Genomic DNA, 144179 nt, shown 5'->3' on the forward strand with positions numbered 1-144179 from the left:
GTCTTCTTTTTTCATCAGTTTTTGGTTTCCTAAAGAATGCACGATTCAGAGACAGGAGAGCTGGGTGGATGTGCTGTGGAAGGACCCATGGCTCTGCATGCACAAAGCTGAGTGCTGAGAATGGCTCGAAATCACCTCTATTTTTGCCCCCACATTTTCTTTTTTCTTTTGGGTGAGAGTAGAGTGATAGGCTGAAAGGATGGGGCAGGCAAGAGCAAAGAATCACAAAACTGGGAAGGGGAGAGTAGTTAACATGTTCTATACACGGTAAGCTGGGCTGCTTCCCTGCCTGTCTGCCTCCCTCCCACCCTCTTCCTCGCTCCCTCCCTCCCTCCTTTTCTGTTCTCCTTTTTTATTTGTCTCCTTTTTTCTTTTGTTCATTTGTCTGTATTTTGGGGGGAGTTCTAAATCCGGGGTGAAGACATAAGATGTGATCATTTGCTTATCTTACTTAGCATTGGCAGCACTTTTCTAAAATCTTTGCAACACAAAGAAGCCAGAAATGGAATCTCCTGGAATCCCTTCTCCTGTTTGGCTCTGGCTAGGGTTTGTTTGCCATGAAGGGTTCTCAGAAAAGACTTTTCAGATGGACAAGAGGCAAAGCTATTCTTCAGGAACGACCGCCATCAGGTGTGTAGGCAGCTGTGGCTTTCCAGGGAGTTCTTGAGAACCAGTTGTTTTCCTATTGCAGCCCGAGATAGTGGCAGTTTCCAGATAGCATAGAATTCCAGCAGTTACCTGATTTTGGCTTCCCTAGCTAGTTTTTTTCTCCTGCTCCTCCAAAAATTGTGTAGGACTCCAAGATCTATCATTAACGTTGTACTGAAAGTTTCACATGTATTCCAGGAATACACGTGGCCATGCTTTGCTTTTGTTTTCATTCTTCCTGATGGATGCTTATATCAGGGGCTGAATGACCTGGCATAGGTGTTGGAGGCAAGCATCTCTGTCTCACACTACTTGATGACACGTGGTTTATGGTCGACTTTAACTTTCACCACTCTGCTCAGCCATGTCTGTTGTAGGAATGCCTGTTCCAGTGCCAAGGGACAAACAGTTAGTGGGAGAACAAGTCAACAATCTGCGCTGTCTCATTACAGCTGCTGTGTAGACCTGGTGACAAGGGAAGGGTCAGGCTGGAATCTACTGTTGTTGTGTCGGTGACCTTGACTGGAAGTGCCAGGATGTACATAGGGATATCTCAGTGAGTGCCAGACCACCAGTTCTGGGAGCCCGGCTGTGTCAAAAGACCCCAAGCCACTGCACTTGGCCCACAGACCCGCCCTTCACATGGGTACCTTTGTCCACCCTAGAAAGTTATCTTCGGGGACCAGTGCTGTGGCATAGAGGATAAAGCCACCACCTGCAGTGCCGGCATCTGGTTTGATTCCCAGCTGCTCCACTTTTGATACAGTTCTCTGCTACAGCCTGGGAAAGCAGTGGGAGATGACCCAAGTGCTTGGGACCCTGCACCCATGTGGGAGACCCAGAAGAAGCTCCTGGCTCCTGGCTTCAGATAAGCACAGCTCAGGCCATTACAGCCATTTGGAGAGTGAACCAGCAGATGCAAGACCTCTCTCCCTCTCTCCTTCTGCCTCTGCCTCTCTGTGGCTCTGACTTACAAATAAATAAATAAATAAATAAATCTTTAAAGAAATAAAAAGAAAGTTATCTTTAGAGAGGATTTTGTTTCTGCATGGGGTACCCAGCTTTGGCCTCATGTTGCTCCACATTGATGGAACTGGCTGGTGGCTTGCAGAGTGCATTTGTCCGGAATGTCTGGCATGGAGGACAATTCTGCTTGGGAAAGGTCCAGAACATGAACCCTGGAGACCAACTGTCAGCATTTCAATTTGTTCCCACCACTGTGTGACCTTGAGCATGTTCCTTCACTTCTATGACACTCATTTTCCTTATCTGTACAATGAGGGCATTAATTATAGCTGCGGCACAGGGATATTATCCCATGTAAAGTGCTGAGAACAGTGTCTGGCTCATAGTAAGTGCTAGGAGAGAATAAGCTGACATTATTATCATTACTCCAAGGAAAGACAAGTTGGGCCAACAATGCAGCCTCTGGGTGCGAATGTAGTGTTTCCAGAGATAGGACCCCTAGCCCAGGAGGCCATGGATACATATACGGCTCCTACGAAGAGCACCATGAGACTAAGGGAGGCTAAACTTTCATGAGAGGGTACACTCATCAGGACAAGAGGGAAGGCAATCTACCCCTTCCAGAGGACGAAGCCTGGCAGGGCAGTGGGAATCAGCCAACTTTCCCAGGCAGGGGACAGGGGCTTAGGAATTGACTGGGCTTGCACTACATCACATGGAAGGCAATGTAGAGACTGCTTGAAATTGTAGAAGAGGACTTTTCAGGGAGTGGAAGGTCAGCCCAGGCTATATTTCCAATAGATCTCAGTTCCTTCTGGGTAAAAGACCAAGGGCTCAAGGGATCAATGACCACTTTGAATCTCACCTCTGCCAATTACTAAAGTTTAAATACTTGGAGAGCATGGACCATTGTATACATTGTAGAGTTCATGGAAGATTTCAGCATATGGATGAATGAATTTAGTATCTCGAAACGTGGTTTTCCTATCTGTTAAGTGGGACTGTGTAATAACCTGTAAAGCTGATGCAAAGGGTACATAAGACAATGCCCACAGGCACATATGCTCCCCAGTGAATGTTAGGTTCCTTTATTTTTTATAGTAATTATTCACCAGTTTCCTTAAGATAGAAACTCAGGACATTTTTTGACTTGGACATTTGGGTGTATAAAGTATGTTCTATAGTCTAGATCTTATAAGGGAAGAAGTCACAGCTCTTCCAGGTTTTTCCCAATATAATCAACACTGTTCAAGTGTCATTTATAATTCAATGCTTTCCATCAGAAGTTACCAGTGACTGCTATTGAATTTTAAAAGAATACAGATTGTCGATTGGTTTCTGAATAATCTCAAAAGATTAGGATCTGATTTGAAAAACAGAAAAACATTGGGTTTGTATCTAAAGGTACGTAATATATAAACACTGCACATTGTCATTGGGCCTCTCATTTCCATGTACATTTAAAGCGCTTTCTGATCAATCCCACTCTGACACACTTGGAATAATGTCATTGCTAGTTGATTTTGTGTCCATGAAAGGCTTAAGGAATAACCAAGTAATCAGTTGAAAATTGTGTCATGCTTGTCCTCTCGCTTTGTCTTGACTCTTCACAGTCAGGTCTCCATGCAGCAGAACCAGGTAACTCAACTCATTAAGCCTGATCCTGAGTTTATATCTATCATTAAATCCAAATTCTAGTTTGTAGATGGTCTATTCCTCTCCCATGGAGCAAAATACTTGGGTTTTACAGTTTCTCTATCCTTCAGAATTAGAATAATCTTTGATTAGCTTCTAGGGTTTGAAATTATATTCTAGATGACTGAAATTGCCTGCTATTTAATTGTCAGGTAAGGATAAGAATGTGGAGTTTAATGTTTTGAAGGGGAGTTAAGCAAGTATCAAACGCACTTCTAATGTCAATGTGCCTTAATCTGGCTTGATTGGTTATCAGCATCTACTCATTGAATTAAAATGTTTACTTTTACAGCTACTTTAGAAGTATGTTAGAGAGTAAAATCGTTGCTTGGAAAATTTCTTCAGTTCTGACATTCTTCAATTCTGTTTCAAGATCAGAGAGACTTCCCTGCTCTATGGAAAATATTATTTATTGATGTGAGATAAATTTATTGAATAACATGTCAGAGCTACTTAATATGAATGGTATTGAGCATATAAACAGAATAGGTTGAATAATAAAACATCAAAATGTGAGTCACCACAGCCAGACACAAGCTTTTTACAATTTTAATTAATGTAATCGGTATGCAATATCTCAGATACAACAACATCAAATATCAAAGAACTTGCACATCTCTCCACCTTGAAATGACGTTGGCTAACTCAACCCAAGAAAGAAATCTGGTATTGATCTCCTGGTTAGCACTATCACCAATATCAATGAGCACTTTTAAAATCAAGGTTGAAATGGTACATTCATTTGCCCCTATTCCCCCCACCCCCCAAAAAAGGGTAAAGGCAAAGAAGGTGAACCAACGTGCAAATTAGCATCTGGTCTACTTGCAAAATTCATCTCCCAGATAAGAGGGACTGAACCATGCATCCTTGCAAGCAAGATGAAGATCAAACAGGTGACGCCAAACCACAGTCAACTCCACAAAGAATCCAGAAGACCTCAGAATGGCAAGGGCCAATGATCTATAGGCATTAGTGCTTGGGTGTCCATTCTGTGTTACCCCAATCCCCTGGTTCTTGACTCAAGAACCTGTGAGACCCGTATCCTGGGTCTTCCTTTCATTTGGAGATGGAAACTATTGTGGCCCAGGCACAGCCTGTAATAGCTGTCTGATGTGGCTAAAACAGAACTGTCATTTTATAGAGAAAGTGAAAACAACACACCAGCATAACAGCAAACAAGAAACCGAGATCACTTGTAGATCTTGCAATACTTAGAATGTCTATAAATATTTTTCTCCAGAAACTGAAAATACTGTAGACACGATTTCATTAGTCCTCACAATGTATCTGTGAGGTAGAGTGAGGTGAGGTCAGGAGGAGAGCTTCACCCTTGTTTCAGAAAGAAAGACACGGCGTGCAAGGAGGGCAGGGGATTCCCTTGGGAAGAGAAAACAAAACTGAAACCCACTCATCCATCATTTGTAGGCCTCCCTCCGGCTCTGACATTCTCTCCAAAGGGTTCTGTCTCAGCCCATCCTTGGATGAGAGGCAGCTGTTTGGATCCACTGGTGCCATTCCCCTTGGGTAGATCTGAACAGACTCTCCCTGAGGTAAGGATATCCATCTTCAGCATATTTCCCAATGTGTGTGTGTGTGTGTGTGTGTGTTTAAGTAACATTTGTAGAATGCAGTTGCTAAAATTCTTTGGCCAATTCCAAAGCAGAAAAAATACATTTGGTAAAACAAGATTCTCCTCTTAGATGTTTGACACTAAGGTAACAAGAGTGTGACGTTTTTGTGGGAGGCTGCCATCTGCTTCAGGTCCAGAGCCTTCCTTTCACCAGTCATATGAGCAAAAAGCCATCTTGCACTCGTGCAGAATAGCAACCCTTGGGAAAGAAAAAGTCTTGCTGAGTTCAGGTCCATAGCAGGGCATGGTTCCTGGGAGGAGACTGGTGCCTCTGACCCAGTACTTACTGCAAGAGTAATGTCCAGGTGAGCCCCTCTCCAACTGGCTGTCACGGATGTTTTATCAAAATGTTTTTGGCCAAGGGAGAAAAACAGCCATCCACAACATATGGAATGTCTTTTTTTTTTTTTTAAATTTTCCTATCTTTTGTCAAATGGACAGTCCTAGAAAGGGCTTTGGGGTTGGGGAAGAAGGACAATTGCCTTGACCAAGTATGACTGGACCAGAAGGGGCACCCTTGTCCTTTTTTTTTTTTTTTTTTCTGAGAGGGTCCACTTTTTTTTGGCTTTTGTTTTTAATGCACAGAGGAATGATAATTCTTGTTGTAAAATGCCCCTGGGGGATTGCTCATTCTCACTTGACACTTACATAGTTTAGGAATAACTGTGTAAGGTGGCGCTGCTTATGGTATCCCTGACACCCGAGAGGTTTAGCAATGCTCAGCTAGAATGGATTTTCATGTGAAGACTTTGCTAGACCACAGTGAGCACGAGGATGAGCTGAAGGTCAAATTTCTATAAACACAACAGTCAGGGCAGCAAGGTCCAAGTTTAGAAATAAACATTGATCCAGCTTCAAGTTCTTGATGACAGTGTAGGACGATGTGGCATGTTTGGATGTGGGGCCCAATGTGTGCTATCTACTAGAGGCACCTCCAACTACTACAGGACCTAACATGTCGGTTGCTGGTATCAGATGTAGGGGAGCACACAATTGTAGCTGTGAAATAATGCTGTCTACAAATAAAGAGATAAAAGGCAACAGTGCATGCCAAAGAGAACCCACTGACTACTAAACCAAACACTTTAGAGATAAAAAGTTACTGTATCATTTTGTTTCTTAAAAATAAAAAGTGTTACTAATCCGTGAGTGTCTTGTTCTGCCACCATAGGCCTTGCCATATGTCAGAGCTCCTGCATCCCTGTGGTGTCAACACCTGGTGCCAGATGGATCTTTGCTGGTGTGGGTTGCCCTGTGCATGGTAGGCTGCTCAGCTACATTCCTTTCCTCCACCTACTAGGAGAACTCCTGGGTCATGACTATGAACAACGTCTCCAGGTGGGGAGGCAATGTCACCCCCTGGTTGAGAAGGTTGCCTACAAAGGTGAATGTCTCTTTCTCACATCTCACCATTTGTGTGTGGTATGTTAAGACGGTATGTCCATAGATGCTCATTGTTTCAAGGGAAGAATCAGTAAGGCGGACTAATCCTGGTGTTTATTTCCTATGGAAATGTCCTGCTAAGTATACAGAGAGTCTGGTGTCTTTCTCTCTTTCTACAGTTTACAGCCATGATTCAATCAACAGTAAAGCAGTGAACCAGACACTTGGGTGGTACAAAGCGAGGATCGTATGGACTTTTCTAAGCCATGAATGTCTCTGACAGTGACTGAGGGCTGATTCCCACTGGCCTAATGAGGTTCTCAGTGCAGGTGCACTTCCTCCTCCCCTCCAGCCTCCATGCCTTTCCCCACTGGGTGTTCACTCCACAGGCTGCTCTCTTTGTCTCCCAGAGCTCAGCTCTTCTCATAGCTTCCCTTTGGATGTGCAGCTCTGCTGCAAGCTTGTGGGCGTGGCTCACAGCTGCCTTTGAACACCATGGGCATCCAGGCAGCCTGGAGGGGGGAACAGGTAGAAGACATGTGGAGACCTGACTGTAACTTGCTCCTCAGCCCCTCGCCCTGCTGGCCTCCTCCAGGGCACCTCCCGTTTTCATCTTTCACTAATTAGGCAGCGAAGAAGCTGGAATTCAGCTGCAGAGCCACGCAGCTATCCTGTGAGTTACAACCAGATGAGCGGAGATTAAAGAGGGCTCCAAGAACCTCCTGCTTCCTCACGTGAAATCCTCCAAGACTTAGTTCCTTTCCCCTTGTTAATATTTAATGTCATTTCCTATGTAGAAGTTTAAAAAACACCACAAACAAAAAGTTCCCTTAAAAGTAATGCCCAACAAAGCAACCCACTCCCTCTTCCTCAGTCCTCCTCAAAGGCAGTCTCTGCAGTGGGAGCTGAAGAGGCATGGTCTGGCCTGGCTGGTACAAGGTTGGCCCAAATCAGCCTCCACTCACCTTGAAATAAAGGTATTTTTTTTTTTTTTTGGTACCAGAAAGGGGAAGTTGTAGCAGCCAGAGGAGAGGGAGGGAAACAAAAACAACCATACCAACAAAACAGGGCTTAAGATTGTCGTTCAATGCGTGTCAGGTACTCATTAATTCTACTGGGTAAGCACTTATAAATAAAGCACAGTTACTCCGTGTCCTGGGCCAGGTCCTTTGTTAGGAGTCGTCGTACAAAGGGTTGTTGTAGTTCCCCCAGGATCCGTAATCGTGGTCGTCCAGAAGCCTTCCGTAAGAGGAATGCCTGGTGGGGAAGAAACGGGCACGGGGAGATTAGTTGGAGAAGGGTTCCACGGCAGCCCGACCTGGAGGGCTTGTGGGTTAATGTCAGCTGGTGCCCCTAAGTCAACCCCTTAGCAATGTAGGGGGCTGCAGTCAGGGCACAGCCCACCAAATACCCCATGAGTTGTGACTGTCCCAGCCAGAAGAGGCTTCCTGCCAGATCAGCCGGGTCCTTGTCTCTCTGCACCCCCTCCAGCGCTGGAGAAGGAGCAGCAAGTCCCGTTCCCTTGGTGATTTAGTAAGAAGGGAGTGGAAAGGGAAGCTTGTGTTCCCCTCTCTCACTTAGGTCCTGGACTTAACTTTCCTTGAAATAATAATGGCACAGCCACAGTTGGGTTTTTTATAAAGTGCTTCTATACTGTTTTTGTTTGATCCTCAAAATAAAGCCAGGGGGCACTATTTCTCTGATGAGGAAAATGGGGCTCAGAGATGGTAACTGATGCATCCAATGTCATTCAGTTGAGCTCCCGGCAAATCCCTGCTTCCTAGATCTACATCTAGTGCTCAGAGCTCAGGTTCCCAGAGTCTGATTAACCCCTTAGTTCAGTAGTTAGATGGGTTAGATGGGCTTTGGTGGGTCAGTCTGGGAATCTGTTTCTCATTCTAGCATCCTTTTTTATAAGAAACTGAAGTCAGGAGCCTGCATGTGGCACAGTGGCCTAAGCCTCCACCTGCAATGCCAGCGTTCCATCCAGCTCCCTGCTAATGCACATGGGAAGGCAGTAGAAGATGGCCGGAGTCCACGGACCTCTGCCATCTACATGGGAGACTCAGATGGAATTCCTGGCTCCTGGCTTCAGCCTGGCTCAGCCCCAGCTGTTTGTGGGCATTTGAGAAGTGAACCAGTGGATGGAAGATCTCTCTCTCTCTCTCTCTCTCTCTCCCCTTCTGCCATTCTGTTTTCAAATAAATAAATAAATCTTAAAAAAGAAACTGAAGTCAGATCCTCATCATTCCTCTGTTGGAAACCTTTCAGGGGCTCCTCCTCTCGCATAGAGTAAAAGTTCACAATGGTTTACAAAGGATAGCAACGCAGCCTGGAGTCTGGCTCCCGCTACTTTTCGGAGCACAGTAGCTGCTATTACAGAAACTTGCTCTCTTGGCTCCCTCCACCTGGGGCTCCTCTGCACTTTTGTGTCTGCCCTGCCTGTATGTCTGGGGCCATTGCACTTACTGTTCCTTGGCTTAGAACACTTGTACTCCAAGCCTCCACACAGCGCCCTCCCTTACTCCTTCAAGTCTTTGCTCAAATGTCACCTTCTTGGGGGAGGGGCTTCTCTGACAACTCTATTTAAGCTCACAACCCCCTGCTTGACTTTTCTCACAGCACTCATTACCTTCTACCGTACTGTGTAATTCAGTGGCTCATTTTGATGCTGTCTTACTTCCCTAAGACTAGAAGCTCTGGGAAGTTTCAGATTATTCGCCTATATTTTAAATTCTTGAATCCATCTTCAGCACCTACAAGAATATCCGGCATATAAATCCTCAATAAATGTTGGTGGAACAAGCAGTGACTGGAAACACATACACTGAATCCTCCCCCCCGCCCCCCCCCCCCCCCCAAAAAAAAAACCCAACCTGTTTACAAGATTGGAACTTCCTGGAGAGGGCTGCCATCACTTTAACACTAAAGACAGGATGGGAGGAATGTTTCCAACGAGTATCTGGTGCCTCAGTGGTTTGAGCTAGCATGCGACTTACTATACTTGCCACTGGAAATCACTTGATGCTGGAGTGCAGGAAAACAGGCTCCCTCTCCCTCTCCTTTTTCTGCATTAGATGTAAAAGTTAAATCAAATGGAAACACAACCTGAGAGGCGCACAAAGGTTGCTGTTACTACCATACTTGCTCTTGCTACCCTGAAGCGGGTTCACACCCGCCAGGAATTCGCAGAGATGCTGTTTCGCACAGAATCAGACCCTTGCTGTGACCCTTCAGATGCAGCCTTTAGGACTCTGATTTCTGTCCGGAAGCCTGCCTCGGCTGACCCCATCTATGCACCTGGAAACACGAAGATGTTCACTTTCCCTAGGGGCCAGGGTTCGTTTCTGTGGGTGTGGGAAGGGGCGGGACCACAGACAGCAACACAGAGGCCATTGTTTTGTTGATCTACAAGAATAGGAGCTGGTGTTGGTACATGAAGGTCACAAGCTGTCCATGGCCAACACTCCTCACAATTTAAAACCTCCAGTGCCAACTGAATCCTTTACCAGGATGGCTGGGAAATGGAAGCTACAGAATGAACGAGTCAAATCCTGGGCGTTCAACGTGGGGGCCAGCCTACATTTCAGCCTGACTTATTATGAACAGCTGGCAAACATCTTTGTGATAAACAAGTTCTGTTATGGATAGGGAACTGCCGCTTCAGCTTTGTGGGGTAATTTAATGTCTCACAGCACATTTATCTCTAGCATGCAATTTCATTCCCATGAAATGTCATTTTGGTCAATGGATGTATGTCTGTGAATATCTTTTTTTTAACCTACTGTTTCTCCATCTATAAGATGGGGAAAGCTATTTTTTTAAAGATTTACTTATTTATTTTAGAGGCAGAGTTAGAGAGAGAGAGAGAGGGAGAGAGAGAGTGAAAGAGAGAAAGAGAGAGAGAGAGAGAACCTTTCACTCATTGGTTCACTCCCCAAATGGCTGCAAATGGCTGGTTGCTGGACCAGGCAGAAGCCAGGAGCCAAGAATTCCATCTGGGTCTCCCATACGGGTTGCAGGAGCCCGGGCACTTGGGTCATCCTCCGCTGATTTCCCAGGCATGATAACAGGGAGCTGGATTGGAAGAGGAGCAGCTGGGGTAGAACAGGCACCCACATGGGATGCTGCTGTGCAGGTGGCAGCTTAACCTGCTGTGCCACAATGCAGGCTGAGGGAAAAGTTCTTAAGAAAAAAATCGTGTCAAGGCTGTTGGGAGTATAAAATGCAATAATGCATATTAGACGGCCTGATACAAAGTAAATGTACAATAAATGTTGGAGCAATATTGTTTTTAAATTCTTATTATGAGGAAAATTAAGCACATGGTAAATCTGCTTTCTTACAAAGGGCACTGAGTGAATAATGAACTTCCTTTCCATCAGGAAAGCCTAAAACTATGCCCCTGGTACAATATAAAACCAGTTTCTTGTATTTTTGTTATTTGAATTTTATGAATTATTATTATGCTGGAGTGGGATCAGAATATTAAAAATCTTCTGACTGTCAGGTTTTACTGCCTATGGTGATTTTTACTAGACTATAAGGTCAATGCTAAATCTACTCCACAGACACTAGTAAAATAAAAGAAAAAGACTGATTTTACTGTCATTTTTCTTTGCCCTCCCATTTGAATGAGCAGTGAGTTGAGTAAAATGCTAAGTGTCTTCACTTAGATAATGCAAGAAACATGGATAAATCAAAACTCGCAATGCATAGAACCTTTAGGGCTTATTTTAATACATTCATGAGCCTGAATAAGAAGTGGGTGTGCTGGGACTCAAGTCAGGTCTGAATAAACTTGCTGGCATTGTAGAAAGAGTAAGGCAGACACATTTTAAGCCAGAACTTCTTAAATCATGGCACATTTTTTATGGAAATGGAGGTTTTCAGGTTGGCATTTGGAGAGTGTAAGAGAATAATAATAACAATAATAAAAACCTCCCAAATCCTCCCACTGGTAGCATTAGGAAAGCAGGACCCAAGGCATTTAGATGGCTTGGTCAATGCTGTTTAATGGTAGAGTAGGTACTAAATCCAAGGTCTTCTGACTATATGGCATTATTGCTTCATCTAATTTCAATTTAAACAGTAATCCACACAAATGATATCGTTAATGAGTCAGTGCAATTTAGTTGGTTCAGTTTCCTAATAATGGTGGACATTAATCCAGCATAGCTAGGTTTTCTTTATTTGCTATGCCTGGACTTCCTGTAGATAGTAAATTTCTTGAGGAGGACTACATCTTACATTTTCTCTAATTACCTGAACACCTAGTATGTTACTCTTGAGGCATGGTTATTTTATAAATATTTGCAAGTAACTGCTTATTTTCAAGAGCATATAAATAAGTGGATATGGAGTTTGCTTGGTTAATACCAGCAAGGATTTGAATGGCCTGTGGCAATTCACTGTACAAAGAAACTGTGGTAAAGTGAAAAACAAAAAAACAAAAACAACAACAACAAAAAAAACTCATTAAAGAATGTCAAGGGCCAAAGGTACCATTTTGACTTTTAAAGATAGGAAGGATAAGGAGAATTATGGCCAAACCACTGTGCAACGATGTGGCTTGAAAGCACTTAGCACAGAGCCCACAGCCCTGGCTAATCAATGGCACTGCGCTGTCAGATGGGTTCTACCGAATTGCATGAACGAGGCTGCTAAAAGCAGAACCCGATGAGTAAGAAAGAAATACTTTCCCTTCAGTTGTTGGCTCATTGATTTCCTTCTCTAGCAGCTTTGCTCTTCTAGAAAGCAGTACTTCCCACTCCTACCCCAAATGGTGATGTTGTTGGTGACACTTGGTAGATCCAGTTGTGACACCTGTGATTTAAGCCCTTCTCTACTACTGAAAAATGGTACCTATTTTAGGATAATGCAGCATTAATACTTAATAAAAACTGAATTGTCTTTGAAAATGAATGAGGTGCTTCACTCTTAACTGTGTTGAAGCAAAACATCTTTTGGAAAATAGTCCATCCTTTTCCAGGGTCAAGGCTAGTCTCCGTTTTTGTGATTATGCCTCTCAGTCATCCCCTTTTTGGTCATTCAAGCCTTACTTCTCAATTGTGAGTACTCATCATGTGATAGGAAGGATGCGAAGATGATGAAGCCATGGCTTAGTGCTGGGAAAACACACTTGAACTTGCAGCTCATTGGCTATTAGTGGTTAAGCCTTGGACTCCTATCATCCATGAGCAGAACTGTTGCATATCACTGTACCTGTCTCCTTTTTCGTTTGTTTCCATTGATGGCTCTCTGTTTTTGGTGGCAGTTTCCCCTCCTGTCCTTTTCACTTAACTATTCATTGACAGCTTACTCTCTAAGAGACCCTATGTGGCACCTGGAACATACATCAGTGAGCAAAACAGATCAAAATCCTTGTGCTTAGGATGCTTCCATTCCAATGGGATGGCACAATAAGTAAATACAAACAATAATGTGGGTGTTGGTAGTGAGTGCAATGGACAAAATGAAACAAAGAACAGGTAAGGGGGAAAAGGAATTCTAAGTGGGTGGGGATTGAAATTCTGAATATGGTGATCAGAAGAAGGCTCACTGAGGTGCCTTTAGAGTAGACACATAGAGGAGATGACAGATGTGTCATGTGGCTGAGCTATGCAGATGCTTGAGCAAACCACACAGACAGAGGGTGCAGCAGGTGCACAGATACTGGGGCAAGAGCTATCAACACATCTGTGTGGGGCATACTGGACCATACTCTATAAAAATATATTTTTATATTTTTGGAATGATGTCAGATCTACAGATTTACAGTATAAAGAGTTCTCATATACCCTTCACACAGCATCCCTAATGTCAACTTCTTATATAATTATGGTATATTTGTTAAAACCAAAAGATCAATATGATGAGCCATACTTTTGAAACTAAAAAATGTTGTTACTTTTGAAATTAAAAAATGGTCAGTTTATTTGCCCATAGTTACTACAGCAAGTTAGTAATAGAATCAGTGTCACAACTTAGGACCCTACTAGTTCCTTTCTTTCCAACCAAATCTCAATGAGTAAAATATTGAAAATTTTCATTTTCAAAATCCCATTGTTAGAATTATATACTACTATAGTTTTGATGATCTGTAACTATCTTAAAGTTTATTGTATACTACTAAATTTGACATCTTCCCATTTGATTGTTGCTTGTGGTCCTTGCCTGTGTTCCTGCTGAACTAGGATCCTTTTGCTTTTTGTTTGTGTTGAACTCTTTATCTAGTGGAGCAATAAGCCTTTGACTAATATAAAATGAAAATGTTATCTAAAAAAAAATTCTCTTTCCACAGTCCAAATTTTCTTTTCAATCTATTAATTTCAAACTTCCCTTTAAAGAATCACCTTGAATTTGAAGGGGCAGATAAAATTTACCTTCTTCTATTTATTTTTAAAAATTATCTGCCAAGCACCCTACTACCTGTGGATACTCATCATGGAAAAAGTTATACAAAACTGGCACAGCTACCTATTTGGGAATAAGTTCAGTGTCGCAAGGTAACCAGTGAAGGTCTGTGTGGTTTAATAGATTCCCCTGGCTTCTCCAAACTTGCTCTTTCTGATTTGGAATGAACAGATACTGCTACTGCACCCCAAACTTCCCTGGCCAGAACCTTTTGCTCATCCAATGTTAATGATAGAGTAGCTACTGGCAGGGACTCTATCATTCTGATGAAGGAGACTGGCAGAGAACGTTGCACTGATTCCAGTGCAGGGAAGGAGGTGAAACAGGGAGGGATGGGCAGCAAGGCGCTCGGCAGCGTTGGGGGCTTCCCAGAAAAGTCTCTTTTGATCTGGACAACTTGGAATTTGCAGATACAGAAGAGTGAGTGGGACCTCTGATAGGAAGATCAGCATGTTCAAAGTCACAGAAGCAGATGCATCTGTGCATTCTTTCGGGCAAAGTATGCTTGGAGTGTTAGGGGGTGAGCTCAAAGTGTGGTCCTTGGAAGGCAGCACTGGTACCCACTGTGGGATACTTAGAAATGCAGATGTGTGGGCCCCATACAGACCTACTGAATCAGAATCCAGGAGCCCAGGCCCAGGAAATGGTGTTTTAAATAAGCTCTCCCCCTGGTTCCTGTGCACTTTTAAGTCTGAGAACCACCAAGGTGGAAAGTCAAGTAAACTTGAACTTCAGAACTTCAAAGGCTGAAAAAAATGTTATCTGTAGGTAAAAAGTTCTAGAAGATCTTAGCCCTTATGGCTGGGCCTACTCTCCTTAAACCTACCAACAATAGGATGGAATTCAGTTGTATAAAATGTCATCACTGGGAGATATAAAGCAAAATAGGTGACTTCTAAAAATGCTCCTAAGAGCCAGGCCCTGTTGTGTCTGTAAATCAAGATCACATTTATTTTTGTGAAGGGAACAGCCCGTTTTGTCTGTCTAGGCTACCAGCACACCTAATTATAGCAACATCCACATCGCTGGCTGTAGTTGATATCGTGTCTTGCGCAGGGAGATTATCTTGTGGCTCAAGAGTTTTGAGCCAAGTTAAACAAAACAGACTCGACTTACCTCATTCTTCAATCATCACTAATTAAAGACACCCTGTGCAAGAGGCAGGCAGGGCCCGTGCTTTCTTTTAAAGTCACACACAAGCCCTGAAATAAAGACTGCTCAGAGACCGTTTCTATTTATGAATATACAGCACGGATGGATGTACCTTTACAGACACTGAGAAGGAGCCCACCGAAAGGGCCAAGTGAATATGGAAGCCCACCCTGTGGTCAGCACGCAGTTAGAAAGCCGAGCTGCTGTACAAACTTCCTCCTCCTTCTCCTCCTTCCCCTCTCCCCTCTCCTCTCTCCCCTCTCCCCTCTCCATTGAATGCCTAATGTCTGCTGAAGGAGAATGGCAAGGATGTAAGCCATTCTCCTGAACTCATGGTATATTGTTGGTGGCTACCATGTGTGCTAAGCACTGTTCTGACAACAATTGCAGCAATCACAGTCATCAGCTCTTGTGTCAGCCTCACCTCGCAACAGCCATTCAGTGTTGATATATATCCTGATCACTAATTCTTCTAACGATGTTAGGTTTGGTGTACTATTCTTATTATCGCTGTCCTGCTTTACAAATGAAGATACTAAACATAGAGTGATTAAGAAACTTGCCCCAGAGTGCGTGTTCTTAACCAACATGATGCGGTCTCCCCAAGAACGCTGTACTCATTTAATTTCATCCTTAAAGCAACCTTTAGAATTACATATTATTAGCTCTGCTTTTGCAGGTTGAAAAAGCTGAGGGCGCAGGCACTTAGTCTAGTGGTTAAGACTCCCATGTCCCATATCACAGTGCCAGGGTTCGACTGCTGACCCTGACTCCCTGATTCCAGCTCCCGCCAATACAGACCCTGGAAGAGGCAGTGACAGCTCAAGTAATTGGATTCCTGGAACCCACAGGAGAGACCTGGATTGTGTTTTGTCTCCTGAAGTTAGCCCCAGGGAGTGAACCAGCAGACGGGAGCTGCCTCTGTCCATCTCTGTCTCTCTCAGGATCATGGAGATTATAATTTGGCCAAGGTCACCCAAGCAGGAAGCAGAAAGGTCAGTATTGAACTTGGCTGTGAAACTCATGCTTTTCCCTCTACTTCCTGCTGCTGCTGGTTCAAGCAGGGGTTCAACTGCAGAGAAGGGGTTGGCGGGTTCAGGGCAGTTCATTTTTGTGCCACATCCAAAAGTGGCTCAGGTTACAAAAAGGTGGTTTTCTGGGCTGAGGACACCACGACCGAACTAGAGGCCATGGGTTTCAGGAGAACAGGACTGTGCAAAACAAGTAGTTAAAAAGTTTACTAAACCAAGATGAAAGTACCAAGCTGCTGATAGGAGAGCTAGCAAGATGTGCTGATTTTCTGGTTGTTAGGCTTCCTTTAAATTTTTTTTTAAATTCATTTTATTTATTTGAAAGGTGAAGACACACAAACAAAACACATGGTGATATAAACAGAGATATCTCTCATCTGCTGGTTCATGCCCCAAAGGGCTGCAACAGCTATGACTGGACCAGACCAAAAACAGGAGCCACAAACCCAATCCAGGTCTCCTCTTTGGGTGGCAGGGATCCAACCACTTGAGCCATCACCTATTTTCCCCTCTGGGTACTCATTAACAGGAAGGGGCAATTGGAAGCAGAGATGGGGCATGAACCCAGGCACTTTGATATGGGATGTGGGCATCACAGGCGACTTTTTTTTTAAAGATTTATTTATTTATTTGAAAAGTAGAGTTACAGAGAGAGGTAGAGACAGAGAGAGAAAAGTCTTCCATCTGTTGGTTCACACCCAAAATGGCTGCAATGACTGTCGCTGGGCCTTGCTGAAGCCAGGAGCCAGGAGCTTCTTCTGAGTCTCCTGCATGGGTGCAGGGGCTGAAGGACTTGGGCCATCTTCTGCTGCTTTGCGAGGCACATTAGCAGGGAGCTGGATCAGAAGTAGAGCAGCCGGCACTCGAACTGCCGTCTGTGCCACAGTGTCGGCCCCCTGACTTCTTAACCATTGTGATGAACACCCACCCCAAGGTTGTCTTTTCAAATAAACTCTCCCTTTATATTTGCAGGTACTTGGCTGGCCCAGGGTATAGCCTAGGGTTGTAGGCTAGAAGCTAATGGTCAGTCACTAGCTGCTCTAGCTAAGTGAGCTAAAAGACCATGGACAACAGATCTCTTGTCATGGTATTGTTCTCAGAATTTGGAATGATAAAGGCAGAATAAATCTCTAATCAAGGAAAAACTTACCCTTAGGTAACACACACACACACACACACACGCATAAACAGAGCCAACTATATTTTTTGATGAATGACTAGTGGGGCTTTCCAAGAATCTGGCAAAATTATACTTGAAGGGGTTTAAGCCTTGAGATTCATGAGAGCTGTTAACCTCCTTATGTTATCATTTTTCCAAAATAATCAAGGGAAGAGCAGAACGGGGTTTTCCTTAGGGGGTTTCTAAAATGGGATTCTGATCACTTTATCCATGCTCAAGTTTATAGTGCCAAACGTTAAGCAGCATGGTAGATAAATAGCAATCTTATGCCAGAGCAATTCAGAAAGGCTCATAGAGAATAAAATTAAAAGATAAGCTTATCTTTTTAAAAAATGGAAATCAATGAGTTCTTTTTTATAATATGCCTTTTGCGTGAACTTCTTAGACTCCTCATATTTTTTATCATTGTGGACCTTTCTACATTTAGGGTAGAGAACCTATATGGGAGAAGGAAACAATTATGCATTCAATTTACTCATTCACTGAATTTATCTCATGTTGAGACGGTCTGCAGAAAATGTAGTTTAAAACTAAATTTTATACTATGTTAATTGCACTCATTAGATTAGAAAAAATTAATAATGTGCTAACAAAATTTTCCAAGCAGAGAAGGTTCTGTGATGGCAGGAGTGTGCCTTGTCAGTGACATGGTCCCAGTGTTTTAAAAAAAAGCCTGGCACAGAGCTGGTGCTCATCAACTATCCTATGTCCATGTAACTGTATGCAGGCACCTATGTATCCATCTTCCCAGTCAGGACAGTCTCACTGTCTATGTGTCTACATACCTATGTATGTTTGTATCTATATGTCCATCTACCCAGCCAGGACTGACTAGCCATGTGTCTATGTAACTGTGTATGCGTGTATCTATGTATCCATCTACCCTATCTTACCATGGTTCCTTCCAGTTTATCACCTTGATGATGATGATGATGATGACCTTGGTAGTGCAATGTTCTTGGGAAACACTATGCATTAATTCTCCCAACAATGCTACTCAGCAATTAAAATTACTGTCCTTAACTTGCAGCTGAGGGAGACAAGGGTTGGATATTCTCCATAACATGCCCAAGTCACAGCACCAGGAAGGGGAAAGAGCATGGCTGGTGTCTAAATTCCTGGTCACTGTTCTAGACTGCTTGCCTCTAGTCGGTGTTGGTTGGAGATGGTAAACTTGAATTCTTTCTTGGAGTCAAGAGGGAAAGTCCTTTGGGTTATTTCAACATGACTTTTTTGGGAAGTGAGTAGCAAGAGGAAAGTATTTCTATAGCGTACCATACTCCAGGGGAGGTTGTTTTTGGTGACAAAACCTTTCAGAAACTCACCAGTGAGGATTCCAACAATGGCTACAACTTATCTGTAAGTCCCTTTTGAGGGTGAGGCACAACGAGTTTTTCCATATCTACTTCATTACAAAGTGGGAGTGAGGTTCCCAGAGTAGTTCCTAAAGCCCAATTTAGCTACTAATTAAAATACTGCATATCTGCAGTGATAAACTAATCATTAAACAAGAAGGAGAAAGGTAGCATTCAGAAAGACATAATTGATAAAATTCAGTGCTCAAGGAAATGCAGACTTAATGAAGAGGAAGGTTTGCTTTTTAATCTGAAAGAAACTTCTGGATGCTTTTATAAAGGCTTTTCCACACAGGTCACACTGGAGTTTCTCTTCCAATTTCTCTTTGAAAACTGGCCTTTCCTGTTCTATGCACTTTGGCTGCAGATGACGTTACAAGGCCTTCTCCAATCTGGACACCCTCATTAGATCGATTTGGTGCACATTTAGAACACACAATTGGAGATCAAAGGGAAGGAGGAGGGGAGAGATTCTGAGCAGCTGCTCTGGACTGGCTGGGGTGACCACAAGAGATGAGAGAAGACATCTGCATGGACATGGGAAAAGACAAATGTCGTTTCCAAGTGGGGACCAAGGATAGATAGGAAGGGAGGGCAGTTGGATGCTCCCTGAGGAAGAATCGCAGCCCTGGTGGTGGTGGTGGTGGTGGTGCTGTGTGTATGTACAAACACCACAGCGGCCCTGGCATGGTGTATTCTTGTGTTTGGTTTCCAAGCCTCTGCCTGTGGTGTCGGCATCCCATTTGGGCACTGGTTCGTGTCCCAGTTGCTTCTCTTCTGATCCTGCACTCTGCTGTGGCCTAGGAAAGCAGCTCAGGATTGTCCAAGTGTTCGGGCCCCTACCCCCATGTAGGAGACCCGGAAGAAGCTCCTGGCTCCTGGCTTTAGCCTGGTACAGCCCCAGTCATTGCAGCCATTTGGGGAGTGAACCAGTGGATGGAAGACCTTTCTCTCTGTCCCTCCCTCTCTCTGTCTGTAACTCTACCTCTCAAATACATAAATAAAATAAAAAAAAAAATCACCCCAAACTATGAAGATATGATCTCAGGCAAAAAAACCTAGTTTTATGGAAAACGCTACACTTAATATTTTTCACTTGTTGCATCAGAACCAGAGAAAATGTCATTAACAAACTGGGCACACATCTGCAGACCACTCTTGAGAACATCTGTATTTAGGGACTAGTGGCCTCTCTGCATTCTTCCATCACGCAGGTGAGAAAACTCAAGCCTTGGGCGGCCCGGCTCTCCTGGGATGATGAAGCGAGGGATGAGGAGAGGGTCCCGGGCTGTTTCCTGACCCCAGGCTGACTCTTGCTTCATTGCATCACCATTCTCTACTGCAGCTTATTTGTTCCACCTTGCCAAGGTTCAGACAGGACCGTGTCTGTCTGCAAAGCATGGAGGGTACTAGCCATTTGTACTCCTTTGCCAATGTTTCCGAAGGCAAAGATATTATTAAGAAATCTGCTTTCAGCAGAACAGCGCTCAGCTTGGAGCCCAGCGAAATGAAATCCCTTTCTTTTTAAGGAAGGGGAAGGTGTGTCTCACCTGATCTTCAGGTATGCGGCCACTCCAAACACCAACAACACCACGGCAATGACAGTCACAGTAATGGCGGCGATGCTGCCTGTGCAAGAAGAAGCCAAGGGAAGGAAGAGAAAAGAGAGTTTAACCACGGCGGCATGCCTACCACTCACCTCTGCCTGGCTTCAGCTTTTCTCTGGAAGAGGGAAAAGTTATTCACCTTCAGGGAACTTGGCACTGGAACTTGGAACAAAACTGAGGGTCTTAATTCTGCTGCCATAAACCTTTCTCTGCTGGGCGAAGTTTGGTAAATGGTCAGGATTTACTTCCATACTTGTCTTTTGGCTGGCCTGGAAGTCAGAGACCAGTGCACAGTAATATTTGTTTACCTTTCTAAGAATGCCACCCATCTGCTGCTGCTGGCATTGTTTGTAGGAGTAGTAGATTTTAAATCTCTTGATGTTCTATTTTCTTCTTTTATAGGCTCTGGCTTATCTTCCTCTAACTTGTGAAATATTGGGAGACTGGTGTTTACTCAAAGGTCACTCAAAGCCATGCAGCAGGTTTTTAATAAAGCAGAACCACACAGGTCTATCAGTAGTGCCTGCTTCAAAAGGGTCTCCTTGGGAGATGGGCCAGTTTGAGTGGTGCCATACAGTGAAGGCATTTTTGGAAAAACTCCTCTTTGAGAAGCATGGCCAGCTTTCATTCTCGGATGGGAAGTTGGTTTTGTGGAGAATAAAAGTCAAGTTTGGTGTAAAAATAAGGTCAAGTCTGGGAGGTAACACAATTTTTTTGTTGTTTGCAGAAATGAGCAGGTACAATTATAAAGTAAAAATCAACTATAATGGGCATTTAAGCCCCCCCCCCCTTGAGCCTCCAGCCTTGTAGGAATACCCATGCTGCCTCTGAATTCTGTTGAGAAGCACAACATTCTTTTTGTGTGAGCTTTGGACTAATAATGTGTACACTTCAGTTTTATTTCACTTTAGAAATGCCAAGAATCAATTGAACCCTTATCTCCTAATACATAGAATGACTTCTAAGCACTAAAGCTGGTGTTAGGGAACCAAGCTTCCTCTTTCAAGCCACTGGGGAATTGCATACTACTTTAACAAATGAATGGGACTCAGCTTACACACACTGGAAAAAGCACGAGAGATTTGCAGACTGAAGGTTGGACTCAAGCATGGTTCAACTATTATTAGTTATGTGGCCACAAGCTGTTGAGTTACCCCTGACTACCTCACGGGACCTGAAGGAGATTAGGAGGTGTGACATGTACCAATCTAAAGTACTATACAAGTGTGGTTCTGTGACTGACTCCCATCTCTCAGGCCCCAGGTTGCCCCTATTGTTTTTGGAGATTTATCATTTGCAGATTGCTTGGCCATCTCTCCTTTTATTCTTTTCCCTTTCCTATGAATGGCTTTTGCTTATTGTTCTTTTTGTTATTTCTTCCACCAGAAGAATTAGAGCACAGCTAAGAAGCAAATCTACTTATTACTCATTAGCAGCTCTCCAAAAGTCTTGGGTGAGAGAAGGCAACATCACACTTGCCTGCTCCAGCTGGTTATAGTTTTTAAAGGAACCAGAGAAGCTCATTGCTAACATCAGGATGAAGATCAGAGTGATGTGTCTACACTGACTGACCATACTCAATCATTGTGGCATTTGCACACTATGAGCACTTGCATATCCATTTTTTTTTTTTTTTTTTTGCTTTTGGAATCCTTCTGAGCTGCATCAGTATAATTATCTTTCCTTTTTCAGAATTGCAAAGATAGGATTGAGGCACTGATTCTCAAATGTGCAGATTGGGTCACATAGAGAAAGTCTGAGGTCAGATTCCCTTATAAAAAGCCTCCACTCCTACTTTGAAAGGCTACTCTTAGCTTCTTGGCCTCCTGAGTGTGCTGAAATTAGAACAATTCAAAGTTCACTGACGCCTCCTAACAGCCCTTTTAAGAGTTTATGAAAGGAGGTTTATAACCACAAGGCAAGGTGATGGGGGTGTTTTGAGATTCAAAAAGATATAGTCCTTGCAATTAGAAGCTATCGAAAAACTGATCTTTTAATTTCATTTGTCCCTTTAAAAAAACTGGAGAAGATAAGAAAAATAGCTGGTTTTCCTATTGATAGTTTCATATAGGAAATCATGGTTTCACTTTTGCCCAAATTTCCTCTCTAACTCTAAGCAGTTGGATCTCCTCCAACTCTGTGATTCACGGAATTTATTTATTTACTGCTACCAACTCCAGTGCTTTTTCATTTGTTTGCAATAGTCAGTGGTAGAGTAACCACTTCTCGATGAGATGGTGGCTGTCTAGCTTTCTGTAAATAGGGCCACCTTCCTTGGCCATGGAAGCCGTCAGCCTAAGTGTCCAGAGCTGGAATGAGCAAGTGACTTTGTACAGGAGCGGCCCGGGAGGGCAGCTGGGCACAGGGGCACTTCTGAGAGCTGGAATGGAACCACCCAGTAAGAGACCCAGAGGTATAATGTCAAACATTTGCACTTAAACAGAGGACTCAGATTGCCTTATTAACTCTTCAGCTACCCGCGGGCTCCTCTCACAGGGGGCCAGCCATGGGAGCAGGAGTCCTCTGGAAGTAGAAGTCTTGTCAGCTCTGATTCTGGGAGAGCCTGTGGCCTGAGCTTGCGTCAGGCGTCAGGCAAGGGTGGTAACCTCAGCTCTGGGAAGCTCCACCCCGGTGGCCACCACAGTTTGAGCACATGGTGGTGGTGGTGGTGGTGGGGCAGTTACTGAGCTAACCTAGCATGTTCCTGTGGTGACTGAAAACGATTACTTCCTCTTTGCGAAAACAAATGTCATTACTCCTGAGTTCTCTTTTCAAAGAAACCAGAGTTTCCCTCTTCCTCCTCTCCTTTTTGGGACGTATGGGGAAGGTGTGTCCGGCAGCAGGGAGGCTCTGCCTGTGAGGAAGGTGCAGGATGCTTGCTGGGCAGTGTGCTTGGAGGGTGGTGGGCAGGGAACCTGTTATACAAGTTCTTCCTCCTTAGGATTTGCGAGTTACAGAACAGGTGTGACTCAGCCTGAAATGCTCAGGAACAGGCAGAATCACAGACAGAACTGGAGGAAATGGATCTATTTTATAAGCCAAGATACAAGAATGATCCACTGTGTTAGCACATTCCACTGCACCAACACATTTCACCCACAGGACTGTTGAAGACCCATGAAGCAAAGCCCCTTGAAGTTTGGGCCTCCCTGAAGTCTGGACTATCTCAGGGTCCCGCTTGGGTAACAGCCTAGAAGGGGAAGGAAGGAGCTAAACAATGATCATAGCTTGCATTTTCAGGTGACTATGCTGTGCCAAGAAATTTACAGCTCTCATGCAATTTCCTTTATGGGAAGAGGGGAATATGAAAGAGGAAGTGAAGGAGAGATGTAGAGCTTGATGAAGGTGTTACAGCTGGTAAATGATTGAGCCTGTGAACACAAGACTATCCCATCGAGGTTTTGCATTATCAATCATTACTCTACCAGCTACTTCCTTCTGCCCTTTTCTCAGCTTGGCCAGGTTGTCTCTGTGTGTTCTTGGATCTTTGTGTCTCCTTCTTTCAAACACTCGGTGTTGGGTTTATAAGTTTTGGCAGGCAGATTCCAAGCACAGCAGTCCCACAATTCTTGCTGTTTCTTGTGGACTCCAAGCATCAGACGGTCTCTAGCTCACACCATGTATTTAAATCATTTACTTAATATTGAATAAATAAATGCAATATACTTTTAAAATATTAACATACTTTTTATTTAAAATATTTTATATTTTTATATTTATTTTAAATAAAAAGTATTTTATTTATTTTAAAATATTTTAAAATACTTTTACTTATTTATGAGAGAGAGAGAGAGAGAGAGAGAAATATCCCATTGGCTGGTTTTCTCCCCAAATGCCCTGAACAGCTAGAGTGGGGCCAGGTCAAAGCTTGCAGTCAGGAACTCCACTGAGGTCTCCTATGAGTATGGCAGGAACCCTACTACTTAAGATATTACCACTGCCTCCCAGAGTGTGCATTAACAGGAAGCTAGAATTGGGAGTAGAGCCAGTAACTGAACTTAGGCCTTCCAATATGGGATGTGGGCATTCCAAATAGAGTCTTAAGTGCCATACCAAATGCCCACCCCCCAAAATGTAATGGTGATGAAAAGAAAATGGAAACTGAAGCATTTGACTCTAAGTGCTATACTAAGATTTTATTTTTAGCAGTAGGCTATCTGCATCTTTACCTTGGAATCCCTTGTTCCAGGTCTTCCCTGAGAACCCACTCCTATAACTACATCTAAGGTCCAGCACCCTGGCCCCTTGCCCTTCACCTCGTGTCCCTGAGAGTCTTCATGGGTGACAAGGTGATTGGATGGAAGGAAGTTTACTCTGGAAAAGTTGTCTGAATGGAGTTAGATAATATCCCTGAAGCAGTCAGAGCAAACTCCCAGAGGGCCAAGCTCCTGGCTGGACACAGTTCATGACCACCCAACTCCTTTATAGTCTTGAGGCAGGATGCAGCCCTAGAGGTCATCAGTCCCCTGCCTGGACTCTGGTCTGTTCTGCTTCCTGTGACAGTCCTGGCATAAACTGTGGTATTGATGTGGGCAGGCAGAGAGCTAGAGAGGAGGAACTGAGAAAGCCAGCAGTCTCTGTGCTCCAGCCCCATACCGCACAAACCCCACCCCTTTCTGTGCTAATCAACATGACTGCAGGCTTCACATGCCCATTCCCCATCACGCACCTCAGCTTCACTTCCCATCATGCACCAGATGCCAGGATGACCATGCGGATGCTGCAGCCCCACAGAAAGAAGCCATGACACTTTCCTGGAGATCACCACGTGCAATACGTCCTTTGACTATTCAATTAGAGCATACCCTACCCTGTAAAGGGTGGGTGGGGGCACCGCCCTTTCTTCATCATGGAGACAGGATAAGAAGATAAGAAATATAACTGAGTGCCTGCACTCAGGTCTGAAAATGAGCTATCCCTTCTAATAATTCCCACTTTCCTGTACACCTTTACATCTCCCCAGTTCCTTCAACATCTGGAGAGAAGAACTTGGAAAAACACTACTGGGGACCCCTGTTGACCACAACAGTATCACTTTAAGGGTCTCCTCCCCACCCATAGGTGAGGAGGCCTCTCAGACCTCTCAGGCCACAGACAGGTGCACTCTTCTCCTTATTGTACACTCAGAGAGGCTCCACTCATGTCCACGTTACCTCTCCTCACTCCACCTAAAAGTGCCCGCCTGTCCCTCTGGTTTAGCAGTGTCCCCAGACTCCACTCTTCCTCTGGAGACCCTCTTGTTGAGAGATTTCCTTGTGTTTGCCATTGACCATGAAGGAAACGTTTCCTGGGGCCTCTTTGGCAGGACTATGTGCCAGTTCTATGCAAGAGGAAAAAATGAAGGGCGGCGCTGTGACGCAGTGGGTTAAAGCCCTGGCCTGAGGCTCCAGCATCCCATGTGGGCACTGGTTCTAGTCCCAGCTGCTCCTCTTCCGATCTAGCTCTCTGCTGTGGCCTGGGAAAGCAGTGGAAGATGGCCCAAGTCCTTGGGCCCCTGCACCCTCAAGGGAGACCCAGAAGAAGCTCCTGGCTCCTGGCTTCGGATCGGCTCGGCTCTGGCCATTGCGGCCATCTGGGGAGTGAACCAGCAGATGAAAGACCTCTCTCTCTGTCTCTACCTCTCTCTGTAACTCTGTCTTTCAAATAAATAAAACAAATCTTTAAAAAAAAGATGAAAACACAAGTATGTGACAGTGAACTTGAACAACCTCTGAGAGAAAGAACTTGATCAGGCTGTTTGTAAAAGTTGTGGTGGCTCCATGAGGGCTAGGGATGGAGGAACTAGCTATGGGGTCTTTTCAGGTGATGAAGAAAGAGTGAGTGTCTCACTCCTGTCCATTGTTCAGACTCCTGAACTACATTCTCCTGGAAAATTCACCATCAGCTTTAGTAGAATGCAGTGTAAGGACCTGACCAAGTTCCTGGGTACATGAGTCTGCCTCTGATCCGTCGTGACAGGAGTTCTTTAACAGCCTCTTGACTGTTTTGAACATTCTTGCTCTTTTCTTTTGCTGCTCCAGAGGTTAGGAAAGAAGTGTAGAAGGGGAGCAGGTGGCCACTGCAGTGTGTGGCAGCTTCTTGGTCAAGGCCACCAAAAGGAAAGGATCATTTTGTCTCAAAGGAATTCTTTCCTTCAAAGGGTGTGTCTGCAGATGGTTGGAAGAGGTGAGTGGGAGACTGGAGAGGCAAGGGGCTTACAGTTAAAGCTCTGAGTGTGCTCACGTTGCTGCTAACTCTGCTAGGCGCTTCCATCTTCACAGTAATAGTATCAGACCCCAGCTCCTTCCTCCCCAGAGTGAGAATGCTAACAGCAGTCATAAGCAACAATAAAGGTTGCAGCAACTAACACCTGCCTGTTCCTTACTCTGTGCCAGGGACTGCTTCAAGAACTTCACTGATTTCAATTCATTTAATCTTCACAAGAACTCCTTAAGGTAGGCACTCTTGTTATCTCCGTTTCACAGATGGAGAAACTGAGGCAGAGAGATGCTAAGGGTACAAAGGCAAAGGATTGGTAATAAGAAGAAATGGGATGAAGGCTCTGGCTCCAGAGTTGATGCCATTACCCACTGGGCTCTCCTGCATCCCAGGCTCTGGTGTTAGTCTTTGTCTACTTTGAGATGAAATCTGCCGTTCTCCGCCTGCTTTATGTTGACTGTCTAGGAATCAGGGCCTAACATGGGACTGTGTGGTGCGTAGGGTCTTCTGGTAGGCATTGGTGAAGGTGAGTCAAAGCTCATTAATTCAAATTAGTTGGGAGAGGACTAATTAGGAGTCAACAACAGTCACAAAATAGCAACGTAAGCTGGCCCATGTCATTGGTTTCTAGCAAGTGCTCTAATCTAAAATAATTGCTAACTGCTGGACACTGCAGTGCAATTACCCCTTAGCATACACAGGAGAATATTTTCAGAATCTTCCGTGGATGCTGAAATCCACAGATGCTCAAGTCCTTATATTAAATGGTGTAGTATTTACATATGGCTATGTAAATCTTTGTATACTTTAGATGATCTCTTTATTACTTGAAATACTGCATGCAATGTAAATTATATGTAAATAGGTGCACATGATATTGTTTAGGGACTAATGACAGTACAAAAATCTGCTTATGTTCATTATATACACAATTTTTTTTGTCTGTATGATTTTGATGTGGAATGCCTACATATTATAGCGCTGACTATGTATTAAATAATCCAGGGTTGGGGCCGGCGCCGTGGCTCACTTGGTTAATCCTCCGCCTGTGGTGCTGGCATCCCATATGGGCGCTGGTTCTAGTCCCGGTTGCTTCTCTTCCAGTCTAGCTCTCTGCTGTGGCCTGGGAAGGCAGTGGAGGATGGCTCAAGTGCTTGGGCTCCTGCACCCACATGGGAGACCGGGAGGAAGCACCTGGCTCCTGGCTTCAGACCAGCATAGTTCTGGCCATGGTGGCCATTTGGGGGGTGAACCAATGGAAGAAATACCTTTCTTTCTGTCTCTCTCTCTCACTGTCTATAACTCTGTCAAATAAAAAAAATAACCCAAGGTATAAACATGGCACCTGAAGCTTTCAATGATGATGGTGATGGTGGTGATTGATATGTAGGTTGTATGACAGGGGATAAAAAATGAAAAAGAAAGCCTCAGTAATTGGATACCACCACCCTAAGTGGCGGAGGAGGAAGGAAATCCTAATTTTATTACTGAAAGTTGCTTTGACTTCTGGCCTTGGCTTCTTTGACTTCTGCATATATTTTGCTTTTTTACTTTCTTCCTTCTCCACCTCTGCTGGGAGAACTAAGCTTGTCTTTCCTTCTTTACCTTAAATCAATCCCACAAGCCTGTTCTGAATCGGTTCCATGGATCCCTCCTTAGCTAGGACATTGTAGGGTACAGAGAAGCAACAGGTAGAAGCCCTGTGGTTTCATCATCCAAATGCAGAAACAAATGTCAGGCCCTGGGAAGCATGCAGGAGAGTGCAAGAGCATGCAGGAGTGCTGACAGGCAGGTAGGTAAGTATAGAGATGGGTGGTACCAAACTCTACTTCTGCCTATAACTGAGGGAGGTGGGCTGCAAAAGATTGGGGCAGGCTTGGGAAGAGGTTAAGATGAGGCTGTTCTCTGGAGGAGGGGTAGGAGTTGGACAGGCAGCAATGAAGGCTTGAGGTGGAGCCAGCAGGGAGAACAGACTGCTAACATTTCTGGGCTTGAAGGGTCAGCACTCAGCTTGAGGACAGAAGCACCTTGACTGCTGTCCTTATCCCCAAAATTGGCTACTTTCTGTTCCCACTGCTTCTCAGCACTGTTAGGAGGATCAAAAGCTTTTTAGTTCACCACAAACTGGGGAGATGGGGCTGTCAAGGTCTTTGTGTAGCCCCAACCTTTCACTTGACGGATTGAGGGACCCATATACTGAAGGACTGGGTAAATGGCTTTCCCAAGGTCACACAATTTATGGCAGTGACAAAACCAGAACCACAGTCTACAGAAGAGGGTGTAATGGAAACTAATAGGGATGTGAAAGTGGCTGGGGACTCAGATGGAGAACTCAGAATGGAGAACTCTGGAAACTGAGATGGTGTCAGGTTGGGGCTAGGTAATGTGGGGAACAGGAACACAGGAAAGGCGGATGCACCTGTTTCTGCAAGAACTTTCCCAAGTCCAACCTCTTGGATACCATCCCTGAAGATGGCTGCTATCTTGGGCTTTCTTTTTCTAGATGTTTGCTTTTACTTTGTGTGGCACAGTTTAGTTAATTTATTCTAGTATATAATGGATACTGGCATATGTAGCTGTGGGTAGTTATGTATATTATAGATGCAAGATATAGACATATGAAATACACTGTTGTACGAATGGTTTTATGTAAGCACATTCTGCCTGCTGTCCAGATTCAAAATCCCTGAGAGCTGGGAACACCTAATTATACTTCTGCATTTAACTAGGCCCAAAATAAGTAATTCATAAAATAACTCTGATTTCTTCTGAAGCTTAGCTATTTTTGGTTGAACCTTATTAGTAGTTATGATGCAAAAAGAAAGCTCCTTTATGAGCCATACAGCTTGCATGCAAATATGCTACAGAAGTGTTTTTAATACAAACAGCTTAAGCTTGTTTCTTTAAGTTAGATCTTCTTCCTTCTACCTCCAAGATCTTTCAATCATTGAATTGCTACTTAGTCATTTCTTCACACATAGTGGCAGAGGCAAATTCCATCACAGCTAGATCACTGTAATCACAGCCTGAGTGCTTTGCCTCATGTTTACCCTCCTTCCTAAATGCTAGCCAGGGGGGCAGAGTTAGGATTCATTTTTGAGGCAGGATCCCCCAAATCTAGACTTTTCCATTTTACATAATCAGAAGGTCTAGTTTGGGGACTAGCTTTACTTTTATCTAATAGCATTTTTACAAATCTAAAAAGCATAGAGTTAAAAATGTGTTAGGATTCTTCCAAAGGTCCATGGAAAATGGAATTATAAGATAAGCTTATTTTGGTGCAAATTTTTTTTTTTGCAATACATGCATATGAGGGAGTTTTCAAAATGTGTGTAGAAAACATATTATAAAAGAAAATTGGGCATGGATTTCAAAACTCTTGTCCTACAATACAATTATCTTTCTATTTCAATTTCCATGAACTTTTTGGAGTTCCCTACTACACTACAAAGATGAATCTCAACTAAGGTAATAAAAGGTTTGCACTCACACAGACAGGCACTTTCCCCTCATCCTTAGCTTCTCTCTCTCAGAGGGCCACATCCGTCATACTTTAAGGGCATGGAGAGCACAGGTTTGCAATGAGTGTGAATCAGAGCACATAGTGACACAGTTCTTGGTTACCCTAACAATTATAATCTCTTCTAACACAAATGAGACCTCTTTCCCACTCAGAATTTAACCCTCTATTTGGGTTCCCTGATCCCAGCTTTCTTTTGCCATCTGTGGTATGAACTACACTGGGCTTCTAGGAAGAGCTTTGGATGCTCCCATCCTTCTTTCCAACACTGCACTGCTGGCACATGTCTTTATGGAAAAGCATCCAGTCTACCAGGAGAAGGTTCAGATGCCTTTGGGGTTCACCAGCCTCTGCAGGTAAGATTTTTCACACTGGTAATTTCTTGGTTCAGAGCCCAGAAGCAAAAAAAATGGAGGGGAGGAATTCTCAGAATCCAAGTCAAAGTCCTAACTGTGCTTGCCGCAAGTTTGTTGTTGTTACCGTAGAATACAGGTGGGAAACAGATAGTCACAGATTTCAAGTCTCCTATCTCAACACCTTGGCTCAGGGCAGTGACACCAATACAATTACTGCAGGCCCAAGGTTGTGGGGAGCTCCTAGGAACCAGCAGCTACATGTAGCCTTGCCACGTAGCTATCTGCTTTTCAATATTATGTCTGCCAGGTCTTATTTTATCCTGGACTCAGGCTCACAGGACTTTAGAGTTTAAAAAACTGGAAAGAAAAATAATTTCCAAACTTTGATGTAAGTTAAGGGAAGAGTGCAACTTCTAGGTGTCAAGTGTCAACCCCTAGGGGATGTTGGAACCTGGGCTAAATCCATAGCCCAGCTTCTGTTTCCCTCCAACTTACCAGGACTGTTCTCCTTTGGATTTCCCAAGTTTTCTGGAAGTGCTACTGTTTCAATGTGAACATGGTTATTTTTCTACTTCTTTGGACTATTCTTTTCTGTATTGTGCTGTAGGCGGGTACTTAATGGAATCTTTATTGCCTAATATTCAGTCATAATCCCTTTGGGAGGCTTAAAGCATTTTACAAAGTCTGCATTTTCAGGTCAAGAAAACTGAAGTCTAGAAGCGCCAAAACTCTTGCTGGTGTCTGCACTGAGAGTTAAGAAATCAACATAAGAATAAAAGCTAAGATTTATTTAGTGCTACCTATGTAAGAGCCACATGGTGTATTTGTTTTATTTAATCCGAGTAAGAATCTCACAGAGCAGGCACAGTTCAATAATTCCCTTCATTTCAGAGCTGAGGAAAATGAGACACCCCCTGATTAATAAACCTGCCCGTCTCCATCTCCAAATGGGCCGAGTCAGACTTGAACCCAGCACCTTGATGCCAAAGCTCTAATGCTACTGACATTCTTGCCTTCTTAGAACCTAGCTTTGAAAGGATTCCATGATTTCTCCACATGAAAATATGGTGAAGTGTTTGCAGTGGGCCTCATTTTGGGAATTTAACATAAGTTCAACTCCATCTCTGAACCTGTGGCTCACCCTGGCAAGGCCAGAAGTCTTACAATAAAAGCAAGAGGCTGTTAAAGAAAATGCTGTCTCTTCTCAGTATTTTTCTCCTCTAGGATCTGTGAAACAAGACATGAGGATGATGGTATCCATGTGTTCTTCTTATTATGTTTTTTCTAAGGCAAGAACAGTGGACAATAATCACTGCTTGGTTTCCTTGGAGTAAATAATATGTCCAGATCTGAAACATCCCTAAAAAGTTTATGATAACAGGGGCTGGCATTGTAGCATAAAGGGTTAAGCCATTGCCTGCAATGTGGCATCCCATACGGTGCTGGTTTGAGTCCTGGCTGCTCCACTTCCTATCAAGCTCCTTGCTAATGCACCTGGAAAAGCAGCAGAGGATGGCCCAAGTCCTTGGGCCCCTAGGAGACCTGGATGAAGATCCTGGCACCTGACTTCGGCCTGGCCCAGCCCCAGTAGCTATAGCCATTTGGGGAATGAACCAGCAGATGTGAGATCTCTCTCTCTCTCTCTTCTCTCTCTCTCTCTCTCTCTCTCTGTCATTCTCTTTCTCTCTCTGTAACTCTGTCTTTCAAATAAACAAAATAAATCTTTAAAAAAGTTATGACAACAAATTGGTAGCATTTAACATACAGTGATGATTTTTAACATAATATTTTATCTAATAAACTTGAGAATGTATTTTAATTCACATCATAGTCAAAAACTTAAGATTCCACTAAATAGAGAATTCAACAAATAAAAAGTAGAAAGACCACAGTTGAACTACTGTGCTCTTCTAATGCAGTATTCCTTGTTCACCTCTCGGGCATGAGATTTTTAATCCTTTTCTGATAAAGATGATGAGTTGGTGCTGATCCATCCCTGCTTCCCTGAAGGTTGTTTTGTAACTGAAAAGACATGCTCTTCTGTGCTGGGTGATTACACTAAGAGAGCATCCTGGACATGGAACCAGGCATATTCCAATCAGTTTTCCCACGGAGCCAATAAGCCCTAGATTCATTAATGATACCAGCTGAGCTTGTTAGCTAAATCCCACTTTCTCAGTGAAGCATTTCCAAAATCACTTGAGTCACATATGATTGGTGAAAATATCTGAAACAAAAAAAATGATCCATGGAGACAGAAGCTCCTCAAATGCAATGGAAAGTGACACCATGAAAATGAAAATATATGATGGGGTTGTCTTGCTACAACATAAAAGGTAACTAGCTGATTTCATTACCTTGACACATGTTTTTCAAACGGCATTTTGGAAATATTTCAAAACCAGATGAAGATTTAGATAGCAAAAGGAAGCCAAAGGAGAAATGTAAAAAGTAGAAATGAGAATTTAAAATAATTTTTAAGTAAGATAGAATCTGACAGTTGGCATTGCTTGTGCAAGTTACTTGGCACTAGCAAGCTTGGAGGTTGAGCTTATGTGGAAAGAATTGGACACAAATGAAAAAACTATGAGTGAGGATTTATAACAATTTATAAACTTGGCAGCCCTGAAGTCCACAGGGAAGTTAATAACGGGGTCACAGTGGTGGGGAGAGAGAGGTGTGGTGGGAGTGCCGAGAGCAGAAACCCAGAGCAGCAGCAGCAAGCCCTTGAGGTGGTCTGCAGAGATGACGGAGTAGCAGAGGAGGTGCACGTGGCGGGGGTGGAAGGGAGCGTTCAAGGTTTTTTATTCTCAAGTCAAAGCTGAAAATTTATCATGAAAAGTCATTTGTGCATTGATTCATTCACTCACTAGACAGTGAGTGCCTACACTGAGCCAGACGTGGTTCCATCTTGGGGATACCTCTGTGAGCCACAATTGACCATCCCTCACCCTCATGGACCCAGAAAGGCAAGAAGGCAACGAACAAAGCACCACACAGGGGGAGTGCGTAATCCTGCACTGGGAAGAAGGGATCCAACTGAGCTGTGACAGTCTGTAACTGGGAGACCAGAACTGGACTAGGGGGTCCCTCAAGGAGTAGCCTAAAACAAGTGACATTTGAGCTGAGACCTGAGGGCTAAGTTGGAATTAGCCGGGTGAAGTGATGTGTTGTGAGAAAGTTCCAGGCAGAAGCACCTGAATGAGTGAGGACCCTGGGTCAAGGGGGAGGTGAGCAGGTTCATGGACCTGAGAGTGGGTAGCACAGTGTCAGGGGCAAGGCTGGGGATGACCGTGTAAAAGGAAGGAATGGGGTCTTTACTCCGAGTGGTGAGAGTGCCCAAGGGGCTGGGATGTTGGTGGTAATGAGGTCTTGTATGACCTGCTCACATCTGTGACTGCTGTGTGGAGAATGGGCAAAGTGGGGAGCTGAGTTCGGGAAGGAGATCAAGGAAGACTTTGCACTTTGGGACTGTGGGAGCTCTGACTTGAGAATGAGAATGAAGAGGAAGGGATGAATTTGGAGGTGACTAGGAGCTCAAAAGCAACAGTGCACAATTATGGGGAGGGAGGAGATAGGGAGTGGACAAGGGAACCGAATACATGATGCTGCCATCACTGTAAGAGGACCATACTTCGACATACACAGTGTTCTAACATCTGTAATACCGAGCCTGAACTACCATGCTTTTTAGGATTATTGATTTTCTGATATGTTATGGGAATTCTAGAAGAATCTAATCTGGAAGTGTTTGACATGTTTTACATGGTCTTCTTGCAACTATTTCTTACATAAAATCATTATTTTCCTCTTTAATCTATTTTTAATACATCTTTTGAATAATATGGTCATGAAATTACTGCAATATTCATTTCTCACTACTGAAACTTTGCTATAAATATACAGTTAAGGCAGTTCTTCCATCTTATCTACCAGTTAATTCTTTTTTCAAATCCATGTTCATCCTGAGGGTTAAGGATGTCTTGAAGAGCTGGAAGCCCTTTGCAAGTGCACACACGGAGTTGTCTACATGCCTGTGCCTGCTTACTGCCCTCTATTTAAGGGTACTTATTCACACAGTTCAAAAGGAATAAATAGTGGGGTTTAGACAGTAAAGTTCAAGGGCTTCACCAAGGTTTACAGTTGTGTGTCTTTCGCTTTGTAATGGAAAATATACGATACCATAAAACCAGTGGATTTTATAGACAAAAGAGAATGTACTTGGCAACCAGTAATGATTATAATCTTGTTATTTATTTTTATTCTTAAAATTTTACTTGAAAGGCAGAGAGAGATATAGATAGATGGAAGAAAGACAGTGAGAGAGAGAGAGAGAGAAAAAGAGAGGGCTAGGAGAGTGTAGGAGAGAGAGAGAGAGAGAGAGAGAGAGAGAGAGAAAGGGGCACTTCCATCCACTGGTTCATCTACAAAAGCCTGAAACGCCTTAGGCTGGGCCAGGCCTGGAGCCAAGAACTCAATCCAAGTCTCCCACATGGGTGAAAAGAGCCAGATTACTGAGCCATTAATATTGCCTCCCAGGGTCTGCATTTTTAGGAAGCTGGAGCCATGAGCTGGAGCCAGGTATAGCTCCCAGGCAGCTGTTGCAGAACACAGGTATGCTAACTGCTAGGCTTAACATCTACTCCTGCTACAGAGCTTTGAGGGAAAATATTGTGCTCTAAGAGAAGCTGCATTCAGGCAGGCTGCTCTCTGTCTGTGAAGGCCATTGAATGAAATTCTGTGATATCCACAGACTCCAAAACTGTTTCACCAACAGATTCTTTTTGAAAAACTTACTTGACCTCATCCAACCAGTCAAGAAGTAAATCAAAATGAGGCCAAGGATGGGAAAACGTCCAAGGGGAAGCACTAAAAGAAGCTTACTACCGAAGAGGAAATGATTGTTGCAAATTTGGTCACAAACTAAATGCAACTAAAGCTTCTGAGAAATTCTCAATTTTGAGATTGTAATAAAAATAAATTAACAATTGAAAAGAGGGGAATAGAAAAATGATCATAGATAGTGATTTGAACTGAATCAAACCCAGGTGCTCTGATGTGAGACACGGGCATTTGAACCACTAAGCTAAATGCCTGCTCCACTTTTTAAAATTTTGTATTTAAGAAGTGGCTATGATTCTAAAAGTTTGCATATGTGAGGACTGTTAGTGTTGTGTGTGTAACTTGGTTTGTAATGTCAGTTCATCCCTCAAGCATTTACTGAGCACTGAATTGCACACAGCACTGTTCTGTTTTGTTCAGGGAGCCAAAAGCATACTGCAGTTACAGTTTCCACCCTGCACAGCTCTGATTTAATACCACAAGATGACCCGAAGTTAATACATTACATCTTTCTCTCTTTCTCTGAAAGCCAAACAAACGCTGAAAAATGAAAATCGATCAGAAGTCACTGTGCTGCACAGCTGACTTCAGATGGCTGCTACCACCACTGCTTCTCCTCCCTCTGAGCAGCTCCGCCCCTTAGACCCAGCTGAGGACAGCTGGCAACACCCCATCTAGCTCACTTCCAAAGTCGTACTGGAGGGCTTCGGTTTCCCCTGATTCTGTATTTCTACTTACTCAAGTAGGACGGATGAGCAGCAGGAACACATGACGTAGGATCAGTCAGGAGAACTGAATTTGAATCCTGGCCTGGTCACTCAAGTGAGAACTTGAGAAAGTCACTTAATCTCTCTGGACCTATGCAGAACAGACACTGCCGAGCTCACCTCTCTGGAATGTCCTGAGAATCAGATGAGCAGACTACCTGTGTCCGTTGAGAGCCAGATTCTTGGAACATGCATATTCTCAGTAAACCTCCCATGAATATGAATCTCATTTCTTCTGCACGGGACAAATGTAATAAACAATTATAGTATGGTAAGCCAAAAGCCCCTGAAGGATTGTCTCTTGTATTCAGTTTACAGCTAAGACCCCTAAGGCTGGAGTACTTAAGTGACTCCTCCCATCAATGACAATGACATAATTAAAACTACGTATGAGCTGCGGTACATTAGCCTACATATTCCCTTCCCAATCAAATACTCTTAAAATATAATTCTCAACATTATTCTCCGGTTAAAAGGCCTTAGTGGCCGGCGCCGTGGCTCAATAGGCTAATCCTCTGCCTGAGGTGCCGGCACTCTGGGTTCTAGTCCCGGTTGGGGCACCGGATTCTGTCCCGGTTGCAACTCTTCCAGGCCAGCTCTCTGCTGTGGCCAGGGAGTGCAGTGGAGGATGGCCCAAGTTCTTGGGCCCTGAACCCTCACAGGAGACCAGGAGAAGCACCTGGCTCCTGGCTTCGGATCAGCGCAGTGCACCAGCCACAGCAGGCCGGCCACGGCGGCCATTGGAAGGTGAACCAATGGCAAAGGAAAACCTTTCTCTCTGTCTCTCTCTCTCACTGTCCACTCTGCCTGTCCAAAAAAAAAGGCCTTAGTAACAGCCAATGGACTGCCAAGTTCAGCTCATCATCTTACCTTCCTAACTGTAGGTCTTCTAATACTAGTCCTGAAATCTTCTTTCTTATTTCATCTTCAGTGTCTCCCTCCATGCAGCCTGCAATCCAGCAAACTAGTTTATTTTCTGGGCTAGGTGCATGCTACCCTGTAAACCCCATGAAGGAAGTGACTGGATTACTCTTGCTTTGTCCGTAGGACCTCACCGGATGCCTGGCTCATAGTGGAAGCTCAATAAATGCTTCATAATGTTCTTAATGGTGAATGTCATCATTATGATGATGATAACTTCAAAGTCAAAATAGTGAACATAAACTACATAATAGTAGAAAAATAAGCAAAACCATTGGTCAATAGCCAGTGTACTGTGTATTTGCTATCTCTTATAAACCTTATGAAAATCCAATCAGGTGTATTCTGTCCTTATTCCTTCTTGCTGATGAGGATACCAAGGCTCAGATGTAACTAACTTCTCTGGAACTGGATGATTTACTCATTCATTTGTATATTCAGGACATAGCTTTATCAATGAGACAAAACAGGGACAGAATTCTCCACCTCAGAGTTACCAGCATCTCAAGTCATGAGTGGGGTAAGGTCATCTCGGGAGTGAGAGGGGAGATAAGAGGAGAGGGGGAGTGTGAGTATGCAGAGATGGAAAGAAAGGAGGGTGGTCGTGCCTAGGGTGCTCACCAGTGCAGAGCAGGAGGTGAGGGGTTGAGGCGAGGCCACAGGCACAGAAGGAGCAGCCAGTGAGGCAAGTGAAAAGCAGAGTGAGAACATGTCCCAGAGGTGCTGCTTGACCTCCAGTTCAGACGGCTGAGTGCAGAAACAGGGGAGGGCAGTGATCTTTGGATGAATGCCTCTGATAGGCTGGGCAACAACAGTACCAACAACAGACCCAGGACGTGGAGAGTGCTGGAGTCCTAGACAAGAACATTTTTGGGGCTCACAGCTTCTGGGTGGCTTCTGTGCCCAGGCAGGGATGGCATTTCTTACTTCTTGTTCCTCATCTTTGTGCCCAAGTAGCTGAACCTGCTTGGCCAAGTCCTTTTCATGTCTTCCTGTATCCCAATTCCCTTAAGTTTCTGCAACTCCGTTCCTAGCTCCCTCTGTCACGGAGCCCTCTCTAATCCTTCCGGTCAAGTTGAGTACGTATAACATTTACCTGGTTTCTCAATTATTCATCGGTGATGATGTTTAGATATTTGCTGAGAGGGTATGGCCTTGGGTTAATGGAAAACTTGCTTTGTTCACACAGAACAAGGCAAAATGACACATGGCAGTGTGGTGTTATTACTGCCGCTACGAAAGGCAGCACAAGAATCTCTAAACAAGAGCACCCTAAAATAGTCCTGTGGAAACACTCTCACAGAGTGCTGCTGGGACTTCTGGCTGGGTGGTTAAAGAAGATTTGACTGTCAGTTAGGCATCTGGGCTCTGGGCCCAGCTCTGCCAGCAAGTCACACGACCTTGGTGAAGCACTTCAGACTTCTGGGACATAGTTTCCTCACCTTTGAAATGAACAGATTGCATCGCATTGCTCCAAAGATCCTTCCCGTCAGCTGGGCTCATTCTCAGATTAAAGATTAAGGAGTTGTATTCAGTTACCTGTGTATGTGCCCTTTATCTCTGCTTGAACTATAGAGTCTCCAAGGACAGGTCTTATACTTATTTGCATCAGTCAGAGGTTCCTGGTAGTTACACTGTAGGTAATCTCATTTAATAAGGGATACATCTTCTTTGGTCTGTGAAATATGTGCTTGTCCTGGATCAGTGATTTCCCTCTAAGCTCCTGCTCCTATCTTCTCCCTGGTCATTCAAGCATTGCTTCCCTCCTAGATTCATTCATTTACTTCACGTTCCCCTGTATATATATTCCCTAAAATGGCAAAGGTTCATGATCCAACAGTGCCACTAATTTTGTTCATCTTGAAACTGCTGGCTTGGAGTTGAAGAAATCGAGATATTTGGTCTGAAAAAAAAAATAGCCAAAATATTGGAATAGAGTTGTCTGGGAAATTCCAACCTATGAAACTCAAGCATTTGTAGGAGAGAGTAGATGTGTCAGAATACAGATATCCACGTGTGCCAAGCTCAGATTTCGTGCTCGGGAATACTTTGCTATGATAGGGTGTCCTGCAGGGGACTGAGAGTGAAGAGAGGGAGACCAGCTAGACAATGGAGGAAGCTGTGCATGTCATGGTGGTGAGGGCCTGAACCAGGGAAGAGAAGCCATGGGGCCACAGCTGCACTGGGATGACTTCTTTATTAGAGAGAATCCTTGAGACATTGTGTCATTGTCAATACCTGCTCTGCTCCACAGACCTGCTGTATGCCAGAGGAGTTACTGCCTGCTGGGTACATGGGTGCAGGGCTTGAGGCTGAGCCAGAGATGCACGTGTGGTAAAGTGTTAGCCTGGAGGGATAAACAGGGTACTAACAGGAACTGAGTTCCGCAGGCTAATCAACAGGTAATCTCCTTTCACCTCCATTCTTCTCCAACTGGCCCTCTGACTAGCCTCCAGGTTGCTGATGTGTATGGGCCCCACCAGTGGGTCCCCTTGTCCTTGGCTCCCGGATGTTTATCAGATGGGTTGGGGAGAGGGAGAACAGGTTATTTATCCCCTTACCTCCAAGGAGGCTAATCTTGGGTTAGCTGTGGCCCTCAACTGAGCGTCACTGCCCCTGCCCCTACAGTCTATTCTATAGGACTTCCTCCTTCTGGGCTCTGTTACTACTTCCTCTACTGTCTTAGGCCTGCCCCACAACATCCCTGCTCTCAAGACTCCCTACGCTTCCCCTGTACCCAATCAGGGCTTTGTAATGGGTTTCTCTACCCATTTTGAGGATCTCTCTCTTTTCTTATTGGGATCCTCACTGGCACTGAGCCCCTGAGATTAGAATTTGGAATTCTTTGGATTTCCTCCCTATCATAGTCTGCATTCCTCCAGGAGTTCATGTCTTCATTATTTTAGTTCTATCTCTTCCCATCTCTACCATCCAGCACAGTTACTATTTGTGAAAACATATTGATTTTTCTTCAGTGACAGCCCTTCCTTTGACCCCAGGTGATTGTACTGGCTCTGGCCAGAATGCCCCTTTCTCAGACCATATCACTCCCAGGGCCACCCAGGGAGGTGCTGGCTCCCCCTTGGGCATCACACCTCGCTGCTGCTCAGCCTACTAGTCAAATGCTCCCACGGAAACTTTCCTGCCCAACACACTGACTGACATTCACAGTCTTCACACCAATGTCCGATGCACAGGGCTTCAGAAAAGACCCTACATTTCTCTCCACCCTAATATCCAGGACTGAAACATGAAGATAAAAATAATACTGACTTTATAGGGCTGCTGAGAGAAGAAAACAAATGCAGTGTCCAGTAAAACGTGTTATCTTCCTCATGAAATACATCAATGGCTATAAAGGATAAGCAAGTTCTCTCCACTCATGCTCCACTCTGACTGGCTTCCAGGAGGTAAACACTGAGCAGTATAATAACTGATATTGCCTGAACACTCACTCCCTGCCAGAAACTGTTCTAAGAGCTTTACACATAATCTCATTTAATCTCAACAAGAACTGCAGAGGTCTGTTGAAATCTTTACTTAGTATATATTAAGTTGATCTTCTGTATATAAAGATAATTGAAATGAATCTTAATGAAGAATGGGATGGGAGAGGGAGTGGGAGATGGGATGGTTGTGGGTGGAAGGGAGGTTATGGGGAAAAAGCCACTGTAATTCAAAAGTTGCACTTTGGAAATTTATATTTATTAAATAAAAATTGAAAAAATAAAATATAGAAAAGAACTGCAGAGGAAAGATCTATTTTTCCCCCATTTTACAGGTGAGGAAGACTGAGAGCCTAAAAAGAGGAAAGATTTTACCCAAGGTCAGGAGTCAGAGCTGAAATGTAGGAAGCTTGACCAAAGCTTTAATCCTATCAGTTCTATCAATGTCATTGCCAAGTCCTTTTGCTCTCCAGTCTCACTTGCTTACTTGACAACAGTGAATACTATTATATCAGATAGAAATTATTAAGTGACCAAAAATGAAATTTGTACCAAGCCATAATTCCACTCAAGTGTTGCACTCTGAAATCCAAACTTAATCAATTGTGCTTGATTGACTTCACTGATTTGGTGTCAGCTGGACACCAGAGTTTTCTAGACACTCACCTGAACTCAAGGCATGTTCCACTTCTCGCATTATCACAAAAGGAGTGGTGGTCTCAAACTCACACATCACCATGCCTGACTCAGTCTCTTGGGGTGTACCCTCCTGGGGCACTGGCTTGGCTGTGGGCTGCGGAGTGGGTACATGGCCAGAGCTGTGCTCCTCTGTAGGGGACTCTGGTGTGGTTGGAGCTCCAGTGGGCTGGGTGGTGGTCATGGTGGAGCTGTGGTCCACAGTGACAGAGGCAGGAGGAACCTCAGGAGGTGAGGTTGATGGGGATGAAGGTGATGAGGCCGGAGTATGAGGGGAGCTGGCTGTGGAAGATTCAGCAGAGGACTGTGACTCCGTGGTCAGCACACTTGTTTGAGGAGTGCCCCAGCTGGGTCCCTCAGAGACAGGCATCGAGTGGTTTCCACTGCTTGCTGTAGAGAGCTTAGGAGGTGAGGAGTCTTGGGTTGTGCCTTCCCATTTTGAGGCTGTGCTGGTGAGCGCTTCTTCTCTGGGCTCAGAGGAAATGTTCTTGAGAAGTGTGGAGGTTGGGGCTGAGGCTGTAACTGGGAGGTCCGAGTTGCCATGAGGGCTGCTGGCTTGGGGGGCAGTGACCGCACTGCTGTTTTGTGGAGAGCCAGTCCAGATGGTGAGTGGTGGAGTCACTTTCAATGGAAGAGAAACCGGCAAGGGGGCCGATGTAGGAAAACTCTGAACCCTTAGTCCTGTGGAAGAGTCAGAACAAAAGAGGTTAATACACAAAAACCACATAGAATGGGGAGAGAGAGGGAAGGGCATTGCCCTGCAGCCATTTCATAGGCATTCCTCATTTTGCATAGCACCCATTCCAGTCGTTAGGTGACTTAAATGTATTTTCCTTCCAGTCATTGCTCTGCCCTTGCTTTGTGATGCTCAGTAAGAGCAGTCAGTCACTTAGTGGGTGCATCAGCTCAACACCAGCTGATACATACATGGAATGCATGAATCTCGGCCCTGGCTTGCTTAACACAGTAGCCTTCGAGTGTGAGACCCTCTGGGCTCATTGACTTCTGAAAATTTGTCTGGACTGCTGAGGGGCCAGTCTCCCAACACTCCCAGGGATGCTGAGGGCCTGTATGAGCATGGGAGGCACTGATGGGAGAGCGAGGAACCTGTGCTTGGTGATGTGTGGGTGTGGTGTAGAGGATTGGCAGGAAGGATCTGGAAGGAATAAAACAGAGGCAAGATGTCAGGACAGAGGAAGGGAGCAAAGGCCACAAATGATGCTCTCAGGGACCCAGGATAAAATCTGCTCCCTTCATCTTTCTGAAACACAGTTTAGTCAGAAGCTGATGGAGAGTTGTGTTACAGAGTCTGTCCTGAGTTTAACATTTGGGTTTTTATCAAAAAATTGGTTTTATTTTATTTAAAAGGTGTTATACGAAATGTCAATACTATAAGCTGCGGCGAGTTATTTTTCTAATAAACTGGAAGGTGGACCTCCCAACTTAGGCCACATACAACTTAGGCCACATGCTGTTTTGGTGGTCTTTTAGCAGCTGTGAGCTCTCAACAGCTTCAGAATGAATATAAACCAAGAAATCTTTGAAGTATGGACAAAATAGCAACTGGGACAAATATTATTGAAATATTGGCTCTTCATATGTGACCTTTGGAGCTTACTGGCCCTACATTCTGGCAACTCCTATGACTGATGAAAGACTCTGGGGGCAAAAAAAAAATGAAAATGTGAAACTACTATTCATAGCATCATATAATAAATAGGCAGATGGAGGCAGAAGGAGCCTCAGTCTGCGGCTGAGTCAAAGAGTCTTTGGGAGTCTGAGACAAATGAAGAATTAGTGAAATACAAAGGAACCCAATCCATTAATTCATTCACTTAAGTATTTATTGAGTAGCTTCCATGCCCATGACTTTTCCCCAAGAGAGTTCACCATGTGGAAGGATGGAAAGGATATCTAGATCCCTATAATAAGAAGTGGTAAGTGCTTTGTTAAAATGATGCCACGTTGCAATAGGAACCCTGAGAGAAGATTAGTAAGTTCTGCATGGGGACCACACATTGTAAAAATACACAGGTGTCATTTTCAAATGACCTTTAGAAAAGTCACAGAAGAGATGACAGTTGTGTTGATTTAGAAAAGATAAGAGTGCACAAGATGCCACTTAAGATACCTGATTGTCATTTCTAGAGGAGCTGAAAGATGTACCAAGGAGATCATTACAGTGCTGAAAATGACATGTTCCAGGAATTGGTTTTGCTGCTGGGGACATGCATTTCCTTGTTAAATTTTTATGAATGTGTGTTTATAATTCCAACCTTCCCTGCTTCCAGAGAGGACTGGGGATGATCATTCATTCCCCATGGCTACCTACTGCATACTTATTTAAAGCACTTCACAGCCTAGTTGAGGCAATTTCTACTCCTAACAAATCAACAACGCATGAAATTGTGTGACACTGTTGGTTAGCTTCACTTGAACAAAGCCCATAAAGCCTCTGGTTTTCTATTTTTTTAAGTTTGATTTATTTATTTGAAAGGCAGAGAGGGAGAAGAAAGACACAGAAACAGAGATTTATCTGCTACCTCATTGTTCAAACTGGGTTGGACCAGGTAGAAGCCAGAAGCCAAGAACTCAATCTGAGTGTCCCAAGTAGGTGACAGGGACTCAACCACTTGAGCTATCACCTGTTGCCTGCAAGGGTGCATGTTAATACGAAGCTGCAATAAGGAACAGAGCTGGGCTTACAACCTAGGCACTCTGATATGAGAAGTGGACATCCCAATAAGTGTCTTAACCCCTATGTCAGATACTTCTCCTTCTTGATGGAATGTTCCTTCTTGCTCTGATTGCATAAGGATATTTATTCTTTGAGCATGAAGATAGCCAAGGCTAAGGTGCTATGAGTATTCTAGAGAATGCTTGTTCTCTTAGTGTGCTTGGGCTGTCATAACTGACCACATCAACATACACACAGTGCCGCAGCCTCAAAAAACCTGGTAGAACTTACTTTAACAGCTCCCATGTGACAGAGCAGCTGAACAAGTTAAAACAAAATGTAGTGTCTCCACATACTTTCCCATCTGCCTTTGATGAAAACAATGAGTGTTACTCTTCTATTCAGAAAATGGTAGAGTTAACACAATGGGGAAATTGAACTGATTCTTCTCTTAATTAGAGGTGAATAAGCATTGCTTGAAAATAGTGACACTGGCAGATAGTGACAGGCCCACATATGTGAAGTAGAGTGTGGCAAGAAAGGCAATGTCCTAGGCTTAGTTCAGATGTGAAGTCAAGGGTGTGATAGGCTTAGTTCAGATGTAAAGTCAAGGGTGTGATGATTGGCTTCATGGGAAATTGCTCCTTGCAAGTTTACAAGGAGCAGTCTTTCCTGACGTCTGGTCAGGCTCTAGCTTTCCTGTTGCAAGGATGACTGACAGATTGTTGCTTTGAAGAAAATAAGATTGTACAGAAAACTATTGGTTTCCATAGGTATTGTCCTTTATGGGGGAGATTAGTATCATGGTTTACATCTTGGATATGTGAAAGAGTTGGTGTTTGGTTTAATCCCTGGATTCTTGCTTTGCTAGAGGAGGGATCTGGGGGCTGATAGCTAAGACAAGTGGGTGAGTTCTCCCAGTGCTACAGGCATAGCTGGATAGAGGCTATGAGTCAGGAATCCAGGACAGAGAGTGCCCTGAGCTGTCACCCTCCCCAGGATTCCATGTGCAATGCCCAGGATCCCAGGAAGTCAGACTACCTACCTGAGTTGCTGGCCTGTTGTATTTCCTCCCTGGCCATGTCCTTCCTTGCCCCTGGCTTGTCAAGTAGCTGACAAAACATGGGTCAAAGCTTTGGCAAATTTGGTGAAACCTGATCAAAATGCAGTTGAGCCTTCTCTTTCTGGGCCCGCTCAGCTGGGAGTGTCGCCTGTGGTCTCCTGGCAGAGGCCCCACAGCTGCTGAAGTCTGCATGCTGAGTAATTGCTGACAGCTATGCCACACAGCTACCAATGGGACCTTTGAATGAGTGAACAGGCTGGGTCCTCCGTGCAGAGCCATGTCCTGAGAAATTTACATGTGTCATCTTAATCATGCCATAATCTCTACAGGGCAAGTGTTCTTATCATCTCCATTTCATAGATGCTAAAATGCTCAGAAAAGTTAAGCAATTCCCCTAAGATAACACAGTTAGTACGTGGCACAGTGAAAGCTTACACTTGAAGTTGTGTGGCTTTAGGCCCAACCTTTTAACCACTCTTTGATATCAAAGCGTCAGGGTGTTTCTGAGGCCCCATTTTGGATGGCAATCAATCACCAGTCTGCTTGAATCTCCTCTAATCAGTCCCTAGTGTTGGCAACCAGAGTGATCCTCAGAGTTCCCTGTCTGTGTGCACCTCCCTGTCTCCTTTGATCCTATCACAGGCTCCCTGGTGTCCTCAGGATAAACCCCAAGCTCTTGAGCACAGCACATCACACTTTTCATGGTCTCCCCTCTCCATTCCTCATGAGCTCTGTGGTTTTGTGAGTTGGAATCCTGGAGTTCCTGCAATATTCTACCTGTCTCCTTGCCTTCACACCTGCTATTCTTGCTACCCCGACTCCCCTCTTGCCATCTCAGTTTCAAGAAACCTGGAACCTCACCTCCTCTGTGGGCTCACAGCACCTGATTCAGATTCTAACTGTGATGCACATGATATTGAGCCACAGTTCCTCCCCATGCCCGTCTCCCATCAGTCTGGGAGCCTCGATACCAAGGACTGTGGCTTGTCCTTTTTGTCTTTGGACCTGGCACAGAGAAGGCACTTGATAAATATTCATTGAATAAAAACATGGAGTTTTCTCTTCATTGGAAAACGCAAGTGCTCTGTGGCTTATATTCTGGGTCATCACAATGGAAAAGCAACCAGCAAACATGAAATTTTGGATGGACCTTGAAAGAGACTTCTGCTGTTTGTGGAGACTGCAAGGATTTCTCTCCCCTTATGAGTGTTATGGATCAGAGTCACCAACTGTTGAAATGCTGATTGTCTCTCAGTTGATCCAAGCACCCAAGCATAGGTAGTCTGAACAGTCCCACACTCAATCATTGAATGGACAGAACTTCAATGAGAGGGAGAGGAGAGAGAGGGAGAGAGAGAGAGAAACTGACTTAAAATGAGGTCTTAGTGTTCTTTTAGGTTGAATGAGGTCATGGGTTTGGTCCCATACACCTATTGATGTTCTCTACGTTGTCCTTGGTTGAGGCTTCTAATCAGAGTATGGTCCAACCATATGGTATTTGAAAACTATTGTATGTCTAGACAGCAAGTGTGTGCCCCAAATCCACAAAACTGTGTTTAAGAAGTGATTTGCTTGAAGGAGAAAAGCCATAGTTTCCTAAATATTTTGTTTATGGAAATGAGATATAATTCAGTCTAAAAGAGGAAAGAGCTTCTGTTTTCCAGCTGCTGAATCGGAACCTGCAGACCTGGTATATGACTCAATTTCTCCATCCATAAAATCAGTACTAATGATATCACCAGGCTCCCTGTGGTGCTGTGAATGATAATGAGAAAATAACATTGGTGAAGAATGTTATGCTTCCTGAGGAAATACAAATTATACCATTTTCTTTCTTTTTCTCAGAAGCGACATGACATCTTTATGAGTCGGATTCCTCCCCCCCCCCCCCGCCAAACTCGTTCCTTTTAAGGTAGGGGGGACTGTTGTGGTTGGCCCCAGGAAGCCATGCTGAGCAAGGAAGCCAACAGATACCCGAAGTTTTGAGAGTGCCATGCTGGGGTTTTTCAGAGCAGGGCAGTGGAGAGAGAGAGGCAGTGTAGGGAGGGCAAGTCACTTCTCTGATCACTTTGTGGCTGACAGTGGCTATGGGTACATGCAGTCAGGGAGCAAGGCCTTGTTCAGTTACTAGATTTTTCCAAAGGACAATGCCAGGTTCCCTTCCATAGGCCCAGCCCCAACATGTGGGGGCCAGGGAAAGAATGTACAGAAAGACCCACACGGAGGATGTCCCATTGTGCAACTGGTACAAATTAGGATGCCTGGGGCCTGGCCTGTGACTCCGGGGCTATCTGCTGCAGTGCAGGTCAGAGCTGAGCCTGGGTCTCCTGACCCCAGGATGGAGACGGACCTGGGCACATTTCCCAGGCAGTGTTGGGGAGCAGTTGCTACTTCTCCATGCCTCACTTTTCTGGTAGGATTTTCACAAATTCCTAAGCAGAGGGCAGGGAGGGAATGCAGGTGACCCTTGGGGTGATTCATGGGTGACCAACTTAGCCAAGGCCACGTTGTGAGCCTCTTCTCAGCCCCATGGCACCTGGAGACAGGAACTGACAAAGCCCCTGACACTGCCTGGCTTTGATGCTGAACCTCTTCCTTCAGAGGATCTTTTTCTGCCTTAGAACTGCCCAGAGGGCTAAGGCACCACTGCCTTCAAATCCTACATGCACTTGCCACGTCTCTTCCTACTTTATGTCTCCAGCTGCCTCCAAGAACCTTCCATGTCTCCTTGTTGCACAGAGAGCTGGAGCTATTTAAGGGGTCAACTGCATGAAAGTCTGCCTCTGGGAGGACAATTCTCAGGGACAACCCAGGCAGGTGCACACTGACATTCCCACTGGTGAATTACAAAGCACTTCGACCAATTACAGGATAACATCCATGAAAGACAATCAGGTCTTGTATTCCTGTTGGCTTCCCCCACTGAAGTCCACCCCTGATCATCCAGCAACAGGAAGAGGGCAGGGATGGCTTCAGCACCCATGCATCTCCGCAGCTGGGAATCAACCCAGGGACCGTTTCCTCTGAGGGAGGAAAAGGCAGCAAGGGCTTTCCGAGAGAAGATGAGGATGATGTGTCCTTTTCTTTCCCTGCCACCATTGTCTTCTATGGGTTTCCACCCAACATGCCAGTCAGTGTTTCCTGGTGTCTTTCTTTACATTTATTTATTTTTAAAATTGAAATATAGCTTAAATGCAGTAAAATGCACACATCAGCTTTACAAGATATTTAAAATTCATTTTCAAGGCAGAGTGACAGACAAAGAGAAGGAGAGATGGAGAGAGAGAGATAGAGAGAGAGAGAGAGAGGTCTTCAAACCTTTGTTCTCTCCTCAAAAGGCCACAACTGCTAAGGCTGTGCCAGGCCAAAGCCAGGAGCTGGAACTCCATCTGAGATTCCCATAAGTGTGGTGGAGGCCCAAGCACTCGGCCATCTTCTGCTACCTTCCCAGGTGTATTAGCAGGGAGCTGGATGGGAAGTGGAGCAACCAGGACTCAAACTGGTACTCCAGTATGGAATGTTGGTGTTGCAAGCAGCAGCTTAACCTGCTGTACCACAGTGCTGGCCTCAAATGCACGCATCTTAAGTGTATGAGGGTTCTTAAAAAATTCATGGCAAAATGCAATTAAAAGATAAATTTATCTTGGTTTGAAAGATTTGAAATCCATGCAAAGCTTTTTTGCAGTACATATTTTCCATTAATTTTTTGAAGAACCCTGTACAACTTCATGAATTTTTTTCCTATGTTACCATCACTGAGGTCAAGACACTGAGGTCAAGACAGGCCCTGTCTGCAGCCCAGAAATATCTCTCATGTCCACTCACAACAAAGGTAATGCTTACTTTGACTTTTCTCACTGTAGATTTTTTTTTTATTTGACAGGCAGAGAGAGAGAGAGAGAGAAAGGTCTTCCTTCCTTTGGTTCACCTCCCAAATGGCCGGCACACTGTGCCAATCTGAAGCCAGGAGCCAGGTGTTTCCTCCTGGTCTCCCATGCGAGTGCAGGGCCCAAGGACCTGGGCCATCCTCCACTGCCCTTCCAGGCCACAGCAGAGAGCTGGATTGGAAGAGGAACAACCGGGACTAGAACCCGGCACCCATATGGGATGTTGGCACCACAGGCGGAGGATTAACCAAGTGAGCCATGGTGCCAGCCCCTGTAGATTGGTTTTGTTTATATTTGAACTTCACATGAATGGAATTGTATGGTGCATATTCTTCTATATCCAGATTCTTTCCCTCACTCACAGTAGGGAACACCTGTGCTGTTGACTCATTACTGAATTGTATCCCATCTTATGAATATATCATAATCTACTTACCCATTCTACTGATGATGGACACTTAGGTTGTTCTTAGTTTAGGGCTATTAAAAATAAAGTTGCTTGAATCATAGCTTCTTAATTAATACTTTTATCATACTTATATGCTAAATTCTGAGTAACTGACAGATACTAAGTCATGTAATCTTCATAATAAACCTAGGGTTAGTATTGTTGATAGTCCCATTTTATAAGTGAACAAACTGAGGTATAAAGAGACTAAGGGCCGGCGCCATGGCTTAATAGGCTAATCCTCCGCCTGCGGTCCCAGCACTCTGGGTTCTAGTCCCTGTCGGGGTGCCGGATTCTGTCCCGGTTGCTCCTCTTCCAGGCCAGCTCTCTGCTGTGGCCAGGGAGTGCAGTGGAGGATGGCCCAAGTGCTTGGGCCCTGCACCCCATGGGAGACCAGGAGAAGCACCTGGCTCCTGCCTTTGGATCAGCACAGTGGGCCGGCCACAGTGAGCCGGCTGCGGCAGCCATTGGAGGGTGAACCAACAACAAAGGAAGACCTTTCTCTCTGTCTCTCTCTCTCTCACTGTCCACTCTGCCTGTCAAAAAAAAAAAAAAAAAAAAAAAAAGAAGAAACTAAGTAACTTCAACACATACAAATAGGAAGTAGAACACCTCCGGTTCAACCCAGGCAGCTAACTCTAAGAGTTGGGCACCTTAACCACCAGACCATAAGGCTGCCTACAATGGCTAAAACTATAAGCAAACCACATATTAGCTGTATGACCTTGGTTAAGTTTCCATCATGCTACAAAACACTTCCTCATCCACAAACCAAGGATCAAAAAGTACCTCCATTCTACCAAGGATCAAAAAGTACCTCCATTGTAAGCGTTGTTGTAAGAATGGAATCAACCTGTGAGGCAGACATTGCTGTTTGCTAATCCCACAGCCACTTCCAATATCCTTCTTGCCTGTCACATTACTGGGACTGGAAAAGCAAAACTCTCCTTTTCTAGCCTCTTTTGCAGCTAAGGGCTGTCAATATTTCCTGGTTCTACAGGGAGATGGATGGAATATAGGCTAATGGACTTCTGGAAGCTTCTGCATCTTTATAAAAGAATGAATAATACAGGCTAGCTGTCTAGGTGACAACTTTCACCCCTCTCCTGTGTATTGTCAATGCAGATGTGATATCTGGTAGAGTAGAAGCCAACTTTGGGAAGCCAAGGATGACAGTCAGTCCACTAAGGGTGACAAAAGTGAGACAGAAGAAGATCTTTCTCTTTTATTAATTTGTTAAGCTGGGTTTAGGATGCCTTTGTACACACTTTCTGTTAAATCAACAGCATATATCTTGGGGTTTCCTTTACTTCAATATAAATGATAGAGCGTGTAAAAAGCTTATTATAATGCCTGGCGCAAAGTAACAGCTCAGTAAATACTAGGTTAGTTTGCTGACCTCTGTCTAATGGAATGCTTGGCCCAGATGTCCTCATCTTCTTTAATGTACTAATGATTGTCCAAAGGCGCTTTTCAGGCCTTACCACAGGGACACTTTCACCCCTTGCTGTGGGTTGGATGTGGTGTGTCCTCCAAGTGGCCACGTATTGGAAGCCTGGTCCTCAGGATGGTGATAATGGAAGGTGGAACTTTTGAGATAAGGCCTAGCAGGAGCGCCTGAGGTCATTTGGGACAGGACCCACTTGGTAGTTCCTGTGAGAAGGTTGTGATGAAGGCCTGAGCCTGGGCCTCTCTTGCTCCCTGCTTCCTCTCTGGTGATGTGCTCACTTGTTCCCTCCTGTTTTTCCTTTGCTACCTGTTGTGACGGCCATGATGTGATGTCAACAAGAGGGGGCTTTGCTGGAACTGAGCTAATGCAGGCGCCATGCCCTTGAAACTCCAGAACTGGGTGCTAAGTACACACCTCTTTTCTTTACAAAGCCAGCCTGCCTAGGGCATTTTGTTATGGTGACAAAGCGCTGACACGACACTCCTCATGGCATCAGCTGTGTCTCCAGCATGGAGGGCTGGCCATATTCCTCAGCACAGCAATTGGCAGCCAGGCCTTCTGGCATCCTGAGGTCCTCTCGGGTTGATGCTTGGTGAAAGCTGAGCTGCCTCTTACACCCACAGAACACATCAGGAAGGAAAAGGAACCAGCTGAATGACATTTGTTATTTTCCTCCTTATTAAAGAAAAGTGTAGAAACTTCTGGGGCAATTTTCAAAAATGAGACATGAAATGACAGGCACCAGGCTGAGTGGCTCCAGGAGGCTAAGGAAGCAGAGGAAACAAGTCACCAATAATCAGGGACGCATACCTTGCTGTTTTCAGATGAGCTGGCCTGCCCTTGCCAATGCTACAGGGTATAAGCTAGAATACACTCACTGGAATGGCATCCTGCCACTCACATTATTTAAAAATATTAAGTATTATTTAGATGCTCACCTTGTAAAAATTCAATTAGGGTGAGCATTTGGAGCAGTGTTAAGATGCTGCATGGGATGCGCACAACCTATGTCAGAGTGCCTGGGGTCAGGTCCAAGCTCTGCTCCCAATTCTAGTTTCCTGACAATGTTTACCTGGGAGGCAGCAGGTAGTGGCACAAATAGTTGGGTTATCCCCACTTATGAGGAAGACCCAGATTAAATTCTTCCTTCAGGCTTTGGCCTAGCGCAGTCTCAGATGTTGTGGGCTATTGCGGTGTAAGCAATGAATGGTAGATTTCTCTTCGTCTCCCTCTCAAATAAAGAAAATTGTATTAGAATTTGTTTTGAGCCAATTCAACAACCATGTACAACATGTCTGCTATGAGCAGGACATCCTGGCATCTAAATGATACAGAGAAAAGCATATAGGAGAGACACACTTTTATATTTCACAAACCTTTCCATTCCCAGCTGCGATTCAACTCCATTCTGCCTCATGTACGTTGATGCCTAGTGTCTCAAGGCCGCTGATAATGGGACAGTCGTGTTTCCTTCTCTACCACCTTTTTCTCCATACAGATCACCTATTTTATTAATCAAGCTGGAAGGGCGGGGATGTGCTTAGGTAAAAGGGATTGGAAAGTGACTAAGAAAGAGACCAGTCAATGTATGGCATTCATTGATTTATGTCTTCTACCTTTCAGCTCTTTCTGCCTTTTAAATGGTCTCCTAAACACCAGTTTTTAAAGCTTACAGTTCTTGGAATCTGAAGATCACTGTCCTCTGTAGATAGCTACATGAATGATTGCTACTCCTGAGGGTTGCAGGCCAGGTTTGCAGCTCTGAATTTGCTCCAGGATTTGCAGCTCTGAAGTCTCCATCTGGCTTTGCACATCTTGAGGCCTTAGCTTCTTGGAGCAGCTGCTCCTGCTGATTGAGACCCAGTTCCTCTGATCACAACCCTGCTTCCCATTAGGGACCTTTAAGACTGCACTTGATTTCTCTGCTTAGAGGAGTCGTTTTCAAAGCTGAGGCTGGCTGGAGAACACAGGCTGTCTATGTAACTACAGCTGTGTCTGGGATCCAACTCATCACCATGGACTCCAGGAGAGAGCTTTGTGTTTCATTTCCTCATGAATTGCTTTCCAAATATTGATATGCTGTTATTGATAGGCAGATAGGGGTTGGCTCTGTAGTGTAGTGGGTAAAGCCTCCTCCTGCAGTGCTCGCATCCCATATGGGCATTGGTTCAAGTCCTGGCTGTTCTTCTTCCAATCCAGCATTCTGCTATGGCCTGGGAAAGCAGTGGAAGATGACCAAAGTTCTTGGGCCCCTGCACCTATGTGGGAGATCCGGAAGACGCCCCTGGCTCCTGGGTTTGGTTTGGCTCATCTCCGGCTGCTGTGGCCATTTGGGGAGTGAACAAGCAGATAGAAGACCTCTCTCTCTCTCTCCTTCCCTTTCTCTCTCTCTCTCTTGCTCTTTATGACTCTGCCTTTTGAATAAATAAATAAATAAATAAATAAATAAATCTAAAAAAAAAGATAGGCAAATAACCCCAGGGTAGTAGGAATCCTGTCCCCAGTCTTTTCTTGATTAAAAGCAAGGGGGCTGGAGAATGGGAAGCCCACCACTAAGAGGTTATAGTACTATGTCCACGCTTGTAGCTGCCACAAAGAAGTGAATAATAGTACAAAGCTGAGCTGGGACACATGTGATTTCCAGGTTAGTTGTGCTATGGTTTGAACGTGTTCCCCAAAGGTCCTGAGTAGGAAATTTAATCCTCAGTGCAGCAGTGCTGACAGGTGGGACCTTGAAGAGGTGATTGATTAGGTCTTGAGGGCACTGCCCTTTCAAATGGATTAATGCCATCACCACAGAAGTGTGTTAGTTTCTGTGGGACTGTGTGCCCAATACAAAGATGAGTTTAGCCTCCTTTTTGGTTCTCTCCCCGCTGCTCAGGTGCACACATGTGCATGCATATACGCCCTCCTGCCTTCCCACCTCTGACGTGGGATGAGGCACCAGGGAGGCCCTCACCTGAAGTCAGCCCCTTGACCTTGGACTTGCCAGTCTTATTTCTGTAAGAATAAACCTCTGGTCATGATAAACTACCAAGTAGTTGGTATTCTCTTATAGCAGTACAAACTAGACTAAGATATGGTGTTAAGATAACCTATTAATTTTGTAGGAACGAATCAATCCCCCTTGCAAAGATGTTGCCTGTAAGGAACTAAATCAGCTGAAATCAATATGGGGAACCATGCTTTTGTGTAAGAGATGTTGTGGGTAATAAATTTTCATCAACTCCTTTAGGTGACAAGGGGAACTGGCTGTTTGAAGAACTCCATGGAGAATCCTCATTTAATGTGATTAATTCTCTCCTCTACCCCAATTTGTCACCTGTGTAAGAAGCTTTCAGATTTTTAATTTGCCTAAAACTCCAGACTCTTATGCTTTTGTCACCTAACACATTCACTAAACTACTCCAGAAGAAAGCAACTTGCTCTCCTTACAGGGTTTGCGTCTCTGCTTAAAATAACATAAATCACCACTTGGGTAGTGCAGTTGCATAAACATCACCTTCAGTGTTTTACTTGTGGAACAACCCCCAGCTGCTGTTGTCCTTCGGCAACTCCCAACCCCCTGCAGCCATGGCCACCTCCGCTAAAGAAAGCGCCAGCCATGCCAGCTGGGGAGATGTCACTGACATTGCTAGTGCAGTATAGTGTATTCGGATGAAAATCTTCAGGATCCATTAAAATGCCATTCTACAGCCACTGCTGACAGATGCTGTTAAGCACATCAATCTGGAAGGACAGAATTGGCGACATGAGCTAACTCTGGCAAATTGTGGAAACTGTATCAAAATTGACTCTGCTGGCAACTCTGCTAAGAATAATTCTGCTTTTGGTATAATTTTCAAAAATGTAGTTGTAAGTGTTGCTGCTTAGAAAAATTATTCAAAAACCAACTTCCCATTTTTAACTTTATGAACCACTTCTTTAATTCCAATGTTCCCTCTGGCAATGTGGGGATTATACACTGACACCCTAAATACACACACGCCTCATTGGAGGCAGAGTCAGCTCTACTGCATGGTTTCATTTTAAAGCTGATTCTCAGACCTAAATATCTAGCCACGTGTTCTCCTCCATTTCCAAATTCATTTTGAGTTTTACACTCAAAGTTAAGTCTGCATCTAGTTTTCTCTTTCTTCACTAAACCTGCTCTTCTGGGTCTCTTGATTTCTGCGTAGCCTCTCCCTTGTCCAAATTCTAATCCAAAGTGTAAGAGCTTGTAAGAGGCAAGGCTTGGGTTTGGGCTGAGGTATGCCTTGCTATTCTAATAATCTTTCAGGTCTTTTTGTAAGGAGGAGCCTATAGACATGGAGGCTACCAAGGAGAAACACTATATTTGCAGGGGTAAAATTTTATCCCACCTGTGAAAACACACACACACACACACACACACCCTTCTAAGTGATGCATTAGAAAGGAAAGACATTTTCAATCTAGCCAAATACACAACGTCCTCTTATAACTACCCAGAAGGAAATGGGTGGGCCATCTTTGGGTCCTAGGATGGTTACTAGATGCTCACATGCCCTTGGGCAGGGACTATCTACCATCTGGCTATTAACACATCTCCCTCCAGCTGAGGCAGCTTTTCACACAACAGAGACACATCTCACGCTAAAAGCACTTATTGACTGCTAGTCACGTGTCTGCAGGCAGAGCTTTGGTGTGGTTATGGGGTGTAATTGCATTCACAAGTCTTCATCCAGAAAATCTACCTTTTGCTAAATCCTTATCAAATAATGATGTATGGAAAAGCTAAAATTATTCTTTTCAAGATTAGAAACAGCATTTCTATTTGCTGTGTAATTGAATCAACAGCATTTCAGCTTTGGCTTCTATCTCTGAAATCCGCCCTTTCATTCGTACCTAAGCAAGCAACAACGCAATGCAATGGATAGAAGTGAACTTTCTGAAAGATGCAGAGAAGATTAGTTCTCCTTTTATGTATGATCATGCACATAGCGTGGAAAGAAAAATGCCTGGTCATAATTTTGATTTCTGCTTCATGGTAATAAGGCAACAATTTGTCCAGGTCAGCATGACTGAGCAAAAGGAGAAAAGCAAAATTCCCTGAGTGAAAAGCAGTAAAATCTCCAGGATTTAGCAAATCTGAATCTCCAGCCCTATTCTCAAATGAGCCCTGATCCCAGCATTCCAGCTGCACAGAGGCCATTTCTTTTCATGTGACATTTTATCACCAAGTTCAACAGGTCAGTCTAAACTAAGCAGTACCAATCACCAACCTCCAAAATAACTTTCCTAAATGCTTCCTGATTTTGTCAATGGTTCTAGTTAGGTCTAATGTATTTGAAGAAAGTTTGATGATTTCTGTCTTACCCATGGTTTCAATATCCTGTTAAATCTTTTTTATAACTTTTATTTAATGAATATAAATTTCCAAAGTACAGAATATTGATTACAATGGCTTCCCCCCCCCATAACGTCCCTCCAACCCGCAACCCTCCCCTTTCCCACTCCCTCTCCCCTTCCATTCACATCAAAATTCATTTTCGATTCTCTTTATATACAGAAGATCAGTTTAGCATACATTAAGTAAAGATTTCAACAGGTTGCTCCCACACAGAAACATAAAGTGAAAAATACTGTTTGAGCACTAGTTATAGCATTAAATCTCAATGTACAGCACACTAAGGACAAAGATCCTACATGAGGAGTAAGTGCACAGTGACTCCTGTTGTTGACTTAACAAATTGACACTCTTGTTTATGGCATCAGTAATCACCCTAGGCTCTTGTCATGAGCTGCCAAGGCTATGGAAGCCCCCTGGGTTCACTGACTCTGATCATTTTTAGACAAGGCCATGGTCAAAGTGGAAGTTCTCTCCTCCCTTCAGAGAAAGGTACCACTGGGTTCTCACTCGCGGAGATCTTTCATTTAGGTGTCCCCCCCCCCCCCCAGAGTGTCTTGGCTTTCCATGCCTGAAATACTCTCATGGGCTTTTCAGCTGGATCCGCATGCCTTAAGGGCTGATTCTGAGGCCAGAGTGCTGTTTAGGATATCTGCCATTCTATGGGTCTGCTATGTGTCTCACTTCCCATGTTGGATCATTCTCTCCCTTTTTATTCTATCAGCTAGTATTTGCAGACACTATTCTTGTTTATATGATCCCTTTGGTTCTTAGTCCTATCATTATGATCAATTGTGAACAGAAATTGGTCACTTGGACTAGTGAGATGGCATTGGTACATGCGACCTTGATGGGATTGAATTGGAACCCCCTGGTATGTTTCTAACTCTACCGTTTGAGGTAAGTCAGCTTGAGCATGTCCCGAATTGCACATCTCTTCCCTCTCTTATTCCCACTCTTATATTTAACAGCGATCACTTTTCAGTTAAGTTTCAGCACTTAAGAAGAATTGTGTATTGATTACAGTATTCAACCAAAAGTATTAAGTAGAACAAACAAACAAAAATACTAAGAGGGATAACATATTAAGTTGTTCATCAACAGTCAGGGTGAGGGTTAAATCTAAGTCTCATTTATTCTTCCATTAAAAATTATTTAGAGCCTACCATGTACTGGAGACTATGCTAAGTGTTGGAAATAAAATAATGAATAAGGTCACTGCCCTCCAGGAGATTACGACTTAGTGGGCAGAGTCGATTATTCTGCTAGAGACTGGCATGTTCAATGGTACTCAGTGCTGGCATGGGGCAGTGTCCAAGCCCATTGCAGAGGGGCCTAGGGTAGATGTGGGTCAGAGTGTTAGAGAAGACTTTCTAAAGGAAGTGACCTCTCAGACTGGATGTAAGGAACGAGTAGGACTCGAGTTAGTAAGCAGCAGGACATGAACAAGAGAAGGAAAAACATTTCTGACTCAAAGAGCATCATATCCCACATCCCAGCAATGGGAGAGCATAAAGTCTAATGTCTGGAACCTAGAATGAAAAGAATGGATGGGCGAGAGACAAGGCTAAAGAGATCATCAGTGACCAGATTACAGTGGATCTTATAAGACACAAATGAACTTTGGTCTTTATCCCAATGGTTTTGAACCCAGAGGTGATGTGATCAATTTTACATTTTTGGAAGATGACGTTGGTCAATGTAGAGAACTCTGGATAGAAGACAGCAAAGTCTGGAGATAGGGAAGGCAGCCAGAGGCTGCTGCAAGAGAAGACACTGTCCTGGACTAAGAGAGTGGCTGAGGAGAGAACTAAATGCACTCGGGCTCTGTCCTGGACAGGGTTTCTTCACTATCGACATTGTCAGTAGCTATTGGAGGGTCCCTATGGGTGCAGAGCAGGCCTGGAAGTCTGGAGCCAGACAACCCTGTTCAACTCTCTTGGTGCCTCAGTTTTTTCCATGTAAAACAGGGATAATAATGGCACACATTCCATGGTCAATGCACAGCCAACAGGCAGTTAGCTCTCATAAGTACTTAGAACAGCGCTGGGCATATAAGCACGTGAGCATGTTAATTATTATTATTATTATTATTATTATTTTTGACAGGCAGAGTGGACAGTGAGAGAGAGAAAGGTCTTCCTTTTGCTGTTGGTTCACCCTCCAATGGCCGCCGTGGCTGGCGCACCACGCTGATCTGATGGCAGGAGCCAGATGCTTCTCCTGGTCTCCCATGGGGTGCAGGGCCCAAGCACTTGGGCCATCCTCCACTGTACTCCCTGGCCACAGCAGAGAGCTGGCCTGGAAGAGAGGCAACCGGGACAGAATCCGGCGCCCCGACCGGGACTAGAACCCGGTGTGCTGGCACCGCAAGGCGGAGGATTAGCCTAGTGTTAATTATTATTAAATGTGTTTGAGATTGGTCTGCCATTTCCTTTATACACCATCTCATCACATTCTACCCCTTCTACTCTGTGATGCCATCTTAAAGGGCCGCTGTACCTTGTTTCTTCCTCTAATTTTACTCCGCACATGATTTCTAGATTAATCATTAAGACGTCTTTTATTATGTCGTACTCCTTTTCCAGATCTTATAAACCTCCAAGTAAAGTAAAACATCCTTAATTTGGCATTTGAAAATCCTTCCTTAGCCTTGTCTTACTTACATTTGCTTAGTTTACTTCTTATTATAGTTGGACTCCCAGGGTATTTCATTTCCAGGGATTTAACTTTTCAAGGCATTCACACAGTATCTACTTTGGCTTATGATGTATTTATTCATATTTCTGAGAGCTGTTTTGGGTGTGTGTCCCTCTCAAGAATCCGAGAGCCAGGAAACATCAGCCCCTATGAAATCATCTTCCCAGAGGTTAAGTGTTACCCATGTTTTTGGCTTGCAAGCTTACAGTTGTGACAATCTCATGCATAATTTGTGTTGCCTTTATTGATTTGTTTGTCTTTTGTGGGCTAAAAGAGGACAGTGAAGGCTTAAGTGTATGGTATGTAACAGCCATAAGTGAGCTGAACAAAGGCATTCAACCGTATCGCAGAATAATTCATGGGGGGAAATTACACTGGAAGGCCATGCCCTGACAACTCATGTCATCTACTAAAGTGAAAGCCTCCACTTTAGGGGCATTTGGTGTTGTTTTAGTGTAGCAGTTAATTGCAGGCCTTGGGATACATCAATATCTCCTGAAATTAATTGTAATTATGTTTTGGACTTTTAGGAATTTGCCTCATGGGGGTTTTCAGGAAGAAATTATCCTTGCAAGACAGAGAGGAAGACTATTTTCTTCAAAAATTATAATGTGCTCCATTCCAGAAACCTTTCCATTTCTGGCCCCTTGGCCTTGAGGGGACACTTTCTTTTCCTTCCTACCTTTCTTCTTTCATTTATCAAAGCCTAGGATGACTGCTAAGTCCTCTGTCTTCTATGAAGTATTTTTTAACAGTTACAAGTGATGAGTGATGTTGATTTTTCTTTTCTCTAAACTTTTACAGTCTGTTCCTTATACTTTTATTTTTAAGCTATAATTGGTATACAATAAACAGCACAAATTTAGAGTATACAAAACATAGAAAATTGGATATGTGTGTATTCCCACGAAACCATCACCACAATCAGGATAAGGAAAAGATCCATCACCCCCGAAAGTTAAGCCTCTGCCTGCAGCACTGCACTGGTTTGAGTCCTGGATTCTCCATTTCTGATCCAGCTCTCTGCTAATGGCCTGGGAAAGAAGTAGAAGATGGCCCCAGTCCTGGAGACCCAGAGGAAGCTCTTGGGTTCTGGCTTCTTATTGGCTCAGCTCCAGCCATTGCGACCATTTGGAGAGTGAACCATTTGGAGAGAGAGGATGGAAGACCTCTCTCTCTGTCTCTACCTCTCTCTGTAACTATGCCTCTCAAATAAATAAATAAATAAATCTTTTAAAAAAATTTTCCATGCCCCTCTGTAATTCTACCCTTCATACTCAGTCCTGTCCCCAGACAACAATTTGATCTATCATCACAAATTTACAAAAAAAGTTCATATATTTTCCTTCTTTAGTGGTTATAAAATCATAGCTAATTATTATTTTTGCCTTTAATACTCAATGCTCTTTTAAAGATATATTAAAAAATAAGGTCAAAAGTATTTTATTTCATCCCCAAATATACTTCCATTTCCTGACTCCTGGTGTATCAGTTTTACATTGCTGCATAACAAATAACCAAACTTAGTAGCTGAAAAACAGATTATTTCACAGTTTCTGTGAATCAAGAATTGGGGTGAATTTCAGCTGGACCCTTTCTCAGGCTCTCTCACAAAGCTGCAAACAAGCTGTCAGCCAAGACTTTAGTCATTGCAAGGCTGAAGCAGAGAATGAATTGCTTCTAAGCTCATTCGTATGGTGGTTGGCAGGATTCAGGTCCTTCAGTTTCTTCATGGCTACTGCCCAGAAGCCACTCACAGGTCTTTGCTAGGTGGACTTTTCCATACAGAGGAATATGGCATGGTAGAGTGCTTCATTCAAGTGAGACAGCAAGCAGGAGCACAGAAGAATGGGAGCAGGATGGAAGTCACAGTCTTTTATAACATAATCTTGGAAGTGATATCTTATCACTCGTGCTGTATTCTGTCCTTTAGAAGTAAGTCTCTTGGGCTATCCTACATACAAGGGAAAGAGATGACATCAGAAAGTGGGGATCATCCAGTGGAAAGAATGGGTCATCAAAGAAGGAGGTACCTTTCTCTGAAGGGAGGAGAGAACTTCCACTTTGACCATGGCCTTGTCTAAAAATGATCAGAGTCAGTGAACCCAGGGGGCTTCCATAGCCTTGGCAGCTCATGACAAGAGCCTAGGGTGATTACTGATGCCATAAACAAGAGTGTCAATTTGTTAAGTCAACAACAGGAGTCACTGTGCACTTACTCCTCATGTAGGATCTTTGTCCTTAGTGTGCTGTACATTGAGATTAATGCTATAACTAGTGCTCAAACAGTATTTTTCACTTTATGTTTCTGTGTGGGAGCAACCTGTTGAAATCTTTACTTAATGTATGCTAAACTGATCTTCTGTATATAAAGAGAATCAAAAATGAATCTTGACATGAATGGAAGGGGAGAGGGAGTGGATAAGGGGAGGGTTGTGGGTTGGAGGGACGTTATGGGGGGGGAAGTCATTGTAATCAATATTCTGTACTTTGGAAATTTACATTCATTAAATAAAAGTTTAAAAAAATATATACATGGGGATATATTTCCTCATGAAATTGAAGAAAACAACAACAACAAAAAAGAAAGTGGGGATCATTAGGGACAATTTAGAAGCTGATGGCTACTTTGGTTTACCAGGGCTTATAAAGCTCATAACACACTATTACTTTCATTTTAAGAAGAGATTTCCTGGAGAACTTCATTCTGTTGTTGAGATCTAAATTTCTACCTAAGTGTCTTTTCTTGCTACCTGAAGAATTTCTTGCATTAGTTGTCTGATGATGGTGCACTCTTTCAGGTTTTATATGTCTGAGGAACCTTGCCTTTGTTTCTTCAAAATTATATTTATGGGGCACAGAATTCTAAAGTTATCTCTGTTTTCAGTACTTTGAAGTGGAGTGTCACTGTCCCATCCCTGGCATTGTCTCCAGTGAGAAGTCTGCCGTTATTCCCATCTCTGGGTCTGTACTCGTTGTTCTTCTTTTCCTTGGGCTGCATTAGGAACTTTCTTTTTTCCATTGACCTTAAATAAATAATTTGATTAAGATGTGCCTTGATGCAGAGGCTGGTATTGTGGTGCTGCAGGCTAAGCCACTACTTGCAATGCTGACTTCCCACAACAGAGTGCTGGTTTGAGTCCTGACTACTCTGCTTCCAAACTATCTTCCTGCTAATGCTCTTGGGAAAGCAGCAAATGAAGGCCCAAGTACTTGGACACCTGACACCCACATGAGAGACCAGGATGAAGTTCTAGGCCCTTATCTTTGGTCTTTGGTCTGAACCAGCCTGTCCATTATGGCCATTTGGGAAGTGAACCAGAGGATGGAAGAGCTCTCTCTCTCCTCTCTCTCTCTCTCTCTCTCCCCCCACTCTTCTCTGTTTCTCTTGATTTCTTTCTTTCTCTCTCTGTCATTCTAACTTTCAAATACATAAAGTAAATCTTAAAAAGTTATGTCTTGATACAGTTTTCTTCATGTTTATTTTATTTGGGTTTGTGGGAGATTTTAGATTTCTAGGTTTCTACTTTTCATCAAATTTGGTAAAATTTCAGCAACTAGGTCTTTAAATGCTTTTCTCTATTAATTTTTCTATTGAGGGCATATATGTATTAGTCCACTTGAAGTTATCCAACAATTAATTGTTGGCTTATGTAGTTTTTGGTCTTTTTTTCTCATGTTTTATCTTAGAAAATTTCTGTTGCTTTGTTTTCAAATTCATAAATTTTCTTATGCAGTGTCTGGGTCTCAAAGTCCCATTCAGTGCATTTTTTTTTTTTTTGACAGGCAGAGTGGACAGTGAGAGAGAGACAGAGAGAAAGGTCTTCCTTTTGCCGTTGGTTCACCCTCCAATGGCCGCCGCGGCCGGCGCGCTGCGGCCGGCGCAGCGCGCTGATCCGATGGCAGGAGCCAGGAGCCAGGTGCTTTTCCTGGTCTCCCATGGGGTGCAGGGCCCAAGCACCTGGGCCATCCTCCACTGCACTCCCTGGCCACAGCAGAGGGCTGGCCTGGAAGAGGGGCAACCGGGACAGAATCCAGCGCCCCGACCGGGACTAGAACCCGGTGTGCCGGCGCCGCAAGGCGGAGGATTAGCCTAGTGAGCCGCGGCGCCGGCCTCATTCAGTGCATTTTTCACATTAGCTATTGTAATTTTCCTTTCTAGACATTCAGTTTGGATATTTAAAAAATATCCCTCATGTTTCCTTAACATGTTATTGCTTTCATCTACCTTCTTGAACATATGGAGTGGATTTATTATGGATTATAATGTTTTTTTCTACTAATTCTTTCATTTGTATCAATTTTTTGATCAGGTTTTATAGGTTGAGTTTTCTTCTCATTATGGGTCTTATTTTACTGATTCATTACACGCCTCATAATTTTTTGGAGATTTATTTTATTTTATTTGAAGGGCAGAGTGACAGAAGGAGAAGGAGGAACAGAGATAGAGACATCTTCCATTCACTGGTTGACTTCCAGTCTGGGACTGGGCCAGGTCAAAGCCAGGAGCCTAAAACTCCATCTGTGTCTCCCATGTGGGTGCCACTTGGGCCCTCTTCTGCTGCTTTGCCAGGTGCATTATCAGGGAGCTAGACTGAAAGCAGAGGAAGTGGGATTCAAACCAGCACTCTGATATAAGATGCCAGGATTGTAAGCAGCAGCTTAATCAGCTGGGCCATGATGGTGGCCCCTTGCCTGGTAATTTTTGATTAGGTGATATATATTATGACTTTATGCTGTTGGGTGCTAATTTTTTTGCAATATTTTATCTGTTCTTGAACTTTGTTCATGGCATGGTTAAGTGACTCAGAAATATCGGCCCTTCCAGCTTGGATTTAAGCTTTGTTACGTGGAGACCACAGCAACCTTTGCTAATTTGGCACCTCTGCTTTGGTAACACCTTTCTGAGAACTCAACTCCATGTGCCAGATATTACAAAGTTTCTCTCCTTTGCTTCCAGGGAGCATGAGTTATTTCCAGTTCAGAATGAATGTCAGGAATTATTCTTTCAACTCCTTTACAGTGAATGTTTGCTTCAACTACAGGAAGTTCCACACAAGCATGCAGTACTCAGCTTGGGACATGAATCTCTTTCCGTTCTGAGCACTCACTCCAGGCTTCTGTGGTCTGCTTTGAGAATCCTAGCTACTCCCCTCTCTCCTAAAATGCAGAACTCAGGCAGACTGCCTGGCTCTGCTTCGGTTCCTCTTCCCTGCATACTGACCTGGAAACTCTTGTCCCAGTATCAAGTTGAGCTAATTGTAGGGCTCTCACTGTTTGTTTCCCTTCTTTTAGAGAAAGCTGCCTGTTGTCAAATTTGGAAAACCACTAATTCATATATTTTGTCTGATGTTATTTAGTGTTTTAAAATAGAAAGTTAAATCTGGTCTCTGTTATTCTATCATGTTCAAAGGTGGACATCTGTTTCTTTTGCTCTAATAACCTATAACACAGTTTACCCCCAAAACTTTTCATATGTCCCTTATAGCCATGACAGTGTCTCCAGAGGACAGAAACCATCTTATCTAACTTCTTTTACACCTAGCACAATGTCATGTGTATGCTGAAATTATATATATATTACTCTTTATATGGTTTCTTGGGAGGATTGGCTTTGAAGTTTCTTTCTTATGCTTCCAAAATAGTCATGCTTTTATTTTTTTCTCCTGTCTGTTTTCTCCATATCTAGCTTGTCTAGCAATGCCATTTGGAGCTCCCTTTCCCAATGACTCCCAATCTTATGGCTGCAGCAATTATCCTTCTCAAATACTGGGTGACAACTTTACAATAGCAGAGGGCCTCAAACTGGCATTCATTTAGCAAATAGTTTAAAGGTGAAGCAGGTGAAAAATTTTGTCATCTGATAATCTTCGTAGGATTATCCTATGAGTATGCTTGGTTGACATGCATTATATTGGCCAATTCCCTATTTTTTAACCTCCCCCTCTGCTAGGATTCTCAGTGTCTTCTCGATTCAGTATGTAGCAACTAGTGACTTTTGAAGACTTCTGCTGGAGGGTGCTAAGTCCCTGTCTCTTGGATCATGGGCAGAGCATGAGCCCACTTGTTGTTTCTGGTGCTGTGCCTGTATATCTGAGTTTTCATCTCTGGCCGGCTCTGTGCTGTGTTAAGGCCAACAGTACTCTGGAGGAGATCACTAATCCCTTTTTATACTGTAGCTGCACAACTCTTTTCCTTCCAGCTGGAAAAACTGGTTTTGTAGATGAAGATATCAATGAAATTACTATTTCATAGGTAAGTCACTCCTGTTAGAATCTATTGCAGTGGCTCCCAGGCCTGGCTAGTTTGAATTCAAAACCCTGTGCAATGAGTTGCCACACACATTTCCATGTGTATACTCTGCTCTTACTTCTAGTTCATCCAAAATTGTCTTCCTTGACAATCTGATCCTTCCCCGGTGGTCTCTGTTGTTATCAGTGCTGCCTTCAATCCCCTAATCTGGTAAACTTGTAGCTCAAATTGGCACCTTGGTCTTTGACCCCTTGGTCTCTTACTATGTTCATCTGGTATTTTTTCTAGTTCCAACACTTGTACATGTTTTGATGTCTCCTCTACGTTATAGATTCTATCCCTCTGATGCTTCTTATGTTCATCTTTTTCTCTATATTCTCATTACTGTTCCCTAGCTGCAAGGCTTCATCACCTCTAGCAGCAGTAATTCATCCTACACAGCACTGCAGGGTGAATCCCCTTGTGAGATTGTGAAATATGTTTGGTCTTCATGTCATGTCCTGCCATACCCGAATCTCTAGTGATTGAGAGTGTCTTTTGAATGCTAATGAGCTGCTAGTGGCTGGAAACCCTAGCTAGGGTTAGGATGGGGCAGGGATGGTCATGGGAAAGCTGAGGCAGGGTTAGAGGGTTGAGTTGATCACCAATGTCCAATGTTCTGTCTGTTTAATGAAGCTTCCATACAAGCCCAAAGGGGACAGGTTTGGGGAGGTCCCTGGAAAGTGGTAGCTTCAGAGGGGCCATGGAAGCTCTCAGCTGGCTGTTCTTTAACCAGCATCCTTTGTAATATCCTTTATAATAAACTGCTAAAAGTGTTGCCCTGAGCTCTGTGAGTTGCTCTAGCAAATTAATGCAATGGGACTGTGGGAACCTTGGTTGATAGCTGATTGGTCAGCAGTGCATGTGATGACCTACTTCTTGAGACTGGTGTCTGAAGGGGGGGCAGTGGAGAGGTGCTGAGCCCTTGACACATGGGATCTGACAGTATATCTAGGTTGACAGTGCCAGAATCGAAGCACATTAGAGGATACCCAACTGGTGTCTCCTGGAAACTGCTGGAGAAAAGAGTGTTTGGCTGCTGATGGGAGAGATTTCCACACATTTTGGGGATCAGAAGTGCTGTGGTGTTGAGTGGTAAGAGAGAGCAGAGAACACTGCTTTGCTTTTTTCCCTCTCTATTCTCACACTCCTGCAAAGATGATCTGTTAATATGACTTCAGAAGTTCCAACAGCTCCACTGTTTGCAGAACTAAGCCCAGCCAAATCCTTCAGCCCCAAAGGCCCCTTCCCCAGTCACTTTGGCTTAAACTACCTTTGTAATCTTAGCTACACTGCCTCACCACACACCCGCCATTTGCAGCCTGAGTTCTGTATTCTCCTGGAATTCTCTCAGACTCACTTTTGCCTGTGTTCAAACCTATAAACATGAATTTTAACATCTACCACACATGCCAACTCCTTCATGTCATTTTCTCAATGTTTCTGATCAAAAGTAATAGCCATGCGTTTATGCTTAAAATGATGTCTGACACATAGCAGACAGAAAAAGTTTTTAAGTAGTGAGTGACTGTGGGGAGCAACTCGGACTAGACTAAGTTACTGGAATTAAGACTTATTCTATGCATCTACTCTCCCACAATATGGCGCTGGGAGAGGAGTAAAAACAACTTTTACACAGCTGCCTCCAGTTCAACCAGTAACCTGCAGGAGCTGATCCCGCTCCTGATTGGAGGAGAGCAGCGTACTTGGCGTGTGGGTAGCAGAGTTGGGATTGGTGGAAGAGGACTATAAAGGAGGAGAGAGACAACATGCACCAGGAACATCTAAGGGGAACATCTATCTGAAGGAACACCTGTGCAGCCCCCCGAGAGAGCCGGCCGGCGGTGTGCTGCTCCCCCGCGGAAGTGGGGAAAGTGGCAGGGGGAACCGCCCTTCCACGGAGGTGGAAGGGACGGTAGCCAACCCGGGAAGAACCAGCAGCAAACCTGGGGAGGGCTGAGCAGACAAAAGAACAGCGCAGGGTCCTGTGTCGTTCCTCCACGAAGAGGGGGAGCGACAAGTGACTCTTTATCTTTTATAGTTTCATAACTTTTTTTTTTTATATTTGCCCAACAGTACTTCTATCATCCTGTCTTGATGCACAAATTAGCTCACTCATTTAGCAAGAATGGGTGCATTTGACTTGCAAAGTTCCATGTTACAGAGTTCACTGAAGTGTGGTCATTGCTCCCATATGTCTCCCATCACTCCCTCCCATATTTACACAGTGGTGTACACATGTCCATTGATATCCAGCCATCCCTCCCCTCACTGTGTAAATATGTATACCATGGACATGGTCCTCTCTCTCGCACTCAGGTACATTGTCCATTTTACACCTGGCACGCCTTCCGTAGTGCAGGAATGTGTCCACTGTATGCACAGTTGTGTAAATGTATACTTTGTACACATGGCCCTGTCTCCCACAGCAGGCAAATGTGTACACTGTGCATGCAGCCCTCTGTCTCACCACTGTGTAAATATGTCCACTGTGCACACGGCCATTTCTCCCACAGTGAGATCCCCGAAGAACAGGTCACATCTCATTCCTCCTGACATCACTCACAGGGCTTATCCCAGGGTCTCACATGTCACTCAATAACTGTTGAGTTGAACAGAAATGGAATATTTTCTGAATTGAAGAAGTAATGCCAACAAGAATCAGAAGGATACTGCTGCTCTGTTCATATTTGAAATAATTGAAAGGATGACACAGACCATTTAATAGCCTACAAACTACTAACTTGCTTCATTTGACTTTCTTCCCTTTCAAAACAGAACAGAAATCTGTACTTATTGATCAGCCATAAAAAAAAAAAAAAAAACAGATTCCATCAAGTTTCGTTTCTTCAGAAGGCATTAAGCTAACGGAGTGTGAAACTCAATCTTTACAATTTCATCTCTTTGCCTTGACACAATCTATCTTTAAAAAAAAAAAACACCAGTACAAATTTTATTCTCAAATCTGTATGATAGACTGTGACCTCTGTACCCTTCTAAAATTATATTGCTCTCGAATTTCCACTCTTTCTCTACCCACCAGAGACTTTCTTTTGTTTACTTAATTTTATTTAAGATATACAAATTTCATGTGTTTCATATATACAGATTTAGGGACATAGTGATATTTCCCACCCTACCCTCCCTCTTGCCCTTGCTCCCACCCTTGTTCCTCCTTTCTCTCTTAATTTTTACAATGATCTAATTTCAGTTTACTTTATACTCATATGATTAACCCTACATCAGCAAAAAGTAAGAAGAAAAAAACACTGTTCCTCATCCGTAGCAACAAGGGCTATAAATAATCATTGAATCTCAAAAGGTTAATCTCACTCCTATACATTACATTTTTGGCACTCTATTATGTACCACAGATCAGGGAAAACATATATAAGCCAATCCCAAAAAGACATAATGTCTTAAATAACTGCTCAAATATTTTGTTTTTTTTTTAAATATAAAAATGAATATCCAGTGTACTCATTATTTCAGATTTTAAAGGAATCGTCATAAATTATTTTACCACATGATCCTCTTAGAAAACAGAGAAATGGGGCTTCGTTTGCACACATCTCTCCCTAATCCAGCTACAGCTTATAGAGACAACTTATAGAACATTCAATATCTCTTGTTAACAACTATTCATATTTATAATGGATTCAAGTGTTATTAACGTTCTGTTTCTCTTTCTAAGAACCCATGCCTCCAACTAAGAGAAGAATGAGCCCCCATGGTCACACCCACCTGCTGTAATCCTGGTCTCCAATCACAGCTGATTGGACCAAGGGTAGTTGGTTTACCACAAGCTGAACCAATCAGATTCCTTCCTGTAGGAAATTATATTTGGTATTGAGTCACTAAACAGTCTGCCAGAATCAACATTTAGATGGAGAGGACATCTTCCCATGTGCATGAAGACAAAGTAAAGAATATTTTTCAAATAGGAATGAGTGATGCGAATATGAAACACAAATAATATGAGGATTTTGTATGTGTTGGTTATTGTATTAATTTAGTTCCCACAGAAATCAGTTGCAGTGATTATAGTCTAGGATGCTGAGTAACAGAGCAGGGATAGGAATCTATCAGAGCCCAGAGCCCAGATTGCTGACCATGATATTACCATGCCCTGGAGCAGCAGCGCAGGGGTGAGAGACCACCTGATCCTGCAGAGCAGAGCCGCTTGCTTCCTCAGTGAGAGACTTCCTGGTCTTGCCTGTGACCTGTCTAAACTTTCTGCTCATGGAGGCATCAAGAAGGCCAACATCTTTCATTGAAATATTTTTCAATGTTTCATATTTTTTTTTTGGCTTTTTTCAATTGCTTAAACATTTCAGAAGTTTCTGTTGCCTGCAACCCAAAAATCACCTGCAACTTCTCTGCCTCCTTTATTTGCAAACCCATTGTGTAAATGGCCATCGCCAGGAGCTGCATGTACCTTTGCTCACATTCTTATTTCCAGAATCCCCTCTGCCATTGGTGTTAGTTTTCCGCACAGAGTCACACAGGCACAGGCCGTGTTCACACCTGCATTCATACCAGCCATACAAATCAGGGACTTGCTTGGGGAGATGTAGAGAGAGTACAAAGAGTTTGAAGAAAGATTCATATGTAGCTTCATTTAATTTATGGTCCTGGTTAAATCACGAGGAAATATTTATCGTGAGCTGCTGCTCTTAATACTTGCAATTAATGCTTTTGCCGTAATTAGGCAGTTTGAGCAGTAGCTAGAGAAAGATAATTAAATCTATGTTTTGCCTTTCAAATGGCAAAAAAAAAAAAAAAAAAAAAAGTTTGCAAAACAAGTGGGAAAGGTAAAACCCAGCCAAATTCATTTTTTACCGGGAAAGTTTCTGGCAAGCTTTGTTGGCATCTACATATACATAAATCTTCAAATGGGTTATTATGCATCACAGGCCCTATGCATTATAAAAATGCCAAATCTCAGCATTATTGCTTATTAAAAGAAGAAAGCAAGACAATATGCTATTTTCCCAGGTGTATAATTTAAGTCTCATCCTTGTAGTTCTTGGCATCTTGCTGAACGAAATGAGACAATTGTAGGTTCATGGGGCTCAGCATTCTGACCCATCGGGTCTAGATCTCTGCTCACCATCTATTAGCTAAGCAAATTTGGGCAAGTTACTTTTGATCTTAAACAAGTTATTTTGTTAATTTCCTTTCACTGAGCCTTAGCTTCTTTGATTGTAAAATAGGATAATAGTCCTGCCTCCCCCACAGGATCATGCAAGGATGACATGGACTACCCATATTGGCAAGGGCAGTCCGCCAAGGGCCTAAGCATGGGTACCCACCCTTGCTGAGTGCACCAGAATACAGAGGCTCAGTAGACCACTGTGACACAGAGTGACTGCCGTTTGATAACTCATTCCCCAGGGGAAAGAGCCTGGCTTGTTCACTGCCTGCTGTAAAAGGTGCTGAGCCTTTGGTCCTAGATTCCTCAGTTACAGTGTAGCCGCCTGCATAGCCACCACTTGGGCCCCACCACGCCATGCTCCTGCTGTTTTGTGCTGTAAATGAAAACCGTCTTGCTCTGATCTGATGAGTCTCATGGCCTGCATTTGGCATCTATGGCACATTGGTGTCGCTCCCCCTCTTCGTGGAGGAACGACACAGGACCCTGCGCTGTTCTTTTGTCTGCTCAGCCCTCCCCGGGTTTGCTGCTGGTTCTTCCCGGGTTGGCTACCGTCCCTTCCACCTCCGTGGAAGGGCGGTTCCCCCTGCCACTTTCCCCACTTCCGCAGGGGAGCAGCACACCGCCGGCCGGCTCTCTCGGGGGGCTGCACAGGTGTTCCTTCAGATAGATGTTCCCCTTAGATGTTCCTGGTGCATGTTGTCTCTCTCCTCTTTTATAGTCCTCTTCCACCAATCCCAACTCTGCTACCCACACGCCGAGTACGCTGCTCTCCTCCAATCAGGAGCGGGATCAGCTCCTGCAGGTTACTGGTTGAACTGGAGGCAGCTGTGTAGAAGTTGTTTACTCCTCTCCCAGTGCCATATTGTGGGAGAGCAGATGCATAGAATAAGTCTTAATTCCAGTAACTTAGTCTAGTCCAAGTTGCTCCCAGTTGCTCCCCACACATTGGCAAATCGGCCTTTTGCTTACTTACTGATGTTCTTTGGATCTTTTGGGGGATCCTTGTCACCCCTTGGCACCCTCTGTGACAGGGTTGGCATGCCTTTTCTGAGCTAGAAAGTAAATAGCAAGCTTTGCAGCCACAAATGGTCTCTTTTTAATCTTTTCTTTGTGCACTTTTTCTGTCATAACCTTTTAAAAAAATCAGAACTGTTTTCGATTCACAGATTGAACTATAATAGGCTGAGGGCTGAATTTGACCCTGAATCTGGTGAGACTGGAGTTCCTTCCTGAAAATCTACATAAATAACTTAACACAGAATGTGCTGTATTAATGTAAACTTAAGTAATTATTCTTATACTTAATGTTTTTAACTTTGTTACTCTCTGAGCCTCAGGAACACCTGGTGATACTCTAAATAGTGGTGAACTTTGTGGTACACCTATGACACACAGTGATTAATTCTTCAAAGGAGTTCTGTTTCTTTGGAAACAAGGCAATTCTTCATGTCAGGCTCCCCGACATGGTGCCAAGAATATGTTACAGGTGTGTGTAGGCATCCACGCCCTCAGCCATTGGTGCAGCTGGTCACTTTCATCTCTTTTACCCCAGTGTGCTGCGCAAATATCATCATTTTCTATACAGGCCAGGGCATGAAAACAGTTGTTAAAACCTGATTCAAGGCATTCAGCTACTGCTTAGTAAAATACAGCTTTGAGGTGTTACACAAGGAGATCTCCAATTTTCAAACCATTATTTTCAACAAGAGTGTGGTTGATGTGGAATTCAGAGAGCCCACAGGTCCCTTTATTGATCCCAGCTGACTGCAGAATGGTCTCCACTATAGGAGAAGTGATGCTGGTAAGTCACACCAAGTGGTTAACTCCTGATGGGCCAGACAGCCTCTCAGGAGACAGATGCGCGAAACCAGTGGGGCTCACATCCATGGTATGAAGAATAAAGACACAACAGGTTTTGGAGTGCTGTTACACTGAAACGTGAAGGGATGAGGAGGAAAGAAAAGCCAAAGGAACAAAAATGTGGCATCCAGGAGTGTCCAGGCACTGGCAATAGCTGTGAAAGCAAAGTATCCAGGGCTGATGCTAAGAAAAGGAGTGAGGAAACAAAGCAGTAAATGGAGGGAGAGAGAGAGACACCAGTGGAGGAGAGCTATGGGCTGCTGAAGCTGCAGAAGAGAGTGCAAGCGCTGACAGGGATGATCAAAGCTAGGTCCACCAGGGTGACCAGCAAAGCCGGCTCTCAGGACAGCAGGAGAAGCGCTTACTGGGGTCTACCAGCTGGCCGTGCTATCCACGGCACCAGCTTCCCAGATTCTGTGATGAGCACCTTGAGTCATCCAGAGATGAAAGAATGACGCCCAGTCTGTTTTGCTTCAGATCAGAATATGTGACAAAGATTTCCCTCAAAAATAGGAATGAGTTAAGATTCCAAAAATTCGCTCCAGAAAAGGAGAATTTATTTTTTTGAAAAACCTTACATCGTGTTCAGTGACCATAGGCATAATCCGCTGTACACTGAGATCTGCCATGGATATTATGGGATGTGAGGCATGGAGAAGATTAGCCCTGGGACTGAACTGCAATCAATCCTCTAGCTTTTCCTGTAACTTGACATCAGATTCTGAGTTTTCTTGTAGACACATGAGAGCTTCTGGTCCTTGGAACAATTTATTTGTATATGGAGCTGGTGAGGTAAAGCAACGGGGATCTGACTTCATTCCCCCTATTACAGTGCTAATGGACAAGTAAGAAAAGATGCACAGGTCTAACAAGTGTATTTTATGGGGTCGGAGAGCGAACTCCTCTAAATAGTGAGCTGATTGACTCAAGGGGTTATAATGACCCTCCACAGAAAAAGAATTAGAACTAAACTGTACGTGTCTTGGAATACAGGAAACTTAATTCAGGCATATCTTTGGGGAGACTGCTGTAGAATTTTTTTTCTTTTAAAGTTGGACTGAACTTGTTGGACAATAACTCTGGAAATTCGGAGTCACTGCATCTACAGTGAATCCACGTTCACCAATGGTGGCATGGCTTCAGCTCTTAATTCCAGGAGTTGGGAGCTTCATTTGAAAAACATACTTAAGAAGCAAGATTGAACAGGGTGATCTTTGATGATGGGAATAGCTCTTAAAAAATCTGTATGTCTAAATTATCTAATCTTCTACATCTGTGTGCTATAATTGTAATAATGCAAAGCTCATTTAAATAAAAAAGAAAACTATATGCAAACCAGTTGAGAGGGTTGATTATGCAGTTATATAGAGGTTGTTAGGTTACCATTTACTATTACTTGTCTCTCTTTTTTCTTTCTTTATTATTTATTTTTTACTTATTTGAAATATAGAGAGAAAGAAAAGGGGAGATAGACAGAGAGACATTACTATCTGCTAGTTTGCTTCCACGATAATTGGGGGTAGACCAGGCCAAAGACAGGAACCAGGGGTTCAGTTCAAGTCTCCCTCATAGGTGGCAGTTGCCTGAGTACTTGAGCCATCACCTCATGCCTTCTAAGGTGAGCATTAGCAGGAAGGTGGAATTGGAAAGAGATCTGGGACTTGCATCCACACATTCTTATGTGGAATTTGAGCATCCTACGAAGAGTCTTAACTGATGCACCAAGTGCTGGCCCTTAGTTCTCTCTTCTCCATACTAATCTAATTAGTACAACACATTGAGTGGAAGGCAACTCAATCTGTTGACTTTACAAACTTCTCCGGTATGTGGAATTCTATGCTTTGGAGAAATGCCAAAGCCTAGTAATGACTATTCCTTCTTTTGTATTCACAGCCACAATTATGTCTTTCACCTTCCCTCCCTTTCCCACAAAACTCACAAAGTCCACGAAAGAAATTAAAATCACTTAGCTACTTCTGGGTGGAGCTTTATGTCCATGTTTTGGTTTCATTTTCCAGAAAACGAAAAAGAGGTCACGATCTAGCATGACCAGGAAACAGGAAATTGTCTGGCTATGTCTAAGCAGAACTCATTCAACTCTGAAGCTAGGCTGAAAATGCCTTTTTTTTGAATGATGCACCAGAATTCAGTGCATCAAGAGAGGCTGCCATTTTTCACAAACTAGAGGCCCTTGTCTGCTGGTTCCAGCTTTGGAAAGACTGCACTGACGTTCAAAGGTTAGGTGGAGGAAATGTGCCAAATGTCTCTTGGTGGACATGCAGTGGCAGAGTTAGTTTTCAGAGCAGGGCAGTGCTGGGCAGTCTCACTGACAAGGGCGAGTGGGGGAGGTGGCAGGGCAGCTGCTGTGTCCAGTGCTGCCTGTGTTGGACCGCTTGGGCTGCTATAACAAAATACCATAGATTGGGTGGCTGAAATACAGATTTGTTTTCTCACATTTCTGGAGACTAGCAGTGTGAGGTCTGGGTGGCACAGGTTCTTCTAAACGCTGTTCTCCTGGGGTGCACTGCTTTTGGGCTGTGTCCTTACAGCGTTGAGAGAGACAGAGAGAGACAGAGAGAGAGAGAGAGAGAGAGAGAGAGAGATCTGGTGTCTCTTTCTTGTAAGGGCACTAGTCTCATCATAAGATTCTCTTCCTTATGATTTCATGTAAATGTAAGCACCCTCAAAGCCTGATCTCTAGAACTAGCTCATTAGTAAGGGCTTTAGCATAGGAACTTTGAAGTGCATGGAGGGGAGGAGGAGCACACTTCAGCCCAGAGCAGTCCTGGGTGCTGTCCTGCTCAGAGGGCCACATTTTGGGAGTTCACAACAATGATTCCCTACTGTACACCTTCCTCTGCCATGGCTGCAGTTCTTTCCACGAAGAGTATGAAAACTCTGCCAGCCTAGTATAGGAAACAAAAGCCTCGTATGTCCCATGTCACCTGAGCTTGAAGGAGCAGAGCTGTATTGTCGTGGATATGGAAGTTAGGTGTAGCTTGGATGCTAGTCCACACCTCCCATGTCCTCTTGCGGATCACACGGTCTGGTGGGATTGTCTCAGTACTCGGATCTGCAAACGAGGACAAGGAGGCTCAGAGGACTGCAGGTCTCACGGCAGATAAGGAGCCGAGTCATAACTTCACCTGCATCTGCTCCACTCAAGTCCACGCCTCCTCCCGTGCATCCTCGCAGCTTCCAGATGTCCTCGAGCCTCCTGTTCCCGTCTTTTCATTCACCTCATTGCCCGGAAACTCGAGGGCATCATCAAGATGGCGTCATCATGGGTGAACCACTGCCAGTGGGAGAAGTCAGAGCTTCATCTCTAACCGGGCCCTGACTGCACCTGTTCATTCTTTAGGTCCCTGCTGATCGGGGTAAGGAACTGTGGAGAGTTCTCAGAGGCATGTGAAAGCACAGGACATGTCTCCCAGACACAGCTCTTGGTTCCAGCAAGGGCATTGCAGCAGAATGTCAGAGCTTACATAATGCTACCAAAGAGTTGAACTAAAAGACAGAATTTTGAGATGCTTAAAAAGGCAAAGAATTCAAACAGGTTTCTCACTGAGAACTGTGCTTCTTTGTGCAGTTACCTGATTGTGGTGAAACACACAGGGGCATCACTCAATGCTAAACAGAGGGCTTCCGACAAAACCCACAGCAAGGCTTCAAAGCCAAGTGGCTGAATACAGTTGAAAGGGAAGTGTTGCAATAGATTTTTTAAACACTTGTAAACACAACAAAACAAATCCAACATTAGGGCAAAAGGCAGGGATCCTCAACAGTGGATCCAGATCTCTCAGACCCTCGGGTGATTCCTGAGCCCTGTGGCACTGCCCTCAGCTCCCAGTCCCTCCATCTCCACAGTTCCTTGGAAGCTGGGGCAGGAAGCCCTGCTCCACGTACCTGACTCAAGAATTCAATGTGTTCACTCTTGCCCTGCTCAGAGACAGGGCACACAAGGTGTGACTATCCTTGCTCTCTACTGTACAACCCCATCCATGGCCCACAGTGACCCCAGGAGCTATTTGTGAAATAAAAATAAATCCGTGACATCAAACCACTGGGCTTTTCCCCATAGAAGGCATCTCATGGTCCTGGCAGGGGCAGGCGCAGGCCAGTTAATTGGCGCTGCACAGGAGTATGTTCCAATGTCTTTGGCTTCTCAGAAACCTTGAGGATTTTCTCTTGAAAAAGCCTAGAACTTAGTCTAGGCTCAGAGGAGATCAAGATCAGAGGCATGTTCATTAGCAGGTTCAGCTGGCTCCTCGAAAGGGGAGGGAGGCGATGGCGCTCAGAGCAAGGAGCCAAGAACTAGCTCCTGCCACTTGCTTTGTTTTCAGATAAGCAAGCCTGGCCCAGAAACATGACGGTCCACAATACTGAGGATTCTACACCCTTACATCCCATTATGAAGAAATGGCCAATGCTGCTAATCAACAATGATATGCCATTGACTTTGAGATGTGTCCCAGGTTCAGAGGTGGCAAATGTAAAAAATGACAATAAAAGAAAAAGGAAAAATTGAAAAGAGAGAGGCTGTCTTAGCATTGATGACACGTAGTGAGTCCCTTGCCCCCAAAAGCTCCCTCCTCAGTCCTTCGTTCTCCCCTGTGTGGCATCTTTCACAGATGAGAAAGCTGAACTCCAGAGGTTGGGCGATGCCCCAAAGTCACTGGGCTAAGCAAGAGCAGAGGGCTCCTGCACGCTGGCTCCCTGCACACCACGTGGCTCTCACTCCCAGGGATTTATCTCTGGCTCTGGCAAACAGAACTGAATTCGTCTGCAGAGCATTTGCCTCCTGATTAGGTTTTACTTATGATAGCATAAAAATTAAATTGCCGCCCTGAGCACACGCAGCCAGGTTGGAAGCAGCCGGGGTGGAGGCCTGCCAGCGGGAAAGACAGTGCCTCTGGATTGGAAATGCGCTCAGCAAATCTGCAAAGAAGCTGATCCGCGTGCCAGGTGACCGACTGATAGATACTCCTCCCGGTCACAGTGGATGCCTCACTGTTGGCTCCCTGTAACAGGGCAGGGGCCCAATGATCTTCTGGCTCTCCCCTCCGCCCTACAGTGGGAGCACTAAGGTCCACCCCTCCCCTCCCTGCCCCCAGCTCCGTGACGCTGCTTCAGTTGCGGACGTTTGCCACACCAAGAACGAAGTGGCTGACAAGGGCTCTCCAGCCTCTGGCAGCCTGGAACTCCTCAGACCTGAGAGTGAGGCAGGGCCACAGGAGAGGACAGCTCCCTCTGCAGTGCCTCCCCTGGCCAGGCTGGCATCAAAGTGCAAGTCAGGTTTCGAAGAGAATGATCTGGGCTGTCTCACTTGGCTGGTGCCTCAGAAACCCCCAGATCCTGTGCACATATTGACTGCCTGTTGGCAACGTCATGCTTAGCTTGGGGGGGAGGGGTGGGTTCTGGTTCTACATCAGTGGAGGCTGAGCCCTTTAACTCAGTGTTCTTCTGAGTGTGTCCACAACTTAGACAATGACTGAAGGCTGCATCCAGATTTCACTTGAGCCGGTGAGGAGGCCGGGAGCTCACCTGCGAGAGCTGGAGAGGAGAGTACAGCTCACTGCCAGCTTCCACAATTGCATGGACAGTGCAAATTAAACCTTGCACTCCTGGCCATTATTATTGTTGCCTGTGGGTGACAGAGAGAAACTGAAGATTCCAAAAACGAGAGAGCTGCTGAGCTGCTCATGTTGGGGAGGAACCAAAGCTGTTTTCACAGCAAGCTGGGACTTCAGCCCCTGTGAGGAAACGCGAGGCTGCACCCCTCTCTGCCTTCCCCTGGCTGCGGAGGGCCAGGGGGTGACCAGCGGTGCTAACATTAGGGGCACGGGGCGACTGGATGCAGATTCAGGATTGGTTGTTGGCAACTTGGCTGATGAAACATCCTGGGTGCTGTGCCATACTCCTTGGCACTCAGGTCTCTTCTTGCATGTTAAGTTTAGGTTCCGGCTTCTCCTCCGAGAGCCTGCAACCCCCCTTGAAGACCTCACACAGGCAGGAAAGGGGCTTGGACTCCCACAAGAGACCTATAAGCATGGGTCCCTCTGGAGACTCCTGAAAGTGAGAGGGAGCAGCGGGGTAGGGGGAGTCATCTGCCCCCGCCCACCCTGTCCCTCATCATCAGAAGGAACCCTGTGCACACACCATGAGTCTCCTGCCCTCACAGCAGTTTCCGGCACGGAGAGACTGGCAGCCAAAGCATCACTGACCGTGTGCCTACATTCAGCCCCTGCAGCTTCTCTGTCTGGGAGTTTATTTCTGTTTTGGAGCATGAATCACTTTGACAAACCAGCTCATAATCTACTAATGTCTTTCCAAGCATTTCTTATATCTGGGGAATCATCACTGCTCTCAGAATGTATAGGAACCAAGAATCCTAAAAAAATTAAATAAAAGAATAACCTAAAAGCAAACAAGCAAGGATCCTACAGATGCTTCCAGGATTCAATTTGCACCTTCCCAAATGCAAAGCTTGGTTTAATGGAATCGGAAGAAATTATATCGTGCACTTTGGTACCTTTGAGGAATGGGGAAACAGAAGTACAGGATGAAAAAGGAAGAGCTCCTTCTCTTGTTCTGAGTGAAAGCTAAATCAACAACCAGAAGATATAAATAGGTAGGATGATTATTGGCAAAAGAAAGGACGAGAAACAACTGAGCCCAAACCTTTCCTCTAGCCAGACGGGACCATGGCAGAGGGATGGAGCCTGGATCCACCTTTAACTGCTGTTTCAGCTCACTTAAGTGCCAGTAATATTTTTCCTATCTCCTCCTTCTTTTATGCACCGTGACAGATAATCAGAGTGTGGCATGTAGAAATTTTAAGTTTCATTTGAAGTTGAGATGCATAGAATTCAGGAAGTGCAAAAATCTTAAAGAGTATAGCACCCACGTAAAGGGTGAAGCTTAACACCAGAATAAATCAACTTTCTTATTTCCTGACCTGTCCAAACTTAATTATCTAGATCTGATGTTTTTGTAATCTGATTTTCAAATGATACAATGTTCTTTTCTCTTAATTTTGCCATGAGACAAATGCTCTAATTTTATTTGCAGCAGCTGGGGGGAAAGTAAAGTTCACTGTCTAATTTCTCTGATATATTTAAAGCTCTTTTCCTCTACTTTGCAGGAGACAAAACAGAGAAACAGAAATGGGATCAAATTCTATAAATAAATTATGGTTGGCTTGTCCTTAAATACCATAAACTGCCTAAAAGAAATGAAGTCATAGACATGCATTAATTTTATTTTGAAAGCTGGCTAAGAAAGGAGGGAAGAAACCTGCAAACACTTTAAAAATAATGAAACACCTATATTTCCTTACCAACATTTTTCAAGACAACAGAATTCTGTGTTTGCTGCTTTATCCACTGTGTTGGTGGGACACTTAAGTCACCCACCAGAGTGTTCTGGTACTGGCTGACAATCCGCCCATGTGTTGCCTGTTAATAAGGGTTACCTTTTACCCAATATTCTAGTCACTGTTTAATCTTCTCCATGTATTAAAATATCCCCCAAGTTAAATAACAGCAGAACAAGAGGACCTTACAGGTAGACGTGTGTTTGGTAGAATTTTATGACCTTCTTTCCTGTCTTTTTAGAAGTTATTTATGGAGTTGGGAGAGTCAGAATGTGTTAGCCTATGAACTTTTTTTTGGAACCGAAATAATAAAATAAGGAACAACTTTGAACTTAAATTTTCTCCAGCTCAGCCCCTGTGCCAATGTCAACTCCACTGGCCCTGCCCCCACAAGACCTCTGCGTCAGTGCTCCCCTTGACACTTTGTCTCCCTGCAGGCAGGACTCAAGGGAGTCCCCACAGCCAAAGCCAGGTGGAGAAATGGGACCACTGAAGATCATTCTAGGTCAGCTTACGGGCCGAGAAAACAAAACCGCTTCTGTTTGAAATGGCCTGGCTGCCCTCATTTCGTCACTTGACTTTGCAGGGATGGAGAGACTGCTCCAGGAATTACCCAAATGACAAACAACCAAGGCACTCTTGCACCAAGAGTAATGCAAAGCGGAGGCCAAGTCTTTCAGTTTTCACAAAGCCTTCCACACCTGGATGTGTTCATGTGAATGGATGCGCTGGATGCTACGAAGGAAAACAAGGTCCTCTTGGAAGTCATCTTCTTAATCTAAGTTGGCTGATGCCTGGAATTCATGCTTGCACTATATGGAACATCCTTACATCCTCATTGTGGGGAGCAACTCAGACTAGACTGTTACTGGAATTAAGACTTATTCTATGCATCTGCTCTCCCACAATATGGCGCTGGGAGAGGAGGAAACAGCTTCTACACAGCTGCCTCCAGTTCAACCAATAAACAGCAGGACTTGCTCCTGATTGGAGGAGAGCAGTGTACTCGGCGTGTGGGTAGCAGAGTTGGGATTGGCGGAAGAGGACTATAAAGGAGGAGAGAGACAACATGCACCAGGAACATCTATCTGAAGGAACATCTAAGAGGAACACCTGTGCAGCCCCCGAGAGAGCCGGCCGGTGGTGTGCCGCTCCCCCGCGGAAGTGGGGAAAGTGGCAGGGGGAACCGCCCTTCCACGGAGGTGGAAGGGTCGGTAGCCAACCCGGGAAGAACCAGCAGCAAACCCGGGGAGGGCCGAGCAGACAAAAGAACAGCGCAGGGTCCTGTGTCGTTCCTCCACGAAGACGGGGAGCGACATAATGGTGCTGTGACTCGGATATGAAGCCTAGGCAGGGTTTAGTGTCGTTCCTCCACGAAGAGGGGGAGCGACACCTCATAAGCATCTTTTGACTGGAAAGAGCTACATTTCCCAGGGCTCTGGCTCTGGCAAATAACTGCCTGATGGGTTCTAGGTACCAAGTCATTTGCAAAATCATATGCCAAATACCAGCCATTTGCTGTCTGTAGGTCCATAAACCAATCAACTTGGGAAGAAACTGACTCATATGACTCCAACCTTGGTAACGCCAACAGCCCAAAATCCAGATGCTGGATGTGAAACCCCAGGTGGGATCTGATGCCAGGCTGCACCATGCCAAGACTATGGTTGCAACCAAATCATCAGGAGAGGAGTTAAGCTATTAGGCAAATGCTGGTAGAATAGGCTCCATTCAAATTGGAATCAGATGGTATTAGTGAGACTGGTGATGACAGCGACTCTATCCTCGACCAAACTGCAGACTTCTCTGGATCCTCCTCTTGGCTAGGCCTCCACCTTGGTCCCTGTCCTGTCTTTGGCCATATAGCCTACTCTTAGCAAGCATCCACAGTGTAGTGAGATAGCTGATAGGTGACAGCTGGTCAAGTTCCTCATCGTCCACCTGTGATGTACAAATCCTTGGGCTGCCTTAAAGAAAAGCCTGATAAGTTCTTTTAGAAAAAATCCCATAACCTGATGTCTTCTCTCCACCCACTGACCCCTTCACCCTATTCATTGGTTATAAATCCCTACTGTGCCTATTGTTGTGTTTGGAGCTGTGTCTTGTCTCTCCCGTATTACAATTGTCTTGACACTGTTGCAGTAATCCCGCATAAAATCTCATCACTTTAATGGTGCCCACAAAGTTTTTTTACATAACAATGAGGTCTGTGCTCCAATAGGAGCCACAGGTCAGGGTTTTTTGGTGATTTGGTGAAAACTAATGTCACCCTCTGCTTAGCAGGGAACTTAAGTTATCCTTTTTGTGATCATTTTGTTTAAGCAAACTTTTTGTAACAAAAGATCTATTTTATTTATTTGAAAGGCAGAGTGACAGACAGCAAGGAAGAGAGAGAGATAAAGAGATGTTCCACTTTTCAAATGGCCACAACAGCTGGGGCTGTGCCAGGCTGAAGCCAGGAGCCAGGAAGTTCATCCTGGTTTCCCACGGGGGTGGCAGAGACTCAAGTACTTGGGCCATCTTCCATGCCCCTCCCCCTGTACATTAGCAGGGAGCTTGATCACAAACAGAGCAGCTAGAATGAAAACCAGTGCTCTGATATGGTATGCCAGATTCACAGGCAGTGTCTTAAACTCCTGAGCCACAAGGCTGCCCCTGTTTAAATGAACTTTTAAAATGTTTTAGTTATTTCATTTACTTGCTTCTCTAGTTTAACAGGAAGCTCTAACTGACTGTTTTAGTTTAAGGATTTACCTTTAATTAAGTTCTTTTGTGATAACTATAGATGTATAGAAAGGTTGTAGAGATATTTATAATATATCTCTTACCCAATTTCTCCTATTGTTAACATCTTATTTTTTATCAAAACTAAGATACCAACATTGGTACATTGCTGACAACTAACATTCAGGCTTTATTTGAATTTTATTAACTTTTCCATCAACGTTCTTTTCTGTTACAGGATCCAATCCAGGTACCAGATGGCATTCTGTTGCCATGTCTTCTCAGTGTCCCCTGGTCTGTGACAGTTTCCCAGCCTTTCCTAGTTTTTAACCACTTTGACAGTCTTGAGAAGAGGGTAAGGAATTCAGTAGAATGTGCCCCCATCTGTGTTAGTCTGATGCTTTTCTCATGATTAGATTGGGTCCAGGATATTTGGAAAGAATACCATGGAACTGAAGTGTCCTCATTGCATGGTCATGTTCTTGTGATGATTTTTGGTTGTTCTGCATATTGCAAATGTGGTAGGCTTTCTCACTAATTATAGAATGGGACTCTTCAAAACTAAATGGACTGTCAAAATTAAAACCCATTACCATAGATGCTATAGTTTGAATAGGATATGGCTCCCAAATTTATGCAGACGGACAAGTCCCAAAGTCATCCAATGTTGGTCTGTAGGAGGTAAGCCTAGTGGGAAGTCTTAATTCATTAAGGATACAACCTTGAGAGGTAGTTGTCGTGAGACTGGCAATGATAAAAGCCTGAGCTGAACCCAGCTGACTTTTGCTTGCTGGCTTTTCATGGGATTGTTTCTCTGCACATGCTCTGCCACAGCCATTCTTCAGCCTCACAGACACACGGTCAATGAACAGGGCCATCCAATCATGGACTCTGAACCTCCCAAACTGTGAGCCAAAACAAATCTTCCTTCATAGGTAACACATACGTAACACATACCCTCGAGTATGTGTTACAGTGATGGAAATCTGACTAAGAATAAGGCATTAGTATGAAATTTTACCAATGATTCCATGGTGGAAGATAGAGGAGGAGGTAACAAAGTATGTAACAGAGCACAGTTTAATAGAAATCTCCTTTATTATAAACAGCATTCTTTTTACAAAGGAAGGTCAGCCCTGGTGTCCTCCACTTGTCCAGGCAGCTTCTGAAACCCACCAGCTCCATGCTCCCCCCTGCACCCTCCTCTGCATCTGCACACCCAACATCTAGTCCAGCACATGGCTTTCAGAGGACCATCTGCACAGAAGGGAGCCAGGATGGTAAATAAGAAATACACTTCCAGTCAGAAATAACTTTTTTCTTCTACACAACAGAAGATTTTTTGAAAATTTTCATCCACAACCTGTCAGGAATACATGACTTCCAGACAATGTCCATTCATCAAAGATGAACAGGAGAGTTGAGGCAAATTGTCTTGCTTATGATATCTGAGAGGGTAGAATGGGTGGCTCAGAGCTCAATTTACCCAAATCTTAAATACTAGACTTTACAGAGTTATATAAAAAATTCATTTATTACCTTAGTTGCTTGCCATCCCTCTCCTTATCTCCTGATCTTAGGCAAAATCCCTAAAATTCTCAGAGAAGTATAAGAAAAAAACACTAGGTTAGACTTCTCAGAACATATACTTTCTTTATTTACTCATTCAATAAAAAATTATTCTTTGTGTTTAGTTGCTAAAGCAGCTAGTCCTAATCTTTTAGTGTAATTTTTTTAAATTTTTTGTATTGAATCAACAGATATTTACTAAGCTCCTATTAAGTGTCTAGAACTGGACTGGATCCCAGGATAGGGTAGCAAACAAAACAGATATAATCTTTACCCTCATTGAATCTATAGTCTAAGAAGGAGATGGAAATTAAACAAGCAATAAAATCTAATTACAAGCTGTGATGAAAGTCATAAAGAAAACATTAAGAAAGGATGCGATGTTTGTATAGGTGTGTGTGTTTCGGAGGTTGGAGGAGCAAACTTACTTTTGAAAGTTGGAGGCAGAGAATGCTTATCTGAGGGAGTAGCATTGGCAGGGCACCTGAAGCCTGAGTGAGCATGAGGTACACTGGCCAAGAGGAAAATTGCAGCAAAGGCTGAAAAGCAGACATGTTGGAAGTTTTAGGAACTGCAGATGACAGCGTGGAGCAGAGAGATGTGTTCTCACCAAGCAGATAGGGCTAAGTTAAGATCAAGGTCAAGATTATGAATGCCATTCTCCATGCAGAGTGCACTGGGAAGTGCTCAGGAGGGTAAGAGTTAAGTACCTCTTAAATGTCATAGAAGAGTACTAGTAGAACTGTGCATAAAAACTGACCTGAGCCAACCTCCCTTAGCTACACATCTCTGATCCTTCCATACCCAAACCCACATCTCAGGAAGGAGAATGAGGGAGAAAATCCACTGTGCCCACACAAACTCCCTGATACAATGCACCATTTCCTAACCAGAGACTTTCACAGCTCAAGTCCGGGTTTTCTCCCTGAAGAAAGAGCAAACTATACATGTGTAGATCAGATACCACAAAAGTCCCTCAGGCAATTTGCCCTTAGTTACAAAGATAGCCAATTGCACCAATTGCTACAAAGCCTTCTGTCAGATGATCATCCTCACTTCCTTTATTTGGAGATAAAATCTTTAATATACATTTTCTGGGGGATATATTTGAGAGGGTGTACTTAAAATCATTTTTGCAAAATAGAATTAAAAGTATGAGTTTATTTCAGTGCAAAAATTATTTTTGAAGTATGAGCATTATACACTATACATGGAAAATACACATTTTTCATGCATTATGAAAAACAGCTTTTGTACAAATGACATTTACAATGTTTTTCAATTTTCAGCACTATCTATTTCTAAAACGTTAACACCCCAAACAGAAATTCTATACCTATTAAGCAATTCCATTTCTTTCTTCTTTATAGTCATTATAAAAGTATCTGAGTTGTGTGCTCACTTCCTTTGAATATAATATACACTTGAAACAATTATACATTTTATAAAATTGTACTAAAATGCACATAACACAAAATATACCAACTGCTGTTAAGTGTACAGTTCAGAGATATTAAGTACATTCATATTGCTATGCAGCTATCACCAATATCCATCACTTTTGTTTGTACAGATAGATGGATCACTTTTCATCTTGCAAAACTGGAACTCTATGCCCATTAACAATTACTCTCCATACTTTCTTACTCCAGCCTCTGGCAACCACCATTCTACTTTCTGTCTCAATGAATTTGACTACTCTAAAGTGCCTCACAGAGGTGGAATCAGACAATATTTCTCTTTTTGTGACTGGCTTATTCATAGCCACTCTTGCTCTTTTCCAGTTAGCATTTGCAGTGAGTATCTTCTTCTATCCTTTCACCCGCAATCTGTTTGTGTTGTAGACCTTACGTGTATCTTAGATAGGAGATAGTTGGGTCATATTTCTATTTTAATGTCGTTCTGGCAATCTGGCTTTTGATTACTGGAGAGTTTAATCCACTTACATTTAAAGTAATTATTGATTGGGAAGTGGGATACACAGCAGACCCATAGAATGGCAGATGTCCTAAACAGCACTCTGGCCTCAGAATCAGCCCTTAAGGCATTCGGATCTGGCTGAAGAGCCCATGAGAGTATTTCAGGTATGGAAAGTCAAGACACTATGGAAAAAAACAAAACAAAACAAAACAAAACAACAAAAAAAACAAAACAACAAACCACCACCACCACCACACCAAACCTAAATGAACTGCGAGTGAGATCCCAGTAGAAAGAATAGGCCATCAAAGAAGGAGAACTTCCACTTTGACTATGACCTTGTCTAAATAAGATTGGAGTTGGCAAACTCAAAAGGCTTCCATAGCCTTGGCAGCTCATGACAAGAACCTACGGTGATTACTGATGCCATAAACAAGAGTTTCAATTGTTAACTAGGTACCAGTACTAGTTATACCATTAATTCACATAGTACAACACATTAAGGACAGAGATCCTACATGAGGAGTAAGTGCACAGTGACTCCTGTTGTTGACTTAACAAATTGACATTCTTGTTTATGGCATCAGTAATCACCTCAGGCTCTTGTCATGAGCTGCCAAGGCTATGGAAGCCTTTTGAGTTCACCAACTCCAATCTTATTTAGATAAGGTCATAGTCACAGTGGAAGTTCTCTCCTCTCTTCAGAGAAAGGTACCTCTTTCTTTGATGGCCTGTTCTTTCCACTGGGATCTCTCTCACAGAGATCTTTCATTTGGGTCATTTTTTTTTTTTTGCCAGAGTGTCTTGGCTTTCCATGCCTGAAGTACTCTCAAAGGCTTTTTAGCCAGATTCGAATGCTTTAAGGGCTGATTCTGAGGCCAGAGTGCTGTTTGGAACATCTGCCATTCTATGAGTCTGCTGTGTATCCCAGATAGCTCCTTTTTGATCACCCATTGTTTCCTTGATGTTCTCCACATCTTCTCTTAGTTGTTTGAACATCTTTATGATAGCTGTTTTGAAATATTTAACTAGTAGGTCCTCTATTAGGTCTTTTTTTTTCTTTCAAACTTTTATTTAATGAATATAAATTTCCAAAGTACAGCTTATGGATTACAATGGCTTCCCCCCATAACGTCCCTCCCACCTGCAACCTTCCCCTTTCCCACTCCCTCTCCCCTTCCATTCACATCAAGATTCATTTTCGTTTCTCTTTATATACAGAAGATCAGTTTAGCATACATTAAGTAAAGATTTCAACAGTTTGCTCCCACACAGAAACATAAAGTGAAAAATACTGTTTGAGTACTAGTTATAGCATTAAATCTCAATGTACAGCACACTAAGGACAAAGATCCTACATGAGGAGTAAGTGCACAGTGACTCCTGTTGTTGACTTTACAAATTGACACTCTTGTTTATGGCCTCAGTAATTACCCTAGGCTCTTGTCATGAGCTGCCAAGGCTATGGAAGCCTCCTGAGTTCACTGACTCTGATCATCTTTTTCATTGACAATTTCTTCTTTTTTTTTTTTTTAAGAAAAAGATTTATTTTATTTATTTGAAAGAGTTACAGAGAGAGGTAGAGACAGAGAGAGGTTTTCCATCCTCTTGTTCACTCCCCAAATGGCCACAATGGCCTGACCTGAGCCTATCCAAAGCCAGGAGCCAGGAGCTTCTTCTGCATCTCCCATGTGGGTGCAGGAGCCCAAGGTCTTGGGTCATCCTCTGCTGTTTTCCCAGATGCATTATCAGGGAGCTGGATCAGAAGTGGAGCAGCCGGGACTCGAACCAGTGACTGTATGTGATGCTGGCACTGCAGGCTGGGACTTTAACATGCTGTGACACAGTGCCAGCACCTTCATGGAGAATTTCTGTTATTTATCATTTCCTTTGAATAGGCCATACTTTCTTGTTTCTTTGCATGCTTTGTGATTTTTTTGTTGTTTTTTTGAGAACTATACATTTTAGTTTAATGGCCTGGCCTCCCCTTCACCAGGACTGGGCAAGCTAATTATTCTGTTTGTTTGGTTTTTCATTCACATAGGCTTTGTCTGTGCTCCTGGCCAGCCTGAGGTATACATATAAGGTATTTTCAAAGCCTATATGTTTCCCTGGGCATTTATTGTAACTTCCTGAATTCCCCACACATGTGGTTGCTTTTGACTATCTTAGAATAGAAACAGATGTCACCCAAAAGAGAAAAAGAAGTGTGCTGGTCCATTAGGTACCCTAGAAATTGCTTTGGCCAATGGGAAAGAAGCTTATAACACTGAGGAGAGGGTTGCAAAACGACCACTTCTTCTGTGTTTGCACCTTCAAGATCAGAAGCAGTAATCAGAATACAGAACTACACGTTTTGGATGGTAAGGTCCTTTTAGGTCATCCTAGCTCCTACAGCCACCTGTAAGAGACTCCTGGACAACATGCACAGCTGCCTGCCATGGGGCTAGGGAATAGGTAGCTACTAGAATGCTTTGAGATTAAATTGACCAAAACTCATTACCATTCAAGCCCCTAGAACTTGCAGTGTTTCTAATGGACGCTGTAGTGCCAAGATAGTTCTATCATTCAGATTCTACTAGTGCAATTACTGTCTAGTTAAGGAGACAAATTCCCAATGCTTCCTACTATGCCATCTTCTCTGACTCCTTTGATCATCCCTTCTTCAGCAATGACTCTGCTAAGTGGTTTACCTGCTAAATTTACTGCTTTAATTTTCTAATGATGAAGAATTTTTCTTTTTCTTTTTGACAGGCAGAGTTAGACAGTGAGAGAGAGAGACAGACACACACACACACACACACACACACAGAGTTATAGACAGTGAGAGAGAGACAGAGAGTAAGGTCTTCCTTCCGTTGGTTCACTCCCTAATGGCCACTACGGCTGGCGCTGTGCCAATCCGGAGCCAGGAGCTGGGTGCTTCCTCCTGGTCTCCCATGTAGGTGCAGAGCCCAAGCGCCTGGGCCATTCTCCACTGCACTCCCGGGTCACAGCAGAGAGCTAGACTGGAAGAGGAGCAACTGGGTCTAGTACCCAGAGCCCCAACCGGGACTAGAACCCAGGGTGCTGGCACCACAGGCGGAGGATTAGCCAAGTGAGCCACGGCGCTGGCCATAATGATGAGGAATTTTGACTTATGTTTTGTAAATGTTATAAGAAGATATTTTTGTTGACACAAATTTAATTCTTAGGCAAATAACAAGGATTACTACTAACATGACAACAACAAAACAGTACTACTAATGCAAACAATGGCACTGGGCATTTTGTACAAAATAAGCTGCTGCCAAAATATAAAGTTTCCATCAGCATTTTTCAAAACCAGAAACTAAAAGATCTGTCAGTGAGTTATGAATTACTCCATCTACTGGATGCTGTGTGTCTGCTATATTAGGAACTAAATGAGTAGCAATGTGCACAGTGGAGGAAGGAGAAGTAACTGAGAAGGACATTCAGATTCATAATGCTTGGACAACAGGCACTTTCTGAAGACAAGCAGATAATCCAATTGGACTTCAGGATAATGAGAACTTCGTCATGGCCACCAGATCTGTTTGGCTCCAGTACGGGGTCTGTCGTTAACTAACTGGGTCACCCTAGGAAAATCAGTTTCCCTCTCTGAGCCTCCACATCTCTGTTTATAAAGTGCTGGAAGTAAGGGAGGGTGAGGACTTTATATCAATCTCTCAGTTCTCTTTTATGTAAAAGATCTTATGATCCCATGACTCTCCTGCACCTGCACTACTAATACAGCAGTCATGTGCCATGTTGGGCTATGTAAGCAAAATTAAATAAAATGATGATTTCAGTTCCTCAGGTGCACTATACACATTCCAAATGCTCCACAGCCAGAGGCAGCTATTGGTTACAGAGTTGGGCAATATACAGAACAATTCCATTAACAAAAAAATTTTTGTTGGGAACCATGTTCTAGAATTTTTCTTTGAAAAAAGATCCTTGAGAAGTCTAGTGTGAGCATTATTTATGTTCTATGATGCTATTGGTTTTATTGTATAATTAACTATTGCTACCACAAATACTACTAAGATCTGGCATTTAATGAGCACAGCTATGTGCTAGAATTATGCCAAGGGCTAATTTGCAAAACCTTCTTAGTGTTGTGCCCATTGGAGGGAAACAAGACCCAGAGTGAACAGTGAGTTGTTCAGAGCTACCTCACAGAAGTAATAGACCTAGAGGCTTTAGCCTATTGACAGTCCAGTGGCCCAGATATTTCCCTCTGGCCCCATGCTTGGTCACGGGCCTCACTTTTATGGCCAATCTCACATATTATTCACAACTCCCCTTTTGAATACTGTACCTTTGCATATGCTTTGCCTACAGTGGCTTCTCCCTCTGTCTCTTCTTTACTTCGCAATTTCCTATTATCCTTTAAAACAAACTCAAATATGCTTCCACATCAGGAAAAGTAGTTACCCTGCCTACTCTGGGTTTCCTCTATGCCCCATTCACACCCAAAGCTCAGAGCCTAGCAGGTTGTATTATGGGGCCGGTGTATGAGTCTGGTCTCCCACAGGTGGTTAACACATTCAAGATGAATGCTAGGTCTTAACCATGTTTGTATATCCCCAGTTCAAAGAAGGCACTGAATCAAGGTTTGCTGAATAGAAAATATAAAAATGTCCTTGTAAGAGGAAGAGTCACAAACCTCTACAGCACCTCCAGCTTATCAAGATGTTTCCTTTTCTGTTGAAACACCCAGGTTCAGATGTCACACATCTGCATGCAATGGGCCCCAGTCTCTTCAGGTAGGGAACCAGGCAAAATAAAATCAATAGACAGACAAATAATCAATATTGTTGAGGCAGCAGTTCTTGCTCATCTACCTTGGAGCAGCTTGTCATTTACAGGAAAGGAATATTCCTACTTCCTTTCAATTCTAGTGAATTTCTGTCCACATGTTCTTCTCTGCCCCAGGTCTGAGCTGTACTCTGGGCTACCTACCTACAGTGACAGAGGCCACTTGGAAGCATTTGCAGGCCTGTTAGGGTGCAGCTTGACTGTTGTCTTGCTTTAACCCCTCCCCAAGCCAGTAGACTACAGGTGATTAGTGAAGGGGCATTCAAATTGTTCCCAAAGGCCTTGACTCACCAAGAGACCTGTCAGTCCCCACACATTCTCCAAGGGAGTAGAACAGCACCACCAAGTCCCCTTTCCCTGCTGCCCTTCGCTCCAGACAAATGGAAGATTAAACTGCATTCAATTTCTCCCTGCCTTTAAAGTCACCTCTATTTTGAGTCTTCTTATTGCTTCTGCATTTTAGAAAAAGCTGAGATAGACTCATATCTTCAAAAAAAATCCACAAAACAAAACAAAAAAGAATTAAAACAGGAAACATCTGACCAATCAACACAGCAAACAAATCAAACAAAATCAGAACTATTACTAGAATGAAATATAGGACTAGACTCTTTATCAGAGATCTTTTTATGAGCATTGTTTTAGATCAATGAATCTCTTGTAATCCAACAGTTCTAAAAGGTACCCTTAATGATCTCATTTTAAAGATGGAGACATTGAAGCGGAGACAAGTCGTGCTGAATAACAGAAAGAACACAGATTTAATGGCAGGGAGATCTGAGTCCGAAGTTGGGAGCCACTGGCTCTGTGGCTTTGGGAACATTTCTGAGCCCCTCATTTAACCTGTTTTCTCATTTGTAAATAGACATCAGTAGTACCAGCCTTCCAGGGGTGTTCCAGGGTGTTAAATCTGAAACTATCTGTAAAGTTCCCAATACAATGATTGGTACCTTATTACATTTAATAAACTTTACTTTTCTCTTTTCTTGTTCTTTATAATGGGTCATAGACAGGGTCATAAGTTCCCAAACTCAAGTTCTTTGCCAATTTATAATGAGAACTTGTCTGAGCTGTTCCACCACTACTGGGATGATACAACCAGACTGGTTAAACTTGAATAAGTCTCTCCTTTGTACCAGAAAACCACTCTCCATTATTTTATAAATCCATGCCCAGATATAAATCTTATAGTTGAAATAAAAAAATACATAAATCGTGCACCTCCTGGTACATTCTAATGTGTCTTCAGTATAGCCTGATCATAAAAATATCTCTACCACTTACTTAATGTCACAGACCTTCTTAGTCAAAAGATTTAATGTTGGCTAAAGATAAGAGAATAATTTCTATGCTTCAATTTTTACAGAATTCGCATTAAGCCCATAAGACACAGGCAATGCCAAAAGCCTTTTTTGTCTTAAATCTTGCCCACAGTCCCCCCTATTTTGAATCATGCAATATTTACTTTTGGGAGGAAAAAAAATGGAAGTTCACAAAAAACCATCTTGTAAAAAGCTATCAGCTGCATTTACAACTGAGGAGTTCAGTCTGAGGGGTTTTCTTGTTGGTCATAGATATGCTCATTTTTTGCTTGGTATGGAGAAAGATTCTGAACTTTCCATTTCCACTGTGGAATGGCGTTAGCAGACAGTTTCTTTGTCAACACATGAATCTAGAAAAATGCTCTTACCTGGCGGCTCTCCCCCAGCCTGTACACCCTCCCCTATCCAATGCCCTGCGGAGAACAGCCACGGTGCAACGAACAAGTGAAAGCCAAGTCACGAGATCTGCACTGAGTTCTGGTCCTGCCTCTTTCTTTACGGTCTTGTAAATGTCACCCCAACACCAGGAGTCTTAATCTCCTTACTGGGGTCATTTGCTGACTGCCAGAACTTGTGAGGATTGATGGTTACCTTGTACCTGAAAGGTCTATGGAAACCACAAAGTGCTATATGACTTTTAACATTAGCTTTTATGGAGCAGGAGTCTGAAGAACTGCATGCCCATGGTAGTATTTTCCATTTTTAAGTTGAAATTCACTCTTGTCATTAGTCTGATTTCTCTGTGGTAGGTTTTTTAATTAACAGAAAAACAGATTTCATGTATTTCATAGTTTAAGTTCTAAGAAGATGACCATACTTCCCTCCTTCCCCCTCTGCCTCCCTCAATCCTCTTTCTGTTTTTTTTTTTTTCTTAATTTTTTCAAAGACATACTTTCAATCCACTCTATAATCACAGGCTTGATTCACCATTATGTATTAGTTTTGGGAGCGGGCCTTAACTTATATATCTTTGCTAACGTTTGCTGCCTAAATCCTGAGCTTTGTTCATTAAATGATTTTGATGATGTGACACTCTTCATAATGGATGATAATAAAAAGAACAGCAGCCCAGGAAGCCGAAACATGGAGGCCAGCTCCTAGGGCTCTCACCACAGCTCAGTGAGACATCTCTGAGCCCCACTGTCCCTCCTTGTCCTCCTCTGTGACTTGACAGGACAATCTCTGCCTCCAAGGATGGTCCTGGGGTGAGATGAGCACACACAATCTGTGTGATAGAAACTACAGCGTGAGTACTTGAGCCTGTACAGCAACATTCAGAGGGGACTCATGAATTTTCAAAGCAAAATTATTTAGAGGTCAAATTAATTGCAGAATGAATACCAGATTCTTCAAACCTGATTGGAGTTCAGTATTGGATAACATCTGTGGATATTCCCCTAGGGGACAACATATACGTAAGTGCATGTTCACGATGTTTGATACAATTTCAGGATTCCAGGGACTTCCTATTGCCCGTGTGTGGATCATCTAAGTTAACTCAGGTTAAGAATCTGTTTCAGATCGTAAAGAACAGATATTCACAGTCATCTCATTCAGCTTCTTACTGAACAGATGAACAGTGGTGGCCTGGAGGGTATCAGTGGTCTCATCACAACTGTTAAATATAATTTTAAATAAGTTTTGCTCCTGTTTTTCAAAACCTGTGACCTACAAGATACAGAATAAATTCAGTTATTTGGAATATTTTAGTTACCAGAACATTTTGTTCATCATTTCTGTGAAGTCAAATCTAGCTTATGCATATCTTATCCATTATCCACAATATGAATAGAATTCATATGTTGACTCACTGCTGTATGGCAAGAAAGAGCAGATTGAATGGATTCAGTTCTCCCTTTAAAGTCAAATCCCCAACATTTCCAGAGGGAGACTTCACTGTAGTTGAAGTCTAAATTTTTAGATGAATTTTGATCTGTTAATCAGGTTTCCTGAATTTACACAGCTCCTAGCTAATTGCCTGTGTTCTTCCTCATTCCTCATCACAAAGAAAAATCAAGCAATACTTAATTTGGATGCTAGGAAAAATGCACTTTGGTAAAAATGAAATCAAGGAAGTGCATAAACAGTGTAATTCTCACATTTAGGAGCCTGAGTGATGAGGACCAACATTTCCATTGCAGATGGAATTTGGGACCTGTTACTTTTCTACTGTCATCATGAACAGTGGAAATTGCCATCTGCAGGTGCGGAGTTGGTTGGTGTTTTCTGAACATGATGCTAGAATGGGCTATCAGTGTTGCAAATGAAAAGAAAATGAGCAGGTAGAACCACTAAGTGTATATAACAAGGTCTGATCCACACCCTGCTTTCTGTGTAATTGCAAGGTAGCATATTTTGGTTTGGCATTTTGAGTCAAACACAGGTCAAATCTGGGTTGATGAAAACCTTGCAGGAGGTTCTCAGCAAAGACCACTGGCGCCCTTTCCAATCCAAGCTGCTAGTGTTGGTGAATTTTGACTAGAATAGGCGTGGCTTAAGAAAGATAAATGGTTTCACTTCTACTAGCAATGACTTGGTGAAGCATCAGCTGGCATGTGCCAGTGCTCCTGACATCTCTAGCTCATGGTTTTTGTGCCTTCCCCCAAGCCCAAAGCTTACCCTGATTAAGTCAAGGAGAAGCTGGGCCTTTTCCTTAGAACTCCTGTCCCTTCATACACCATCTCAGAAGGCTTTTGGTTGCTCCTGGGTAGCTCTTGCTTGAATAGTCAAGGTTCTCTTCTCACTAATTTTGAGAATTGACCGTGGTAACTGCGACTTAGAGCGCCTAAGGATATGTGTATTCCAGATAGACACCTCAAGGGTCAGGTAAAGTCTCCAGCTGCAGCCCATGCTCTCTCTGGAGTGGAGGTCATGGAGTGAGCCGGTCAGCCGCGGCGGAGTTGGAAGCCTCCAAATCAGCCAGCTTGACTTGTCGGGAGAGACGGACAAGCCGCTTTGCCAGACATGACCCACTTCCCTTCCTCGTCACATTTGGTCCTTCGGGGTTGGAGCCCCAGCTGGCTCACCTGCTTCCCTCAGTCAGACGTCTCTGGAGAGAATGGGGTGGTCTCAGATGTCTGAGACAGTGGGGATCGCTTTTCAAACGTTAATGTTTCTTGTCACTTCTTTCATTCTGGAAGAATGTATCATAATGCGCGATCTTCCATGGAAAAGTTTGCTCATTCCAAGCATGTGCTCCACATCAGATATATGAGCTAGCCGACCTGCTCACCCCTTATATAACCTCAGATTTCCTGATTAACTCCTTTAATCTTAATTGTTTCAGAAAAAATTCAAAGCGTCTAAAGCTCTTTACTCCTAGTCTCCTGGGCACAGATGTTGAGTCCCAGGTTGTTTTACCACATTGCTTTGGCAAAACAACGACTCTCCCTGGGATTTTAGAAATATAATGAGGCTGTTCTCTTGCTTTGTAACTTTTTATCTCAGCATGAACTCAGTTCTCATCAAGGAGTTTCTTTCCTAGTATAGAGCTTTAAACTTTTTTGTTCCTTAAATAATAACCCAAATCAATAAAGCCTTTAGACAGTAGATCTCTCATTTTTCTAGAATATTTCCTTTATCTACATAAGCAAAACTAAGTAATAACTTCTATATGAGTTAAATTAAATTTTTTTCCAGAGAAAAGAATTTCAAATGTTGCTTTCCACTCTAATTTAAAAGGAAAGCTATGATTCTAAAAGAACATTCAACAGGTAGCTATCAAATCAAATAGATGTCTGTATTTACCTAGTTAACATCTTAATTTTTTTAAACATCTTAATTATTAATCAGAAGAGGCGGTTGCATATGATTACAGTTCTTAAGTGTATATGGGCTTTTTATGGATAGGGAAAGTAAATTTTAGCTAGTCCAGGAAACTGTATGAATCCATTGAATATTGTATTTCCCTAAAATACATTTTTATAATGCCACTTAACCTTTAATTATAGAAGACTAAAATTCTTCAAATTAGGTAAGAAAGTAGGGAAACAAACATTGCACTCACAAATACACATAACACACACACACTTTTCATGCTGGCAAGTAGAAATCCACTGCCCTCGAGTGTTATATTGTCTGCATGTTTCCATTAAAGAGTCCTGTGACCTCCTACATTTCAACATCCAATAAGACATCACAGAGGACTGAGAAAAAGATGCATTTTAGGAAGCAGATCATTCCCTCCCTGTACACAAATGAAGGGAAGGTGTTGCTATGGTTTGCATGTGGTTTGTCCACCAGAGGTTCATGTTGGGAACTTGGTGTTGATGCAGGCACTTGTTTCACCATTAAGAGGTGGAATCAAGAGGGAGGAGAGGGAGATGTCCTCAGAAGGGAAAGCTGGTCTCCTGGAGTGAATTTGATAAGAGTGGGTTGTTATAAATCCCTGAGCCTGGGACTGTGTTCTGATGAAATGGGTAAAGCCACAGCTCAGGGTGCCCACATTCCACATCACAGTGCTGATTTGAATCTAGCTATTACACTGCTGATCCAGCTTCCTGATAATGCACCTGAGAGGCAGCGGACAACAGCCCAAGTACGTAGGCTCCTGTCACCCATATGGGAGACTTGGATGGACTTTCTGGCTCCTGGCTTTAGCTCAGCCCAGCCCTGGCTGTTATGACCATTTGGAGAGTGAACCAGCAGACAGAAAATCGCTATCTCCCTCTCTTTCTCTGGCACTCGCCTATCAAATAAATAAATACATCTGTAAAAATTAAAATGAATGCCTGAGCCAGGTCTCTTGATCTCCCGCTTTGTGTCTGGCTGTGTGATTTCTTCGTTCCCCAGCCAGCTGCTCCCACTATTACCACCCACTATGCTGTGACAGAGCCAAGAGGGCTCTCAACAGAGCTGAGTGATGCAGGCACCCAGCTCTTCAACTTCTTAAACCGAGCTACGTAAACAGCTTTTCCCTATGAAGTTAGCAGGTATTTTGTGTTAGTAACACCAAACTGACTAGCACAGGTAACATTTCTACTCTTCAATGAGCTACACTAAAGAGCAGGAGGCTGTTTTCCTCTGTTATGACTTTTTCTCCCTTTATATGTCCCTCCTGACTACCACAGGCACAGTAGTGTAAATGATATGCTAATAAATATGACAAAGAAGTGAAATGTGCCCTTGGAATTCACTACATGGTCCCCAGACAGATTCCATGCTGCTCTCCTTGTCCTCACCAGAACATTCTTGAATCATCTAGAGGCTTCTTACAGTTGCCAGGCTGGCTGAATAACCATAACTGCCTGGCTTAATACAATGCCTTATGAGAGGGGCTCAAAGGAGGAACGTTACAATCTCATTAATTTAGACTGTGGCTTTTCAGTGAGTCTGATAGCTTGGAAAGTGTGAAGGCAGTTTCCTCCTTTCTTCCTCCCCTCCCTTCCTTTTGCTAATTCCTGATTTTCTTTTGTTTTGCTTCTCACAATGCATGTAGCATGTTATTAAGTGGTCAGTGACCATGGATGCAGTTTCCATAAGTTGAAGAAATGTTTCTTTACAAATGCCTATAGTACATTGAGAGACACCAGATTTAAGCAGTTTCAGCCAGTCTTTAACCACCAAGATCAATAAATTGTGCCTGGGTTCAAATTCTACCCTTGCTTCCAAATCAGCTTTCTGCTAATGCACACTCTGGGAGACAACAGGCTTGAGGACTTTGGTCCCTGTCACCCACATGTGAGACCTGGATTGAGCCCCAAGAATCTGGCTTTGGCCTGGCCCAGCCCTGGCTGTTCTGGGTATTTGAAAAGTGAACCAGTAGATGGATGATCTTTCTTTGTCCGCCCATCTCGGTTTCTCTGCCTTTTAAATTCATGAAAATAAGTTAAGAAAAGATGTCCAACATTTGTTTTAAAAAATAAACAAGTAAACCAAAAATATTTGAGGCAATAGCAACTGCTATTTTGAATGAAAGTGATTCATTTTCTTTTCCCAGTGGGGGAAGAGCTCTCATGAGCATGGTTTAGATGTGAGGATAATATAATTGCTGTGGGTGAACTGTGTCCCCTAAAAGATATGTTGAAGCCCTAAGCCATAGGACCCAGGAATGTGACTTTGAAAATAGGGCTTTGGGCTGTCATTGTGGTACAGCACCTGTGATGCGAGCATCCAGTATCAGGGTGTTAGCTTCAATCCCAACTGCTCCACTTCTGATCCAGTTCCCTGCTAATGCATCTGGGAAAGCAGTGGATGATGGCTCCAATGCTTGGACCCCTGCACCCATGTGGGAAATGCAGGTGGAATGCCTGACTCCTGGTTTTGGCCTGGCCCAGATCCAGCTGTTGCTGCCATTTGGAGACTGAACCAGCAGATGGGATTTTTTTCCCACTCTCTCTTTCTCTCTGCCTTAAATAAATAAATAAAATTTCTAAAAAAGAAAATAGAGCACTTACAATTATAATCAAACTAAGATGAAATCATGCCGAACCCCATATGATTGGTTGATATCTGTCCCTTTAGAAGGGAAATATGGACACAGAAAGACTCAGAGGAAAGATGGCCGCATGAAGGTAGAGGCAGAGACTGAAGTGATGCTGCCAGGGGCTGGGAGGAGCCGAGAAGTGTCTCCACTGAAGCTTGCGGGTACAGGGCTGTGCCAGAACCTCGATGCCAGACTTTCTGCTCTCAAACTGCAAGAAGATAAATCTCTGTTGTTGTAAATCACCTAGGATTGCAGTCATTTGTTATGGCAGCCCAAGGAACCCCAGACGATGGCCAATCTATATTTATCCCAAGCGTGGCAGGTTGCTGTAGCTCAAAGGGACATGCAGCTCACGGCACTTTGTGGGGAGTAACGTTCTAGAACAAGACACTTGCTGGCAGGAGAGTTTTCCCTTTCTACCCAGGAGGGCACACTTCCCTCTAAATTTCTCTAGTCTTGGTTGCAGACACAGTAGATACCGAGTCCCATGCTAAAAGGAAGAAAAGTGTCTTTTCGATGACATAAAAACCAAAAAGAGGGAAACAAAACTCTCCTCTCGGTAACTTTCTTTTCGTGTTGCAGAAGCAAACTCTGTAAACAAGGACAAGGGGGCCACTACAAGGAAGTGCTTCTTTTTGACCTCATCTTTCATTTCTAAGGGACATGATTGCTGTCACGAGTTCACATTTATTGGTCTCAGTCAGGACAGTCTGACAACTCATTTCCAAAGTCAGACTGTGAACTGAAATATTAGAAGACGAAAACCTCCCTGCACCAAACACAACTCATACCCTTGCCCATCAGGTACAAATCCAAATAAATTGATGCATTTTTCAGGACACATGTGGAATAGACTTCCTATAGAGAGTGCTTCTGTGCTTAGCACTGGTTACCTGCATCTGTGGATATTTTCAAAGACAATCCTTATTGCATTCACTTGTCTAGACTGAAATCTTAGTACACAAGGATGCATTGGCAAGGGTGGTTGGCCCCATATAGCAAGCTTGTCTGCCGAGCAACAATAATTCCTTTCCAAATGTCATTTGCTGGTGTGCAGTCATGCGAAGCAAACCAACTGGATCCCACAGCCTCCAACCTCTCCCTTCCGTGTTTGCTCCGGGGCCCTTCACTCTTCAGTGCATTCCTACTGCTTCTTACTAGGCAACTCCTCATCTGCATGGGGCCACAGGACACTTCTCCTTGTCAAGATATACTTGTCCTACAGGCTACCACCTGCCAGTGCACTACAATCATCACTTTCAGCCACGCTGAGTTACTGCACTACTGTGCTCAGACTCCATAAAGCCCTCACATCTTAGGAGAGTAGGGCTGGCGACAAGGCAGAAGGGACTCTTCAGGTCCACGCCTTTGAGCCTCAGTTTCTTTTTTTTGTTTCTTTGTTTTGTTTTTCTAAACTTTTATTTAATACATATAAATTTCCAAAGTACAACTTTTGGATTATAGCAGCTTTTTCTCCCCATAACCTCCCTTCCACCTGCTACCACACCATCTCCCACTCCCTCTCCCATCCCATTCTTCATCAAGATTCATTTTCAATTCTCTTTATATACAGAAGATCAATTTAGTATATACTAAGTAAAGATTCCAACAGTTTGCACCCACACAGAAACATAAAGTATAAAGTACTGTTTGAATACTAGTTATACCATTAATTCACATAGTACAACACATTAAGGACAGAGATCCTACATGGAGAGTAAGTGCACAGTGACTCCTGTTGTTGATTTAACAATTGACACTCTTGTTTATGACATCAGTAATCACCCGAGGCTCTTGTCATGAGATGCCAAGGCTATGGAAGCCTCTTGAGTTCACCAACTCTGATCTTATTTAGGCAAGGCCTCAGTCAAAGTGGAAGTTCTCTCTTTCCTTCAGAGAAAGGTACCTCCTTCTTAGATGCCCATTCTTTCCACTGGGCTCTCACTCACAGAAATCTTTCATTTAGGTCATTTTTTTTTTTTTTTTGCCAGAGTGTCCTGGCTTTCCATGCCCGAAATATTCCCACGTGAGCCTCAGTTTCTTTAGTTCAATTTGACAAGCTGAGCACCCACTGTGTATGTGCAGGTACACGGAAAGGAAGGATATGAAGATAAGACATAATCTTACCCTCTGAAGGATGAAAGACTAGCAGGGCTCACATGTGCAGACAACTTCAGAGGAATTTTGTGTTTGTGGATGGAGAAAATTTTGGTTGACAGAGAAGCGAGTATGGTGCTCCAGAAAGAGGAAACTGTATGGGCCTAGGTAGTGAGGCCTGCAGGTAAGAGCAGGTGTTTCCCGCTGGGGGAAGAGTTTCCAGGCAAGAATGACCTATTTGCTTCTGTGACCTCTCCCAGCTGAATTGCCTACACTTCTTTCCTTTTTGTCTGCCTGTAATGCATATCCCAAGCCACTTGCTGAAGAGTTAGGATTTGTTTCTGTAAGCAATGGAGCGGTCTGGAAGATTCTTCAGAACTTTTTATAAAGGAAAAATTTGATCACCTACAAAATGGGAGAGAAGAATACAATGAACACCCAAGTTCCTCTCACTTGGTTTCAACAAGTAATAATTCATTGTCATTTTTGTCCTATAATATGCCAAACTATTTCCCTACTTTCATACTATTTTGAAGCAAATCCTAATCATCACAGCACTTCTTGTATAAATATAATGGTAGATACCTCTAAAAGACAAGAGTTGTTGAAGAAATAGAGCTATATTACCACCATGCTTAAAATACTGATAATAATAATACTTAAAATAATGATATCTTTGTATCAAATGTCTAGCCAATGTTCAAACTCACAATAATTTTATGTCATCATTTATTTTTGAAGACTTATTTACTCATTTACTTGAAAGTTAGGATTGCAGAGAGAGAAGGAGAGACAGAGAGAGAAAGAGAGAGCAAGAGCAAGAGTGTGTGTGAGAGAGAGAGATCTTCCATTCCTGGTCCACCCTACAAATGGCTGCAACAGCCAGGGCTATGTAAGATCAAAGCCAGGAATCAGGAACTCCATCAAGGTCTCCCATGTGGGTGGCAGGGGCCCAAGCACCCTGGTCACCTTCTGCTGCTTTTCTAGGTGCTTCAGGAGGGAGCGAGATCGGAAGTGGAGCAGTCAGGACTCAAACAGGTGCTCATATGGCACGTAGGCATTGCATACAGTGGCTTAACTCCCTGCATTACAATGCCAGACCTTCATCATTTATTTTAATTATTTTAGTTTGATTCAGGATCCAAATAAGTTCCATGAATGTGATTGGTTTCTGTGTTTCTTAGATCTCCTTTTAAGACTATAAATCTGTCCCATCTCTGACCATCTTTTTCTCAATATCTCTTTTTTTTTCCACTTTCAATTCATTTATTGGAGAAACAGGGTAGTTTATACCATAGAGTCTTCCATAGCCTGGAGTTCGGTGATTTCATTTCCATAGTGTTACTTAATATCTTCCCCAGGCTTCTATATATGCTATAATTTGATTGTTGGATGTGAAGGCTTAATCAGATATAGGTTCCTTTTAATTTGGCAAGAATATTTCATAGTGGATGCTGTGTTTTTCCATCAGGAGACAGACTCTCTAGATATATCACACTTTATGATATTGGCAGTCACTGGCGATGAGTGCCAGGATCCACTACCTCATTAGGTTTGCAGCATTATACCCTCTATTCCTGCCATGCCTCCTTCATTTATTAGCTGGAATCTTTCCATAGAGACAACCTGTCATCCAATCATTTCATATTTGATCACCCAGTGGGACACTTCACAAATACAGGCGGAAGAAAATGAATCAATAAAAATATCTAATTATTTCCAGTTTCCTATTTTTTTTCAAAATAATGTGTGAATTTACACAGCATCCTCACCCTCCAGTGAGGATCAATACATTTTGTATTATCATTGTTTTGATTTTGGTATTGTGATGAACTCATGAATGTGTTTCAATCTATCTCAATCATTCCCCTCATCAGTGCTCAAATTATCCCATCTTAGGCTAGTTCTGGGAGCCTAATTATGTGATTTTTGGTCCTTTTGACAGGACCCTACTAGCACTTGAGGACATCTCTGCTCTCAGGTTTAAAAAGATATCCCAGACTCATTTTTTTTTTATTTGAGAAACCGAGACAGACAGACAAATATGTCACATCTGTTGGTTCATTCCCTAAATCCTTGCAAGAGCAGAGTATGGGGCAGGCCAAAGCTGGGAGCCAGGAACTCAATCCAGACCTAACCTCAAGGGTGGCAGGAACCCAAGTACTTGAGCCACCACCTGCTGCCTCGCAGGGTACACACTGGCAGGAAGACGGAGTCAGAAGAGAGGCAGGGCTTGAACCCAGGCACTCTGATATGGGATACAGATGCCCAAAGCCGTGTCTTAACCACTAGGCTAAGTGCTCAGCCTCAGATTCAGGCAATGCCTAACCCAAACTTGGAATCACCCACTTCTTCAGGGAGGCTCCATTCCTTTCAGTGGAAGCATTCTATGATCTGAGCACCTGCAGTACTCATACAGGTTTGAGTCTGTGTCTGCCCTGTTTGGAAGGGAGCAGGCAATTTGGCCTGGCTGGACTGAGTTCCTAAAGTTGGACAAAAGATTGTGGAAGGAACTGGATGGGCATAGAGGAGTGATGGCCACAGGTTAAGAAGAGATGATGATGTTCTCATCCAAGACCATAGCTGTGGGGATGGAGAAGAGAATTAGAGTGGAGAGAAATTCTGGAGACCAAATTTAGATAAGAGAATTTAGCAACTGATATGCCAGTTTAAGGCAGTGGGGGCAGATTTGGGTAAAAAATCAGGGACCTGGTTTAAAGTCCAGCTCTGTACCTCACTAAACGTGTGATCTATGGTTCTCTACTTCATTTCCCAACTTCAGTGACAAACACTGTAATATAGGAATTGTACTGCCTTCCTCATAGGGTTGTTGAGAGAATTGGATGGGGTGGCAGTGTGTGAGACCCAGAAAGGCTAAACTGTAAAAAAAAAAAAAAAAAAGTGACCCTCCCCTGCAATGTAGCAAGTCTTACTACAATATGAAGGGTTGGCCTCGATCATGCCAAAGTTTCTTCTAGTCTTGTCTGCTCCAGCCCTTTCCACAGTCGGAGCACCTGCGTTGTTCTTGGATAATGTCATAGAATGTTACTAATGGACCCACCAGCATTTGCCTAAACCACATTTTATTGATTATTTAATTGAAAAGATGATGTAACAAACTTAATGCTTTCAACAGAAAACTAAATCATATATTCTTCTGGGGGATATTTTCTTTGTTTCATATCTATGCTGGCAGCTTTCAGTTTAGGAAAATTAGAATACTGTATAATGCTATTGTTCCCTTCAGTGACAAACATGGAAGAAATAAAAAGAACTAACAAAGTCCCCTAAATACTCATCAGTTAGCTCAGAGCCACTTAAAACACAATTCAGGATACTCAATGTGACCGATGATTATTATGTGAACTCTAGTTTTAGGAAACATAGTAATAAATCTTTGTAAAAATTAAGAGTGGGAGTAGGAGAGGGAGGAGGAAGAAGGGTAAGAGCATGGGTGGGAGGGAGGGTAAGGTGGGAGGTATCACTATGTTCCTAAATCTGAATATATGAAATACATGAAATTTTTATACCTTAGATAAAATTTTAAAAAAGGAAAGAAAATGTAGTATTACATTACCTCACTTCCTTCTCAGAAACTTCCCTGCCCATTATGTCAAGGATGCCTTGGAAATCTTTCTGAAGATATTTTGCTAAGATCTTATTTTTGAGGGATTTGTCAGAATAATTTTTGAATCAAGATTTTGCAGATCAGGGGCTGGCGCTGTGGCATAGTGGGTTAAAGTCCTGGCCTGCAGGGCCAGCATTGCCTTTGGGCTCCAGTCTGAGTCTCAGCTGCTCCACTTCCAATCCAGCTCTCTGCTATGGCCTAGGAAAGCAGTAGAAGATGGCCTAAGTCCTTGGGCCCCTGCACCCGCATGGGAGACCCAGAGGAGGCTCCTGACTCCAGGCTTCAGATCAGTTCAGCTCTGGCTATTGCAGTCTTCTGGGGGAGTGAACCAGCAGATAGAAGACCTTTCTCTCTCTCTGGCTCTACCTCTCTCTGTTAACTCTGACTTTCAAATAAATAAAATAAATCTTTTAAAAAAAGATTTTGCAGATCAAAATGGGCACCTAGTAGTTACTATAGCTAGACTGCCTTGCTAAAGAGGGAGTAAAATAGTCATAATATCTTTACTTTTTAATACAAATTCTAAAAAATTTCAGGGAGGGAGGAGGAGAAGAGGAGGAAGAGAGGGAAAAGTGACCCAAAGCTCAGGCCAGAAATAACTACTGTAGTCTTCCAAGCCCCTTTCTCCCAGGCACACACATACAAATGTTTTCAATATTTCATCATTATGTATATTTTATTCTGTAGCTTACTTTTTCAATGTATAGTGAAATATAAAGTTACAAGATAATTGGTTCAAGAAATTGTAACCACTTTTATACATTAGGACATAACGAATCACTTGTTTTTAAAAGCACTCCCTTGGTATTGCCTGGTATAAATGTTGAATGCTATCTGGTTTATCCAACCAACACTTTATTATCAAGCATTTTCAGTGTTTCCAATGAAAATTATTTGTATTAAAACAATTCTTAACTACAATGCACAAGCAAATAAAAACTCTGAAACTGGTCTGGATGGGTAATAGATACATTCTTGTCTATTTGTGTATATATTTATAGTTTCCATAACAATAAAAAAATCAGTACTTGAATGGGGGTTTTAAAAACTGTTATACAAGAGACAGCTGTTACTTAATGATCTACACATATATTTTCCCCCAAAATCTGGTTGTAGCTTTCTGAAACTCAAAACACACATTTCCCCTCCTTCTGTTAAGCCTCCACAGTGAAACTGTATTTTCAGGATGTCGCCATTGTTTCCTGCTCAGCAGTCGCACCTGCCTTTGAAATGTGGGGCATTGTGAGTCTTCACTTGGTGGTGTTGTTCTCTTTCCTACCAGTGACAGGGGAGGCCCTGCCTTTCACTCATTCAGGGAACCTGGCCTGTCCCACGGAAGGAAACTAGGGAATGGCCAGCTATCCTCCTGTGTCACACCACACACCACACAGGCTTCCCTGTTCTTCCAGCACAAGGTCAGGGCCACTGTCCTTGCCACCCCTCCACTGACTGTCCATGTGATTGATCTTCATGGTGGCGGAGAGCCTGCCCTTCCCAGTGAATCTCACAGAACAAGCAAAGCCAAGATTTCTAACGTGCAGCTTCATCTTTTCACTTCTTTGGTTTGTTCACAAGTTGCTCTTCAAGCTGAGATAATCTGAAACCTTATCATGATTCCTAAGGTTTAAGATAAGTATCCTGTTGTTTTTAAACTCATGCTGTTTTTGGCAGCTACTCCCTAACTAAACATTCTTATTTTTGAGTAGGTCAGAAAGTATCAGGAGTACCTGTTTGCATGATGAAGCTGGGGGCTATGTCCACATGGGTGAGGTTACCCCCAGCCACAAGGAGGGGTGTCAGCCCTGCAGGGGAGTCAGCACTTGACCATCCCTCTGTCCACTGTTGGGGCTAAAACATTGTTCGTATTTCAGAATCACCAAGATTGGAGAAGGCAGGGCCTGTGAGGCCAAGGAAACTCCTGAGTTCGTTGGTGACTAACTTACACGTTCAACATTTAGCATTTAAATTTACTGAACTTTCTCAGACTTCACTGGGTAATTACCAGTCCTGCTTCCCTTAGACTCCGATCACTTTTCATCACCAAGCTATTTTTAGTGATTCAGAAAATTCTTAACAATAGTCAAAGTTGGAAGTATCTTTCTCTTTCCTAGTTGAGCCCAAAGGTGACATTTTCATAATTTGCCAGAGAGTTTCAGAAGTTTCAGCTGTTTTTAGATGATTTCCAGGGCATAAAAAAGGCATTTGCATTTTAAGAAGAGTTTTGTACGTGTATTTATCAGAAAGAACAGATTTATAAGTTTAGCTTTTGCTATTCTCAATGAAGACTAAAGGCCTGACTTTTTTTTTTTTTTTTGAAAAAGATATTTGCAAACACTCCACATTGGTGCCTGCTAGTTAGCAACTTTGCCAATATCTCACTTTTTGGGTGGTGATCTGAGGTAAAATTTGAATTAAGTCTTCATTTTGCCTGCTTCAACAATGTATTTTAATCATCGACTCAGCAAATAGATTTGGAGTACTCCCTATACTCCCATGGTATTGTAGAACTGAGGATACTGCAGAAAACAAGAGAAACCAAGAATCTGGTTTCCTTGCAGCTGCATTTTAGCAAGGGGTAAATGGAAAGGAAGGGAAACACATTTACAGGAAAAGTAAAAGGAAGATCCAGGGAAGAGGTTCTGGGAATTTGGTGCTGGCAGGTGAAGCTGACTGCAACTTTAAGATGTAGGTCAGAATAGGTCTAATTGAGAAGATGACATTTGAACAAAGGTTTTAAGGAGGTGAAGGATTTAGCCATCTGGTTATCTGGAGAAAGCATGCGCTAGACAGAAGAACCAGCTGCTGCATGCTATAAAGGAGTCAGTGTGATTGGTGTAGAGTAAGCAAAGGAAAGGAAGGAAGCTCAGGTTCAAGAACAAATGGGGCACCAACTCACGTGGGGAGGTCTTGTCAGTCACTTTAGGAACTTTGGCTTCCAATCTGAGTGCAATGGGAAGCTATTCCAAGGCTTGGAAGAGATTAGTGACATCTGTTGATACACTTCCAAAAGATCAACTGTTGCTATGTGGAAAGTAGACCTTAGGAAGAAAAAGCTAGATCTTAGAGGATGCCACTGCAGTATTCCAGGAGAAATATGTCAGTAGTCAAGACCAGAGTAAGGGTGATGGAGGTGGCAAATGTGATTGGATTATGTATATAGTTTAAAGGTTTATTTCCTGAAGGACTGAATGCAGGGTGCTTAGCAAAAAAAGAAGATTCAGAAGTGACTCATGGCTTTCATTCTGAACAATTAGAAGGTTGGAGTCACTGAGACTGGGAAGGCTTCTTATAGGTAGCCTTCTGGGAGAAGGAAGTCCTGAAGCTCAGTTGTGGACATGCTGAATTTGAGATAATTAGGATAGAGTCAACTGCTGATTTCCTCTTAGGAAATTCATCCTTCTCAAAGAATGTAAACTGCATGAGGGTAGAGTTTTGTCTAATTCTTAAAACTTGTTTTATTTATCTGAATGGCAGAAAAGGAGAAGGAGAGACAGAGATAGAGAAATCTTCCATTCAGTGGTTCACTACCCAAATGGCCACGATGGTCAGAGCTGGGCCAGGTCAAAGCCAGGAGCCTGGAACTACATCTGGGTCTCCCGTGTGAGTGGCAGGGGTCCAAGTACTTGGATGATCTTCCACTGTCTTCCCAGGCACATTAGCAGGGCACTAGATTGGAAGCAGAGCAGCTGGGACTTGTACTGGGATATGGCATCTAAGGTAGCAGCTCATCCTACTGCAAAAGATGGCCAGCCCAGAGTTTTGTCTATTTTATGCAAGACTGTATTTCTAGAGCCTGGGACAGTCTTTAGCACATGTAGATGCATAGTTAAAGATTAATTGAACAAGTATTTATTGAGCATTCACAATGTGTCTCACTCTTGTTCTCCATCAGGGGAACAGAAAAGCTGAAATCCCTGCTCTCATGCACCTGATATAATGTAATAGAAGGAAGTAGACAAATGAAGTAAAATAAAATCTGTCATCTGCTGGTGTATACACTTGGCAGACATTAGTTGAACGTTGACTCACATGGCACTCAATATGTATTATTATAACCCTACAAGGGAGGAGAATGAGATTCCAGAGTTGGCAATTCATGCTAGCCTCTCTAGCCGAATCCCCTTCTACCACACATTCTGTTTCTCCTGGAAATGGACACAAATCCCTTGGGTTTCTCTTCACGCAAGTATTTAAAGGAAAGTCTACTCACAATAGGACAATTTCACAAATGAAGTTCTAGGCAGGATGCCTGGACCTGGGCAACCCCAGACTGGTTCACTCTCTTTGATCCAAACCATGCAGCTGAATTCATCCTGACATCTCAGGGCATTTTTTTTTTTTTATTCTTCATCCCCTTTCACACTCCTGAGGCCACCTTAATGACCTGCCATAAGGGTCACCAATTTTTCATCTGAAAGACTCAATCTGTAACCTTTCACAAAATTAAAAAGGTCACTACAGTAAGCTTTCATTTCATATAAATTTGAGAAGAGAGCCATTATCTCTCCTAAAAGTAAAACTTGATGAAATTTTTGAGAAAGTGAGAGAGAGTGAGAGTAAGAGTGAGTGAGAGAGAGAGAGAGAGAGAGAGAGAAAGATAGAGATTCCATCACATGCTATCCAGCGGTTCACTTGCTAATTGCCCATGATAACCAGGAATAGGCCAAGCTAAAGCCAGGAACTGAGAACTCAATGCCAGTTTCACATACAGGGATAGCAGGAACCACATCATTTGAGCCATCATCATTGCCTTCCCAAGTCAGCACTAGCAGGAAGCTGGGGTCAGGAACTACAGCCAGGAAAGTCCAGATCTTTGATATTGGATGTGAACTTCCTAGCCAGTGTTTTATGGCCAAATGCCCACCCTTCAAAAAACAATTTCAATTATCACTTCCTCTCATTCAGCCATCTAATATTTTCATTGTTTCCCCCAACACTATACCCCCAGCCTCTCCTATGCAGTCTACACACAGCCACTGTCCCTTCTTACTGTCCATTTCTTACTCAGTCTCCCTATATAATTTGATCTCACATTTCCTCCCTCACCAACATTAATTAGGATGTCAATGAAGAGTGATCATTTACTTTTAAAAGTTGATCATCCTTTCTCTTGCTGAGATCTACTTAAAAAGCAATCTGAAAGAGAATGTCACCTTCCTATTGAATGTCATCTCCATTAACATTGTGATTCTTAAGACAACACAACCAAGGCTCCCTGTGAGTTGAATGAGTGACAGTGTATGCCTTGATATTGCCTCTCATGCAGGACCGTCCGTGAACAATGACAGTTTTTGTGGCCAGCAGAATGCATGGTCCACCAATAACCTACTTCTTTTCTAGCCCAAGAAAGAGTTGTTCAATCCACCATATCTCTTTAGGTCCCTCTGATGAACAAGACACAGCAAGGCTCCCTTGTGTCATAATCCTGAGATACACTGAAATCCTCCCCTAATAGGACACACTACATGAACTCTGTAGAATGCCTGGGCCCTTAAACGTTTCTCTAAATATATAGAGACAGTGCATGTAGCCTCTACATAGCCAATAAAAACAGTATCCTTTTATCCTTGCAATAATTGTTACTGTCCTTTCTATAGAGTCCAAATTATAGTATGAAGCAAGAGTGCAGAGTTAGCAATCAAACGTTCACCACTCGTAAAGTGATGTCCACCTGCCATTTTTCAAAGGGATCATGCTATTGTCTGAATGTTTGCAGCCCCCAAAATTCATATGCTGAAGTCCTAACCCCCAAGGTGTTGATATGAGGAGGTGGAGTCTTTAGGAGGTGATGAAATCAGGAGGGTGTAGCCTGCATGGATGGGATAGGTACCCTCACAAAAGAGGCCCCAGGGAGCCTCCTTGCCCCTTCTGCCATGTGAGGACACCATGAGAGGGCGCCTTCTAGGAAGCAGAAAGTAAGCCCTCAGCAGACACAGAATCTTCTGGAACCTTGCCCCTGGATGACCCCGCTTCTGGAACTGTGAGAAACAAGTCTGTGTTGTTTAGGAGCCAGCCAGTTTATGGGGCTAGGCTGTTATGGCAGCCAGAGCAGAAGAAGACAGATTATAAAACTTCCCCAATAAAACTGAAATCATTTTTTATGAAAGGGCAGACAACACCAGTAAGTATCTATTATGGATCCAACAGTGAGTGCTTCATAAACTGTCAGTAATGAGGTTATGCTTCTGGATTACACAAAGCTGAAAGAACATCATAATGTTTTTTAACCAGTAGGCAGTCTGAATGGTAGCAAAAAGTTTACAACCATGGCCATTAAAACAAAACAAAACAAAAAAAGCCCTCTCAGCTAACCTCTTTCATGTTCAACACCTGTATTGAAGTCCTCATGTCCTTATTTTCTTGCTCAAGAGGAAAGAAAATCAGCTGTCAGAATTTGGAATGTCAGTGAGAGATACTATCATCAAAGTTATACAGGCATGCTACCACTCACCTTATTCTGTATAAATAGACATGGTTCCTAAATATCACACCTGGTAATTTCCCACAACTTTTTTTTAACCCATTTAACACTCTGGTGGTACAGATTTTGCCTTAGGTATAAAAGGTGCAAACTTCCATCACAGTCCAATTGTTCAAAGGATTTATTTTTTACATCTGCATTAAAATTCTGTCGAGTATGTTGCTTCAAACTCTGTATAGACACAGCTTTAAAGTGATCCTAATAAATGTATCCAGCAGAAATTATATAAACCTTACATAATTAATATTTGCATGATGTCTTAAGATCCTGGCACAAAAGACAGCACTGGAGTCCAACACTTCTCTGTATCTTTCTTTTTTAATCAGCTGCCAGATAGACTCCAGGTTGCCAGTTCTAGCTTCTGGGTAGGAACATTTCTACCATGATATAGATAATTATATATATATAATATATTAGAAAAGGAATGGTAGAAAGGGTTAGGCAAGGTAGCTAGGGATTCCACAGAAATCCCACCAATTATTCAGAAACCTGGGACAATGTACAATTAATGGATTTGCAATCAGATTCAAAATATTTCACTGAAGTGAGAGCTGCCTCTGAATCTTAATCCATGTAGTTGCTAACAGAGAAAACAGCTCTTAAATCTCTGTGTCTTCTTATGAACAGATTATTACACCTACAAAATGGTGTAGGACAAACAAAAGCCCCATGAGGCAGAGTTCAAAATAAAGCTAATCTTATGTCAAAGTTATTGCCTAGATGGAATATAAATGAAAGGCCCAGGGTAGAACTGTCAGATAAAATATGCAAGTACTTCAAAAAGTTCATGGAATATGGAATTAAAAGGTAAGTTTATTTTGGTGCAAAAAAGCAAATGAAATCCATGCACATTTTTTTCATTACACATATTTCCATGAACTTTTTGAAGACAACCAGTTGAATCTGAATTTCAGATAATCTACAAATAAATCAGTCCAAGCATGTCCTAAATATTGCATAGAACATATTTAGAATTCATTGTTTATTTGAAATTCAAATTGACTGAACAACTACTATCTGTATTTCCTAAATCTGGCAACGGTAGTCAAAAGAAAATAAAGACAGTGTATTTTCAATTGACATTATCCCATCCTGCACCAATGAGAAAGACAGATGGGAAGAATCCTCTAATTTTCTGTTTTATTCTAATGATTTCTAGGAGTTATAAAGGTACAACAATCTTGAGGTTTACGAACAAGGTTAAAATAGATGAATTGAAACAGGCTATGCTGGTATACAAGGTTATGATCAGCATTGAAAGGCCCATACATCAGAAAATCTGATGCTACATCAATCCCTGGCATTTAGATAATTTAAGCTGCAACTAAAAAAAAAATTTCAGCACTATATACACAAATCAGTCTTATTTTACAGTCATCTTTCATTTAGGTGTGAGACAGCCAATCCCTTTGGAAAACATGTTCAAAATGTCACTCTGTGCTATTTCCACAGGGTGCTTACTCTCCAAAGGAAAATTCTCGCTTAAGAAAGTCAGCTCAAGCAGTATAAATACTTGGTCACTATTTTCCCCATAAAAACAAGAACACAATTAGACCAGGTCCAAATGCTAAAGTGAAATTGCAGGTCTGGCAATTATTGATGACTCTGGGTTCTGGAGAGAGCCACTCTGCAGGAGTCAGATGAAATGGCCTGTCTTTTCCCAAGCTGTGTGCTCTGAATGACCCAAAATGTTGTGGGTTTGGGGATCTGACCTTTAAGGTTTAGCTGACTAGGGCTTCTGAAATACGCCAGTCTCTAAACGGCTCTGTAGAAGAAATGAAATCCTCCGTGACGCTTACCCTCTACCTGTTCCTCAGCACCTTTTTACTTTTTTATTACTACTGTGCTAAATTGGAGCCAGAACATTATCAACCTTTTCAAATTAGGCATTTAGTAGGTTTAGCAGAATACTTTCTTAATTTCCATACCGCGTTTGCTAGCACAGCTGCAATTGCAATGCAATATTAGTTGACACCTTTGATTTACATCATCCAAATGCAAACATGTGAGGGGTCTTCAAAAATTCATGGAACACATGTATTATGAAAAAAATGCATGGATTCCACATTTTTTCACCAAAATAAATGTAGCTTTTACTTTCATTTTCCATGAATTTTTAAAGTACCCTTGCATAAGCTCTGTTGTTAGCACAACATAGGTGCAGAACATGGTAAACTTCATTAATAAGAATAATAGAAACCACAATTGCTATCACATTTAAACATTAACCATATTAAACATTCACCCTGTCCCGGGAACTATAGGTATGTTCAGTCACTTAATACCTGCAATAATCTTGTGAAGTTTTATTCCTCCAATTTTGTACATAAGGAGACTTCAAGTGGTTAAAGTACTTGGCCTAAATTTCACAATTAATGACTAGGAAAGCTTAGACTTTTACCAAGGCAAATCTATCTGCAGAATCTACATGCTTACTACTTCAAAACACCGTCTTTGTGAATGTGTCAGATAACAAGGAAGGTATTACACCTCTGAGTTCAGGTTTCCTGCACGTCTTTAACTGCACCACAGATTTTAGGAGAACAGGAGTTAATCCAGCTAAAAGGAATGCAAGCAACTGTTCCTTGCCACCCTCAACAAACCACAGGTGACCTTGCTGTTGGTATAAACATGATATATTTTTGGTTTGCTTTGATATGTTTGTGGTAAAATTACTGAACCAAATCAGTAGTAGGCACAGAGCCATGGCTCATTCAAGGATATGAACATTCTAGATGTTAGTTACTTGGAGAAGCGGTGACAGATGCAAACACAGATAGGATCCCTTGGCAGAATGGGGATCTAGCTTTGCTGGTCTTACTCTCCAAGGGGCTCGATAAGTCTGTACAGGGGACCTGGTAATGACTTCGAATGCACTGTCCCTGAGGGGAGAGCAGAACACAGGGCAGATCCAGGGCGGGAAGAGTAGGATTGTCGGGGGGTGCCTCTCTTACCTACTACTACAAGTGTCTCTCTTTTATTCCTGCATCTCTGAGAGGAACAGCTCTCAGCTGTCCTAGGGAGGGAGTTTTTTTTTTAAGATTTATTTTATTTATTTGAAAGAGTTACAGAGAGAGGTAGAGTCGAGAGAGAGAAATCTTCCATCTGCTGGTTCACTCCCTAAATGACCACAATGGCCAGGCTGGGCTATCCAAAGCCAGCAGCCAGGAGCCAGGAGCATCTTCCAGGTCTCCCATGTGGGTACAGGGGCTCAAGGGCTTGGGCCATCTTCCACTACTTTCCCAGGCCATAGCAGAGAGCTGGATCAGAAGTGGAGTAGCTGGGACTTGACCAGTGCCCATATGGGATGCTGGCACGGCAGGCTGGGGCTTTAACCCACTGAGCTGGCCCCATAGGGAAGGAGTTTCTTAAATAAACTGGGCCATGGAATGCTAGAGGGCGTGGGAATGAAGAAGGAAGTGAACTCAGAGGGCAGCAGGAGAGGGGTGAGGATGGAAGCCACCCAGTGGCTGCAACCTCCCTCCTTTCTTGCTTCTGGTGCCACAGCTTGGAGGTGCAGGTCTGTGCTTTAACTTGGAGACAGTTGTCCTGGATGCCTTCCTTGTACTTGGTGTAAGAAGCATTGGAGAACGATATGTGAAATAGCTGGGCTGGTTTTCTGCCACAGTGAACCTCTGGAGAACTGAAGACCATCCAAAGTTTCTCTCTTCTTGCTTTTTTTAAATACAAGTGAATAAATGTAGGGACCTTGCAAGATCATTGACAAGGCACACAAGGCAAGTGCATGTTACAGACAGGAGAGCAGATGCTATGGATTCTGTATATTGTGTGGATGGGGGAAGCTAAAATATTGGGCCCTGCCAACCCTGTTTTTGGCTCAAAAAAGTATCATCTTAAAGGTTTCACAAAAAAAAAAAAAAAAAAAAAAAAAAAAAAGAGAGAGAGAGAGAGAAGAAAAAAAAAAAAAAAAGGAAAACTGAAGCCTCTAAAGTTGCAGGGGAAATAAAAAGAGAGAAGAAACCAGCGAATAAGCAAGAAGAGCTGTAGGACCACCCAAACCATGTTCACTTTATGAGCCCTCACCTCTTTCTCCTTTACCCACACACACACTTTTTCTAGAATGATGATATTTGAGATTCCGAAAACGTCTTCCTTTGAGTGCCAAGAATCTCGGGAAGCATCTGTGCCGATTTTTCTATCTTTTTTTGACAATTGAGTGCAAGCAGCTCCAGCAACAATGCTTACGGAGATTGATTCTAAGACACAGGCTTCTGAGGGAAGGGTGAAGCTCCCATGTGCTGCAGGAGTGTGGGATCTTCTAGGTGGAAATATAACCGGGGGAAAGGCAGAGGGTTTTGCTGGGACTCGGCGGTCCAGAGCTGGGAGGGTGTGATCTTCTTGGCTCAGATCCCCCATACATGAGTTGGAGTAGGGATGGGGTAGCCTCTTCACTCTGGTGGTGAGAAGAAACGTTTCCTCTCCCAGAACAGTGGGGCTAGACTGTAAGATGGCTGTGTGTGTGTGTGTGTGCACACACACATATATGTCTATATATACACACTTGCACACACACATAGCATACAATTCATAGAAAATTAGAATTTAAAGATGTTTATTTGGATGCAAACATTTTGTAAAACCACGCATAGTTTTCTTTATAGTATGCATATCCATAAACTTTTTGACGAGCCCCTTGGATGGATGCTAGACAGATATCTTCAGCTTTTTCGGAGCCAAAAAGAAAATCCTCTGCCTTACAGGGCTTACTAACGGCGATTCCCGGTTTTGCCAACTACCAGAGCTGTTCAAACCATTAAATAAATAAATACAGACAAGCCTCTAAACGTGAAAAGAATTCTAGCAGGGAGAAAGTACAGGCATATTCCATGGCCTTTTCGAAGCACCTCTTGCTTCGAGGATGGCGGGAGCCACCAGGCGCCAGGAACCTGGGACATCTACTGCGCCTGCCGCATCCAAGCTCTCAGCCCGGCCCCGGCTCCGCAGTCCACGCCGCCAGGGAGCGTTCAGGCGCCAGCTGCGGACGCGCCTCCACGCACCGTGTGGACCCCGCAGGGAAAAGGGGCTTTCTCAAATGTTCATCAAGTACAGGAAATAGCACGGACAACTCCAAGTTAGGAAACTTTAGGAAACCCTTAGCTTCTTTCCAAAGGATCGTCGTGATTCCTGCCCACAATTACAGGAACCCAAGAAACTCAAAGGGGATCAAATAAACAACAAAAATCACCCGGAGGAGAGCGCGGCCCAAGATTATCCTGAACGGCACAGCCCAGCGGCAGCGCACCCGGGATACTTCTCGCCACAGGTTCCCTTTCTGGTGCGTTTTCTGAAAAACCTGGGTACCCAAGCCCAGACTAAAAGCTCCGTCCTGAACCTCTCCCCAGCCGCCTCCCCACCGCCCCTCCACCTGCCAGGCTGCGCGCTCCGTTTCCAGCTCTTCTTTGCGGAGCACCCTGGGCCACAGGTTCCCTAAGGAGACCCCCGTGGTGCGCACGGGAGAGGCATCAGGAGGCGGGATGTGGATGTGGGAGTGTGTGTGCGAGGAGGGGGAGGGGGCGGAATAGATGGGATGCTAGTTTTAGCCAAATTACTAGTTTCTTCCACTGGGGGCCAGGGCATAAGGCAGACCGGCAAAATCGCCTCGGTGATCGCGAGCTCTACCCTGGCCAGCACCAATGCCCAAAGGGCTGTTTGTGCTGCATCATCCCCACTCGAAACTAGAAAGGGACGCTGGAGACCAGAGATGCCAAGCTTGGGCAACGCAGTCCAGCCCCAGCGGACGCGCAGCCCTGGCTGACGCCTTCCCAGAGAACGCACCCCCATCCGCTCCTCCGGCTCTCCCAGCCCTCCCAGGATCGGCCCGCGGCAGGAAGTTCGGTTTTCCGTACTCTGGCAGGTTCCTGAGCACCTGAGAAGCCTGGAGCAGCCGTGGCGCCCACCCCGGGCTCGATCGCGCAGCTCAGCCAGCCACCTGTTCCACAACGCCGGAGTTTGAGCGGGCGCGGGCTGCAGCGGAAGGGACCTTGTCATCTCCTCCCTCCAACGCTGCGCAGGGCTGCCAAAGATCACCTCGCCGGGAATCTAGGTACGCGCGCACCCCGGGCGACTGGCACCACTCGGGGCACCCGCGCGCCCCGGCCCCCAGAGCCGGCCACTGGGACCCACACCGCCCCAGATCTCTCCGAGAGGGCGGCCGCCAAGTACCTGCGGTGAAGATGCAAAGAGCGAAGAGAGTCTTGCAGACCATGGTATCCGGGGGCTTGGTGCCCTGCCCAGCGCGGGCGGTGGGGACTTTGCTGGGACTGACGGAGCGCTCTGGGCGCGGGCGGCTCTTTCTCTACCCCGCGGGCTGCGGTGCGAACCGGGAGGCGCGGGTTGCTGGGCGCGCTCGGCCCGGGTGGCTCGGCTAGGCGACGCGAAGGCAGCGCGGCACCGTCAGCTGCGTGTCCTCCGGCGCCCGGCGCGCTTCTGCTCCATCCCAGCCACCACAGTCCCAAGCCGCCTCCGCCTCCAAACCCCTCCCACCCGGACCCAGCGGCGACGCCGGGACCACCCCCTGGCCGGCTCCCAGCGCTCGGGTCCCGGGAGCCCGGGTCCAGGGCGGCCTCTGCTGGACAGTCAGGACGCGTGCTCGGAGCTGTGATCGGATTGAGCACTTGTTAGGAGCTCCTCGCGTTACCCTGGGACCCAAGGGGACAAGAGTGCGAGCAGCCCTGCCCTCAGGAATCCATCCCGGCTTTTCTTAAGGGAGCTTGCAGCCTTTAAAGAGGTGGCCATGTACCGGTTCAGGCCTCACCTCGCAGAGTCAGCACACTTCTTTCCAAGTCTGAAGACGTTTTAGTTCATTTGTCCAAACATTCCTGAGTGTATATGAAACCCTCCCCCACAGTTAACCCCGCTGCACTTCCTGGGGCCTGAGCCAGCACGTCTGCCGCCCTATTCAGCTTCTTACTAAACCAACAGCGAGTACTAATGACAGGTAACACTGATCATGGGATAACCAAGCCAGGTATTATACTAGGTGTTGCATCATATGTTCTAACTACCTTACAGAGTAAGAGTAATTATTATTTCATCGTACAGATGAGAAAACAAAGGGACAAAGAAAAGTGATGTGCTCAAGATCCCATAGCCTATGATATTATAGTTTGTTCTGCTCATCAGAACAAAGGCTGATGTCCAGTACCCTATTGCTGTGTGTAGTCCTCACTGCACTGTCGTAGTCTCATTTTCAAGGCGGGAAATGGGAGCAGGGAGAGGATGAAATGCTTGCCCAAGGCCACACAACTGGGGCAGTGTGACTGCCAACCTGCCCAGGCACCCCGTGCGTCCTCCCTGCTCTCCTCCCTCTAAGGCTCCGCAGCCACTCGGAACTGACCTTGCCCTTAACTCTTCCCCATTCACGCCACAACTTAGACATGCTTGGCCCTCACCCCTGTGTCACAGCGGCTGCCAGGTTCTCTCCCAGCTTCTGCTGTTCTTAGCCTGATGGTCCTCTCCTCTCTAGAGTGGCCACTGCAGGAGTCCCTTTAGGACTGATTTGCGTGGTACCCTCAGGAGCTATGAAGAGCAGCTTTCCTTTTTCTGTTACCACTCCGTGGAGCCCCATCACGTTCTCCATGGCAAGGTCAAGTCCTCTCCCTGACCTCACCATTGCCACCTGTAGGACTTGCTCACACTTCTGCAACCAGACTCAACAGGGCTCCTAATTTTTATTTTTAGTAAATTTATTGATTCCTGTTGGAATGAGAAATGGAAGACACTACAAGCAAGTGCCCTTCCTCCTTCGCACCTCTTGAGCCACAGAACCTGCAGATTCAATTTGTTAAAAATGGTCTCTGAATGTATTTGACCCTGAGAATGTTGCGGTTTCTAGTGCAATCTGCAGGATTAGGAAGAATTTCTGTATCTGGGTTTTTATTGTCCTGGAGGCAGGAAACGCACACAGATGGAGTTTTGCAGGGATTGTCTACAAGGCATCCATGCCCTTAAATAATGTGATTTAAGTTAAATGGCTATGGCAGAAATAAAAGTTTTGAAGACGACTTCACAGAAAAATTCATGCAATTGAAATTCAACAAAACTTTACTGCAGCATCTCTGGAGGGCAAACCATGTGTGACTCAAACTTTGACATCTAGGATAATGGTTTGGTAACTCAAAGGATTGTGATCCCTGCATACTAAGGAGTTAAAATTTCCAAAACGTTTGATTATACATACAACTGAGTTGAAATAATTTATTCAATTAAAATTGCTCTGTAAAACTTTTTAGTGTATTGATTTAGTCAAAATGTATTTAATTGTTTACTGTATGCCAGGTCTTTTGTGAGGTTGTGGCATATAATGGTAGCCACAGTCAGGGTGGGCTAGATTATGCTGTTATGATAGACCCGTACAAAGTGTCAGAGGCTAAGGCAATAACAGATAATTTCTTACTCAGCAGTGTCTCTACTGTGGAACCAAATTACTCCCCATAATGTCACATTGTTCCTTTCCCTAGCGGAACTTCCCCTTTACGAGGATTTTCCCTTCATGTTCCAAACTCAAAATGCTCTTTAACATTTTCCCATTCTTTTCCTGAAAGTTTCCTATTGTATGCATTACAGATGGATCTGATCTCATATATATATATATATATATATATATATATTATTTGACAGGTAGAGTTATAGACAGTGAGAGAGAAAAACAGAGAGAAAGGTCTTCCTTCCATTGGTTCACTCCCCAAATGGCCGCTATGGCCGGTGCTGCACCAGTCCAAAGCCAGGAGCCAGGTGTTTTTTCCTGGTCTCCCATGCAGGTGCAGGAGCCCAAGCACTTGGGCCATCCTCCACTGACCTCCCGGGCCACAGCAGAGTGCTGAACTGGAAGAGAAGCAACCTGGACTAGAACCCGGCATCCATATGGGATGCCAGCACCGCAGGCGGAGGATTAACCAAGTGAGCCACGGAGCTGGCCCCCTGATCATACTTTTTATGTCCTTGCTTTTTAGGACACGGTTGCATGTATGCAGAAGGAAACCATCACGGAGAACTGCATGTCATACAACACGGCGTGTGCAGAAGAAGGGAAATCCAGCCAGTGAAACCAAAGAATCCAGGGGACCACTGGAACTAAAACCCACAGGAGCCCTTTCAGAAGCAGGAGGTCCACTGAACGTGGGAATCATGAGTTGAAAGTTCATCTCACCATGCTGAGCTGATTCCAGGACCCCGCATTCAGAATTGTCTCACTGGGCATTTCTGCCTACCAGCTTTCCCCCTACCTACCCCATAAAGCTTCCCAGATTGCCGATTGGAGTGGCAGATTTGAGTCATGTTCCGCATCCTTGCTGACCGGCAATCAATCCTTTCTCTTCTCAGAACACCTGGACCACAGATTGTGATTGGGAGTAAGGGACAATGAGCCAACCTTGTTCTGTAATATGCAGTGTAGTGTGCTTTACACCAAGAGTCTGTGGTATTCTGCATAGGAAAACCTGCTTCCATAGTCACTGAATTAGGGGAAGTGAGAATTGCAGAGAAAAATGCAGCATGCAAAATCTCTCACCCAGAAAAGACACTTTTCATATAAATTGTTCATATAAATTGACTGAAGCAAGCCAATGGTCATTCTCAACTTCAACAAACAAGGAAACACAATTTCTTTGTGCCCATACACAGTAGCACTGGGTAGCAAGGAGCCATTGCGATTGCTTGTCTCTGCCATCAAGGAGCGTGTATTCCAGAAGTGGGTTGCAAAAATATATGCAATGATTTGTTATGTGAAATGTTTTAAATAATAATAACCACAGATATTTATTGAGATTCTGCAATAAGAATAGCAGATGGAAGTTCATGGAAAAACAGAATTTAAAAAGATAAGCTTATTTTATTGCAAAAAAAGTTTTAAAATCCATGAGTAGCTTTTTCTTTTCTTTTTTATTTAAAAATTATTTTGTTTATTTGAAAGACACACACACAGAGGAAGATCTTTCATATGCTGGTTCACTCTTCAACTAGCCATAACAGCATTGCCTTTGCCTGGGCCAGGTCAAAGCCAGGACCCAGGAGCTTCTTGTGAGTCTCCCACATGGGTGCAGGGGACCAAAGCACTTGGGCCATCTTCTGCTGCTGTCTCACGCCCATTAGCATGGAGCTATATCAGAAATGGACCAGCTGGGTCTTGAACTGGCGCCCACATGGAAGGCTGGCATTGCAGATGGCTGCTGTACTTGGCCTCAGCACAAACAGCTTTCTCATGCTATACATTTTCCATGAACTTTTGAAAGTCATCTCTTAAGTGTTAGGAACTGTTCAAATCATTGTATGCATATTCATGTTTACATTTTATACGTTGTGAGGTTGATACTATAGGAAACCAGGATATGTCACCACAAAATATGCTTTTTGGCGTAAGGATTATTTTGATAAATAGCCATAGGATAAGCTGTCAAACAGAGTAGAAGTTATCCTTTTTAAATCTGGAAATGAAACTGTCATTTGTATGACATCTCTCTAGGATGAGAAGAATGACTTAATCACTTGAGACTTCGATCAGTAGAGAAGGCAAAACAAATCTTATTGTTTAACAAGATTTTCCTGGTGACTGTCTCCTAACTGGCTGGTAACATTCTTCTTTGTTACAACTGAAAATGGTATTTATGCCGAATTCAAAGCCACCTCTCTGAGGACTACTCATGAGAGGTCCCAGCTAAACATTCATGACGAGTAGAAAGAAATTTCTTTTCTCCTTTGCGATGATACTATTATTATAGTAATTTTACAAATAAAAGAATTCTGAGCTATTTACAGAGTTTAATTAAAGAAACCAAAAGATGTTATGAGATATAATAGCAGGAGGGCTTATACTCCTCAGCAGTGTGGGAGATGGAATTTGCATTTAATCCTTTGGTTGTGTCTTATAGCAAAGCCAATTTCTTCACAGAATCTTTTGGTTCTTTCACAATACTCCACTGGGATAAAATCTGACATAAGTCTGCCTTTTACTGACTTCTAGTTTTGTTTTTTTTTTGATCATTGTTAAAATGAATTTCTAGTGTTGTAGACATTCAACATTTTATGAAAAATTGCCCTTGGCTGACTTAGTTTTTGACATCCTGAATTTATTAAACTTTATAGCTAATGATAAGTGTTATGTATTTGAGGATATAAAAGTGTTCTTTGTGGACTCTTGTTTCATCATGGCTTAGGAGAGAGAGAATAACTGGGCTGAAAGTGCTGGGTGAGGCAGTGTGTGTGATATAGAACAACCCCAAAACAGGTTGAAGGAGTTGCTATAGAACCCCCAAACCAAGCTGGAACTGAGAGGTGTGTGTTCAGCTCCTGTCCAAGTGCCTGCATGGTGTGTACCGCTCATGGCCCTCCTTTAACTGGTCAGCAGTATTGTGTCCTTTCGGGAATTTTGATTGTTTTAAGCAACAACTCGTAGTACAAATACTCATCTAAATATGATGTAAACCAGGGGTGGGTGAGACTTCATGTGGTTTTATTCTGAAGCAAGATTCCTTTAGCTTTGAACCTGTGAAGCCAGCTGAGTTTCATGCTTCCAAAAATACCATAGAGAGACAGATATAGGATAGTTTCCTTCTAGCATTATTGGGAAAATTGAATGGATTAAATATGGGAAAGGCTTGGTGTTTTCTGGATGCCAATAAATACCAGTTAAAATTACAGAGAAACTTTGGGGGAACTTTAAAAAAGCATTTTGGAGCCTGAAATGCAAAGAGAGAGCCTTAGTACCTGCTACAGCTCTTTCTTGACATACACACCTGTGTGACTTGTGCTCTGTCCTGAGTAATCCACTCCAGCTACAACTGTACTGCTGTGTAAAATCCTGACGTGTACCCCACAGCCCTTACCCAACCCTTCCCCCCTCCCCAAAGGGAGGATTCAGCAGCCTCAAGGCCCCAGGACATTTTGTGTTGGCTTCATCTCTCTTTCCCCAAGCTGCATTATTGCAAAAATTATCTCCTTTGGATCTGCCACACTTCTCCCTTTGCTTTACTTTTCCTAACTCTAATTCTTTTATATTTAATATTGATGCAAAAAAGGTTAAAAACAGATGTGCCGCCGGCGCCGCGGCTCACTAGGCTAATCCTCCGCCTTGCGGCGCTGCCACACTGGGTTCTAGTCCCGGTCGGGGAACCGGATTCTGTCCCGGTTGCCCCTCTTCCAGGCCAGCTCTCTGCTGTGGCCAGGGAGTGCAGTGGAGGATGGCCCAAGTCCTTGGGCCCTGCACCCCATGGGAGACCAGGAAAAGCACCTGGCTCCTGGCTCCTGCCATCGGATCAGCGCAGTGCGCCAGCCGCAGCGCGCTGGCCGCGGCGGCCATTGGAGGGTGAACCAACGGCAAAGGAAGACCTTTCTCTCTGTCTCTCTCTCTCACTGTCCACTCTGCCTGTCAAATAAATAAATAAATAAATAAATAAAACAAAATAAAATAAAATAAAATAAAAACAGATGTGCCATATTTGCAAAAGGGTAAATTTAGAACTTAGCTAACAAATATTTTCTTGAACAGGGCAGTTTTAAAAGGGCATGATCAAAAATGATTATTTCCTGGATATAAATAATATTATTTGAAACTACATGAGCTCTTTGAGGACAATAAACCATGTGTCACAAATTTTTATGTGAATTAAGGTTAAACCCCTTAAAATATTTCAGGAAGGAAGAAACTGGCCTCTTGGAGGTGGTACCCGTAAGGAAACTTTTATTAAAGGTACCATAAAATTTAATGGAGTGACACTATTAGATCAGTACTGTCCAATAGAAATATAACACAAGCCATACATGTAAATTGAAATGTTTTAGTAGCCACATTTAAAAAATAAGAAAAAGAAATACATTTACTTAATTTTAATAATATAATCTACTTATCCCAATATATCTAAAATATTTATCTTTTAAACAGGTAAGAATATAAAACATTGAGACATTTTACACTGTTGTCCATCCTAATTCTTCAAATTCAAATGTATATTTTATGCTTGCAAGGCATCTGAATTCAGACCAGCCACATTTCCAGTGTTCAGAAACCTGATGCAGCTGGTAGGTATGTTAATGGCCACTGACCTGGCCTCTTGCTTTGCTTCTGGGATGTTGTGTATGAGTGAGAGACACTTTTGAGTGAGACTTTCTTGACAGTGACTGCATGACCTGAGGCAGATTACTTAGTCTTTGCAATCTCTAGTGTCTCTATCTGAGTCATGGAGATGATAATCATACCTTATTTCAAAGATCTGTTGTAAAAGTTAAATTCATAGAAAGTATTTAGAATATTGAGCCTAGACACAGCAGACCTTCCACACGTTTGCTGTTTTTGCAAGAAATGATTATGATAATGATGAAAAATTGTGATTAATAGTAAAATCATACAAATATTACTATGATATTTAAAGTTTAGGCTTTTTTTATTTTAAAGACAGCATGTCAGTGAGAGAAAAGGAGAGAGAGAGAGGGAGAGGGAGAGGGAGAGAGCAAGAGATAGCAAAGTTTTTCCACCTGCTGATTCACTCTCCAGATACCCTTAGCAGTCAAGGATGGACCAGGAATCCTGAACCCAACCTGAGTCTCCCATGTAGATGGAAGGAACTCAACTACCTAAGCTGCCTCCCAGGATGCATATTAGTAGGAAGATGAACGGTAAGCAGAGGCAGGACTCAAACTCAGATATCCCCATATGGGATGTGGGTGTCTGAAGTAGCAGCTTAACCCATTTTTACGATGCTCACGCCTCATTGTAATATTTAGAATAATTAGATTCCTTACTACTTGAAGGCACTGATAATATTCTTGTCCCTAGAAGGCTATATATGCATGGTCTTGGCCAGCATTTCTCAAACTTTTTGATTTCAGGAGTCATTTGCACTCCTAAATGTGCATTTATGTAGGAGGAGCATTTTAGGATCCCTCTCGGATAAGTGTGGCGTTCCTTCTGCAACAGTACTAATCACAAGGCAGTTTCTTAAGAGTCAGCAATGTAGAATCTGAAAGTAAGTCAACATCAGTTTGATATTCTACCATATTAAAATCTGTTGGTCTATTTTGCACTTTGAAAATTTTTTATCCATTCATGATTTTGTGACATCAAACATTGGCCACATGAAAAAAATTGGTTCACTGAGTTAGGAAGTTCATGTGAATTTTAATAGATTTTTCCATTCAGTAGCAAAAGACCATATTTGTTAATATCTGCAACTTAATCAACAGAAAGGTCTATTAAGTGTTGGAAAGCAGTGATGGTAATAATGAGATGCAAATTTCCCCAAATTCTTATTTTTTTCTTGAAAGCTTGAACCTTATCATTGACACCAAATACTATAAAGTGTTTCCCTTGATGTAATAAGCTAACTTCATGGAGAAAATACCTCACAAGCACCCAAGTGTAAATAACAATGGTTTGTCTGTCAGTTGTTCTTTCAAGTAAAAAATTGTGTTTCATGAAGAAAGTGGTTACATAAGTTTAAAACTTGAAACGTCACACAAGTGCGTTTCCTTGAGACAACCATATAACTCTGGCATTCAATGAAAATGCTTTATGTATACTTCCCTTTTATTTACATTTATTTTAAAAAGGATATATGTTGAAGACCAAGATTTAATAAAATGAAAATTTCATTTCTATGACTTCATCAAAGACATTCATGATTGAAACTTGCTTTCTTTCTCCCCTTTAAATTGGATTTGCATGGATTTGTATAATAAAATTGCTTGTAAATTTTGGTTTTTATCTTTTACTATACTATATTTTTCATTACTATGTCTAAATACCTGGGACTGAGCAACTTTATCAAGATAAGAGTTTTATTTGGCTCATAGTTCTGGACACTCACAGGCATGGCACTGGCATCAGCTCGACACTGGTGAAGACCTCAGGGCGTGGCATCACAATGGTGGGAACATGTGTGAGCAGGAAAGAACATGTGGCTGGACAGGAAACTGAAGAGACTGGGGAGTGACTAGGCTTGTTCCTTCATAACGACGTTTTTTAAGAGCAAATTCAGGTCCCGTAATAAATACATCTTTTAATTGGATGTAATTTTTCCTCCTTCTTGCCTTTTGGATGTAGGCAGTCTGTGAGGGTGTTGCAGATCACTTGCTCCAGGAAAATAAATTTAAACCCTAATCATTTCATCTGGGTCTTCAGGATACATTATTTATTTGAAAAGCACTGGAGAAGTTTAATCTCGAGGTTGAAAAAAATGAAACAAAGCTATCTGATCAAACAATACATTTTCATTGCAATTAACATATCTGGCTTAGAAATTAAATTCTGTCAATGTGAGTTTTTTTGATTGTTAGGAGAAAAAGATCATTCTATTTGTTAAAGTTACGAATGCTGAATTTTCAATATTCTGTTTACAAGTTTTATTATATTTGTTAATTAATCAAATTTTATAAATTATTCTTGAGTTTTTGGCTAATATTCAGCCTCATATATGAGCAACTTAATCATTTAAGACATTTTAAATTGCAGTTGTATTTCTAATTTTTATTTTCCTTTTAGATGTTTCTATTGTCAGGCTTAATTAGAAAAGAATTTTTATGTATTCTTGAATAATTCATTTAAATCCAGTAAATTAAATTTGCAAATATAGTGGCTCTGAAGTTCTTTTAAATATAATATATAAACAAGAAACATTCTGTTCAAAATCACTAATCTAAATTATATATTTATTTAAAAATATGATTGTGAAGACTATACTCACAGACCATGCTCTATGAAGCAGTGGAAGTATATAAACACAAAATATACAAAGATTAATAAATTGCAGGTGTTACTTTAATTTTAGGGTTTTTATGGATTTGACTCTCTGAAATATTTTTATACTTAATTCTAAACCTTTCTGGGTTTGAAATCTGTTTACCCACTGTAGAAATTTCAAAGCCTAAGACCTTTTGGGGATACCTTAGTTGGGGTGATGGCGGGATATTGTGTGCAATACAGCAGGAACAGCAAGGACTCTGCAGTGTGAAGTGTTACCCTGTAGTCCACTTCTTTATTCCTACCCAGGCAACTTGGCTGAATTTGGCATTTCCTTGGCTCTTCACGTGGCTGTAAATCCTTTAAACTTGGAAAAGCTTCTTTCATTTTGTCAATTTGATAGCACTATTCAGTTATTGAAACTATAAAAAATGACATCGGGTTGAATCCTAGAAATCTCATGGCTGTGAATGACTATTTGATCACAGATCTTAAAGTCTAATCTGCTGTCAGATTCCTAAATTTCAAATCATAGAAATGAGTTCTAGCTAGCTCAAGTGAAAAAGAAAAAATAAGAGTTCATTTGAAGGATTTGGGTATCTCAGAATTGAAAGAGAAGTTGAACGTTAGGCCTTGGAACCAGGGATCCTACAGAGAACGTAGGCAAGAGCTAAAGGAACATTTCCTCTGCAAATCCCCCAGGGATGGTCAAGAAGGAAGACCTTCTTCTATTCTTAGTTGTTAAGACTTTCCATGCAAGACTGAAAATTTTAAGTGAATACATCTGATTGAATATGTTGTGTTCAGTTTCACTCCTTGTGCATGGAGTTCCCTGGAAGAAAACAGACACTACTATCATCAAAGTTGGAAACTAACAAGCCTAAAGAAATTGACTCTAAAGTTTTCCATGGACAGAAATTGTTTAACTGTCTTCCCTGTCAGCCAATGATTACATACCCCTTTGAGTAATGGGTGGATGGCTGCAGTATTCTAAACCTAATATCCATGTGTAACCATTTTTAATGCTATTACCATCCAAAATGGAAAGAAAACTTGCAGCTGTTTAGGTTTTGTACAAAAATTGAGTCCTATATCACTTAATGCTTAAAATAACAACAAGTCAGTTGTCTGGAAGAAAAATAAGGCCATATAAATTAGTCAACCCATTTGCCTTTGGTTGATGAGCATAGTATCTACCCCCTGAGGCAATAGGGATGTGAGAGGTCATGGGTGAAGAAATGAATAGCTGCTTCTTTGCTGCCTCAGCAGCCACTAGACTGGAGCACATTAATTATTCAGCAGGGCAGAAATAGCAAATGCAGTAGCCAGTACTATAGACTCAACATGACCATTGTACATTCAACTTATTAAATTGTTTTCCCCAGTGGTCAAGTTGCTGGCTAAAACAACTGCATGTTGGAGTATCTGGATTCAACTGCCAGCTCTGACTCTACCTTCCTGGTCAATCAGTCCCTGGCAGGCATAGGTGATGACTCAAGTAGTTGGGTTCCTACCACCCACGTGGGTACTAGGGTTGAATTTCCAGCTTCTGGCTTCAATCCTGGCCCACCACAGCCACTGGGGGGCATTTGAGGAATGAAATAGCAAATGAGCTCGTGTGCTCTCTCTCTCTCTCCCTCTCCCTATTGGTTAAACACCCTTTGAAAAAATGATTCTGCTGGCAGAATGGGAATTTATTTTCCATAATATATCCAAGTAGAGACCATGATCATCCATAAATTTGGTGGCTGTTAATGCAATGTTATTTCTGTTCATTCTGCTTGTCATTTGGGCAGACACTTAATATTATACAGGTAATATTTGGTGCTTATAAACACCCAAAGAGATTAGTAATCCTTGTCTTTAAATGTGGAAAGAATTTACTAAAATCAATTTTAAATCTTTGCATTATCTACTTTCCTGATACTAATAAAAACACATTGAGCTATAGTTCTTGTGTTACTTTATATCACTTATATTGTAAAATATTTTTAAAACTATTTATGTGAAAAGCTCATGAGAGTTTCTCAGGCATGGAAAGCCAAGACACTGTGGCAAAACAAAAGGACCTATATGAAAGAGATCTGTGAGTGAGATCCCAGCAGAAAGAACGGGCCATCAAAGAAGGAGGTCCCTTTCTCTGGAGGAAAGAGAGAACTTCCACTTTGATTATGGCCTTGTCTAAGTAAGGTCAGAGTTTGTGAACTCAAGAGACTTCCATAGCCTTGGCAGCTCATGACAAGAGCCTCGGGTGATTACTGACGTCAAAAATAAGAGTGTCAATTGTTAAATCAACAACAGGAGTCACTGTGCACTTACTCCCTATATAGGATCTCTGTCTTTAATGTGTTGTACTATGAGAATTAACAGTAAAACTAGTACTCAAACAGTACTTTATACTTTGTGTTTCTGTGTGGGTGCAAACTGTTGAAATCTTTACTTAGTATATACTAAGTTGATCTTCTGAATATAAAGATAATTGAAAGTGAATCTTGATGAAGAATGGGATGGGAGAGGGAGTGGGAGATGGGATAGTTATGGGTGAGAGGGAGGTTATGGAGGGAAAATCTGCTATAATCCAAAAGTTGTACTTTGGAAATTTATATTTATTAAATAAAAGTTTAAAAAAAGATAAAAACTATGTGAATACGATCATGTAATCTTAGAACATAACATTGCTAATTAAAGAAGGGTACACTTGATGATTAGAAGGGAACATTGGTAGCCAAAGCATCATTGAAGATAATTATGTCATTTTGTTATATGTAAAATTTCAACATACTATTTAATGAGCTATATGGTGACATTAAAAAGCTACAAAAACTTCAAGGAAATTAAAACAAGCTTAGTGGATTTTCCTATTAATAATTCAAAATATCAGTAAGAGGATCTTTATCATAACCACGATTTTGCACACAAAATAAAGCAGAAATACCCAACTAGCGAGTGATACACAGACCTATGAATTGAGGGTGGAAGAAGTTGCCTTAATGTTAGCTATTTAGATTGGTTCCACATGAATTTTTGGCTGGTTATTTGTCAGCTACCCACTAAAAATTGAAGCTCTCCTTTCACATGTGATATTGTCACTCAAGGGTATTCAGACAAGGACTCCATTCCTCAGCACCTCTTCCTTTTCCAGATGTGGCAAAAGATTAACCCTTTGGAGTGGAGTGTGGTCAGAAGTTCTACGTGCCCCTTCCAAGCTGGAACTTAGAAGGAGTAGATGGACTTCCGCACTGCCTTCCACTCCTCTCACTTCAGAAAAGAAGCATCCTGGGCTCTAACTCACCATGGAGGAGAAAGTCCCCCTCCCCAGCTGGGGACCCCTGCATTAAATTACCATGTGACCAGGCAACCAATGTCTGTTGTGTGAAGCCACTGCAATTTTGGGGCTTGCTAGCAAAGTTTACAGTTACTCTGATTAACACAGCATCTTTACTAGGGTGTTTGTGTCATTCTCTTCCTCTAATCTGTCTCCATTTACATCCATCCATTTGTCTATCCATCTAGCCATTCAGTGGCTATCTATTTCAAGTGTTCATTATATTCCAGGTACTATGCTAGATATACAATAATGAAAAGATAAACCAGGTTCCTTATTAGTTACAGTGTGTATATTCATTGGAATGAGTGAGGGGAATGGGTAGGAGAAGAGAGGGATTTCTGAAAGTCCATTGAGATGGGATGAGTGACAGAAGTACACAGAGCCTTGTTCAATCCTAGGAAGAAGGAGTTCTTTCTGTGAAAGTGATCTTAAACTGAAATTGAAAGTTGGGTAAGGAAAGAACCAGACAAAGGCTGAGCATCTAGGGTGGGCATAGAGTCGTAATGGACAACAGCACATGCAGAGGCCCTTGGACTAGGGACAGGTATGGCATCCAGCAACATAAAGATGACAGCTAGTATATTGTGTAGTTTCCAGTATTCTTTAGTGGACAAGTGGATTAAAGCACGGGCATCTTTAGAGGTTTTGGGCATGTGGTTCTTTTAAGTCCGACATTAGTTCAGTGTGATCTGGAATGTGAAGCTAATGAGAGCAGCTGCTATCGCCTGGCTCCCTGTAGCTTTTTGTCTATAAGCTGTCCTGTTGCTGTGCAGGCTAGGGATGAGCCAGTTAATCCGCAATGGATCTTTAGCAGGAGCCTTGATTGGTGCGGCAGTGATGCAGCCCTGATCCCCCAGCAGCATCTGTTTTAAATACTTTGTCCTATTATTTCATATAAATATCTCTCTAAATCAGAAACCAGAGTTGGTTATGTTGACCCCATTTTCTTCTTCCTCTCCTCTTCCTCCTTCTCAATTCCTTTATTTCTTTGGGAAAAATTATTATTATTTTTTTTGGCAGGCAGAGTGGACAGTGAGAGAGAGAGACAGAGAGAAAGGTCTCCCTTTTGCTGTTGGTTCACCCTCCAATGGCCGCCGTGGCCGGTGCACCACGCTGATCCGATGGCAGGAGCCAGGTGCTTCTCCTGGTCTCCCATGGGGTGCAGGGCCCAAGCACTTGGGCCATTCTCCATTGCACTTCCGGGCCACAGCAGAGAGCTGGCCTGGAAGAGGGGCAACCGGGACAGAATCCGGTGTGCTGGCGCGGCAAGGTGGAGGATTAGCTTAGTGAGCCGCGGTGCCGGCCCGGGAAAAAATTATTATAAGCAGAGGATATTTTGAATTAAGTACATCCATAGGAGCTCACTGAGAACAAAAAACATCTGACAGTGGATAGAAGCCACTATTTCACCTATTTTTGTCTTGAATGACTGTGTACTAGAAATATTTATCATCTAAAGATATTCCTTCTTACACTTGATCTTAGCCAAAAGGCCGAGAAGCGATGATATTCCTTCTTAAGATCTCTCTCTCTTTCATCAAATCAATACATTATCATTACCTTTCTGGATGTTGTTTTCTTCATGTATAAAACAGGCACAGGGCGCTGGCACTGTGGCTAGTAGGCTAAGCCTCTGCCTGTGGTACTGGCATCCTGTACGGGTGCCGGTTTGTGTCCTAGCTGCTCCTCTTCCAATCCAGCTGTGTGCTTATGATCTGGGGAGGTAGTAGAAGATGGCCCCAGTGTTTGGGTCCCTGCACTAGCATGGGAGACCCAGGAGCTCCTGGCTTCTGGCTTCAGATTGGCTTAGCTCCGGCCATTGGGCCATTTGGGGAGTGAATTAGCGGATGGAAGACCTCTTTCTCTGCCTCTGCCTCTCTGTAACTGTGCCTTCCGAATAAATGAATAAATCTTTTTTTTTTTTAAATAAAACCTCTATTATTATTATATTGACATCTATCCTGGCTCCTGACTTCAGATCTGCTCAGCTCTGGCCATTGCAGCCATCTGGGGAGTGAACCAATGGATGGAAGACCTCTCTCTTTCTGTCATTCTCTCTCTGTGTAACTCTACCTATCAAATAAAAAACAAAACAAAGCAAAACAGGCACAGAACCTAAGAAGAAAATCAATTTAGCAAGTGTCTGTGCTGAATCTCACTGTAGTTTTCACACTTAAAGAAGCACAAGGCAGCTGAAAAATTGCCTCTTGAAAAAGAGTCATGGTGAGTTTTCTTTGACCTGGAGTAGATTTAGTAAAAATCAGGTGAAACCAGTTGAATCCCTATCTGCCTGAGAGTTATGCCTGGTGGTGTCTCCCTGTTTTCTCTATGGTCCTTTGTGTATAACAACACAAGCCACAGTTACAACAGCTCTTACTGATTACATTCCCATTATGTTCTAGGTCCTATTGCATTTATTTTCTCCAGCAAAGCAGATTGTTTAGACGGCACTGTTTTGATGCAGCCTGGGCCAGAAGTAGGCTGGAGGTCAGCAACAGGACAAGATTTGTTGTTTTAGTTACTACTTTTTGTCGGTGTGATTATTTTTAGTTGGATTAAAATGTTTTGGTTTTATTTATTTCTATTTTACAAATGAAGAAACCTAGACTCAATGGCTTTCTCCAAAGCCATGCATCAAGCAAGTGACAGGATCCAGAACATTACTAAGCCTTGACTCTTGCCTTCAGCAGGACTGCTTCTGAAAGCTGTGTTTTCAAAGGCTCCTGCATTCCATTAGACCCTCTGTTATGTGCTCTGTGAGCACACAATCGGATTTTTCCTTGGCTGGAACACAAGAATGGACACTGAGCAAGGTGGTTGGTCACTCACTAGCTCTACACATTCTTCCTTTTCTATTGGGCCCCTTCACTGAACTCTGGCCATAACAATCCAAGATTTTAAATCGAGGAATATTTTCAACTTGGCTACCTCAGGTTTCCCTTTTTGGAGTTGGCAATCCAGCTTCTGCCTGAGCTTCTTGGTTCCTGAAGGTGTAATTGGTTTGCCTTTGGTTTCAGCGTTCCCACTTGTGGCTTACATGGCTTGATGTCATCCCAGCACATAGAGACAAGACTCCTGATCGGCTTCAGCCCCACTACACTGCCTGATCTGGTCTCCTGCTTATCATCAGACCCCAGAGTCCCACTTCATCCCTTCCCCCAACTTGCAGTGACGTAGCAACGGAAGGCTGGTAAAGCAAAAAAGGCATGGACTTACAATCAAGTTGTTTAATCTTTCCAGAATTGCACTGATTATTTGTGAAAAGAAAAAGAAAAGAAAAATAGCACCCAGTTTACCATTTTATCTTGGAGACTAAACAAAGAATAATTTAAAATAGATCCAATACATATCAGACACTCAATAAATAATGATTACCAGAATCACATTGAAGGAGTTCATATATTTAAAAAATTATTTTTTGTATCAGAGACAGAATGAGACTTATACAGAGAAGTAGGGAGACATACAGAGGTCTTCCAACTGCAGGTTCACTCCCTAATGACTGCAATAGCCAGGGCTGGGCCAGGTAACCCGAGACATTGGTGGGGAAAGGCAGAAAGAGCCTAGAGGGAACGAGGCCTGAAGCCCCACTGGGGAAAGTTCACCAGGCTGACTGGAGGAGAGAAAAAAAAAACGAATAAATAAGGGGAACCTGTGGGGAGCAACTCGGACTAGACTAAGTTACTGGAATTAAGACTTATTCTAGGCATCTGCTCTCCCACAATATGGCGCTGGGAGAGGAGGCAACAGCTTCTACCCAGCTGCCTCTCACCAACTTGACAAGCTGCAGGACCTGCTCCTGATTGGAGGAGAGCAGCGTACTTGGCGTGTGGGTAGCAGAGTTGGGATTGGCGGAAGAGGACTATAAAGGAGGAGAGAGACAACATGCACCAGGAACATCTAAGGGGAACATCTAAGAGGAACACCTGTGCAGCCCCCGAGAGAGCTGGCTGGTGGTATGCCACTCCCCTGCGGAAGTGGGGAAAGTGGCCAGGGGGAACCGCCCTTCCACGGAGGAAGAAGGGACGGTAGCCAACCCGGGAAGAACCAGCAGCAAACCCGGGAAGGGCCGAGCAGACGAAAGAACAGCGCAGGGTCCTGTGTCGTTCCTGCACGAAGATGGGGAGCGACAGGAACCGGCATGGACATTAGCCTCTTTCTCCACTCACCTTACAAAGCCAAGCAAGACAAAGAGTAGGCGCCATTTTACATATGTAAAGCGGTGCCTGCCGTTAGCCAAGCAGAAAAACCTACTCTGGTGGGGAGAAATAACAGGAGGTTAGGACCTAGTGAAAGTGTGGAGCTAAGGAACTGACACTGTGAAAATCTTGGGGGGGGGAGCAGCGAGAGAACTCACTGAGTACACAAACTCGGTAACCTTGGCAACCTGGTGAGAGACTGCAGAGAAATTTGAGACCACACTGAGGGCTGCATAAACTCTTTGTGTGGTCCCAGAGGTAGAGCAGACTAATACCCACAGGGACCAGATTTCATACATCAACTACCCTCAATTCCACTCAGCTGTGTGGAATTACTTCCCAACTTAGTCAAAAAAAAAAAAAATAAAAAGCGATTACTTCCAACTGAGTCAAAAAAAAAAAAAAAAAGAGCGAGCGAGTTAGAGAACAACCTGGGTGACTCACTTTTGGCACACCCTTAACCCTGAAGAACCAAACAGAGCTCTCTGGCCACACCCATCACAGCCTCTAAGGATCCATCAAAAGCAGACAGTCCACTTAATCTAGAGTCATAGTATAACGAGAAAAAGCACCACAGCGAAGAAACCAAAAAATATCTCCACAATGCCAAACAAACGCAGAAACTGAGGTAACAAGAACAAGGAAGACACTATGATGCCCCCAAATGAAAAAGACACCCCAATTCAAGATTATGAAGATGATGAGATAGAAGAAATGCAAGAAGTGTATCTCAAAAAATTGATAAGAACACTAAGAAGTTCTCAAAAACAAATTCTTGAACTACAGAAATCCTTAATGGACAAGATAGAAAATCTCTCTCGTGAAAATGAAATATTAAGGGGGAATCAAAATGAAATGAAACAACTAGTAGAACATGAAACTGTGATAATGATGAGAAATCATAATGAAATGAAGAATTCAATTGATCAAATGACAAACACATTAGAGAGCCTTAAAAACAGAATGGGTGAAGCAGAAGAGAGAATATCGGACTTAGAAGACAGAGAACAGGAAAGGATACAGTCAGACCAAAGAAAAGAAGAGGAAATGAGAAATCTAAAAAATATCGTGGGGAATCTACAGGATACTATTAAAAACCCCAACATTCGGGTTCTAGGAGTTCCTAAAGGCATGGAGAGGGAGAAAGGATTAGAAGGCCTTTTTAATGAGATACTAGCAGAAAATTTCTCAGGTTTGGAGAAGGACAGAGACATCCTAGTACAGGAAGCTCATAGAACCCCTAATAAACACGACCAAAAGAGATCCTCACCATGACACGTTGTAATTAAACTCACCACAGTGAAACATAAAGAAAAGATCCTAAAATGTGCAAGAGAGAAACATCAGATTACTCATAGAGGATCTCCAATTAGACTCACAGCTGACTTCTCATCAGAAACCCTACAACCTAGGAGGGAATGCTGAGATATAGCTCAGGTACTAAGAGAGAAAAACTGCCAGCCCAGAATATTATATCCTGCTAAGCTCTCATTTATGAATGAAGGTGAAATAAAGACCTTTCACAGCAAACAGAAATTGAAAGAATTTGTTGCCACTCATCCAGCCCTGCAAAATATGCTTAAAGATGTGTTGCACACAGAAACACAGAAACACGGTCATCAATATGAAAGAATGTAAAGGAAGGAAACCTCACAGCAAAAGATCACAGGAAGTTCAAAACATATATTAGAAAATATCTTTTGCAAATGGCAGGGCAAAGTTACTACTTATCAATAGTCACATTGAACGTTAATGGCCTGAACTGTCCAGTTAAAAGACACCGATTGGCTGATTGGGTTGAGGTTCAAAACCCATGTATTTGCTGCTTACAAGAAACACATCTTTCCAACAAAAATACATACAGACCGAAGTGAAAGGCTGGAAAAAGATATACCATGCCAACAGAAATGAAAAAAGAGCGGACGTAGCCATCTTAATATCGGACAACATAAACTTTACCACAAAAACTGTTCAGAGAGACAAAGAGGGGCACTATATAATGATTAAGGGATCAATTGAACAGGAAGATATAACGATTATCAATGTATATGCACCTAATTACAGGGCACCAGTTTATTTAAAAGATTTGTTAAGGGACTTAAAGGGAGACTTAGACCCCAATACAATAGTACTGGGGGACTTCAATACTCTACTTTCAGAAATAGACAGATCAACAGGACAGAGGATCAACAAGGATACAGTTGATTTAAATGACACTATAGCCCAAATGGATCTAACAGATATCTACAGAATTTTTCATCCTACATATAAAGAATTTACATTCTTCTCAGCAGTACATGGAACCTTCTCTAGGATTGACCACATACTAGGCCATAAAGCAAGTCTCAGCAAATTCAAAAGAATTAGAATCATACCATGCAGCTTCTCAGACCATAAAGGAATGAAGTTGGAAATGAGCAACTCAGGAATCCCTAGAGCATATGCAAACACATGGAGATTGAACAACATGCTCCTGAATGAACAATGGGTCATAGAAGAAATAAAAAGAGAAATCAAAACGTTCTGGAAGTAAATGAGGATAACAGCACAACATACCAAAACTTATGGGATACAGCAAAAGCAGTGTTAAGAGGAAAGTTTATATCAATAGGTGCCTACATCAAGAAATTGGAAAGGCACCAAATAGATGAGCTTTCAATTCATCTCAAGGATCTAGAAAATCTGCAGCAAACCAGACCCAAATGTAGTAGGAGAAGAGAAATAATTAAAATCAGAGAAGAAATCAACAGGATTGAATCCAAAAAAATTACAAAAAATTGAACAAACGAGGAGCTGGTTTTTTGAAAAAATAAATAAAATTGACACCCCATTGGCCCAACTAACTGAAAAAGAAGATAAAAGACCCAAATCATTAAAATCAGAGATGGAAAAGGAAACGTAACAACAGACACCACAGAATTAAAAAGAATCATCAGAAATTACTACAAGGACTTGTATGCCAGCAAACAGGAAAACCTATCAGAAATGGATAGATTCCTGGACATATGCAACTTACCTAAATTGAACCAGGAAGACATAGAAAAACTAAACAGACCCATAACTGAGACAGAAATTGAAACAGTAATAAAAGCCCTCCCAACAAAGAAAAGCCCAGGACCACATGGATTCACTGCTGAATTCTACCAGACATTTAAAGAAGAATTAACTCCAATTCTTTTCAAACTATTAAGAACAATCGAAAAAGAGGGAATCCTCCCAAATTCTTTCTATGAAGACAGCATCACCTTAACTCCCAAGCTGGAAAAAGATGCAGCATTGAAAGAAAATTACAGACTAATATCCCTGATGAACATAGATGCAAAAATCCTCAATAAAATTCTCACCAATAGAATGTAACAACACATCAGAAAGATCATCCACCCAGACCAAGTGGGATTTATCCCTGGTATGCAGGGATGGTTCAATGTTCGCAAAACAATCAATGTGATACACCACATTAACAGACTGCAGAAGAAAAACCATATGATTACCTCAATAGATGCCGAGAAAGCATTTGATAAAATACAACACCCGTTCATGATGAAAACTCTAAGCAAACTGGGTATGGAAGGAACGTTCCTCAACACAATCAAAGCAATTTATGAAAAACCCACAGCCAGCATCCTATTGAATGGGGAAAAGTTGGAAGCATTTCCACTGAGATCTGGTACCAGACAGGGATGCCCACTCTCACCACTACTATTCAATATAGTTCTGGAAGTTTTAGCCAGAGCTATTAGGCAAGAAAAAGAAATTAAAGGGATACAAATTGGGAAGGAAGAACTCAAACTATCCCTCTTTGCAGATGATATGATTCTTTATTTAGGGGACCCAAGGATTAAGAAACTATTGGAACTCATAGAAGAGTTAGGCAAAGTGGCAGGATATAAAATCAATGCACAAAAATCAACAGCCTTTGTATACACAGGCAATGCCATGGCTGAGGAAGAACTTCTAAGATCAATCCCACTCACAATAGCTACAAAAACAATCAAATTCCTTGGAATAAACTTAAGCAAGGAATTAAAGATCTCTACGATGAGAATTACAAAATCTTAAAGAAAGAAATAGAAGAGGATACCAAAAAATGGAAAAATCTTCCATGCACAGGGATTGGAAGGATCAATATCATCAAAATGTCCATTCTCCCAAAAGTAATTTATAGATTCAATGCAATACCAATCAAGATACCGAAGACCTTTTTCTCAGATCTGGAAAAATGATACGGAAATTCATATGGAGACACAGGAAACCTTGAATAGCTAAAGCAATCTTGTACAACAAAAACAAAGCCGGAGGCATCACAATACCAGATTTCAGGACATAGTGCAGGGCAGTTGTTGTCAAAACAGCATGGTACTGGTGCAAAAACAGATGGATAGACCAATGGAACAGAATAGAAACACCAGAAATCAATCCAAACATCTACAGCCAACTCATATTTGATCAAGGATCCAAAACCAATCCCTGGAGTAAGGACAGTCTATTCAATAAATGGTGCTGGGAAAATTGGTTTTCCACATTCAGAATCATGAAGCAAGACCCCTACCTTTCACCTTACACAAAAATTCACTCAACATGGATTAAAGACTTAAATCTACGACCCGACACCATCAAATTATTAGGGAGCATTGCAAAAACCCTGCAAGATATAGGTGTAGGCAAAGACTTCTTGGAAAATACCCCAGAGCATAGGCAGTCAAAGCCAAAATTAACATTTGGGATTGCATCAAATTGAGAAGTTTCTGTACTTCAAAAGAAACAGTCAGGAAAGTGAAGAGGCAACCGACAGAATGGGAAAAAATATTTGCAAACTATGCAACAGATAAAGGGTTGATAACCAGAATCTACAAAGAAATCAAGAAACTCCACAACATCAAACCAAACAACCCACTTAAGAGATGGGCCAAGGACCTCAATAGACATTTTTCAAAAGAGGAAATCCAAATGGCCAACAGACACATGAAAAAATGTTCAAGATCACTAGCCATCAGGGAAATGCAAATCAAAACCACAATGAGGTTTCATCTCACCCTGGTGAGAATGGCTCACATTCAGAAATCTACCAACAACAGATGCTGGCGAGGATGTGGGGAAAAAGGGACACTAACTCACTGTTGGTGGGAATGCAAACTGGTTAAGCCACTATGGAAGTCAGTCTGGAGATTCCTAAGAAACCTGAATATAACCCTACCATACAACCCAGCCATACCACTCCTTGGAATTTTCCCAAAGGAAATTAAATTGGCAAACAAAAAAGCTGTCTGCACATTAATGTTTATTGCAGCTCAATTCACAATAGCTAAGACCTGGAACCAACCCAAATGCCCATCAACAGTAGACTGGATAAAAAAATTATGGGACGTGTACTCTATAGAATACTATACAACAGTCAAAAACAACGAAACCCAGTCATTTGCAACAAGATGGAGGAATCTGGGAAACATTATGCTGAGTGAAATAAGCCAGTCCTACAGGGACAAATATCATATGTTCTCCCTGATTGGCGACAACTAACTGAGCACCAAAGGGGAAACCTGTTGAAGTGAAAAGGACACTGTGAGAAACAATGACTTGATCAGCTCTTGTCCTGACTGTTGATGTACAATGTAATACTTTAACCATTTTAGTATTTTTTTTGTTCTAGTACTATTGGTTGAACTCTGTAATTAACACACAATTATTCTTAGGTGTTAAAATTTTAACTGAAAAGTGATCACTGTTAGGAATTTGGAAAACATTATGCTGAGTGAAATAAGCCAGTCCCAAAGCGACAAATACCGCTTGTTCTCCCTGATTGGTGACAACCAACCGAGCACCAAAAAGGAAACCTGTTAGAGTGAAATGAACACTATGAGAAACGGTGGCTTGATCAGCCCTTGCCCTGATTGTTGATGAACAACTTAATATGTTATCCCTCTTAGTATTTTTTGTTTTTTTCTACTTAATACTTTTGGTTGAATTCTGTAATCAATACACAGTTATTCTTAAGTGTTGAAACTTAACTGAAAAGTGATCCCTGTTAAATATAAGAGTAGGAATAAGAGAGGGAAGAGATGTACAATTTGGGACATGCTCAAGCTGACTTGCCTCAAACGATAGAGTTAGAAACATAGCAGGGGATTCCAATCCAACCCATCAAGGTGGCATGTACCAATGCCATCTCACTAGTCCAAGTGACCAATTTCTGTTCACAATTGATCATAATGATAGGACTAAGAACCAAAGGGATCACATAAACAAGAATAGTGTCTGCAAATACTAGCTGATAGAATAAAAAAGGGAGAGAACGATCTAACATGGTAAGCGAGATACACAGCAGATTCATAGAATGGCGGATGTCCTAAACAGCACTCTGGCCTCAGAATCAGCCCTTAACGCATGCGGATCTGCTGAAAAGTCCATGAGAGTATTTCAGGCATGGAAAGCCAAGACACTCTGGCAAAAAAATGACCTAAATGAAAGATCTCTGCGAGTGAGATCCCAGTGGAAAGAACAGGTCATCAAAGAAGGAGGTACCTTTCTCTGAAGGGAGGAGAGAACTTCCACTTTGACTACGACCTTGTCTAAATATGATCAGAGTCAGTGAACTCAGGGGGCTTCCATAGCCTTGGCAGCTCATGACAAGAGCCTAGGGTGATTACTGATGCCATAAACAAGAGTGTCAATTTGTTAAGTCAACAACAGGAGTCACTGTGCACTTACTCCTCATATAGGATCTCTGTCCTTAATGTGCTGTACATTGAGATTTAATGCTATAACTAGTACTCAAACAGTAGTTTTCACTTTGTGTTTCTCTGTGAGTGCAAACTGTTGAAACCTTTACTTAATATATGCTAAACTGATCTTCTGTATATAAAGAGAATTGAAAATGAATCTCTATGTGAATGGAAGGGGGGAGGGAGAGGGAAAGGGAAGGGTTGCGGGTGGGAGGGAAGTTATAGGGGAGAAGCCATTGTAATCAATATTCTGTACTTTGGAAATTTATATTCATTAAATAAAAGTTAAAAAAAGAAAATATATCATATTAAAACTTATGGGATAGGGCCAGTGCATAGCAGGTAAAGCCACTGCCTGCAGTGCTGGCATTCCATGTTGGTGCTGGTTCTAGTCCTGGCTGCTCCACTTCCAATTTAGCTCTCTGCTGTGGCCTGAGAAAGCAGTAGAAGGTGGCCTAAGTCCTTGGGCCTCTGCTCCCGCATGGGAAGCCCAGAAGAAGCTCCTGGTTCCTGGCTTCAAATTGGCACATCTTTGGCCATTGCAGCCATCTGGGGAGTGAACCAGTGAAAGGAAGACTTCTCTTTCTCTTTGTCTGCCTCTGCCTCTCAGTAACTTTGCCTTTCAAATACATAAATAAATCTTTACAAAAACTTATGGGATACAGCAAAAGCATTGTTAAGAGGAAAGTTTATAGCTAATTGGTGCACAAATGAAGAAATTGGAAATGCACCAAATACAAGAGCTGTCAGTGCAACTCAGGACGTGGAAAAACAGTAACAAACCAACCTAAAATTTATTAGTAGGAGAAAACAAATAATTAAAATTAAAGAAGAGGCTGGCGCCACGGCTCACTAGGCTAATCCTCCGCCTGTGGCACCGGCACCCGGGGTTCTAGTCCTGGTCAGGGCCCCAGATTCTGTCCCGGTTGCTCCTCTTCCAGTCCAGCTTCTTCTGTGGCCTGGGAAGGCAGTGGAGGAAGGCCCAAGTGCTTGGCCTCTGCACCCGTATGGGAGACCAGGAGGAATGCCTGGCTCCTGGTTTCAGATTGGCGCAGCGTGCTGGCCATAGCAGCCATTTGGGGGATGAACAAACTGAAGGAAGACCTTTCTCTCTGTTTCTCTCTCTCACTAACTCTGCCTGTCAAAAAAATTAAAGAAATAAACAAAATTGAAATAAAAAAATACTACAGATCAGTGAAATGAAGAATTTGTTGAAAAAATAAAAAAAATTGATGCACAATGGCCCAACTAACCGAAAAAGAAGGAGAAGACCCAAATCAATAAAATGAGAGCTGAAAAAGAAATGTAACAACAGCTACTACAGAAATCAAAAGAATCATCAAGAATTACTACAAAGAACTGTATGCCAGCAAGTTTGGAAAGCTCAAAGAAATGGATAGGTTCCTGGACACATAAATTCTTCCAAAATTGAGTCATGAGGTCATAGAAAACCTAGACAGTCCAATAACCAAGACTGAAATTGAATCAATAATAAAGGACCTCCAAAACAAAGAAAAGCCCAGGACCATACAGGTTCACTCTTGAATACTATCAGACATTTAAAGAGGTACTAATTCCAATTCTTCTCAAGCTATTCAAAATAATTGAAGGGAAGGCATCCTCCCAAACTCCTTCTATGAAATCAGCATCTCCTTAATTTCTAAGCCAGAAAAAGATACAAGAGGAAAGAGAGCTATAGACCAATATCTATGATGAACATCGATGCAAAAATCCTCAACAAAACATTAGCTAATCAAATCCAATGACACATCAGAAAGATCACTCACCTGAATTAAGTGGTATTTATTCCTGGTATGTGGGGATGGTTCAACATCACATTAACAAACTGAAAAACAAAAACCATATGGTTATCTCAATAGATGCAGAGAAATCATTTGATAAAATACAACATCCTTTCATGATGAAAACCTTAAGCAAATTGGGTATAGAAGGAACATTCCTCAACACAACCAAGACAATTTATGACAAACCCATGGCCAGAATTCCACTGAATGGGGAAATGCTGCAGGCCTTCTGACTAAGATATGGTACCAGACAAGGGTGCCCACTCTCACCATTGCTATTTAATATAGTCCTGGAAGTTTAGCAGGAGCCATTTAGGCAAGAAAAAGAAATGAAAGGGGTATAAATTGGAAAGGAGGAAATCAAAGTATCCTTGTTTGCAGATGACATGCTTCTATATATAGGAGAATCAAAAGACTCCACAGAGAGAACACTGGAACTTATAAAAGAGTTTGGTAAAGTGGCAGGATGCAAAATCCATATGGAAAAATAAGTAGCCTTTGTATGCACAGAAAATGTCTGGGCTGAGAAAGAACTTTTTAAGATCAACTCAATTCACAATAGCCCCAAAAAGAATTAAATACGTTGAAATAAATTTAACCAAAGATGCTTAATATCCCTATGATGAAAATTACAAATCACTAAAGAAAGAAATAGAAGAGGACATTAAAATGGAAAAATCTTCCATGTTCATGGATTAGAAGAATCAACATCATCAAAATGTCCATACTACTGAAAACAATGTATAGATTCAATGGGATCCAAATCAAAATACCAATGACATTCTTTGATGATCTAGGAAAAATGATGCTAAAATTCATATGGAAACTGAAGAGACCCTGAGTAGCTAAAGCAATCGTATACAACAAAAACAAAGCTGGAAGCATCACGATATGTGATTTGTTTTTTTTTTTAAGATTTATTTTTTTATTTATTTGAAAGAATTACAGAGAGAGGTAGAGACAGAGAGAGAGAGAGGTCTTCCATCTGCAGTTTTATTCCCTTAATGGCCACAACTGCTAAGCTGTGCCCATCCAAAGCCAGGAGCTTCTTCTGGGTCTCCCTTGTAGGTGCAGGGAGACTTGGGCTATCCTGTGCTGCTTTCCCAGGCACATTAACAGGGAGCTGAATCAGAAGTGGAGCAGCCTAGAATTGAACCAACATCCATATGGGATGCCAGTGCTGCAGGCTGGAGTTCTAAACAGCTGTGCCACAGCATAAGCCCCACAATATCTGATTTCAAGACACACCACAGGGTAGTTATAATCAAGGCAGTCTGGTGCTGGCACAAAAACAGACTTGTAGACCAATGCAATATAATATAAACTCCAGAAATCAATCCATGCATCTAATAATGAAACTATCTTTGACAGAGGAGCTAAAATCAACCCCTGGAGCAAGGACAGTCTCTTTAACCAGTGGTGTTGGGGAAACTGGATCTCCCCATGCAGAAGTATGAAACTAGACACATACCTTCCACCTTCCACAAAAATCCACTCAAAATGGATCAATTACCTAAATCTATGACCTGATACCATCAAATTACTAGAGAACATTGGGAAAACTCTGCAAGACATCAGGGTAGGCAGTCTTCTTGGAAAAGATCCCAGAAGCATGGGCAATCAAAGCCAAAATTGACAAATGGGATTACATCAAGCTGAGAACCTTCTGTAATGCAAATGAAACACTCAGCAAAGTGAAGAGGCAAGCAACAGAACGGGAGAAAATATTTGCAAACCATGCAAATGATAAAGGGTTAACATCCAGAATCTATAAATAACTCAAGAAATTCAACAACATGAAAACAAAACATCTAGTTAAGAGATGGGCAAAGAACTTGAGTAAGCGTTTTTCTTTTCTTTCTTTCTTTTTTTTTCTAGGCACTTTGCAAAAGAGGAAATTCCAAGGACCAGAGGCACATGAAAAAAATACTCAGGATCACTAGCCATCAAGGAGATGCAAATCCAAACAATGAGGTTTCATCTAACTCCAGATGAAATGGCTCTCATACAGAAATCAAGAAAACAAATGCTGGTGAGGATGTGAGGAGAAAGGTACTTTGCTCCACTGCTGGTGGGAATGTAAACTGGTGAAGTCACTATGGAAGACAGTATGGAATACACTGGAAATCTGAATTTAGACCTCCCATATGACCCAGCCATCCCACTCCTGGGAATTTACCCAAGAGAAATGAAATCAGCATATGAAAGAGTTATCTGAATCCCCATGCTTATTGTAGCTCAATTCATAATAGCTAAGATATGGAATCAACCCAGATGGCCATCAACTGTTGACTGGACAAAGAAATAATATATACATACATACATACTATGGAGAACTACTTAGGTGTAAAAAAAATGAAATCCT

The 144179-nt window shown here is 42.9% G+C and overlaps 1 protein-coding gene and 1 pseudogene across 1 annotated transcript; both read right to left on the minus strand.

Annotated features, from left to right (window-relative positions):
• Nucleotides 1-3842: 3842 nt before the first annotated feature.
• PARM1 (prostate androgen-regulated mucin-like protein 1) lies at nt 3843-116573 on the minus strand. Its single transcript, XM_008267742.5, has 4 exons — nt 116259-116573; nt 40780-41490; nt 20007-20085; nt 3843-7579 (listed from the first exon to the last, which is right to left on the minus strand). The coding sequence occupies exons 1-4, from the start codon at nt 116299-116301 to the stop codon at nt 7495-7497; spliced, it is 918 nt and encodes a 305-aa protein (XP_008265964.2). The 5' UTR covers nt 116302-116573; the 3' UTR covers nt 3843-7494.
• Nucleotides 116574-130453: 13880 nt separating this feature from the next.
• On the minus strand, nt 130454-130596 carry LOC138843617 (U2 spliceosomal RNA; annotated as a pseudogene).
• Nucleotides 130597-144179: the final 13583 nt, after the last annotated feature.

This window comes from Oryctolagus cuniculus, chromosome 8, assembly GCF_051225735.1.
Source record: "Oryctolagus cuniculus isolate XC-2025 breed Fujian yellow rabbit chromosome 8, ASM5122573v1, whole genome shotgun sequence".
Lineage (NCBI taxonomy): Eukaryota > Metazoa > Chordata > Mammalia > Lagomorpha > Leporidae > Oryctolagus > Oryctolagus cuniculus.

What these genes read in the sequence shown, in the direction of transcription:
- PARM1 (XM_008267742.5), bottom strand. Translation starts at nt 116,301, where the DNA reads ATGGTCTGCAAGACTCTCTTCGCTCTTTGCATCTTCACCGCAG. An exon ending in TCTTTGCATCTTCACCGCAG is followed by an intron (nt 41,491 to 116,258) that starts GTACTTGGCGGC and finishes ACTCTTCCACAG; the next exon opens with GACTAAGGGTTCAGAGTTTT. An exon ending in GGAACATGCCTTGAGTTCAG is followed by an intron (nt 20,086 to 40,779) that starts GTGAGTGTCTAG and finishes CTTCTTGCACAG; the next exon opens with GCAGCATCGCCGCCATTACT.